At 45.4% G+C, this 140,536-nt stretch overlaps 1 protein-coding gene across 1 annotated transcript; it reads left to right on the forward strand.

Moving 5' to 3' along the window:
• Positions 1-49,524: 49,524 nt before the first annotated feature.
• Positions 49,525-112,603, forward strand: LOC128301667 (uncharacterized). Its single transcript, XM_053038255.1, has 6 exons — positions 49,525-52,132; positions 109,672-109,770; positions 109,834-110,032; positions 110,121-110,299; positions 110,381-110,546; positions 110,790-112,603. Exons 1-6 carry the CDS (start codon positions 50,918-50,920, stop codon positions 111,689-111,691), a joined length of 2,760 nt encoding a protein of 919 aa, XP_052894215.1. The 5' UTR covers positions 49,525-50,917; the 3' UTR covers positions 111,692-112,603.
• Positions 112,604-140,536: the final 27,933 nt, after the last annotated feature.

Genomic DNA, 140,536 nt, shown 5'->3' on the forward strand with positions numbered 1-140,536 from the left:
CGAAATTGAGCTATCCTCTAGAAATGATTGACCGTCCGTTTCGCAGTGTTGCCAGCACGGTACCGGGTCAGGATATGCACTAGCTGGAATGGAACACTCGTGGGAGTCGGGGCTCAAGTTTGGGACCAATTTCACTCTCAATATTCGACCCATTTGTAGTTCTGTTTGTTATGCAATCAGAAACGAGTTTACAACAACGTACGTGTGCGTTTGGGGCGGGCAATTGAGCTGGAGATGGTGCTTGCGAAGCATTGCTGTGGAACTTTGTGGTTGCCGGATGGGCGAAGGTGAACCATTACAGGATGTTGCTGTGTACCGACTGACCTGTGTTTTGTGCGAAGCGAGATTACAGCACGTTCGGCCAAAAGGTCCTCCGGCGACTGTGGCAGCGTGTGTGATGCATTGCATGTTGTAGATGATGAATCGTTCGATAAGAACTTTGTTTGATGCATACATGTACGCTTCGCCTAATTGAATCTAATTAGGAAAACATTGTTCGCCTAGCCAGAATTTATAACCTGATAATTTAGAGATATTGTAGTGTTGGACTCTACTGCTTCACTAGGGTTCGTCGTCAAGTATGGTACGAGAAAGTGTAAAACATTTACTTGATATAATAACAACAAATTAGATGAATGTATCGCAGAAAGTGTTTTCAGCATAAGCATAAAATTTATGTTTTTACACTTTTGCTTCAAATTCATGTTCAAGCTTTTTATTTATTTCAGTGTAGCAAAACTAGAGGCATTAACAAAATTGTATAGGCTTTATATTTTATGATCAAAGCTTAAAGTCACTTATATTGTTATTCTCTTGCTCTAGTTCTTTTCTATTTTCGGTCATTAAGTCATTTGTAATAAAAAAATTATTTAAACATAAATGAATGTGATCCGATAAGAAGATTGATTCAACGCGTTAATATTATATGATGTATATTAATACCAACATTATATAAAATATTATACTTTGTGAACGGAGAAACAAACGGTCTTCTTTTGTAAACTCCCTGTGGCAGAAACCCACGCACGATGCATAATCACGTCCATTTTTTATGCTTATGCCTTCGGGCAATGTGGGTACTGCACATCCTTCCTTTACATCAATAGCCCGTTGCTTCTAATTGTTCCGATGGTCGACGATACGTTCCGATGGTTTCCGGGAAGGACTGTTTCATTCCTTTGTGGCTGAGCTTTCCCATGGCACTGTGTGTGTGTGTTAGATGTTTGTCTAGTCTATTTTCACCACGAGTGCAATCCTGCCCGGAAGTGATAAAACATCATGGCAAGTAAAAAAAAAGAGAACAAAACCAATTGATGGCAAAATGTACGATGTGCTTTCCATGTTCGGTGAATCCAGAGTAGGAGTGCAGGGAATAGCAGTTTTCTCATTATCGGTAAAAGTTTTAATAAATGTATCCATCATGGTCGACGGTGGCAAGAGCGTCAGGAAAAATGGTGCCACCAGAATATCAATGGCGTTTATCGATCCACTACTGAACGCGGGCTACGAATCACATGAAATTTTCGTGGAATGGTTGTGAGTGATTTTACCCAGAAAATGTGGTTGGGATTTTTTTTTCTGGTGGCGTTACTCGTTAACAAAATTTTCGAAAGTTTTAGATAAGGAAAATGCTTTTGATTAACTTTTGATACTTTAAATGCGATGTTAGTATTTTTGTTGCTAATATTTGTGTAATGTCTTGAACGTTTTTACAAGAAAAAATACAAAAAAAAATATTTTGCTTTCGTCTTGGATTGTTTTTATGATCATCTGTACCTTCTAAATACAATAAGGATTAAATTTGACACAACAAATATATGACTTTCATCAATCGGTAAATATTGCTAGCAATTTTTTAGAGCATAAAAAACTTTCTAAGCGACAATATGATTTCTTTCTAACTCAAAACATTATCAAGCAGCAGCTGTGCTGATGCTGAAGGATATGTACTAGCACACATCTGCTAGAGTAGATATCATTTTTTTCCGCAAGGCAAACAAAAATGGCTTTTGCCTAAAGCGTTTCCCCCGATTACATCATCATCATCGTCATAGGAATGAAGAAAGAGTCCGTAAGGGAAACCTATCGCTTTTCCCTTCTGCTCTTGATTCGCAAATACCAACCGAACGTTGCATTTGAACGGAAGCCCTGAAACACGGCTGTACATTAGCTTACATCCCGGTTGCACTCGTTGGCAGGAAAAAAGGAGTAGTGCATTTTTCCTGGAGAAAGAGTTTGTATCTTCCGGCGTAGTAACTGAGAAATGCTGTCTTTGGCCCTTTTTTCAACCCTCGGGGGCTGTTTTGGCTTCATTTTATTTCTCTATCCTTCATTTCTTTCACATTGCAGCTTCTCTTGTAGCTACAGGCGTTTAGCAGCAGTGGATACTTTACGTTCTTTCATTTTACCATTCAAAAGTATTTCGGTTCAGGGCGAAAAGGAGTCTGGACCAATGTTTTTGTGAGTATTTTTCTCTCTATCTCTCTCGTGTTTTACATCGTCCAAGAAAATACTTTTGGAACTGTACGTATTTCTCAATATTTGCCCATCCAGAAGAATGCCTTGCCGGAAAGTGTGAGAGAAAGAGCTAGCACGCAAAGGAAACTTTGTGCGAATGTTTATATTTATTTTCTATCATTGACTTCCACCTTCCGCCATTTTGATTGCATTACGATCTTTCGCTCCGTAAATCCTATTTGCCACAGCATCGGGCAACCCTTGTAAGCCGCGGTGAATGATCAATATATGCAAAATGGAAGCCAAAGCTCAAGGCAACGGAAATATCGAAGCTACTATCGATGTGCGGGATGTTGAGCGGTGGATCCCCCTACCGAAAAACATCTTCACCCGAGGGACCATGAGAAAAGGTTTGCGAATGGAAGGATCGCAGGGCCTTTCCATTTCAATTCTACGCTCGATGTGCAGTTGAAGATTGAATAAAATAGCTTGACTGTATGCAGACGGTATTTTATTTGGATGTTTTGCATGAAAATAAGCTTAACGGTAATATGATTTTGATTATTTGTAGCTATAAAATAAGGTTATATTGCTCAGTACGCATTAAAGATTAATGTTATCTTACACTTTTACGATTTCACCAACTTATTTGATAGCAATACGGTCTGGCCTTTCGTCTCAAACAAAACGTACAACTTCGAACTCTTATACTGATGTGTATTAAATCATATCTAGTAAGAATCTAGTAAGATAAATAATGTCTCATAATTTAGATACTTAACGGTTGTATATTAAAGTTAATACATGATTTGCTATAGGATTCCATGCTATAGGCTATCAAACATCATAATACTACTTCTAAGAAATGGTCGTAAACGATGTTCAAGTTCAAATTCAAAATTTTAAAAGTGTTTTACTGACAATGATTTTAATTTGAAATTGTTTATTCAATAATACATGTAGATCTCACTCGGTGAAACAGTGACTGACATTTTACTGTAGTCTAACGAAGAACATTCTACTAACTGACCTTTTGGTACAACTGATTGCTACAAAACCTTCTCAAACTATCGTAATTATTCTTCACAGTAATGGACCAACTCCAAAATTCAGCAACAATAGCTCTACAGTCATAAACACTTGCAAATAGTTAAAAGTAACAGCAAGTTGCTTAAACTTTGCACGGTGAAGTTATTGCTAGAACTTTATTAGAATTTTTTCAACTCGTTTGTCACATGCGTTGTTTTTTTGTAGCTACAAATGCACTGAAGGCTTTTTACGTTACACTAGCATAATTTGGACGGTAAAAGTTAAGCTCCACTCCACCTGTACGCGCTGGTGGCGGTGACTAACGTGTGCGCACGTAAGTTCGCTCACCAGTTTACGCCACTCTAGACTGCGGTGACGATTTCTGACGCCATCCAAAAGTGTTTACAAACCATACGAAGCTACGGGGAGTGCTTTCGCAAAACACCGTACGGTCGTTATACCATTCTACCTGCACACAGGGTGACAAGCGAGGTAGCCGAACGGAAAAAATACAATGGCGAGAGTTTTAAAGCGGCGACATGGCTTTTTGTAGCGGTGCAAACGAGCCTTTTTGTTCTCTGACATCACATCAATTTGTGTGCTTTTTCCTTGTTCTGTTAGAGTTGTGATGAACATTGTTGGCTAGTTTCTTGTTTTGCTCTGCCCAAAGTGATGGGGCTAGAGTTAGAAACAGAAAGGATGCCATTGTGCGCTGTCTCGCATTGTTGCTCAAACACCGCTTTGTTGCATAAATAACTACTCCGGCAGCTTTGTCACCGGCATGGTGTTTATTTGCTTCAATTTCCTTTGCCCCACAGTAACAGAATATGTCAGCCGTTTTTGTACCGTTAATGAGCACCTTTAAAAAATTGTCACAATAAACAATAAACAAAAGTTTTGTAAGATAATAAACTGTATTCTTAATGCATTTTTATAATCTCCCAGAACGATTATAAGCATCGTTTAATCAAGAGCTTTCCAACGACCCGAAACCTTTGTATTTGCCTTCTCAAAATTCGTAAATGAACAATCATTTTATTACTACCCTAAACGTTGAAATATTAAATGGTTTAACACATCACATCTTCAAAGGAGTTTGAAATCAGCTTTAGGCGCCCTATCGTTAAATTATGCAGCCAATATTCAACGTCTTGGTAACAACGCTGGATGAGTCAAGTCCCTTTAGGCTTGCTGGCATGCGGATTATGAGAAGGATGGAAATGTGTTGCTCTTTTCCATTTTCCAATGTCAAATATGAGTAGAACATTTTCAGAGCATGTGTTTAATGTCAAAAAAACTCAAAAATTACACAAAAAGCTGATAGTCTTGGTACGTTTCCCAAGCTCCCATTAGTTATTTAAGCATAATTGTGTTAAATCTTTAACAATTAACAACTAGTAAATTTAATTCTACATTTTACCTTCCTCTGAGTGGTACAGTGTCTACTGATTAAGAACAATTTAACAAATATTTTGCCGTTTTCATTTCAATGTGGTGCCAATTTAATTAACTTCCATTTAACGTTGAAAACTGTTGATACCATGTTCCACTTTACGCTCGTGGTGGAGGTTGGAGTTACAGCAGGAGTTAATTTAATTTTTAACTCACCCCATAGCGGCTGGTGGCGAGGTGGCAAGAGTCACGATACGATATCATTCCCGCCGGACGGGCGGCACAGTAACAGATTCTGGTAATTGTTATGTTAATGATGATTTAAAGATCCACTCCATCGCCCGGAAGGGATGTACGGGCTAGTGCCACAGGAGTCCGTAAGGCCAAACGCGTCTTCACAGCTCAGCGCGGAACATCAAACGAAACGAACGGAACATCCATATGAATATTCTACCACTCCGGACCGTACAATTGCTGACTCCATGTGCGTGTCTGTGCAATGTGCTGCTCAACTGAAGCGCAGCGAATGATTTACAGCCCACGTGATGGTCGGAACACCGTTGCCAGCGTTTCGGTCCCGGAAAGGCAAGTCAATTTATGCAAATAAGAGCGTCAGGAAACGCCACCTGCAGAAGTGAAATTACTGTCTAATTCCAGTAAATCTAATTCCCTCCGGACGCACCCCGAAGGTACAAACCATTAATGGTGGGCACGCGCGCCCGTCAGATAATGTAAACGTTTATTTTGTCGTTAGGGTCTGGGCGAATTTCTATAGGTCGAATGTATCGTCACGCTGGACGAGTATGGTCCGGGTTTCCGGGAGAAGACGATGGTAGATGAGGAATTGTTTTTGTGTACCGAACGATGAGGTTTCATAATTGTGTTTTGAGCACGTCGTACCATCACGAAAATCATAAACTAACGTCAGATGACACCGACAAAAAACGGTCTGAAGAAGTCATTAGACAGCACAGCGCGTGGGGTAAATAACAAAACGAAGAAAAAGGAACTAAATGTTTTAATTTGGTCTTAAAAATATGAATTAATTCTGTTCTTTTATTTGTTTCAACCCCACTCAGAGTATTTGTATGCTGTGTGAGTAGTCTCCCTTGCCTTTTATTGACAAAGGTATGTTCCTTGTTGAGATAAGTTTCTTAATTATGCTCTGTCCTTTCGGTAAGGTTTCCAAATGTCTTTTTGTTTTGTTGATTCTATGATTAGATATTGGTCTTTAATTTTTGACATTCTTTGGTTTTAATCATACTTAGCGCAGCAGCTTTTTTAAACCCTGATAGTACTCTTCCTCGAGTGTTTTCTTCTTCGGAAAATTGCGCAATGCTAAATGTTCCGGGAAAAGTGAAATTCGATACTACATTTCCGTCGTTTTCACACCTTCAAACGGTCACGTGCCATGGAACAATGCGAAGCGTATCGATCGGTAAAACGAGCGAACATTTTCGTTTTCGAATGCTCAGATCATCCTGCTGCTCCCTTTTCAAAATGATCAAAATCGAATTCCGATAGTGGTCTGGCTAGAACATGAGCTTGCCGCTAAGCATCTGGCAAACGGAACGGGAAAGGCAGAAGAGCAATGGTGCAATTTAGACGAAAGCTAATAAAACGAAATACCATTCGATGGAAAAATTTGAACGATACGACTGTGAACGGTGCGTGTGTGAATCATCATTGTTCATTCAAATCAGGTCATCAAATAATCAATGCCCCGGCATTCTATTTCTTCTCCTCCACGTACTTCACTTACATAATCAACTGATAGTTTTTTTTGCAATTCAGAAAAAAAAACTTTCAAGGCGTTGACGCATAAATGTGTTCGTGATTTCGCGTAAAACTAATCCTTTTCTTGATTGAATATTGAATTCTTCAAAGAAGGCCTGCTTGAAAGGTGAATCTGGGATTGAATGTTTTGCGTTCCTAGTCCCGCCGACGTACACGTCGGAGGTGAAGAAAACAATATAAAATCAAGGCAAAAATACGAACAACTACCGTGCTGCTATCTGCTCAGCGAAAAAGGTGCTTTGCAATATTGTAATACAGTAGGTGCTTTGTGACGAAGACAGACAAGGTTAGTGCGAACAAGCACTAAAGCAATCTAAAAAAAAGCAATCTAACACCATTCAATATGTTTTCTTCCCTCAAGATATTTCTTTGGGGTGAGTAGAGCGAGCCTCTTCCTCTGCGTTGCCTGTCGCACGACGGTCGGATCAACAGCAGCTTCGCCTTTACATTCCTCCGCCACCGATAGGATGTCGGTGTCAATGGAGGCGCCCAGTACTCTGTGTGTGTGTGTTGTAAAATATTCATGGAAAACTCTTTATCAACGCCATTCGCCATATTGTGAAAAGCGGAAGGATGTACCACTCCTTCACTTCCTCGCCAGACGATAACTCCCAAAACAACGCTCAGTGGGGCAGGTATGCAAAAAAAAAGGTGGAAAAGCGTATGCAAGCACCCAGGATTCCACAGGCACATTGCGCCCAAAGCACCACCAATGGCGATATGATCGATTTGCCAAAGTGGCCTTTGCCCTCATCCTGAGTGGTTGAGTCTGTTCGTTTTTTTTTCTCCTTTATCGATGCTCACTACCTTAGGACGTTTGCACAAACACATTGATTGGAGGAGGTCGTGTAGGTGCCCGGATATGGCCTTCCTTTAGGTGATGGTTTGACGTACCGCTCTCCGGCTGGACCGCTTTTCGCGTTAGCTCTCGACAGTTTTGAAATTGAAATCTTGTTCAATCGCTTCTTTGCACACCGTGTCTTTCGCACGTTTCATTGTCTGTGTCGGTCTTGATTGTGCTTTTCGTTGATGAAGAGCATCCGGCTTTTGCTGGTGACGTAGCGAAAGATGACATCCTGATGGTAGACGGACAAAATTAACATCATTCTGTGATATTCAATGTATTTGAGCTAGAAGCTCGCGGTTTTCAATAAAGCGTCGATGATTTGTGTTGGATTAAATATTTCTTTCACTCATCATTAATTACAAACGTATTCAAAAAACAGTCAACACGAAAATAAATAAAACCACACACACTTGCAACATAAAAGTAATTTTAGATTTTTCCAGCGTCTTAGAGTTTATAGGTGAACAATTATATGCAAATACAATATGAGTCATGTTGGGAAATTGCAAAAAATATGTACTCATCGTAACATTTTGCCTTATCAAACACGACCATCAGAGAAAAATAAAAACGAACGTAATGAACTTCAATGCCGTTAGAGCACTCGTCCAATCGTTAGCAACCATCATGAAAAGCAAGAAAAAACTAAATTTCCCAAAGAATCCGAAAGTTGGGTCGCTGCTTTGAAAACTCATTTATCTCTTTCGGCCACAATTTTGCTTAGGGATGACAGTCTGTGTGCCACAAAATTGCTGCCCTCCACCATCTCTGTCAGGAACAGTTTGCTACATTCGGCAGCTCAGCCACCACTATTGCTGGCACTGGGCCAGCTGCTTGGTTGCGACCCATTAGGCAAGTCATTATCGTGCCCGATAGCGTTTCTATCTTCCGTGCCGTGTTACTCACGACTGTAGTTCGTTGTCGATAACTTCCCTGTTACCTTCGGTGCAGAGTAACGATGCAGAGTTCGGTGCACGAGAGCGGTTTTGAGAAATGCACTCATTCGTTGCAAATTTCAGGTGCAAAAGCTTTCGAGCAACGAGGATCATAAAAATAACGTATGGTTTAGCAACAAAAGATAATCGAAGCAAATGAACAAACGGGAATATTCCGAAGCCTTTGAATATAAAAGGACCGGACAAGATTGTCTGCAGAATTTGCTCAAGAAACATAAAACCAACTCTACAATGTGCCACTATATTTTCCTTTCAAATGCAGAAACAGCTGGCAGATACGTTATTGTTCGATATGGAAAGGGTTTTTCGGCGAGAATTCGTTTGATGTATCACACATTGTAAAGTTTCCTTTGATCGTTCGGAGAAGAACCCACCAACATATTAATGTTTTATCGGCTTTCCAGTGCGCTTGAAATGAAACAGGAGAGTAGCCTTAAATTGTGTACAGATAATCGAGTTTGGTGATAAAGTGCTGGGGAGTAACACAACCACAAACAATCACCAACACTACGAAACAGTATGGGAGGAAACTACATCCCGGCAACAATCACGGAAACGGATGGAGGCGAAATTTACGGATCAAAGATGGGTCAAGATGATAACATCCGGTTTAGCTTCTTTCTCTCTTTGCGATATTTTCTATTTCTAAAATTTGTCCGAGTTCTTCTTCGCTCGAAAATATGCCACTGTACGGAAGCTCAACGCTCAAACATTGCTTGTTAGTGCGTCCGTTGTGTTGTTGTGGTTATTTGGGCGAAGATTTGCAGATTGCCACCCGTAACAGGGGACTGGCGAACCCAGCCCGTTGTCTTCGTGGCACTTGCATTGGTGTGCGTGTGCGTGGGTTGAGTATGGCAGCCGCACCCGCTCACGAGCAACAAGAAAAAGTTTTTGCTGCGTCTGCTCCGTTATCAGAAAATTATTACAACTATCTTGGGGTCTCGGAGTGTAGCGTTCTCCAGCATCATGGGGCAAAGTGCTGGTTTGCTGGCTCGGGCGTGGTTCAGCCGTTAGAGCAATATCACGATTTGCTGACTCGACGCTAGTGCTTTGGAAGAAAATAAATTAAAAACCAATAAAGCGAGAGCGTTTCGTTATGCAACAGATAGGGCTGGCTTGTTCTGGAGCCAGGACAATTCTCTAACAGGCGAGGCGAGTGTGCGGAAGCGTTGTTGTCTGGTTCGAGATTGTCAGCGCAGATTTTGAGCAATATTTATGGCTGTCCTTTAGCATGATTTACTTCTGAGTTCTGAGTTTACTAGTGCGTGAGTAAAGATTAGCAAGAAGCAACTGATAATATGAAGTAATTTTATTTTCTCTCATGTATCGTTTATTGAAATGGTAATTGGTTTTCTGTTTTTATACATTGAAATGTTAGAAACATGAAGTTTTAATTTAAATACGTGATTATTTTTGGTTAATTTTGAATTTGAAACAATTTTTTCAAATCTGAATTCGATCATACCAAGAAATAAAGTTCAATAATTTGTTTGGTTCTCCTTGAAACTTTTGTTTTGCTGTTATTATAGATAACCGTTTTGCAGCATTTTCTCCATTAAAGAATTTCCATGAAAACATTGCGCCAAGTTCAATTATTTTTAACTTAATATAAAATGAATATCCGATCAAAACGTGAGCTACGTTTGTCAGACAACTTCGTCTTCACATAAGTCGAGCGATATGTGTATGTATAACTTTAACAGCCTGTAACTGATTAAAAGTATCATAGACCTCAATATGTTAAAAATCCCATCAAATGGAGATCACTTACTTTATTTATAATACAATAATAATAAGCTCAGTTCATTGCTTGACTACCATTGCAACTCAATCCGCAAAAGAGATGAAACCATTTTATAGCAAGAAAAACAAATTATCGAGTTGAAACAGATACCCACTAACAGCAAAGGGATAAAATAATTGCCTCTTCGTGCAGCTCCAAACCCAGGTGACTATCACCTGTGCCAAAGTCCATTACAGTAAAGCTTAATGAGAACCCATTTGAACACAATGTTGCATCTTTTCCATGGGGAGCAATTAAACCATAAAAAAAAACTTTGCCGCCATACTAGTACACAACATGTAGTAGCACATCCCGTCGATTGGTCCCCACCATCACGCACACGTTGATTCTAGCGCGGTGTGTTGTAGCGCTGAAGATTATACGCTGCACATGGCACGCGGAATCAATGAACCGAAGGATGGCTGTAATTTTGAAAATCGATCAAAACGGGTCGTTCGTGGTGGAATGCGATTCTGTTGCAGGCAGTGCCACATTTGTGCCAGGCAAAGCATTCCGGCTGGAAATGAAGGGGGCATTTTGTATGTACCTGGAAACAGATTGCACTTACGCCATTAGAAACTAACCCGTTAATGCGTGCTTTTTTTGCGCGTATGCATTTGTTCTACGTTCCTCTTTATCATTTTGGTTTCATTTTTTCACTTTTCTACACTCATCCACACATCGGTATGTTTCAATTCATGTCCAAATCCCTCGATATTCGAGTTTGATGGTTTTTACTTCCCACTTCCGTTGGGGTATGGGTTTTCTCCCTCTTTTGCTCTCTATCTTTTTCTCTCTTCCTCTCTTTTTCTCTTTTGTTTCAACACACAAACCAACAGAAAGAAAGGAAGAATCCAATTTAAGTCGTTCGATCGACGGAGATAGCGCGAGAAATCCTCACTCTTGGGAGCTTTTTACAAACGAAATCGAAACTGTGTGCCTGTTTTTGTGGATGTGTGTGTGTGCAAGCGGCGAGATTTATGCTCCATTTAGGTCTTAAATGACGTCTAATGCTTCTCAAGGGATTTGTGTCGTATAATTTATTTTACCCCTTTTGGATCCTTCGTTTCAGCCCGACTCGCTGGTCTGCCATTTTCTGCTCCATACGTGCAACGCGCAAACGAATGTTTGAAGCTTTGCAAAAGCAGAAACATTATTTTGGAAGCTTGATCTGGTTGCAGCTTGCCGTAGGATCTGAATGTTTTTCGATTGCTTTTGCAACTCCAGCTGCCCCACGGGGCATCCGGCGTACTTTTGCTGATTTATTTTCCATTCATCACTCACGCGGATTCGTACGTGAGCGTTGGAACGGTTGAATTGGGAGTAACATCGAACGCAAACGTCGATTTGTAAAACGTGTCATTTTTACAGTGAAACAAAATTGACAAAAACAATGTAACACGAGCTTATTGGCACGAGTGTAGTAAAGAGAATTCAAAGAGTTAATGGGAAATTTGATCCTTGTTTTAATTCTTCTAAATAAAATACTATATGAAGAATTGGTTCCAATATCCCACCAAACAGAATTTTTATTTGCAATTTAACGATTTTCATGCATATAATTTTTAAGTAGAATTTGAACTTAAAACATGATTACATTACTAACAATTATACTTGATTGATAAGAATGGTTACGAATTTCAATTTGTGCACAGTTTATTAACTTTATTTGTTGTAGAAGTAGAAAACCAATATTATCCTTCTTCAACGATTTTTTTATACCAACGTTAATTAAAACTCACATCGTAAATATATGAACAGCTTTGCTGAGCAGGTCACGAGTGGTAACAATACAATGCGAACCCTTAAGCCACCTTAATTCTAGCGACAAACGAAGGCCACCCCACCAGCACAGAATAAGATCAAGCATACATTTATTAACCTTCCAGCACACGTTGCACGTGGTTCGCACCTTATCCGTGCTTGTTTGCGTGCTTCACGCGCAACGATCCTCTTGCGTAACGAACGCAACCATAAAAGGGCTAGAGCGATGGAAAAAAATGCTGTCAAAGGAGGAAAAAGTTTTCCCCACAAGCGTTTCACGCCATGTTCAGATGCACGTAGGTGTGTATGTGTTTGAACGTGCGCGCGCGCGTGTGTGTGTGTGTATCTGCCCATGGTCATGGTTCGGACGTTGGTGTCCATGGATGTGTAGCTAATAAGAAAGGAAAAAAAAACAAGGATTTCGAGGTGAGCGATACAGCGGAGCGATACAGGGAGGACTGTCGAGGTGTGTCTTCTCGTACGTGACAGCACATGGATTGCATCCAATCGCATCCAGAACACACACCCTGGGCGTGATGTAAGGAAGCATTTCCTTCATGATACATGCTGCCCCTTGCGTTCGTTTGCTGCCCGAGGTGACATTCGGGGATTTACCGAGCATGTCATGTAAAACTTTTCATGCGAAACGATACACACAGCGGCGGAAGGCGAAACATAAGCTCCGCACCGTTTGAAGGAAGCGAGCCCTGAAGGACAGCTGAGCAGCTGGGTGCACATTTGTGCAAGCAATCTTAAGAGCCCATGGTGTGCTGCAAAAGGTTCGCTCTCTGCACGATTCAACCTAAACCTGTCTCGGGTGCTTTAAAAACTGAAATTAAATTCCAACCGATGGAGGCGCCTGGTTGACGCGATGACAGGAGTGCAGTATGCATCCTGCTTCGTGGGTGTATGCGTTAGTCCTTTTGATGCAGATATACTAGAGGCTACTCGCACTAGTTTTGTTATCATTTGCTTTGGTCTTGCAAATTGCATTGTTGAATGCTTAACGTTGTTAGGCAAGAGAAAATCGAATTTACAAATCGAAAAACTGCGAATGCCACATTTTCAATACTATATATGCTGCTTCACACCAGTTTCCATTTGGTGTATGATTGTTTCACTGAAGAGTGTAAAATTTATTTGCAAAGGATCAAAAGAACTTTTACAATGAACGCAAATTTTTATATTTTAAGCACGTATTTTTAGCAATCAATTAGTGAATTCATTTTAATGCTTGTTTTAGATTTTCTTATTACATTCCCTATCACCTTGATAATTAATTCCTTGATTCTTTACCGTGTTTATTCCGAATTCTGATCAGCAACTAAAAATTATACGGCGTAAATATTCACTCCACGTTATCATTATTATCCTCAACATAATCATTTGCCCGGTCTCGTTTTCAAGTAATATTTTGTCTGGCTCTCACAAAAGCCTCTTTTACCAGTGCGTATAAATATGCCTGACAGCACCATCAACAAAACAAATGTCAACGACGCGCATGAAGAAAATTAAGCTGCAAATAAAATTTTCCCTGCAAGAATAATGATCGACCGCGAGCACGATGGCTTCCCGGGAGTGAGTGCCGGGTATTTTCCAGCCACGTTCGCCCATCGGTTTGGTTCCATCTTTTTTTTTTTTTGTAGAGTTGACCCTTCGTGGCGAAATGGTCGGGTGTTTGTTCCACAACGACCTCCACAGATCTCCAGGATGAACTCGTTTAATGGATAAATGTGAATTTGAATTTTAAATTTTCTTATCATTTTGTTTCGCACTTTCCAAATGTCGTCAGCTTTCGGGACAGCGAAACGAAGCCATATATTTAGTTGTAAAAGGTTCGCAATGTTATCGAACGGAGGCACAGTGAACCAACTGGTCGGAACTTATCGTTTGTGATACTGGCATAATTTGATTTCTATTTCATTTCCACTTTGGATGCAGTTTGCGCGTGACAGGAAAACGCGCTGTGATGTTGTTAGGTTTTGAGTTATTGAAACAACTTTGAGAATAGTGATAAATTATTCAAACCTTGTTTTTTGTAACAGTCGTTTTAAGTCACAAGGATTGTTGGACCAATAGAGAGGATTATGTATCCTTGAGGTTAACCCGAATGTTAACCCGAAGAAAAAATCGTATACAATCAAATGCCGTTTAACCGTACCTATCGGGGCACAATGTATATATCGGATAAGTGGATTAGGCGGATAATAAATACAGCCGATTGTGCTCAGACATAATTCACAAAAGTATGGACTCATATCGTTTGAATATTTATTTGCTGTAATATTGATTTAAAAACTGACCATATCGTATCATATACGAATTAAATCATTTTCTATTTACCATCATCAATTTGCAGTTATTATGACAAATGTAGTTTTAAGTGGCATTTACCAGTATCAAGAATAAAATTACAGGCAGACATAACGTATCTGGATATTCAAGATAATTTCTGCAATTTGTACTCAAAAATCAATATCCTGCAACTCCAAATACGTAGTAAATAACCAGGAAAAACGGATAAAGCTTTTCATTATAAAAATGCTTTTAATAATTACACATCTCTCCCAAATAATGAATGCCAGTAATATCTTGTCCCGTTTTTAATTGCATACGCCTGGAATGGCATTTGTAACCGATTTCAAGTCACCATGTGTACGTACATGTCGACCCACTCTGCCCGGCGATCGATTCGCGGCACCGACTTGCCGTGAAATCGATTTATTCTGTCAATAGTGGCCTGAAAATAGAGGCCAAATAAATCTTCAATATTGAAATCATCGATGCACCTCGTGCTGCCGCTTGCATCGATAAACGTTCGAAGGAAGCGATCATTTACTTCGCATGCAACCGTCGCACAACAACACGGCACAAGCTGTCTCGGTTCCCGAAGTGGTACCATCCACCGTACTCACCTAATGACCTGACCACGCGCGCAACATGGCAGGTGCATAAATGATCGGGACATACTCAACAGCAGGACATCGAATTTCGTCGCAGCGAGTAACCCACCTCGCCTTCATGCCGCACGCCGATGTGTCCTACATTGCCCAAACGTGCAACTCGAGCAAATTGCCATCATAAAACGGCGGAAATGTTTCATTAAATCATACCAGCACCGTTCACGACCTATTTTGTTCCCCGTCCGAGGGGTTCGGTGGGTTCCTTTTTCACTAGCCACGCTGCACTGCCGGGGTACAGGGAGCAATGCATGGGAGTAGACAAAAGTGGCAGCGATTTACGGCTAATATCGTTCGGCTAATGCACCGACGGCGGGGAACAATGCGAACAGAACGGGTCTTTTTTGTTTTCTTACTTGCAATTCACCCTCGCCTCGGTCTTGGACTCGAGTAGGAGCAAATTTGATAAAGCATCCACACAGCGCTACACTGCAACCGGAGCTGCAGCGAAACGCATAAACTTCCACGGTGGCACTGCCAGTGGACACACTGCCGGGCAAAATGGGACCCCTTTGCGATTTATGCATCGAAAGGACTGCTTACCATCTCTTACGGTGATGATATTTCACACGTGCATGCATGACTTCACCGATAATACGCACACGACGCCACCGAGGCGAACGCCAGTGTCTGGCCTTGTCTGGGATGATACAATTTTTCTTTTACCCGTAACACCCCGCTCAGCAGTACGACATTCCCACAAAGCCACACTAATACGGTATGCATAAATGTGCCCACACAAACGAGCGAAATAATGAAAAAAAGGTCCCTCCTAACCCGATCGCCGCCACGAGTTCCAGGAATCATAAATTGAACCCAAGAAGCATTGCATAATGTGTATGTGGGTGTGTGTGTGTGTAAGTGTGTGTGTGTGAAGGCGCTTTTCTCGGTGTCCGGTGCTTTACGCCTCGTTTAGTTTCAATCAATTTACCATTGACCGTTATCGTATGTGGTGTCACATCGTTCTGCTCACTTCGAGATATATCTTCGAGCACAAAAGGGGGTGGAAAATGCATTATGGCAGTAGCAAAAAAAACCCTCCACTTGCTGGTCAATACGCCACACAATCGTCGTATCAACATGGCATCAGAAATCACAATGAAATGTGGAAAATCAATTTTCCTGATACATTTTGTTTTTGTCACACATCGTTCAGCGTGTATTTAATTATCATCTGGGTTCATTGAGCACACTCAACAGTGCATGCATCCTGTTAAATGTCAAAAATGATAACAAAAGATCATCTTTTTTGTATTTTAATCAATTTTCGTTTATTTCTACAAAAAAGTATTTAAACAATTTGTATAAGTCTCCGTCGTTGATCGTAAAGTTGGTATAATTCCTTTTTCCTACTGATAGTGTTGTGATTCATTCTTTTAAGCAGATGAACCATGTGCACATGTTCAATTTCGATAACAAATTCAAGAAGCACGAATTAAAACCTTGATGGTGTGTACTTGTACTTTAATTTATAATTTATAATTTATAATTTATTTATAAGCAATACGTCCTGGCCGTTCTTGAAGAAATAAAAAAATAATAATTATTTTATATGCAAAGGATGAAATACACTTAGAAGATAGAAAAAAGGATCTGTTTTAAGATTGGGAGGATCATTAGAGTTTGTGTTCGAAGCTTCCTTAAACGCTTTTAAGAGTACGTAAGAAAATTTAAAAACATAACAAAGTTTTAGTTTGGGCTAGCACACATATAAAGACCTTATTCATACTGTCATGCTAAACTGTCAAAGAGTGCAACAATAGCCATTGACCGAATAGCAACGGAAAATCCTTTCTCCCTTGTGTCCATCTTCAAAGTTCGTGAAAAACCTCCTAAGAAAAGTCCTTCTAGTTAACAAATATTTTGAAAGAATTTACTTTTTAACTGGCTGATAAGAGTTAAACATAGTAAACTTGTTTAATTTCAAACAAGATGTAGTAAAAGCGCTTTGTAATATGAATAAATCTTGTAATTTCACGACGTGAAGCGTCATTTAGTATTTTTCAAATTCGATATTGAACTTTTACTCCAACCAAGAACGGAGCTTTCAGATGCAGATCAATATTGATTTCCAAAAGAACTTTCCAACTGATCAAAATAAACATCTCAACATCAACATAGACCTTGACCTACACAGAGCTGAACATTGTTAATTTGTGGAATCTCAAACTCCTGCTTGCTGTGGTGGTGAACTCGTGACTAAATCAATATCAATCCAGTGACGTCACAGTGGTGCGTTGGCGTGCTGGAAGTGAATCCATCGAAAGTAAACGTACGCTCGGAAGCCTACTGTGCTAGAAAAAGTAACACAAAACCCTGCTCGTTAATCCACCGTAAATGAGTAGCGTCGATTTGATTCCTCGTGTTGGTTTGTTGGTTATTGTTTTTTACCTTTCATTCTTCTTCTTTTCTTTAACGTTCAACATTACCTTTAGTCAAAATGTGTCCGTACAGGTTATGTTTCCACCGGTGGAAACTCACGCAACAGAGCGCAAGCTGTTCTGGGTGCTAAATTTGCTGATCCCTCGTTCATCGGAAAAATGAAACGAACGGTGAGATTACAGCCCACGGGCCAAAGCCGACCTTCATAGAGTGCGTTGGTAGGGGGTTTGGTGACCGTTGGTGCTTAGCGCTAATTATTACCATTTACAAATCCACCCACGAGCTTCAACCAGCGACAGGGTAGGTCGCCCAGTGTGAGTTGTTACTGCGAAAAAGGGATTAGGTGCCATTACTTCTTTGCCAGCTGCCGTCGCATGGGTGGTTCATTATTTTTCCTGCTCCCAAAATCGGTCTGTCTGGGTTGGTTGGCCGTTTGGTGCGTGTTCTACGTTGCTTGGCTGGGTTTCCCTGGGCACAATACGCTGGATAATCATCACCGAAGAGCCTACATAAAAATCGTAAAGCAGAATGAGAAAACTGGGGACTCACCCTCGACAGCAAGAGCGCTTTCAAACTGCTCTAAGCTTTAAGCGCTTAAATTATCCACAATGGCTTCCGTCAGGTCGGGAGTAAGGGCGCCGTTTTCCACCCCCTCCCCGCATCGGATTGCCTCAAAGTCATCCATGCGCTGTCAACGCGCTATCGCAGTGGCTGCCGGGGAGAGAAGATTTGTTTAATTGCTTGTCGGAAACATCATCCTCATCCAACTACAATTCAAAAACGCTGCCATTCCCATCCCATCGAGCGGTCGCTTTTAAACGTAGCGAAAAAGAAACGAAAGCGAACTCCACAACGCGCTCCGGGAGGCAAAGTTTGCGGATTGTTCCTTCGACGCGAATGTTCCTACTGTACGGCTTGCCTCACCGTAATCACCCCCAAAAGTCAACCATTTCCGTTTGGACTGGATTTAGTAAAACCACTTCTGTGTGCTGTCTGTCGGTGATGATTCCATTTGATTTCGGAACTGCAGCCCTGCTTTTTGCAATGGCGTAGTAACGGCCCGGCATTGAAGATTGTAAGGCAGCGCTGTGAAGGCTTGAAGTACACACAAAATCGTCTGACATTTAACGTCAACAAATTGCCGGTCCGCCCGGCGAGTGCCGAGGAAGGAAAAATAACGATGATGCTGTTGGATTTCTTTATCTTGCCTCTCCATCCACCACGGCACGACGGGGGCGAGAAAAGCATTTGAAAAGCAGGTTGAATGCCACAGCCCACCGGTGAAAGAAGAATTGTGCTTCGGCATCGAATTGTCTTCGGGTATGTTCCACACTCTCGCCCCACACAATGGTTCATGCAAAGAAGCTGTAGCGCTCGCACAGCAAAAAATGCCACCTTTTTACAAAAGATCCCTAATCCCGGGGGTGGATAGCTCCGATGGAGGTGGGGACCGCAGACTGAGGCAAAGTTCTACTTGTGAGAAAATCCGCCAAAGTCGAAAAGTTTATGGCCTTATTTAAGAAGGCGCAGGGCAGTAAAATTATATTTTATACGCAAATACTAGCGGCAACCTTGCCCTTCAGGACGGGTTTGTCCCCCAACAGTCGGGACACTGTCGGGATATCGGGAAGACCACGCCGTAAAACGACTTTGTGGTTTTATTTCATAAAAAGAGAAAGAATCTCGCTCCCATCGGCTACTGTGCGCCCCCTTTTTTTTTTGCTTTTGCCTCGTCTCATATTTTCTGATCTACACTAAGCTGCCAAGAATCGGCATCAAAACACCTTTGGCAAAGCGGGCAGTTTCGGGCGTGAAGGAAGAAGCCACCGTTTCCCCTACTAGCGAAGGCCTCCAGATCGTAAAATGGGTTACATCGGTGCGGTTTCGTTCCTTCACGACGCATTGATGCTGGCAGGCAACGACGGGACGGGAGTTTTTTTGTGTGTGTTCGGAACGAACACGCCGCAATTTACTGGCTTCGCTTGGTTCGCGGCGCGCAATAAGACAACCCCGGAAGACAAAATGGTTCACGATGATGGAACAGATTCTTTTCGCAATTTTTAATGACCTCCGTCTTGCTCGAATCCATGGTGTGCTGGGGGGAACGATGTCGACGGAGGTGGGCGAAGAGGAAAGATTAATTATCACATAATTAAATGAACAAAGATTTTGACTTTGTCCACGGCGAAAGCATCAAACGATGCGCCGTAGTAAGTGAAACGATGGACAGCGGTTGTGAAGGTTGTTTTTCGTTCTGGCTTTAAAGGGAACTTTCTTTCTCAAGAAGGTAAATCACGGAAGGAAGCGTGTTGTAGGTTTGTTTAAACTTTCCTCTCCTAGGTTTTGTTTTCAAGCGTTTAATTTATACTAATTACTACTTCCAAAAGTTATCAACTTTGCGTTGATTCTAAAAAAAATGTTCTACAAACCCACCTGCTCTTTGGCAGCGCAATGTGTCCAAGCAAGATCCATTTCATACCCAATCGCAAACGGTGCGTGAAAGTATGAATGAATGGGAACACACTTTTAACACACGCTCACACACATCAATCTTTCAGCAGTGAGTGAAACGCACCCGGATGGTCGTAAAAATTTGCCATTCCCTTTTGCCGGTCGGTAATAGATTAGATTTAGACGCTATTAAATTTATGGTGGAAGTTGTAATTGTACGCACGGCACACAGGACATTGCGGCAGTTACGGTGGAGTTAATGGCTAATGGGCTGGGAGGCATCTTAAAGAAGCCATTCACGCCCGTGTTGCGAGACCGAATGATATAAAAATTAAAATTTCTCATAAAGTAATGGATTCCGAATGGGAAATGGCGTAATGAGAGGGGAAGCTTTAAAATCCGTTTGAAATGGTTTTCATTTTTTATTTCCTTCTCTACGCCGTTCACGTTGATGCTTAATGGTTTGGAGATTTATTTCAGTCGTTTAGTTTATCAACCGTTAAAGTTAGAAATAATTCCTGTCGGAGTCATTCCGAAAGGAATCCCCAACATATGTTCAAGCCTTTTTGGAATGCATAATCATGGAGTTATGGTTTTTCTTGTTATGATGTAGTTCACTAAGCGTGTATGTCAGCCTAAGTATACATGTCGTCAGCATATCTAAATCTTAATCAATTTTCTTCATGTACTGAATTTTCAGCAACTGTGCATAGAAGAATGTCGCTGTTTGATGATCATTAACTATGTAATACTAAAAATCCCTTTTTATTGTGAGTTTACTGCTTGGTAATGCTTAGCTCTCAATCTTGTGAAATATAACTGAGCATCTCTGGCTACAATTCTCAACAGTTCAATTATTTTGCTTAAAAAAAACTATACCAGCCTGCTGAAGCTGTATTGTCATCTCTTAACAATGAAAGATGATTATGGCTAGTATAATGAAGATAATATTTGAAGGATAAAGCTTAACAAACCGAAAAGGTGATGCATATTGAATTTCCATTGGAAACCTTTAGCACAATATAACGAGATGATGAATCAGATCTAAAACCCTAACCGTAACAGAAGCTTCATGATGGAGTTCAGTTCCGCCTAGCAAGCACTCTACCCGCACCGAAAGGGAAAGGCAAAAAGTGGTCCTTCAAACTACGTTACCACCTTTTCGGTAACGAGGACCACAAGCATCCAAGCATTGTTGAGGAGGTGACCGAAAACCGACCCTACGACCCATCGTCAACTATCATTTTAATCTATTCGTTCGTTTTTCTTGCACGCTTTGCACGGTGTTGTCTACCGTGGACATGGGAGTGACTGTGTGTGTCCGCTTTATCAACGGACGTTTCGGTGTATTTGAGCTTTTCTCACAAATAATGACCACCGCTCGAACGATGAAACGTACTCCATCATCGTTGTCCAGGAACGACGGAAGCGACGGTGAGGGTACACCTGCGACCGTACTATGGTGCAGCTTCCATTATTTTCAGTTTTTGTTTGCCACCTCTAGCGGAACCTAAAAGACACTTTTGTGATGTACGGTTGACGGTGCCTGTGGTCATAAAGCAGCTAACTACTGAACTTAAAATTATTCTATGCACGCTGATGCACCATGGAAGTGGGCACTTAAACAGCAATCCAAAGTACTGTTCACAAGGGAACTTTTTTACTCGAAGTCACTACCTTAGACGCTGGAAAAAAGCTGGACAGCGCTCAGCTACATTATGCGGTGACATTAACCATATATTTTATGAATATCCTTTCATTGTAATTAAGTGGTCATTTACAAGGGCAGCAAGCGATGTGAAGTATTTTTGTGGATAATTCAAAATATGGTTTCTTAGGACAGTGTAAAACGAAACTATTCTTATTCTACGGATCATACTACTAAATTGAGTTTCATTTAATGAAATACACAATTTGAAAATTAACCCTAAATAGAGATGGCAAATTTGAACCAGACTTATCATAAGCGTAGAATAGCGAGAATCAATGCAACTACAAAACCCCCACGATAAATATTTTTTTACCAGGAAATCTTCCAAGAAAAATCAAAGCTAGTCTGTTCAATTATTGTGAACAGACAGCGTTCATGCTAATTCCAACGTAAGTCACGACAGGAAAACCTTACCAAGATATTCCAACATGGGTATGAAGAGGTTCTTTTGGAACACTCATTGATAGGCGCAGGGCCACGAGAGCTGACAAAATGCTGACAAATTTGTCAAAACGGAGCTTTTGTCACTCTTTGTGAGATTTTGTCAAACTTCATTTTGTAGATAATCCACGTCAAATAGTTGACAAAATCCTGACCAAATGCGGACAAAATTTGGCACCGCTTGCTAATTAAGGCATTATGTTAATATTATTTTTTATCGGAAAATTACATTTTATTTTACATTTAAAGTATATAAGCTTGATGTTTGTTTATTTTATGGTAACAACTGTCGAAAGCTGCTTCGATCATGTGGATATTGTTGTCAATATACTTTGTCAAAAAGTACGATTGTGTGCGCGGCAACGGTATAGTGGGGTTTTGCAGTTGACAAGCTGATTTTGTCACTTTAACAAATTTGTCAACGTTTTGTCAACTCTCGTGGCCCTGCACCTTATGTCATGCCTACCAATTCTGGCTAATTTATCTAGACCTAATTTTATCACCTCGCTGGATAGTTAGTCCTTGCTATGGGAGATTGATCCGGATGAGATTTTGGACCGGTTCTGCGGTGTGTAGACCGACGCCGCTACCAATGCACCACCGACCGCCCCTATCATTGATATGTACTAAACCGGTTTTCCTCAAAGCCCCATCCAAAACATGTTTCGTTAAGGTATTTTATGTTATTTTATACTTCAGACTCTTAACAAAAATCACTGCGACAGTTTGCCATCCTTTTAATCCTTATTTTACAACGCAAAGCATTAAAATAAATGTCGGTACCAAGGGCGTTCGCCAACTCCCATCGAGGGAACTCGTATCAAAGTCGTTATTAGCCACCGTTGGGAATGAATCTGTTGCCATCGAATCGGATGAACTTTTTGTTGATTTGAAATAGTTCGCTCCCAGATGTAATTTCTTACCCACGATTGCCTGATGGTTGGTAATCAACGCAAAACGGCAAAGCCTGTAGACAACCAAAACAATACACTGGCCCATACACAAACAGGCGCACACGAACGCTCACACATGTGAAGAGAATAACGCATCCACATGTGCGTTCGCGTGATCACGAAGCGCAAAAGCTTCATTTATTCAGTCGTAAATACTCGTCCCACGGGTGGGTGTACGGGGTTCACCCCGGCTTCAATGTACATCCCTTCGCCGTCTCTTCCTTTTCAACGCCCCCGTGTCTCGGGGGTAACATTCGGAACATTACTAAACCGCTCACTACCATCATTATCACCGGCATCATTTCCATCATCATCGACATGTTCGCCTTCGGGTCGCGGGGGTTCCGTTGTTACCGCCGGTCCAATGGGAAAGGGAAGAAAATCACACAAAAAACACTGACACGTGGCGTCACGTCTTTCTTTACGGTTTACCCCAAAATTAAACCACACACCCGTTCCCAATCAAACATATGCACATGCCCTGGGGATAAATATTATTGCTCGAAGGTGCGGAAGCACACGGGGAAGTCATTTGCGGAAGTTTGGTTAAACGGTGAACTTCGGCAAAGTGACTTCCTGCTCGGTCCTGTGCCGTCACACACCTTCAACAACAAGACTGTTGACGCAAAACAAGAAGGTACTGCTTTTTTATGATTTCATCATTTATTCAGCGCTTGGAAGGAGTTCTCACGCTCCGGTTTGTCTTCATGTCGTTTAAGTGCGCTGTTCTCATTCCGGGACGTTCCGGCATCGTGAACGCTTCCCCCCTCGAAAATGTGCACGATCAGCTCTTCAAGCACAGAAGTTGATGGTTCCAGAACTCATCGTGTCATATCCAGATTCCTTAGGTCTTGGGATAGTGAACAGGAGCTTCAGCGCTTACGGTTAGCCAAGCGTGGCTGGGCTCCTAGGGCGCACTAGGGTGGATGAATATTTGATTAAGTTTCCGTTTAATACTTTTAACAACATCAACAATAGTGGGGGAGACGAAAAAATACGCTCCTTCCTGGATTGCTCACATTTGTTCTACGTTAAACGATTCCTGATTGTTTGCTACATCAATTCCTGGGAATGGATTGAGAATGTTCAAGTTTTCTGGTTTATGGAAGGGCTGGGAATAGTGTATGTTGCTAGTAGAACGTAAATCTATGAACACTACCTTCTTGAAAATCGTGAAACGGGTATCTTTTTGGTAAGTATTTACATAAAACATAAAAATATTTACTATCAAGAACGCTATCTGGTATAGCGCTAGGGTAATCGTTTATTAGATTAGGGTGGTTAGGTTTAGGGAATAGTAATTGATGATGATAAACCACACTATCAATAGTTTGATTATTTACCCATCGTAATGGAATGAACATAAATAGAGCCTTTACCGCCATGGAAACTTTAGAGCGATCATTAGATGGACGATAATTAGTTTACATACAAACCGAGAATTCATCAAAGTTTTAATTTGATAATATGATTAATTGCCTCTTTGAATTAAATGCATTTATTAGACATGTTCACTGTGAGGTTGTCGTGATGGAGACGCATGGTAGTTCACAAGAATCACATATTTTCCTTGCAGTGTAATGTATCTGTTTTCGTAATGTGTAACGGTTTGAATATGAGCAATATTTGTATTGATTTCACATAAATCAAATAATTTATTAAATTTATTTCGGTCTACAATGTGAAATTTTTATGCATAATCGTTATAATAAATCGATATTTAAATCGTTCAATACAAAATTACAGCTCAAAACGTGTTCAGAATGTCCTTAAAGATCGTGTGTTATTTTTGCCTCATCATTCATTTTTATTACATCCACGCGTTTGGTTACGCAGAGTCTATCCTTCCGTTACGTAGCTTTAACGTACAAATACACTCTTTACGCATGGACATTTAACATTTCCTCCAGCAATGAAGTCAAAACAGAAAAAACGCAAACACTCGCTCTACCGCACCTATCTATGAAATGTATTATTCCTCGAAAATGAATAATTAAAACTGTCCCATCCTTTGCCAGACCGACAGCACCCCGCATTCCGCTCGCACTTGACTACATTCATCCCAACATGTGCCGCTTAAACAAACAAACAAAAGCGTTCTTTACCCACACACATACATACATGGTGCACGTGTATGTGCGGTGCGCCACCGAGGCGACAATTGGCGGAAAATGCAATCGTAAATCATTTCGAGCCAACATGTCGGGACGAAGGGCATGTGGGAATTCATGTCGTGTTTTTAGCGGTAAACTTGAATTGTAGTGAATTTGGAAAAGGCATGCAGTAAAATTGACGATCAAGCATTTAAATTTTTACCTACAATTATCATATTAGTTAAACAACAACAGCGCATTAAATACACATTAGAACATAAGTTGAGCAAAATCGTCTACTTACGAAAATCCACATCGGTTACATTCTTCCCCCACGTAGCCTTCAAAGTTCACTGCGCGACCTGCCACAACATAGTCGTCAATCACTGTCCGCCACGATCGTGAACGCTAATTGAAGGCCAGCGAGCAAGTTCACCGCCGGTGGCCGGAAATGAAAGCCGGAACGACCATCGGGAAACGCAGACAGCGAAGCAACTGTCCAAGCACCCGGACCGCTTCATACAATATTCATAAATCGCAGCAAATTATCACCACGAAACGTGCCTCATTAAAATTTTAAACATCACCACCCTTCGCCAAAGTCGTTGCTTAAGTTCGCGTTTTAGACAGGGAGCTTGTATGCAAAATGGTAAGAATTCACCGCTGGGAGTTGGCCGTTGGTAACGCGAAAAATTATTTTCAATGTTTTCGGAATGTTTTCGGAATGCTGAAATGCATGTTACTGATAATTGGCCAAAGCACACATTGCTAAGTACAATTAAGTTATTGCACTTGTTGTGTGTATTTCCTTGAAAATTGATCAGTTGTTCACAAATCTATAATTTTATTTTATTGTATTATTACATAAACAATTGCCATTCGAATGAATTTTCAACTAACAGTACAAAATGGATATTTGAAAGCTTTAACCATGAAGCAAAGGCTTCTTATTTAAAAGCTTTCACAACAGCTTTTGAGTGAAGGATCTCTTTCAAAGTTTCATGAGTAACCCTAAAGCACAAGTTAAGCTTTTTGCTCCGTGTGTTCATTTGGACTTCTTGAAATGAAAATGGGATGAACCTTTGTTTGGGTTTAGAACTTTTCTTGCTTCCGTGCAACGCTTTCTTCTCGCAAAAATAGAAATAATGAAGTAAAGCTAGCTTCAAACTACAATCTATTGATAGTGGCGCTATCTGTTGGGGAAAACTGCAAACTATTGCATCCTTTTCAAATGTGTGGAAAACGGAACAGTGGAATTAATTTTCTAAAAGCTTAACGACTGGTTGAATTTACAGGAAAATTCGTGAAAATGAGGCTTTAAATTATTTAAAAGTTTAACCACAACGAAACAATTTATTTACTGTAGTCGCCACAGTTAGGGTGGTTAAAATTTACTTTATTATTCCGCGATAATTTTTAATTTCTTGTAAATGTTTAACAATACATTAGTCTTATTTTGAAACATTCTCAATATTATTTAGATAACAATCATGTAAGTTAAGGCATTGAAGTTTAACTAGTTTCGTTTAGTTTTTCAGCTTTTCCAATGCCAATCGATTATCCCCATTCAAATCCATTTGAAGTTCCTAGTATGTGGCGTGTTGTTTCATCTTTGCAACCGCAATGAAGTCCCGCATTAGTTTGGTTTATTCCAAAACCCATATTTGATGGCTGATAAATGGAATCAAACTAAATGATGAATTTTTCATTCTCCACCCCGCTGTGGCGGCTTGACTTACGGCAGACTCACGCAAAGCCATCATCTCTGGCTGGCCACGTTGGCCCTCGTGCATCTATCGACCATTTGCCAATGTCAATAGCAAAACATTGAAATGAAACCATCATTAGCCTGCTGGCTGCCACCGAAACGGTCGGTGGCCGGATCGATGCGCTTCGGGAAATTCCCATTTCATTTGGGCCTGGCCATACACAATGCAGGTTTCATCCATTCCAATCCCGACCAACACATGCATCATGCAGCTCAACGGTACGTTTAAACCATTGCCCGCTCGCTCAGTTTGCTTCCGGAAGTGTGTGTGTGTGTGTGTCATGGTGGTGTTTGGTCGCCTGAATGTAGGATTATTCTCCGGGTGCCACGGTCAGGTGTCAACCCGTTCGGTTGAAAATGCAGCAAAACCCCATCGCATGTCCTTGATCGGAAAGAAAGCAAACTGCACGGCGAAGGTGTCGTTCCATTTATAATTAATTAGTGGAATTACAATTTGGCCCCCTGCCATTGGCCAATCAGTGTACGGGGCTTCCAATGTTTTGGGTAGGCTTCGCTACATGTTGGCGAATGCTGAGATGCAACCGGCAACGGTCAGCGGTATCGGTTCAATCGCATCTGTGGTCAAGATACGGTTGAAATCAGGTCAGATTAATCCGTCGGCTCTCTCGACGAAGGTAGCCTGGGTTCAAAAGTAATCAGTAGAAAAAATGCTTCCTTCTACTTCCAAATAATCTAGCACGTGTGTGTGTGTGTGTGTGTGTGTGTGTGTGTGTGTGTGTGTGTGTGTGTGTGTGTGTGTGTGTGTGTGTGTGTGTGTGTGTGTGTGTGTGAGGGGATGGTGCATGACCCAAAAAAAAATGGAAGGCCTAACTTGACACCCAATACCACAGAACACGTACCGTGTAACCGTTGCCAAAAAAGGAAGCAGGAAGTGTTTTTGGTACACAGGTGACCATATGGCAGCAATCGTTAGGCGGTTAACCATTGCTGCCAAAAAAATGGGAGCCTTCTCTTTGGTCCCCTTCAAAACCTAGTGAGCGATTGCCAACTGTGTCAGTGGTATGATGTTGTTTGAAAACCACAACCACCTTACATTGACTTAAGTGGTCATGGTCATTCCAACATTCATTAAAATTTAAACACACTTCTAGTGAACTTACCAAAGTAAACATGTATTTTGCAGTTATATGTTTTGGACATGCCAAACATGAGCCTTTGTTATGTACATACCAACAAGATTAGCAAAATTAAGTATTAGCAAGAATTGTCAGAATTGTCAATCTTGTTTATCCCTCAGGAAGAGATCATATTTCACACACGGTCATATAGTTGAAATAATACTTTTCATAAAGTAAAACATGTAGTTTGGAATTTAACTTCATGAACAAAAAAAGTTACCAGATGAATTCACCGTGAAATCGTCTTGATGGAGACGCATGGTACTTTATACAAATTGCGATTTTGTTGTTGTTACTCAACATGATTCGAACTGGTACAATAATATGATGGAAGATATTATATTTTACACATGGTCATATAGTTGAAATAATACTTTTCATAAAGTAAAACATGTAGTTTGGAATTTAACTTCATGAACAAAAAAAGTTACCAGATGAATTCACCGTGAAATAATTTTGATGGAGACGCATGGTACTTTATACAAATTGCGAATTTGTCGTTGTTATTGAACATAATTCGAACTGGTATAATAATATAATGGATTACCAAATAAATCATCAAGAAACACGAATTATTCAAAAAAATACTACTAACCACTCATACAAACCTACGTTTTCCATGTCTGAGTTGAAAATAAAAAAAATAGAATACATTTACAAAACAATCTTGTCCTCTCCGTTAATCGATTCATTTTATTGTCGGAATCGTTCAATTTAGCATGTCTCACGATTTTAACACAAACATTGATCCAATTCGTACATTCCACGTTAGTCTTCCCAAAAAGCTACAGTTCATGGCCAGCCGGCCAAACGCTCCGATAATTCCAAGAATTGAAGGAACTATATTTTTCTTTGATTTTACCCCGCCACATTGATGTAACAACAGTTGCTTGACGTATCTGTATCGACTGCAAAGGGGAAAGCGAAAATAGATCCAAAAAGAAAAGGACGAATGTAAAAAATCTCTTCATGGACAGCTTATCGATTAGAATATCCTGGCAATTAATCATATGACCAGCGACCAGCGAACCACCCATTCCGTCCATCCATGTTTCCGGGGTCTTCCCTCGAAACGCAATCCAACTGACCACTCACGCAAGGTGACACGATCGACACCTCTGGCGGTGGTGGTGTTGAAAGTGGAGCGAAAAGGAAGAGTACTGGGAAAATAAAAACCATGGAAGCACAACAAACACTTCCGCCACGAACAAGCCGGAAGGACGTCGTCGTTCAGACGATGGTGCCCACCGAGCTAATCCTTTTACCAGCTTTTTTTTTCGCCCTCTTCTGTTATGTCCCGTTTGGGAGATTGAGATAAGACCTTCAAGCACAACACAACACACACTGAGTGACCTCGACCGTGAGTGACCGGCAGGAAAACACTATCCGGAAAGCTTTCCCGAAGCACCAGCAGCACTCACCGTTCGTGTTGTAGCCGGTTTCGGTCACTCAGTCAGCTGGTCGAGTTCGCCTGTCGTGTAAAGCTTTTCGCCCGCGTGGGTGGGGAGAGCGAACTCGACCAGGCCGTTCCAGGCGTTTTCGCAACGATCGGTGTTGGATGTGTAACCGTGCGGGTACCACCATTGCTTACCAGGACGTCGTCCGGTACGGTCGGTCGGTTGCGGGTTTTTTCGATGTTGTGTGTCAGATTGGTTTTTTTGTAACTTCCCTCCTCGCTCACCCACCAAACAAATACTTTTCATCACGCTAACGCTCCTCGCCACGGAACCCCCAGCTTATCGCTAGTGTCACCGTCACCCTGCCAAGTGACAGCGTTCGTCAAGTGTCGGGCTGGACAACACTACACTCACCTTACGATCTGGATCGCTTGTACCGTTTATTTGCTGGATCTTTTTCCCCAGAAACGTCACAATAGTTGCACCCCGTGGAATTGGTCTAATTTAATGCGTGTTTAAATGTGTGTTCCTGTGTGCGCGATACTGTTTATTTAAAGTGCTTTGTGTGTTACACTCTGTGCAACTTGATCGTCGTCATAATCGACAGCAAGGAAGGATATATTTTGCAGCTCTCCTAAAACAAGCGATAGTGGATGTTAAAATGATGTACCCAACCGTGACGAAACGTGTGAACAATTCAAACACGAATTTCGACGCCTTAAACACACAGAGATAAAAAAACTTCTCAACCACTTGCAAGGACTGAGGTGCATCGCCGACAGTCGAAAAAGAAGAGCTAAATAACAAACCAAAAAAAAAAACGCCCCCTGAGTGCCGCCGACGATACAGTGCGCTTCGTGCGACAGAGAGAGCGCAAGAGAGGAAAAAAAATACAAGGATGCGTTCGAAAACGTCACGACTGTGACGAAACTTTACGAAACGGTCTCACCGAAACGGGGCCCCGATGCCGAAGGTACGCGCCTACGACTTTTAGTTTTCGGGGGGCGAAATTGGCGCTGAGATCGCTGCCAACAGCTCAGTTGACGAGTGCGGGCCGTCGATGTACACACCAGGCCGCGAATTTTCGCATAACGATACATCGGGATACTGCTTTTCCCATCCCATCACACAACAACGTAACCTTTTTCTAGCCGTCGCGTCGCGTCACTGTTTACCCTCTTCGCTTCGTCTTACTACGCATCTGTTAGTGCGTGTGACTGTGTGCGTCTGTGCGTGTGTGTGTTGATTTCATTTCATCGCATCCCGATCGTGTGTATTTGCAACGATTCATAGCGTTGCGCAAGGACTTCTGTGAACACAAGTTCAACCACGAGTTTCATTGGATATGGTTTTGATGTTGTATCCGGGTTTTGCTTAATCTTCTCAGTCGACGTGCTGCCACACCTTCCCCAAACCAAGCTCGACAGCTCACCAAGCAAAGCAAATCTTCACCGACGGTATGATCGCCATGCGTCTGGTTACGCAAGAGCCTTGCAATACCAGCTAGAAATTGTTCAAAGCAGAATTCTACCCCAAACGTGTGGGATAATTATGTCAACCAGGTTGCAATCAGAGGTAACCAGCGTGCCAGCGATGCTACAGCAAGATGCAAGAAAATTTCTTCACACTGTTAGATGTGTTTTGTTTCAACCTTCTTATCGTCCTGTGATCTTTTTGTGAAAACTATACGTGCAACCCCGTGCTCCAATCGATGACAAACCTACGTAGAAGCCTTAATGATTCGACCAGACATCTTGCATACACCACCAATGTTTCGTCGCCCGATAGACGAACTCCTTGGAACTGCTTTGTAGTACACCCTGTTCGCTCGGCAGCAGGAATGATCACACTCTTTAGTGCTTTATCCAAGTGCTTTATTGCCCACGGTGGGAATTTCCATTGAGAAGCAAACATCAAACGCTCGAAATCGAAACAGAAGCTCGTAAAAAAACAACACCAGTTTCAAGTGTGATAATCAAAAACTCAAGGCAATAAAGATTCCTCGTCCGAAAGGATGCGATTCGTAAACTATCCCCCGTCGGTCTAGCGGAGATCGAACGAGGCAAAACCCATTGCATCTGAGTGAAAAGTGAAAGAGTTAATAAAAAATGACAGATAAATCTAAGGTGCCGTGCTGTTTGCATTGATTAAATTGTGCATCAAAAGTGCTTTGTCTGTGTGTGCGATTGTTTGGAGTGATGCGTCACCACATTTTACGCAGCACACTTACAAAAAAGTGATGTGAGCGTATTGTGTGTGCTGTGAAGTGAGATTGTGTGAGCCGCAAGGTGAATGAAAAATAAACCCCGTAGCACAGCAGCTAAAATGTCGTCGAGTAATGTAGCTACGCAAAGCAAACCGGTTGACGCCCGTCGGTAAATACGTCGCCACGATTATAGCTGGTAGTTTTTCATGTTTAAAGCTCCGCAACAAACTACGCAGAAGGTATTTTGTCACGATCGCTTTCTTCATCCTCGTTACGCCAGCAGCGTCTTGTTGCTGGCTGACATTTGGATGATGGAAAGCTTGCAAGAAAGAAACAAACACATCTACTTAATTTCGACGTTTTTTTCGACGTGAATAGTACTGAAGAGAGAAAGCATCAAGGAAAAACTGCCTACACTGAAAACGACATCTGACAGCCTCAATGTCGATAAAAATGTCCCGCTTTAACAACTCAATCCGAATTCTTCCTCTATTCTGCCAATCTGAAAAGCGACACATTTTTTTTCCTTTTACCTCTTGGTACCTTTTGGGACGAAAGTCTCGGATGCTTTCCATGGCATCGAACCGCACTTTACTGCAAACTGATGTATCAGCAGTACTGTGCGCTAACTGTATCCGGGACCTCAGAAGCAAACAAAAAAATAGAAAAGCAAAAGAGTAGCTTTCCCGGGAAACGGGAAAATCCCAAAAAATTCGTCCATCCATCGATTGACCTTGCAATCGACGAACGACCAAAAATCCCGAACGCAAAATGGTCATGATCCTGGGGAAGAGCAAATAAACATTCGCCGAACGGATGGACAATAATCGTGGGAAACATGGAATGACAGCAAACAGCGAGGGAGTGCACATACAAAAAAGAGAATGAAAAGCAGGGAACAAAACTGGAAACCTTTCAAAATTTGCCCACTTCTGTCCCAGGGAAATGGTACCGAAAATGTTTGATTTATACTCCAATATGCTTCGGCAATTCTTAGTGGATTTAGCTGTTTTTTGTCAATACATTTTCCATTTTGACATATTTTACTCTACTGGGAAAAAACAGGAGCTATCTTAAAACTTTTTTAAAAGAATTTCTCAAGAATGGGGTTCTCTAATAGCCATCACCTGTGAAATAATAATTCTGACAGTGTTCTACAGTTTGTAGCTACAAAATTATTTAAGTAAAACATAAAAATTGTTTAATGCACAAAAAAATTTCTTCAAGCATTTGTGCGTATTATAGTCTTAATTTTCCCCCTCAAAGGACAAAACATAAAAATTGTGATGCTGAACAAAAAAATCACATGCCAAAACAAACTTCAAAACAGAATGTTCACTCTCATCATTAATCAAAAATTAGCACTGCAAAGCCACGATAATATGCTACAGCACGGAGCGATATTTTGGGGGAAAACTATTCAAGAGCCCTTCAACAGCAACAGTGGCTGTTCGGTTTGGAGTTTGGAATTAAGTTCTTTTTTTCCACTCGCCCACGCTCCACTCGTTTCGCTGGATAAGGGAACTGTGTTGTGTTTTTGTTTTTCTCTCTGCTCTTTTCTTTTATTTCTACGCTTTTGTCAAATTTGTCTGTTTGATGTTGTGGTGATGTTTTTCCTCTTTGCGATGATTTTGAAGACTTTGGCTGTTATAGCAGACCGAAAACAAAGAAAAAAAAACAACGCAACTCTGCCAACAGAATCAAGTCTACGAATCGTTCGCCTTTTTTTTCGTTTTGCTTCACTCTCAATCGCTCTATCGGTTTGCATTGCCTTTCTGTCTGATTGGAACCATACGTCTTTCGTTTCGTAATTTCTCATCCGTCTTCATCGCAAAACCGCAACAAATACACTGCCTCGTGCCCATGAATAATTTACCCCCAACGAATGAGGCAAAAAATAAAAAGCTCCCGTTTCTGTTCTTCCGGGCTTCCATCACACAGCGGACACAGCGTTGACCATCGCCGACTGAGCAGGGGATAAAAAAGTGAATTAAAGTAAAAAATACAATGTCATCCACTTCGTGAACCGACTCGTGGGCAATTCGCTTCGCTGCCATACGCCAGTAATATTCATGGATAACGGAGCGAAATGAAGTTTCGGCCGCCAATGGTAACAAAGAAAACCGGACTTCATGCTTGCCTCGGTGTTCGGGGAGGAAAAAAAATACTGAATTTCCTCATTATATGTGTTTTTTTTTGTTTGTTTGTTGCGTCGGTATCGCCCAACGTCAGTGCGGGAAAAGCGACCGCATGGGCGAAGGAAAAACGTACGGAGCAGTGGTGTATGCCAGCTGTTAATACTTTACCAGGAAATGGTTTCACCCTTACCGATCGGTGCTTTTTGATGGACGCCTGCACAGGCCCCGCCCTGTGTGTCCTTGGTATGGTGGGGTCGCGGGGCGCTGGTAGTGTTGGAAGAAGGAAATCGAGGTGGAAAAATAAACAACAAAAACTGCAGTGAAAGTGCATTTTACTTGGATGGGAAACCAATTCACCTTCCTGTTCCGTTCACTTCGTGCTGCATATTGTAACAGCTTCGCCGCGCAGTGCACCGAAGGGTGGGAAAAATCGGGAAATGACGATGCAATGAAGCCAGTTAAACTGGTTCGAAAAAGGGTACACAGCCACACTACCCGTAAATGCCATTCTATGCAGATATTTATTTTCTCGTTTTCCGTTTTTCCACCGCGTTAAAGTGTGTGTGATCGTTTCACGTACCGCTTGAGTGGTCCAAGTGGTCGATTTTCCTGTCGAGCATCCTTCCGAGTGTTGTGTAAAGCGCCCTGCTAGAGTGCATCACTAGTGTAAGTGGGGAACTATCCGGAAAAACGGAAGACTAGAGCTGGTTGTGTGTTTAGGAAATCTGTTTTTTTTTCTCTCTCTCCTTTTTCTCTCTTTCTATTTTCCACCTCGGACCCACGTACGTGTAAAGTGAAATTTTCTTCCCAAAACCATTCATTTTTTATTGCACCTCGTACCACACACCCGGTCGATTGTGTACCGGTCGATCGAACCGGGCGGAAATTTCACGACGATCGGGAAAAGTTTAATGGCACAAAGTTCGCTGTTACTGCTGCTGCCACTGCACGTGTGTTGATAAAAACGTGCCGTTCGTTGTTACCGTTCGTACCGTATCGTACACGGCTGCAGAAGTAATGGTTGTAAATTCATTCCCCCGAAAAACCCCAGCCTCAAAACGGAGCACAACATGCAAAACGGAGAAATCGAATAAGCGTATTGGTGGTGAAAATGCTGTTCCGCAAACTTTTAGGATCTTTTATCGTTCGTGCCTCTCGCGGAGTATCATATTTAGGAGCTGTAAAAACTTGTTTACTTATGGTTTAATTTTGGCCTAACGTAATCGTGCAACTGTCTTGGTCGCTTTTTATTCACAGTTCATTGGCTAAAATTACTTTTTAATGTTGCTTTTTTATTGCAAAACTATTGTTGTTGTCAGAAATAGAGGAGTAAAGCTAATTTTCAAATCAAAGTTAGATGTGTTTTATGGGTTTTGTATCATATATAAAATTCAAATATTCTCACTGTTACTCATACAAATTAAACAGGACACCATGAAACAAAATCGATTGTAATATTACGCTTTTTAGATAGCAGAAAAGTTTGCGCCGAAATGAAGACAATTGGTTTGGAGTAACTGTAAGTAAGAGAGAATATACGATAATAGAGGAATCTTTTTGAATGAAAAAGGGATAAAATAGAGCAGAGATGATTAAACTAGTATTAAGCACTGTGCAATTTTTGAGACCAAAAAGTGCGAACATTTTAAAGTTTATTGAAGCTGAATTTTATGTAGTGACTCTACAAATTGTTTGCCTTGTAATTTGTAGTAATGAGATTTATACAGTAAATATTTTTTGTATCACTTTTACTCTATAGTCTTTAGTATAGACAGTACGGTCTTTAGTAACTTAAAAAATGTTCAGTTAAAAATGTTTTTATGAGCTCTAAATTTTTAAGTTAAGAAGTTAACTTCCGCCATTTTTTTTTATTTCGTTAGAACGGCCTGGCCGTATCGACTTATTTTACCACGTAGCCGGATAGTCAGTCCTTGCTACGGGGGATTGGTCCGGATGGGATTTTGGTTCGGTACGTTCGTGTGAAGACCGGCTCCGCTACCATCATGCCACCGGGCCGCCCCCTTTCCGCCATTTTGAAATATAAAAATATTTTCCAATTCCAGTTCTACAATTACTTGTACGACCAGCTAACTCATGTTTGTCATTTCTGGATGACTAAATTTTATGCTAAATGCCCTTTGAGACAGAGCAGCTGTTCGAATGGGATTTCGTAGTGCGATAAGTCATCTACACTATCGTTGAACTACCGATCTACCCTGTTTGTAACTTAATGACTGTTTCTCTATTCTTTACATGCCCATACATGTGTCAAACAAAGCTGAACTAACTGCCCAACAATTATTTGGTTATGAATAAAAGAATTCAACAAGTACTACCAGTACAATCCCTGCTAGCACTTAATCTAACAAACTCAACCCCACAAACCAACCAAATCAAAGCCAAAACCCAAACGTTTACGCTTTAAACATTAATGCAATCACTTAAGTCTCTACTTTACTGCCTCGCTGCCATACGTGGTGTGAGTGTTGGTTTAAGCCAAACCGTTTCATTGCTTTCCCTAAAAAACCCAGCCCAGTCCCAAAACCCAGCTCGGTGGCGTAAAACGTACGAGTTTTAATGCGATTTTTCGCAATTAAAGCCGTTACCAACGTGCTCGCCCTTTCTCCGTTTGCGGCGCACGGTGGGCGATATGCCCTTTTAACATGCTCGTAAAGCGTACTTTTATAGTAACGTGCCAAATTGCCCCAGCAACGTCTAAAGCAACGAAACAGCAACATACACACAAGTACTATTTACTCCGTGGCGGTGGCAGGCAACAGCACAAAGTCAACGGCATCTTGCTGGTGGGAAAATGGCTCAACGCTCGCCATAAATTCCCGTTCAGCCCAGGCAGCGATTGAGTCTCAGCGGTCCGTGCTAAGGGGGGTTGGCAAAACTACCAACGGATTGCCCCGTGTTGAGACGTGCATCCATTTTTCAACACCGCCTCACCGTTTTCGGGGCTCTGTTAAAACTTTCAACAAGACGAAAGACACTGTGCCGCTGCTTGCCGACACCTTTTATTTCCGATTGGCATTGTCGAGATTCAAAAATAGCAAAACCTTAGCTGCCGTGGTACCTGGTGAAGATCAATTCCCAAACGGATTTTTTCGCACCTTTTTTACCTCCTTCGGTAACCTTCGGCGGGCCGAAAGGACAATGAGAATGGAAAAGTGTTCACATTTCAAACGGTCGGTTTAGTCATCCCTTTCGCTTGGATTTAATCCTTTTACGGCTCATTCCCTATTTAGCAGTGCGCCGAGCAGTTTTAGCTGACACGAAATGGTACGATGGTCGTCGGCACCAAACTGATCTTTGTGCGAATTCTCGCTTTTGCTTGTGTGCGACCCAAGACAAAGGGTGTTAGGAGCGATGCAAAATTTAGCACGGTTCTGAAAATTTCACTTTTTAATGAATTTCGTCACTTTTTTGTGGAAGGTCATTCTTGTGAACGAGAGTACGGTTTCCTTCAGGAAAGCAAAAACGGGGCAAATAACGAATAACAAAAATACTGTTAAGCATAACCACACTCGAAGCCGCTCGTGGCCCGACGCGACGGATCCAAACCCAGCGTGATCCAATGAAATAGACTGGATTAGTCCGGCTGCTGACCGGCTTTGATATTTACCCTTGGTAAGACTCCGCCGTACGGCACACGAGTGAGCAACGACAGCATTCCAACCACCCGACACTCCACCGAGACGTAAAACAAGGAAAGAAATTCCCGATAAGAAGAGGCAGTGCCGGATGGGATAAGCGAAAGAATAGCCCAACGGAATCAAGTGGACGACACAGTAAATGGATCGTACAAATCAATAAGTAATGAATGGCGGACGACAAACAGCAAGATCAAACACGACCGTAATCGTAAGGATGGTTGACCGGATTTTTCGGGCATATAAATTAGGGGTTAAAGGAAAAAGGGTCAAGATTCGAACAGCAGCAAATTTGGATAAAACATTGATTCCTTTATCGTTTCGTCCATGCCGAGCGCTGCAAGTTGGCAGAAATATTAGTCGAATTTTGTGATAAATTAGTTAAGGATTTTAAATTATACATAACAAGCTAGAAATTATTTAACAACATATCTCCTGCTTTCAATCCTTCTGAAAACTGCACATCTCATTTTCAAATTTACTTATCACTCGTCAATGATTCTGGATCCGAAAAAGGTCAAAATCGACACATATTTTATGATGCCGCATCAAACCACACGATTGCCCCGAATTAGGATCGAAACTATTCTTAGCCATATGCCAACCCAACTGGACAGTCGACCTGCGACCAAAGCCATACATAACGCGTACCATGCGGTGGGCCCGAAATCTCAACAACATCCTTGACTGGTTCGTTTTATCGCACCCTCACGGCCCATACGACCCGGTGGTGTCCACTTGCTTAACCTTGCTGTCGGCTAAAGTTCTCGGATGATAATATTTAGCTTCTGTTCCCCCTTGTGCCCGACCGAACCCCGAAGCGTCCCGCAAACCAGGATGATAGTGGATGATTTTCTTTCGCTGAGTTTTATGACTTGGTACGAGCTCATTATGTGGCATCTTGTGAGTGGTTTCGTTCTGCGTGCTTGGCGGTGTGTGGTTCTAGTTTTTTCTTTTTCGCAAGGTCTTACGGGAATAGTGAAAACTTCATAAAAGTACATGCATATATACACCTGGGCTATTTGCAGTACGAAATGGGGATTGGGTTTTTTTTACGATGCAGAGAAATATTGTCGTAAAACTTTTGCCTTTCTGGCAATGTCTCTACAGACAGCAACTACAGTTGAGCTAAAGAGAACTCGATTGCTTCTTTCTTGTTTTGATTGCTTGAAGTGTTTCGGAATCCTTGCAGCATTGATTAGTTTGTATTTTTTTTATAAAGATCCCTAGTTAATTATTCTTTGATCATATTCCATACCTTTTATACAGTGCAAAGAATAAACATAAGATCACTAGAATTTTTGAAGGTAAAAATGTTTAAAAATTAGGACCATGCTCTTCAAACTTTTCACAATCAATCAAGGTTAAAATAATGATCAATTGTAGAAAACGGAAATGTTCGTCAATGATTCTACCCCAAGTACCTACTGATGAATTTTGCTATTTTAATTTTAAATTATTTCCACTATGCGAAATTTGACGCAATCCAACCTGTTCAGTTGCATTGCAAAGTTTCGTAAGTGCTGGAAGCAAAACCGCCTTACTCCCACTGATAAGTTGAATCACACTGAATCGCACTGATCCGTTCTTGCCCCTGGGTGATAAATTCCACCCAATGGGCCCGGTGCCAGCTGGAAGAAAATCGAGACAAAATATTTATGACGACGATGCTGCATCGATCGTTAAATCTTTTCTCGGACACTCCGCAAAATTACCTTTTCCCAACCCAACCGGAGCACCGGAGCCACCCGGATGGGGGGTTTCTATGCTCGGATGCAAAACACGTGCGAACATGGGATGAGAAATTAAATTTCTTCCTCCTACTGTATCACCTTCTGCTTGTCTCCAAGGCAGCACAAAACTTTCACAATATCGATCACATCGAGTATGCTTTATTGAGATTCATTCGGTTTGGCCACTCGATGCGATGTTGTGCAAATTTTATGACCGGACGTAATTTAATTCTTCAATCCTGCCGCACGAAACCGATGGGCATCGATGGGGGCTAATCTTTATGAAAGTTTTAACAGTTTCACTTCATCTGGCCAAACTTCGTCATTTGCCTGACGCAATGGTGGGGTAAAAGCGCCGTAAGGAGCAGGCATCGGGCAATATCAATCCACGCGCCCTGAAACATCTCAACCATGGTTCACATTAGGCGTTGAAGGTAGGGAAGAAAAACACTAAAACAATAGAAACCACGGCAAAAGGGTACTGTTGCGAGTGTGGGAGGAAGGAGCTGGGAGAAGACGGAGCATTCGAGCAAACGAGCACATACCCATCCCTTCGCACAACGCCAGCTTTGGACCAAATCGACATAAATAATCGAAGGAATGAACAAAATGAATGCAATAAAGCAAATGTCCTCCGTCGGTTGTCGTTCGCCCGTTCGTTCGTTTGGCTAGGCAAAGCTTCGGGGGAAAGTTTTCGATTGCGATGAAATATCCTACCGTGCGCGAGGACCGCAGTTTGGAGGACGTGAGGAGTTGACAAACGACATCAAAGATGTCGCAGTTCGACCCTAGTGCGCGGTCTGGAACAAACTCGTTTTTTTCTCCTGTGTTTATTCTTCCTTCATTCCTTTTCTCCTCTTCCTCTCTCTCTCTCTCACACTCTCTTTCTACTTTGCACCGAAAGCAAACCAAAACAATCCAGGGCGGTAGTGGTCTGGTCGTAGCACAATTCATTACAGAAATCAATTCATCGCTATGGGAGAGCAAAATTGTGACAATGTTATGATGGGGGAACGAAAGCTCCCAATGTCATGTCGGCAAATGTCACTACCTTGCCCGCTACACCGTACAGTAAAGGACATCCTTTCGGCATGAAATGAAATCACTGCTCTCCGTTTTCGCTTTTGACATTTCCGCTGGTACCTTCTCCCGGTACCTGTTTATCTGCGTGCCGGAGCGGTTAACCCCCGGCGAGCAGACTCGGTGAATTGTCAAACCACGAAAAATAAATCCACAGTGCCGCTGGTGCTGATTTCATTGTACCTCCCCTCCGGGGAACCCAACCGTCCATGGGAGTAAAACAAATTTTCGTCGTTTTATTAAACATTTATTTTGCTCCGTTTCATCATGCCCAACACACAACACCCCGTGTTCACGGTATCAACTTTGCCTTCGCCCCCGGTATTTGCACGATGGCCACAATGAGCCGTCAATGGTAACCGCTGGAATATCGATTGTCGATGGCGGTTGGCTTAGTGGTGAAGGTGATTTATTGGAGGTGGCGCGTGAAATTAAAGCACATGTACCGAAGGTCGCAAGTAGTGGCAGCGATGATACTAAATAGACAAAAAAGAATGACATCATTTCGGGAGGGAACAGAACAACACCGAAAAAAAAATCTTGCATCTAACATACCACTTTTCTGTCGATTGCATTCAACCATTTTCATGAAAACGCTGGCTTGCAAATTGATTAAACTTTTACACCCGTGAGAAAACATTTTAATTTTGCACGAATTGAACAATTAGCACCATTCAATATGGGCTACCAGGCGTCTCCATTTACGTCACCCACCAGGCGTCTCCATTTACACCAGCCACCAGGCGTCTCCATTTTGCATCAGCCACCAGGCGTCTCCATCAGGGAGCGAAAGAAACAGCAGCATGAAGCGCACATCCGATTCGGTACCGAAATCGATTGCCGCGACAATGCCCTACCCCAACACATTCAGCCACGGTACGAATTGTGGAAGGTCAACTGACAATTTCATCAAACGGCCTCACCCCCAACTGCACCGCAAGACCGCGTTTGGGAATTGGAACATTTCCATTTCGGTCGAACGGGCGTGTGGTACACGGTTGCAATGTTGCAATGCTTTCTACCGATTCTTTCCCCCAAAACGTTTCCCGCCCTAAAACCATTCCATTGATGCTTTTCAATAGAATCGCAAAGCTGAAAACGGAAAAGTTCACTCTTCAGCTACCCCGTAGCAGACCAGGGCGATCGATAGGTTTTTTTGGCTTCTATGATTCAAAGTTTTCACAAAAAAAAGGTTCCTAGCATCGCTCACGAGCCCACGCGACAAACTGGCTGACGCTTGAAACCATCCCCTACGTCACCGCGTTCGGATGATGCTTGATACGGCAACAGAATTTGGGGAAACGCACTTACCAAGCTACCCCTTGCCTAAAGAATTTGTTTCACCCACGCGATCATGCTCATACAGATCAGGACCTAAATATCGATCGTCAAGGACCGGAATAGCTTTCAGCCCAGATTCACTATCCCCGGCCAGGCACTCAGCAGATCTAGCGCTGATGCCCTCCACGTAAAACATCTTTACCAAAATCGCTTTTCTCGTTTGTGCAGCTGGTTCGTTAGCAAATGCCGACTTATCTATTGGCCTTCGGAGCACCCTCGTAGCTTAACTCTTCCAAAGAAGATGTATGTGTGTGTGTTTGAATGTGCCATTGATATGGCCAAAGTTTGCTGTCGGACTTTTTATAACATTTCCTTTTTGATTGTTGTTACGGACCTTTCAACGCGTTACGAACGCCACTTGAGGTGCCGCCGCCGGTTGCGATCAACGTGCAAAGGTACCCATGTGTAGCGGTGTGTGTACGTGTTGCCTATACCTGCAAATAAATACATATATGGGTGTGTACGTTTCTGCGAGACTTTACCATCTTTTCACTGTGCTCCTCCAGAACAATGGCCGACAGTGGGATGAGTTGCCAAAACGGGACACCCGCTGGAAGCAACTTTTATTTTGGATCCATTCCCAGGCCCAGGACGACAAGGAAGTTCAACACGCCCTGCAAGTTCGGGCCACGAACGTTCCTGTAGAACGTTTGTCTGCTGGTTCCACCATGCTTCCTCATCGGCCAATCCTCCGCCACCGCAACCATTGCACCGGTTTACACATTTGTTACCGGCACTCCTTGCTGAATGCGCCGAATGAGCTGTTGCAAAGATTCTCTTTTTTCCTCCGCAAGATGCACTCTTTTTTTGCTGTTTTCTTTCACCTCGCTGAAAGATAAATCAGAATGCACATGATTTAAAGGTGACAGGAGGAAGCTCCAGATCCGGGAGAGCTCACCCACGGCCCACGGTCTCGGCACAGCAGATCACTGGCTCCAGTTCTGCGCTCCAAAACGGGGAAAAACGCAACATGGAAACCGTAAGCGGTGGGCGAGATAAGATGAAAACGAAAAGTTGGGCTCCGTTCCAGCGAGATCGAAAACTCGCGAGGGAAGGAACGAAACCTTGGCCGGCTGGGTGACCGGGTGAAAGATAACGACAGCCGTACATACGTAAATGGTGATCAGATTCTTTCCCCGTTTCCCGATGCCCATTCGATGCTTTACCGAGGCCGTGGCAATCCACCGACGCTACGCAACTACCCGACTGCATCTTGGATATGTTTTCTTCACTCACACGTACACACACACACACATAAAAAACCACATCCCAAAAGGAAGCAACAAAGGCAAATAAAAAGGCAAAAAAACCATCCCGTTAGCTAACGGCGCAACCCCGAATGGCGCCAATGTGAAACTAAAGTAGTTATTTTGCCTCACCGTCTCGGTGCAGTTCGCTTTGCTGCTGGAAGTTTCTTGTTTTTTTTTTTATTTTCTTTCTTTCTTTCTATTCATCTTCAAGTGCAAAACAGAAAGGTCTTTTAGCTTGTGTGCCTTTCCTAGATCGGGCACAGTGTCTACGGGTCTAGTTACCGATTTTTAACTGGCTGCAGTTGATTGTGAAATCGATCCTCTCCTTCGTTCGCAGTTGGTAAACAACTCACGAACTGCTTTGCTTGAAAATTAAATGAATTCAATTTCAAAATTCATTTCCGAAACGAATTATCAGAAGCTTTTTTTTATGCGTTCTCACACCAAATGGAGTCGATTCGTGCGAATGCTAAAAATAATTCCATTAGCACTGAATTCGTTTTTATTTTGAGTGAAAATTTGGTTGAATTTAATTAGAAAAAAAATCACTCCGCAAATTATTAGGACATTTATGCGAACGTTAAACTTGTGTCATGATAAAAACCCAAAGCACAGAAATATTAATTCGAAGCAAGTAATCAAACAGACATTTTTACTATCCCACACCGTCTGGTGAAGCTGAGCTGACAAAGCAAAGCGTTCCCTGCGCTACGTTCGGTTCTCGTCTCCCAATTACTGGGCTAAATTATTTCGAAACTTACACCCAACAAAGTGTCGCCTAAAGAGGCAATACATATTATGCAGCAAAAAAAAAAGGAAGGAAAGTGTAAGAAAAAAAACCCATCGTGATTAACAATTCCTAGTTACGCCACCCCACACCACGAACTTGTAGCATGAAAGTCTTTGAAATGCGATCATAAAATGCCGCCCACTTTCCCATGCCTCCTAGCCCGCAATGGGTGAGAAAAGTTGCGATAAAGGCACCCGCGCCAACCTCCAGCCTATCCACCGGTGCAGGGGGAAAAACCGTTCACCAAGTTTTTCGATCGTTGCTAGAGCTTTCCGAATCAGCTGCTAACTTTCAAAACTTAATTTGAGGCATCGTCGGATCGAGGTCTAACCTGCGGGTGGGTAGGGCGCTAACATGGAGGTTGGAGCGGGTTATGAGCAGCGTAATGAGTGTCGTGTCAGGGAAAAAGGATGCAGTTTACGATTTTACGACAGTTCTCCCGGATGTGTATCCCTTTAACGGGAAATGTGCTCGCTTACTTATGCTCGCTCCAAAAATCTACCTTTTATAAAAGGCGTCGGTAGTTACTTTTATGATGGTCGTCCAAAGACATGTTTTAGAATCAGAGCGATCGATAGCTATTTATAACAACATTTACTAGATAGGGCACTATATCAGAATATTTGATTAACGTTTATCGCATTATGAAGTTTACTTGTTTATTATGTTGAGCCTCACGAGACACATGTGGATAACAATTTCGCAAAGCGTGATACTTAACACAATCATCTGTTTAAAAGAATTAATCTCACTTTAACGCACTCAATCCAACGAATTCTTTATGTTTGCTGTTGAATCCTCACAACCAGAGATGATAAAACTTTGTAAAGTTCTCCCAGCGTTTGGGGCATTATATTGAGAGTGAGACAGACGTAAAACTACTACTACATTGATTATCACTGTTATCATGTGAAGAACAACTTGTAACAGTTTACAACAAACTTTCATTACCTACTTTTGTCATTGCAAAACTTCAATCAATCTGAGCAGAACCATTACAACGACAACTTTCTTCTCAGATGTTTACGTAACATTCTACCCGTCCAACGTCATAAAACCCTTCCATACATTGTTGGTTCCCAAGTCTGAAATATTTATCCAGCCAGGCAGACTGTTTACGTAACAGCTGGTCGACAAATCACAATGATAATAGACTTGGACGGGTTTACTCGATCATTTGGTTTAACGAACCTACTTGTTGGATAAAGAGACACTCCAGGTTTAACAGGTTTGAATTTTGTGTTGTGGCTACTAGGCAAATCAGATGGCTTAATAAATCATACCGGGTAAATGTTGCGGAAAAGAAGGTGTCCTTCAACTTCAACCACCACGAACTACCTGCCAAGTAGTTCAGTCCACTAATCATAGACCGGCACAGACCTTATGCGACGGGTCTCGGGAACTGCATCGACAGCTGCAATTGTAACCCACAATTCCCAGTGCAGTATTTTGATCGTTATCGTACGAACGTATTAGTTCGTGGTGTTTCGTTCCGGGCATTTCCGCCACTCCCGGCCAGTCATCGAACTACCACATCTGCCGGAAGCAATATTTATTACAATTTCGCGGCTAAAGTATTGATTTCTTTCAGCAAAAACTTCGGAGCTCGTTCCGTCCGCCCTGTTGAGTGCATTAGCAAACGGCGGGAGTTTATGTACGCTTCATTTAAAGAGTGTGAGTGTTTGTGTTGCTCCTCCATCTCAATGTTTTACGTACCGAACTGGGCACAATTCGTCATTCCACTCGTAACACAAGCCGTGGTCTAGTACAACTACACCACCATTTGCAGCACACTTCGGCTTGGAGTCGATTCGATTTTTGTGCACCACTTTTCTTTGGCCACACTCCTGCCCTTTGCACACCGCCACGGAGGGCGCTTCAATTAGAATCAACCAAAAAAAAAAAACACACAATACGCTCTAGCAAACGATCAGCGTCGGTGCAAACCTTCATGGCCGCGTGGTTTCAGCCGCGAACCAGCGTGTGAACAATATTCATTATTCATGATATGATCCGAACACTCCAAACCACCCTTTACCACAACCGTGTTGTTTCAACAACCCCTGTGTGTGTGTTTTTTTGTTGTTCGGGCATCTTCCCATTAAATGATGACGGTGGTGACGACATCCGCCATTTCGATGTGTGTGCGAGCGCGTGGAGCGCGTAGACATTTTCATTTGCGCTAAGTAGCTGAAAATATCCTCAACCACCGCCATCACCATCAGCGGTCTGTTCCGTGAGTGTTTCAGAAACCTCCACAAAACAAAACAAACCGGCCGTGGTAAGCAATGTACCAGAAGCACGGGGTTTCCCTCACCGAGAGTGCAGGGGAGCTGTCCAAATTGCGGTCATAAAGCTGCCTAGTGGCACGATTGATGGGTACGTAACGTGGCACGTGGTGCTTGCTTGGCGGGTTTCCCCCAGTTATTTACCACAAACGTACGAACGACCGCACGACTTCACATACATGCACACATTTTCGGTGAAGGAATGAAAAAACATAAGTAAACCACTAGAGAGAAGCAGAGAGAGAGAGAGAGTGAGATAAAACAACACATAGCAACTACACACTAAAGTGTTCTCACGAAAACAGATGACCCAAAGCAGGGTTGAAGGGATTTTTTCGTGATTTGATTTATTTCCACACTCCGATAAAGTTCCCGCTATTCTACCGTCCGTCCGTAGAACTGTGGTCAAAGTAGAGAAGGCCAAAGGATAAGCGAACTCATAATGATGAGGAAACCTCTGTAAGGTAGAAGAAGAGGAGGGGGAAGGGAAGGAGGGAGGCATTACACGAGTTGTAATTTGTGTCGACGAACCTTTATGCTTAGTGACGAAGGGAACGATTGATGCTCCCATAATGTGTGCTGGGAGTGGTTCACGTAGCTATGGAACATGTCTGTTTAAAACACAAAAATATTTTAGTGTATATCAAAATTTTCATTATTAGTTCAATAAAATTATTTCATATCTAAAAAAACTTTATGTGACCATTGTAAAATGGCCAATATACGGGTTGTATTTAATGATTTTTTTATGCGAAAGGTTCAAGAATTTTCTCCGATTTTTTATGTCCTTAAAAAATCATTGAGAATTTATGATTTTTTGAGGAGTCAATATTAATGTTGTATCTAATGAAATCTTTGCGACCAATCATTCCAGTCCAGTCAAACTTTTCGAATTTTCGAGGATTCTTGATGCTTTAACGAGTCATTAGTTATTAGTCTTTTTCAAGATTCTACCAGATTCATGACTGAATTAATCAAATTCTCCCAACGTCTAGTCAATACAGCTAATTAAACCGCGCCATATCATTCACCTCTTTCCGTCTACACCAACTCACGTAATTTATTACTCTCTAAATTATCTAACTAAATTAAATATCTCTTTTCCTAACCATTCATTTACTTGATGCGTAGCTTTTCCAGCTACGTCTACAGGGTTAGCTTCGTTGGCACACCACATACCAGCGATCGTCAGCTTCAACACAGCAATGGAACGCGAATGTCAATGTCCTGCCGAAGTAATCCTTTTCTAACAACCAATTCCCGTCCTATATTACCACCCGATCGATCGCACAATCACCTATACGCTACCGGTACTGGTACGACAGCACTCGGACACGATTCGCAAATTCGACCATTCGAACTCACACGCGTGCTGGCGCAGGGCAAAAACATACCATATCCAAACACGGTGCGCTCCGTCGAAACCGAGCCATTTTTTAAGGCGGAATATTCCAATCCCAAGCAAAAGTCACCGTGAAAAGGGGCATGTATAGAGTATTATGGTGTGAGATTTGTATAGCAGGTGTGTGGTATATTAAATACACTAACGCAACTAACGCGAACGATTTGAGATAGGGAATTGACGTGCAACCTATACGCTTGGTAGACATTTACTCGATCGAAGATAACAAGAATTAATTGCAAGAAAGCGCGAAAAGGATGTGAATGAGAACTACCCCCATTTCGAAATTGTAAACGGTACAGGAATCTTATATTTTGTATCTTCTTTTAACCCACTGCAAAGCGTCCGTAAAACTATTTTGTGGATAATTTTTGATACAAACGTTACAAAGTATAAGCGAAACGGGGCAGCGTTACAATTAGTTACAAAACACATTACCGTACGTCTTAAGGGTTATTTGAACCCACAAAAAAAAAAACCCGCCCCTCACAAAAGCACACACAGCAAGAAAAAAAGCAATCGCGTACGCTTCTAAAGGCATATGTTTAGGTACAATTTTTGATATTCTTTTATTGTTTTTTTGCTACACATTATATTGGTAACAACTGTCGATACAAGGGGACCGGCGAACAAAACCAAATAAGAGATATAAACAGGACAATATGAGCGGAATGGTCAAGCCACGATACGGAATCTGAACGAACAATCGTGCGGTTGTGGTAGTACCTTTTTTAGTTAGACGATATGCCGAATGTACCGGACGGCCGAGCGTTACGGATCCACCCGGGAAGCGTTACTGCGTTTGACAGCGATTGAAATCACACACGATTGCGCATACCGTCGCAGTGGTGGTGCCTAGCTAGCAGTAATATCAGTCGAGTCGCATTTTTATTGATGACCGTTTGTAAGCGCATAGAAAGCTTCCGGAACAGTGCAGCAAGTACCTTTAACCTAGGCAGAAAAAGGCAATGCAGGATGTGACTAATACAAATAATTATTCTTAGCAGCAAGAGTTTAGGGTATTAACGAAAACAACACAAACAAAAATCGAGTGACAGCAAATGTTAAAGAAGGGACAGAGAGAAGAAAAAAAACAGTTTAAAGCACAGACGGATAAACACTATGCACCTTTTCGAATGCACGTGGCCGTACCTTTGACATTTCGTTACGCACAACGTCCACTGAAGCATGATCGAGTTGATATCCATCCGGCAAGGATTGATGGTTTTAGGTTTCCTCGTCACGCTGCTTGCCGTTACGGTTGCAATAACGGCAAACGATACAAACATTCAATCATAAAGAAGACAAACATGCAGCGAATAGTCCGCAAAACAAAACAAGAAAAATCTAAACCAACGCCACACACGAACGATATAAACATATAAGATAACCGAATGATAGAATCTACCGATGTTTGTTGTTGGCCGAAAGCAAGGCAAACCATACAAAACCCATTTTTTGGACGCACTTTCAATTTATGGTTCTGAAAACAAAAACAAAAATATTTTTAAAAGCGGTGCAACAGCAAAAGAGACAGAGAGAGGGTAGAGAGAGCGATCCAGAACACATGTGAATGTGTGCGTCAAATGCGATCGAGCTCAATGAGCGGAAAATTTATTGTTGTACCAAATGTTGCATTTTTGTAAGCCACGACCGATCGCGTACGACCGTACAGAGCTGGGTGAGAGGATCATTTATCTAGCACAAAGCGCACAACCGTTGCATGTCATTATTAGTATCATGGTGGTATCGCTCGGTAACGGTTTGTCACACGTATGGTAATTGTTTTATACGAACAGCAACCGGTGTTGGTTGAACCACGTTAGGTTAGTGTTATGATGCGAACGCGTGTAGAAAGCGAAAAAGGAAAAGCATTAAATTATCTTAAAACGTCCCAACCCTTTGGTGAAAATTCCAAAGGGGTTCAGTTACTTTTTGCTGCTCTTCACTAGGATTTTTGTTAAAAGACTCTGTCAGTCGGCATGCACACCATGGATGTTCTACCCTGCACCGTACCGTAAAGCTATGCTGTGCATGTGTATAGACACTAACCCCTCGAAATTAATCACTAAGCGGTAGTTGAATGTTGTAGGGCCACAAGAGCAAAACTAAATCGATGGAAAACTATTATGTATACTTACTGTAAGCTGCATGCAACGTAGCGGGCTTAATAATACCGGCGAAAGCAGGAAACGTACAACGTAAGATCACGCGCGCGCGCGTGTGTATGTTTGAGAGTTTTTTATTATCGTTTACTCCTAGGGAAAAGCTTTGACTGTGAGTGTGTCTGTTTGGTTTTCTCCGGGCGGAAAACGGAAGAATTACAAAGTACTGTATGTGAAAATTACCAAAACATTCTTCACGTTTAGTCTACTTAAGCGCTCTAACTCTCGCGCGCTCTCTCTCTCTCCCCCTCTCTCTCTCTCTCTCATTCCAATACACCCTTATCCTTATCTTCCGGTGTCCCTCTTTATCACAGCGAAGGGCTTTGAATGGGGGATAATCTTAAGGAGAGGGAGATCGCAAACAGAAGCTTTTCGTGTAACACATCATTCACAAGCCCACTTGTAACAAAGCCCACTCGATAGTCTCTACGGTAGTATATGAACGTCAACTAAGTTATATAGCTAGACAAGCAGCTAGGGGGTGGAGGTGAGCAAGATTTTTTCTTACTCCCGTTTTTTGCGAGTTAAATACGTCACCAAACCGGAACCGGCACAAGGATAGACACGGTAACACAACAACACAACAACAACAGCACACATACGCTAGTGCAAGATACTTAACTCAAATCCCGGCACCTAGTGCACCGATAAGCATTTTTTGATAACTGTCTACAGAGGAAGAAGAACATAGAAAGGAGATACACGATCGAGCGCTCCGCACATTAACAAAAGAAACAAAAAACAACAAAAAGCAGAACGGAAGTTGCATCTGTGTGTGTTTATGTAGCATATGCTCGTTGCGGCAACAATCTTAACGATAAGCGTCATTTGCGTCAGTGTCAAGTAGTAGTACTCGTTTGTAAGTGTCTTGCTGGAGCTAATCAATCGCCAAAAAATAAGGAAAACCGATACCGTCTCACGCTCCATAACGTTGGTGGGTGGCTTTATTGCATATTACCGTGCTCTGTTCTGTATTGCCAGTAGTCGTGTCGCGAGTGCAAGCGAATCGAACGTGTTGCTGTTAGGCGTATAGGTGGCCGTACTTACTGTGCTAGTATCTAACCAAAAAAAAAAAAAGAAAACCGCCCAACAATCATCCCATCTTGATCGTCACACTATCCCACACCTGCTCCCCGATCGCGTTCCTTGACAAGCTGTCAAAAACAAAACAGCTCGAAACGAGACACGTGTCCCACCATCCGATAGTAGGCTAGCAGAAACCAATCTACAGCAGATCGTACGCTTCGTCGATCCGCTGCTCCTGTTTGGCGGGTAGTTTAGCAGCAAATCAACACCAACCGGCTAGCAGTTGCCCAAATTGCCACGAAGCTCTCGCCATCATCGTCACGCGTCGTTATTATTGCTGTTATCATTGTTGTTGTTATCGCTGTTTGTTGTTATTGTTGTGGATGCGACACTGCGCCATCGTTGTCGGCGTCGTTGTCGGTGGCGGTGTTAGCAGCAGTAGCCGTAGCAGTAGCACTACCCCCTACTAAAGCTCCCCCCCCCAGCGGTGCAGTACCGTGCTGGTAAGAACGCAAGCGCAAGATGTATGCAGCAGCAGGTGGCGCCTCGCTGGCGTCACGCCAGGCCCGCAAAAAGCAGGCCCAGCAGAACACGAAAAACAAGGCCACCAATCAGCAGATACTGCGGGAGAAGCTTGCGGCGAAGGCGGCCACGACACCGACGAAGAGTAAACACTTCCACCAGCTGCCGGCGTCCTATCTGCGGGCACCGCACCAGCACCACCGGAAGCTCAGTGCGGGCTACACCAGCATACCCGGCTCGGACCAGCAACATCCGCACCACAAGTTCGGTGACCAGCCGTGCACGTCCTACACCGGCGTACCGGGTGGCCATGGTCATGGGCCGCATCTCGGTGGCCCCGCTGTTCACGCGCACCACCATCATCACCATCATCATGGGGCACCTGGTGGGGTGGCACACCCGTGCCATCTACACGGTGCCGGACCGTCCGGACACCCACCCGCATCGGGGGCGTCCTTTCCACCGATGCCCAAACCCACTGGCTTCCGCGAGTACGACAAGCTGGTGCGGCGCCAGCAGCTTACAAAGTCCGCGACCGCGACACTACCGCTGGTTTCCCAGGCCCAGCAGGATCTTACACCACCGCAAACGCCTACGTTTGGGGACTCGGTGGGCACGGAACCTCACGCCGGTCACCAACACCACCACCACCACCACCACCATCACCATCAGCAGCTGCTGCTTCTGCAGCAACAGCAGCATCCCGCGCACGCTCACTCGCAACAGCATCTCGACAAGATCGGTCTTACGGGTCAGGAAGAGGGTGAGGCCGCACTCACGCAACCACTAACGCTGCAGATACCGAACGATCCGATCATCATTACCCCGGCCACACCGCAGGCAACACCGCCCGGGCGGCTGGGGCTGAAACCGCTCGTGCTGACGGACGACGAGGAAGCGCACCCGCTGACCAGTCCAACGCCCGGTGCACTCGAGCGGAAGTGCAGCGTATACCGGGGCCGGAAGCTAGACCCGTTCGAGGAGCAGTTCTACAATGCGACGACAATAACCAACGCACAGCATCCGCACCATCAGTACCATCCGGACGATGTGTTCTTCCCGCCGGGGACCGGCAGTGTGCCGAATGGGGGTGGTGGTCACTCCACGACCACCACCACACCGGGGCACCAGCAGCTGGCCAAGTGGGACTCCGAGTACTACTGCTGTGAGTGTGACCACCGACAGTACGGTGTGTGTACCTGTGATCAGTTCGAGGTAAGCAAAGCGCATTACGTGCAAAACATGAGCGTTCCCCAAACATCTTCGTAGCAAGTCAGCAGATACTAAGAGGTGAAGTGCTGTAAGTAACTAAAAGAGCTCCATATAAACATCCAGATATACTTTATTGGTTAAAAATTGCGTGAGTTGATGTACGAAAGATCAGCTTCTATTGGATCTTTTTGAACTATTACCACTGTTATAGCTTCCATAAATCGCCCCCGAAATGTCTCACTCAATTCACAGCTTATCGCCATCTTTATCATCGCAATATTGAATATTATGTCTCTTGGGCGACTATTGATCCTCGACACTCGGATACATTGAAGATTCGCGGCGTCTTCACTTTAAACCACCCCCTCCATCTTCGGCCGTAGTAAAAATATCTCATCATCAAATCGGGATATGTTTCTTGGGAAGATATTATACTTACAATCTTTACTGCCATTTCGCTGCCGACCGTTGCGGCACGGCAAGATGCTATCTAAATTCTGCAAAACGATTCCTATCAGCTTGCTGCAACAACAACAAATAAAACGGTGCTCTGAGCATATTCGCACCGAACTCACCGCACCGAAAGTGGAACGCTATCAAAATGATAAATCACAATCGGCTTCCTTTATGCTGGCGTTTATTATACGAACGTATATCGAGAACGGTCGTTTACGGAGTTCTTGTGCACAACACACTATCCCAGTGGAGGTATGCACACGACGTCTATACTGGCACTGGGGGAGAGGGGTGAGGTTAAGATACATTGGAAACAATCTTGCTCGATTCTGGAAGGATCCTCCGGGAAACAGCTTGAAGCGTAACCTGTCTCCCGCCGAACCCATTGTCAGTGCACCCTCCTTCAGGGTGTGGAGGCCGTTTTTATTCGTTAGCGTAAATCAAGCTGCATCCTGTACCGTCCATCGATATATATCTCTCCCAACCGTTGGTGCTACCATTTCTCGTCCGAAATCGATTCGTATCGAGAAATCCCACAACACCCCATCCGCCATTTAAAAACCTCCCCCCCCCCCCCCACTCTCCGTACCAAAAACGATGCATCGTGTCGTGGACCGGATCAAGTGGGGTTTTCCGAGTGGTGGTGATCATAATAACAATAATAATAAAAAAAATCGTTTTTCCACTCCGACACCGACTCCGACTCGAACCACTTGCCGAACCGAATGGCAGCGAATGAGAGCACGTAATTGAATGTATTTATGCTCGCATGAAAGCATATTATGTGGTATGTAATAAAGTATCAATACTCGATGGGGTAACGACAAACCGGGACGGGGTATTACGGTGCTAATAGATGACGAGAAATTTCGCACAATGAGAAAAATGAGAAATCGTGAGCTGTCAAAATTGTAGTTTCTCACAAATTTCGCGGGTTTTTAGCCTTCTCACCGTCTAATTGCTGAGAAGTAGTTTAGCATACACAGCCGAGCTGTCAAAACAACTATCTGCATCGAGTTGCATTTGTTTACGTTTGGAAGTGGAAGTGAACAGAACTGCTGAACACTTTGTGAACAAATAAATGCATTAAGACTTACCCATTTCTCTTTATCAAACTTTTCAAAACACTTTTTTGAATACAGTTTTGAGCACTTTACCGCATGCACCGCGTGTTGACGAATGATTGTTTACATAACCGCGTTTCTCAAAAGCGAGAAACTCCTTGTTTGTCAAATTTCGACAAACGCTCATTTCTCAGATTTGCGAAATTTCCCGTACTAAAAAGCTGGATTGTACTAAAATAACATTTCTCATTTTTCTCATTGTGCGAAATTTCTCGTCATCTATTAGCACCGTTACGGGTGGTTACAGCACGATAGGGCAAGCACAAACGGCACTCAATTGAGCGCCCGGGTTGGCGCTTCGTTGATTGAGAGCTTTTGTGTGTGGGAAATGATTTTTCCTTCACTCCCTTTATTTCTCGGTGCTTTCGAAAACCACCACACGGTTTACTGGCGTATAACAATGCCCGTTTTTCGATTCCACAAGGATGGGTGGCTTCGAGGTGCATCTGAAATACGGTTGGTGGGTTCGATTTGCTTGCCCAGTTTGTGAATTGTTGAGGGCGCAGTTTTGTGCTCGTTTAGTTTACGACGCCACATCACGTTCCCGGTTTGTCTGTATGGAGGGGGGGAATTATTTAAGAGCCTTTCGATACAAACCGATATCAAATTCAAGTTGATGCTTTGACCGATTCAAGCCAGTGTTTGAAGGTGCCCTTTTGCAGCGACGGATCAAACGGTACGCGGAGTAGGCGGTCGCCTAGGGCATCGTCGTGTTGGGGGCCCCAAAAACTTTGTGCCCATGTAACCGCCCATTCCGTCCCGGGCCTCCAAGGGGATTGATCCTCCACTGGCCCTTTGAATATTCACTGCAGTGTTTCGTGTTGCAAAATTACATGCAGATTTGGACTGGAAATTTTTCGATCGCAATAATGATTTTATGGTGCAGGGAAATTTATTACTTTGTCTCAACAAATTCTACGTTGAATTTGTGGAATAAGTACAGCCCTAAATTGTCTTCAAACACACAAAAATACAACAAATCGTTCTGCGGTATATTTTCCATGGGACACCCCGTATTTCCTGATGGCATCATCTTAGTTCAACAAGAGTACAAAACGTTTCCAAACAGCTGGTTCTACCACAGCGATAGCTTCCACTTGCATAGTCTCCAAATAACATCATCAACGTAAGTTTGACCATTACCTCAACAAGCACATTGTCATTGTGCATAACCTGCAGGCTAGCACTCCCGTTGATGGCCGAACGGAACGTATAGCAAAGGTACTTATCGGATCGGTTTGCAAAGGTACAACGGAACCGACGGTTGGCTTTGTACCTCACCCTGACCTATCGGCTTCTTCCGGTCTATTACATTATCCCGACCGGGGCTGCTCTGTCTCGTCCGTGTGCATTTCATTGCCGTCCACAAGCAGAACCCCTTTTACAATAGCCTCCATCCTTGTGCTGCGATGCTGGAAATGCTGGCATTCTGACAGAGCGCTTCGTTCTATTGTTCAACCGAAGCGAAAGTTCAAGCTCTTGTGTAACATTTCGAATGTTCTGTCCTCGGTTTTGAACGCTCTTCCCTTGTTACACTGGGAGTTGAATGGCTTTGTGGTTGCGGTTTGCCATCCGCTTGCCCGAACCTCCCCATTCAAAGCCTCCACACCACGAACCAAATCTAATGAAATGGAAAACATTAATGCTCCTTCCAGAGACTGCTTTCCACGCGTTCCGTTCCATTTCATACGGTTACACCCATCCGTGGCGACTGTTTCGTTTAAAGCGCACCGAAAGCGGTACAAAAATCATTGGTAACTTTTTCAATTACGAAACAACGGCGTGCAGTCTGCATCGATCCGCGTCATTATCGCACGCAAGGCGGAAAGCACCTCACGGCCATTGCGGCTTTTTTCACACCGACCGGGGTTTTTTTCCGAGATTTCGATGCAGTTGACACTTCCTTCCTTAGGTGATTGACGAATTCGCGGCCGTTTAGAGAGGGCAGGTCACGAGCACAGAACTTCCGGTGCCAGCGAGATACGAACGTGATTCGGGACGGATCAAATCGAGCGAATGCAAATCTTTCAGACATGCTAACGAGTTGACGCTGAAATGTATCCAGGGGCACACAATATTCCTGTCTGGCGGTGGCTTTTTTGCTCTGCTGACTGATAAACTTTTCAATTTATGTTTACTGAATCAAAGTCTTTCTGAGCGTGGCGTATTTGATGCGTCAAAATATAGAAAGTAAAAAATGGCTGTGCCAAAATATGATTATTTAACGCTTGATGATAACATGATTTACATAAAACATTCCCTGCGTTACGCGCTACGTTGAGTTTGTCATCTGGAATTCAGTTTTCCCGGAACTCTTTTTCACGCAACTCGCAAAGTGAAACAAATGTACACTTAACAATATTCAAAACAGATAGACGCATATTGAAAACAACGCCCAAATGTATCATTAAATGTGCCTTTAGCCAACACCAACAATGGAACTTATTATTAAATTTCTGCTTCACACTTAAAGCTCCTGTCAACTTCAAAGCGAGCGCTTTCAAAAGTGACGATTGCGACAGTCACCCCCCGGTCGGGAATGCCTAGATAGTGATTAATGTTGCTTTAATTACACACACGCGATGGTCAACATTAATCTTCGGTTTGCGTTTCAAAAGCACCGGCCAGCACCGATGATCGACCGTGTCCACGGTCAGCGGTAAACGGTGGTCAGACTTTAGCGTGACCGTGCCAAACCCCGAAGATTGCTCCCTCTCGGCGGGATGTGTGCGGGATGAGCTGCAGGGAAATATTGCACATTCCTACTACAGCTCGTTTCGTGCCGTATTCTTTCCGCTAATGAAGAACAGTGTAAGGACGAATGAAGGTTTTCGCAAAGGTATAAAGGAATGGTGACCGCAAGCTAATAGTGAAGTGACGCCCTGCAGTGACATTAATATTGTTTTAATTAATTTTTGCTGATTCAAACATATTGCGTATTTAACGGGACATTAGTCAAAAGTGTGAATTTGTCTTTTTTTGTGTGTAATCCTTTGATTATTACAGGTTCTGCATAAAAGCTGCTTATATAAAAGCATGCTTATATAATTCATTTACAGCAATTGGAAAATTTGTTTATTATTTTATTCACCATCCCAAAACTAAGAGGTAATTTTGATGAAAATCGTCGAGTAAATAACCAAAATTATAATTGAAAGACGAGTTTGGTTATAAAGTCTTACTACAAAATGATACAGAAATGAATAACCCAGCGGTCTACAGGCCTTGAACGTTAAACAAATGTCTACTCGCTCATTGAACTACGAGCTTGGCTCAGCTGTCAAACTAACGTAATGTGTGTAGCAATCAAGCTAAATTTTAAACAGTTTGATACTTTCAATGTGTATCAATTAATCTTTACATAAAAATAGTCATGACATTCGAACAGTTCGAACATGAACAAACTGGCTTGTTTTTCATTCAGCAAAATTGTTCAACGAACAAATTTTCAATACGATTTGACGTTTCTTGTTCGATGTTCAGTACCTGTCGAAAACCGAGTAATACAGATCACCTTTACATTACAACGTACTTTAGTTTAATCTGACGAGAAATGATACAATTTAAGCGACCATTTTGTAAAACGAAACACAATTCTAACCTTTTAAAACATTGTTCCTTATTGTAAGGTTTGTAGATGTGAATTTCTCCCCCGAATGGTGCCTGTGAATAGTGTGCCACATCGTCATACTCGCCCTGCATCGAGATGGAACTTTATGCTCGCTCGAGACAGCAACAAAATCAACAGAACAGCTCTGACTGCAGTACATCCACCCAGACTCGAACAGCGCCCGTTGTTCGGCTATCTTTTATTTTCTCTCCACTTTCGACCAGTTTCCTGTTTCGTTATTTATTTCTCTTTTTTTCCCCCACTTGCTCGGTAAGCTCGAACCTTGCTCTAGTTTCGCACAGCGTGTGCCGCACGATCAGTGCCGACCGACGGCCTTCTCCCAGACTGCGAAACCAAAGTCCATCAAAATCTCCATTCAATGCGCAGACAAACAACAAATAGTGAAGCATCCTCCAAACGGGGGGAGGGGAAAAAAAAGAAAGTCATATAAAATATGGAAACGTTTCACTCAACGCTTCACTTCAGCATCGAAGCTGTCCACGGCAGTGCGCCATCATGCTGATCACACTGGCAACAGCACGAATTCATCCAACTGCAGCATTGGCAGCGTACTACAGTTGTCAAAGAAATGAAATACAGCGCACCCGACCCCTTCATCGTTCCTCGGTCGGTGCTGGAAATCGCGCCCCCCCTGGAACCGTTTTACGGTTTCGGTTTTATGAAGCTCGCAAATGATTGAATTGACGGACGGACTCGAATGGCGACCGGCGACAACAACAGGAACTACACGGTTCGACACCAGCTGCCCAACGTGTCCTTGCATCGTGTGTGTGTGTGTGTGTGGCCTTCGCCGCGTGCAAGCGAGAAGCTAACCCGCCACACATCTTTCCCTCGCATGTGACATAATGGCAAACAATTGCTCGTAAGCTTGTAGCAAACACACGCGACACACGCATCCCGCTACGGCATTTACTCACACCAACAACACTCCACCGCAAATGGCCCTTGAATGGTGTGTGAAACAGTACAATTAATATACACGAACTGTGGCCACTTTCGTACACTTTTTCCCAGCATTTTTCACCAACACGCGACAAAATGAAACGTGGTGACAACAACAACAACAACAACGGCAAGAAGAAAAAAACCCACACCCGAAGGAGATCGCGCTTTTTGTGTTCTTCTCCCTCTATTGTTCCGGCCGCACCGTGACAGCACGACACGCCATAACGCAACGCGTATGCATGTCGGTAGTTGTTTTATGATTATTGCACACTTTCACCATGTCACACACCGACGGATATGGGAGTCCCGGTTTCCCTTTTGGTCTTCTTGCTATCGCCCTTTTGCATCGGCTCACTGCGCGGAATGTAAAGAGCAGCATTGGAAAGCCACAAGCACATCCATCACAAAGCACAAAAGCGGACGCGTCACACCATGCCTTTGACCTGCTTGGGGTGTTGAAGAATGAATGAAGAAATTTCAGAAAAAAATCATCCCCCCCCCCCACACACACACACACACCCAATTTGTGTCGTGCCTTCAGTATGAGTGATGGCGAAACAGTCCAGCTACTCCCACGGCTGCTTCCGGGTGCAAAGCTGCATAACTAAAGCATCCCATGCAGCAGTCTCGGGGTTTTTGCGTTCCTTTCGACTGGCGACAACCGATCCTCCCGGGCTTTGCGTCTGTTTCTGCGGCCCCATTTGCAGATCCGAACGACAAATCTTGTGCACTTTGGCAGTGTGTGCCGCTCGGGTCCCCTTAGGACGAGGCGTTGCCCCTGATACGGCGAGGTGCAAATCACGTGATAGCTACATTTCACTTGCAAATTTGCAACTTGCCGTGTGGTTTCGTTCCGTCCCTGGAACGTTCCCAAAATTGATTTCGATGGATTGAAGTCGGGAAAGTGTTCCTTTTTTTATCCCGCGCGTTGTGTGCATGCAGCAAAAAGCGAAACGTGCTGCAACTTCGGAGCAATATCGTTGATGTTTTTCTTTTTTTATCCCCCCGCATAACCTGGTTTATCGAATGGGGAAACTCCCCAGTTTTTTTTGTTGTATGGTTGAACTCTAGTTGGGATTTTGCTGGAGCTTGCTTTGGTTTTATCGCATTCAAAGTATCAAAAAGTGTCAATTGAATTGAGTACTGATGGGGAATATTGATGTTGCGCTGTTATTCATGCTTATCATGATAGCTTAAAACATTTAAACGTCTTTCGCTTCCGTTTGGCTGTTGATGAACTGTTTGTTTGAACAAAAAAAACTATTTCCTCTTTAGGCGATGGAGATAATCAATGCAAAGAATTTAATACCTTACTCGGCTATCTTTTAGAATCAGTAGTTTTTTTAAGGAAATTATTTAAAATTCTTTTTCAATAATAATACAACTTTATGCTACTTTTTTGACATTTACGCAGGATTATAAATAAAAAATAAAATATATATAACAGGATTATTTCGTGGTTTTTTAATATAAAATTCACTTTAACTATTGGATTGGGTATATTTTTGCGAGATTTAAAATGAAACTTTGAATCAGATTTTCATAAACTTCTTGATTCCGATTCGCAAAACTTTATGTTCAGAAAAACTATCAAAACTTTCAAAATACAGAATTTACATACTTGTTCCACAGAGAAATACAATTTAAAAGTAATAAATTGGTCCACGTATATTGACTTTATGTTAACACTACATCATTTCTGTGTTATAATCATGTTTCTTTATGCTGTTTTTCATGGATTATTGAAGCAAGGGCGAAGATTTAATACAACGATTAGTGATATATTACTGCGGGTTCCATTCACACACATGTTTGCTTCAACCTCGTGGTGTGGCGAGAAAAATTTATTAACGCACAAATACTAACAACACAATTTAAAATATTCAAGCTTGCCCTATCCGCTGCAGAAAGATGCTGCTCGGTCGGATGAATATTTAAACTCATTTTCGCAGACACTGTTTTGTCAATATTCCGATTCGGTTAGGCATTTTCACACGGCTCCAATCTGTTACACTCGCCCGCTAATAAAACAATGCGCTCCAATCTCTTGCACGCTCACCACCAAGCAAACCATGCGCCCGGGAACGGGGCCCAGCGAACCGTAACACTCCCATAATCCGGACGTACCCGAAAGCACACCTGCGCCAAAATACCGCCACCCTTTACGGTCGAAGAAAGCCACAGCCTTCTTTATTGGCAAAAGTGGTTCCAAAAATGCGGGCGTACAACACTTTCCTCGTCGCGGCGCACGCGGCTCAAAACTTGCCGCCCGCCTCCCCCCCCCCCCCCCACCCGCAAAACAGCCTCATCATCCTGCGCACGCGGTGGGTGAAAATCGATAAATCACTGCAAAACATTTCCTCCTTTCTACTCGAGCCGGCAACCGATACCACTACAAGCCTTCCCTCCCATATCTTCTTACAGCTCGCCCGAAGTGCTGCTGCTTCCCCGGCTCATATCAAATGCGGCCAGGAGAAATAAATGGGCAAAGAAATGAGAAATGTTCCGATTCAGTTAGGAGCGCAGTTAAAAAAAAAATGAAGCGAGAAACGCGAAATGGGAAAAATGTTCCCTCAAACGCTGCCTGTGTAACCATTACACTTGCACACATACACTCACAGAAAAACACACAGGGATCTGTCAGGAGTGGGCCGCGGACCCGAGACCTGGCAGCACCGCATTGAATACCACCGTCGCACCAGGCGTCGTCGGGAAAGTGTAGCGAAGCTTCAAAACAAGCGCTCAAATTGCACACCAGAGTCCTTCTGCCTCGCACAGTCTTTCTCCTTCCGACCCTTTTCCGACAGATACACATGCATACACATAACGCCCCCGGAGGCAGAGAAAACTTTGGCCACTTGCCCGAAAGACCACGGCACTCAGGGCACAGGTACAAAGAAGGAAGAAGCAAATGGGAAAGCAAAAGGCTGCATGCATCATGCATACACCCGCAAAGTCCTCCCGCATAGCCCTAACCGTGAAGGCCATTCCCGGGACCCAGCACGACGTAATATCTCTCCCGGTGCCGGATGTAGAAACTTCACTCAAATATCAGCACGATATGTGACTGTGATGCGAAATGCAATGGCAGACGCGTCTCAGGACGCGCGTACGGTTTTGAAATGTGCATTTCGAGTGCGGGTTTCGAGGTTGACGGGTGGGTGCGGTGCGGTGGGAACAGATCGGCAAGGCCATTGGGATAAGGGCCGGATGTGGAGACGAGTTTGCCCGGTATCTGGTGCTGCATTCGCAGTAGGTTAAGGTGATCTTGCTCGAGCCGTATTAAAGCGTCGACGCAGTCGCATCCTGACTGCACTTTGCGTTGATAAGTGTATGGAAAACTTTGCAAAGAAATTCATGGACACTTTATTTACTTTCTGCAGTTAATTAGTGTGTAAACTATGTAACAAGCGAATAATTCTCTTTTGAATGCACAAAACAGAAGTAATACGGACTATTTGTGATACTTTTCGGATATTCGATGAAGATGGGGAGTATTAAAAATTACTCTTTAATTCAATTAAGTAATCCGGAGCAATCCAAGTAGTCTGCTTCAGTCCAGAATAATCAAAGCAGTTTGGAGTAGTCTAAAGTAATCTGAGCAATCCAGAGCATCGAGATCAACTCCGTTTTTTAGTGTCGAAACGATATTCGTATATAGCGTTGAAGTCGTAGTTAATTTATGAGTAAACTCCAGCATCACAACATCACTTACATCTCAACTTTGGTGTGTCGTGATAGCTGACTGATTCATTCTTGGGCTATCTGTTGTTAACCAAAAAAAAAAAGCTTAACACAGTGTATCCAAAATTATTTTACGATTATGTTATGTCGAGCCATTAGACTTACTTTTTATTGAAAAATATTTTTCAACATTTCTTTTAAGGTAATTTATCCACCCATAGAGTAAATGTCATTTTATAACAACACAATTTCACGGCTCCCTGTCTGTGCTACCTTTTCTGCCTAATACAAAAATCATCACTTTTGATACTACGGCCACTATTATCCACTACATGATGGATGCACCTAACAGAAATCGAAAACGATTCGTTTCCATCATTTGTAACTGCAAGTACACCGTTGCACTAAAGAACAAAAACTCATACTACCGTAGTTGCTACTATGCCAACGATCAGTTCACACACTGCGAGTAAATGATGGAATTGGACCAGCTCCGAATGGGAGTATTCAGAACGACAACAACAAAAAACTCAAACTTTCACCAAAATCGCACAAACACACACACACCTCATGTGGGAAGCGAGCGCAACGAACAGGGCGTAATTGTATGTAGAAAACGGTATTACATTATGTGAATTGAAAAGCACTAATGCAAACATATTTCCCATCCACTCTTCCTATTCAACCTCGTGTTCGAGATCTTTCTCGCTGCGAACCACTCGCTTGGGGTTTTTTTTTGTTATTCCTCTTCTTCATTCATTTCACCAACCGAAACCCTTTCGAGATGGTACGGTTTGCGCCTGTCATTCAACCTGGACGTGGAAAAATGGGATGAACAAGCCGGCGGTCCATGGGAAACTGTTGCCACCTTGTCATCGTTTGGTAATCCTTGCTCGTGGCGCAATAGAGACGTGATTCAGCGACGGTACGGAACTCCGGGTACGTTACCGACCGGAGAGCGATGCGATTCTGCTAGGCTGCTCGTACAACCGTACCGCCCAAGGTATTAGGACGCTTGACATATGGCACACCAACCTTTAGAAGCGGCCCGTGCTTTTTTTTTTTTTACTTTCGTTCGTCAACTATCACTATGTAGCTGGTGCCGTTAAACCAACCTGCAGATGGATGGTCGGTTTGAGATTGATTAATGTTCTAGTGTTTTGTGTCACTAAAACCATGCGAAAGAGTTTTACCTTTTTCAAATGATTTAAATACTTTTAAATCACTTTTGGCACATGGTTGTTTTAACGGTCGTATTTTTTACAATTTGTCGGTTAGCTTACCTCAAACAAACAAACATTTGTTTTGTCTGGTGTTATAAACGTTTGTTTAGGAAAATGCTGCTGCTTTTATTTTTATCATGCGATTACCCTCAGAATTTTTATTGGATTGAACATTATTAAATATAACAAACAATATTCAACGTTATATTCTAATGATTTGACCTCCAGACGAAAGTAATGCTAAACTAACGCAAAAAGCAACATGTAAGTCCTTTCAAGCATCATTATGTTGTTAAGAAAAATCCATAAAAGAAACTACTAATACCTCGGATAAACGACAACTTTAGCCATCGTATTGAAGTTGTTGGAATATGTTAACTTTTCCCATCGTGTTCCAAGAACCGACAAGGACCAGTCGAATCCCCTTTAATTAAGTCAGCCGCTGAGATAAACCAAAGAGCCTACCCTGGGAAAATACTTACCGCCTTCAGATCTGTTGCTGTACCGATCATGGCTGAAAGTTTTGCAAGCGGCTCCACCGTCAGGCAGTGATTATATTAAATTCGAGATTTTCCTTCTCCTGCGGGTGCGGTATCATTGATATCCAACATCCGAAAATCTAATGAATCCCGTAGAGCACTTGTGCATCGCCGGCAGCAGAAAAAAAGACATTAGTGAGATTAGTTTTCGCCTTCGGAACTACCGATAGGGCTCTGCCAAATAACAACCCTCTTCTTCTTGTGCCTGACGTTCCGAGTATTCGTTAACACCGGGCATCGGCAATCGATAATGTAACAACCGTATTCATTAGGATTAATGCATCCCTACGTGGTGCATTGGAGGAATGATTTCCATTTTTGTTTTCCCTCTTTGCTAACTTAAAATCGTATTCTCTTTCGATAACTTCCAATCCGAACTGATACATTGTAGGTGTATAAATCGGATTGCATAAAAAGCAGGATCTCTGCTTGCCTGTAATACCTCATCACAAACAACTATCGTATGATTAGTGCTGATGCTATCAGCTATATTGAAGGGTAAAGCAGCATGAAAGCATGAAAGAAAAGCTGTTTGTGCTTTCGGTTTGCATCGATTATGCGAAGGAGGAAAGGAAACGTGCATAGAATCAATATTATGAAAGTTTTGGCAGATGGTTTGCGTTTGTAGTACAATATTGAATGGAAATTAGTTTTGCGTGGGAAGAGCAAAACGAACGAACTTTGACGATCATAATTCATGCACACCAGCTTGTCTTTACGAAGCGCAGAAGAGCGTAATTAGGTTTAGTTTTTATTTAATATATTCTTGTGCTGCGTAACGTTTTCTTAGGAAGAATATAGGAGGGTATTTTCAACGTTAAAATTAAGAACTTTAAATATAAACTTTGCGATATTTTTTTATTTCGTTACAACGGCCTTATTTATACCACGTAGCTCGATAGTCAGTTTTTGCTTAAACTATTTTGTTATTTCCCATAAATTTTAAAGAAGCTTAACAACTTAACTTTATAGCATTATTTTGCTTATTTCACTACAATAACCATCTGCAACTAACCATTTGCAACAACTGGAACTAACAATTTGTTTAACCAAATTTACCCAACAAAGACGGTGCAACATCCCAACTCCTGATCAAGTAAACATTACCCGTCATGGAGGCATAAATTACGGACTTGAGCGCCACAAGGCTTTCCGTTTAGCAACCTGTGAGAATGCTGTTTGTTCGGTTGTTTGCTTGGATATTTGCTCAAATCCTATACCTCTTGATGTTCCGGCCTGCTTGCCCCTCGTGGCCTAGTGCCCTCGAGCACTATCAAAACACCAGGGATCAGGGAGAGTGTTTGTTACTTTAACTTATCCAACTTGCTCGAACAAAACGAACGGATTTTCGACTTGGTACAGTTTCAATTTGCCCATCAGCTACTCCCTGCCCCGGGGGTCTCGAAAACGCTGCCTCGACGATGTCGTCCGACCAGCAGGGAGAAGATGCGTTAGGGCAATCCCGACAGAAGGGAAGGGGGCATTCCGGTTTTCCTAACTATCTTACCACCGAGCACGGCGCAAACAAATGATTCTTCCGACATTATCCCTGGCACCAGTTGGTATTTCGCAGTGTTCGTGGTTTAAATATCCTCTCCACCACGGTTAGGGCCACGGTACCAGATCCTTAAATGCGCAAACAAGCTTACCACGGGGCGGAACGCTGTAAACAAACTGTTTTTCTGTTCCCACACGGTGGAAATGGCCACGGTTCGGCATCCCGTGTGCCACGCCGGTCCCTCGTGTGGCGCACAATGCAATTTATCATTTTTTGGCTTACTGACTCGAGCCACTTACGGCCAATGGATGTTCCATCCAGAATCCAAGCCGCGTGTGTAGGAGATGATAAATTCAGTTGGGTTTTTTTTTTTTTGTTACTGTTATCTTCCTCCCTCTGGTACAGCTTTGGCACCCGGTGAATGTGAGTACTTCTTGTGACGATGGAGGCGCCTGGTGCCTGGTTCGCCTGGTGTGAAAACTCCGTTAGCACCATTCCGTGCTTTTCCTTGCACGACCACACAAAGCACACATCTTCAACCGGTTTATGGAAAAGCACCAGAATGAGGTATTTCAAACTATTTTTGAACTGGTTGTCACCATTTACCACGGTCTTCTTTACGCGGTCTCGCCTGAACAACAGTGAACACAGCTCAAATGGGGATTAGTGTGATACCGGCAAAGGACATGATACGATACATGCATATGGAGACTCACATATTTTGCATATGAAAGCTTAACATATTTACATCGTTTTTTTCGCCTGTGAAGAGCACTGTAAGAATAATAAAAACATAAATTAAATCCAGAAATCCTTTATTATGCTCTATATGTTATGCTACCGATAAGTAACTATTATATACAGTAATTTTTAATTGAAAGTCATGTCACTAATAATTTCCCGCAGACTACATTCAATTCGAAACAAGAACAAATCCCAGTTCACCTGTTCAATTCCAAAAGGGGATCTTTTAAAAAGCGTTGCCAGAATGAACTTTTGCGACAAATCCTGTAAACGCTTTGACAAACATTATTGCCCATGATAGGACCTTTTCCCAGCCCTATTCCTTTCCTGCCGTACGAGATGAAGACTTGTTCCTTTCCCTGGTCACATCTAAATCTCAATTTACAATTTACCCATTTACGTGGTACGGTCTCTTGAGGTTGCTGTTTCCAAGCGTTCCCAACAAAGCCGAGATTATAAGCTTTTACCAATAAGGGCCTGCCTGCGGTCCGGTCTCGGCCGGCTTCGTTCACACTCTTGTAAATATTTATAGAATTAAGCTCAATGTCACCTTTGCCGAGGGTTTGCAACTGGTGCCGTGGTTGTTCACGGTGGGTTGAAAATTTCCCTGCCCCAAACAAAGCTGAGTGGCCTAAACTGGAAAATGGGAAAAATAAATTTTCAAATCTATCGGGCACCCGGTCCATAGTGTTCAGTGCCCGATTTACACCATCAGGCTCGAAACACTTCATTTCCTTTCGAACGTTCGATTTTTGCTGACACAGCACACTGTTTGACCGTAACGTACTCGTATCTAGTTTCGTTCGTTCGTACCCGTTTGTTTGCCTCTTCCACCGGGGTACGTTTGCAATGCAATGCTTTTCATTTTCTTACCTCAAACTGCCAGTGCACCAGGTATACTCCATTCGACTTCTTGGTAATGGTCCAACACTAACCGTTGTCGTCAATCTGTTATCATTTCCATCATCAGCTATCGTCATCGTCATCATCATCATCATCGCCGTCGTCTTTGCTTCGAATTCCAAGAATTCCTGGAGCACCGTGCACCGAGCATGGAACCTAGTCACGTTTCAACCGAGTTTCGATGTACTGTTTCGCAAATGGTGGCAAAAATTGGGAGCCTATCTCAAGACCGGATGCAGCACCTTTGCCCTTACCGGTCGCGCTATCCGGGAGGAAAACTGCAACATGCAGCAGGGACCAACAGCAACGGACTATCGTGCTGGCAACACAACAACACACTGAGTGCTACATCAAAAATTTTCCCGGCAAGCAAAATCGTTCGTATTGCAAGCGTGAAGGAACAAAGTCTCGGTACTTTATTTCATGGGTCAGCAGATTTTGTCAGGGCGATGAAATGGTTGTTGGGTCCGATTTCATGTCACCTCGTTAGATGATGGTTTGATTTTACGAAAAAGGAAATTTGTCTGCAGGAAGGAATTGAGCTTTGCTGTGTATTAAGATTAACACAGTGGTGGTAAAACGATCAGCTTATGGTATGTTTGTGGGTTGAATAGGTGACCCTACCACCTTGATCCGATAGAGCTAACCCCAAGTAGCCAGATTTGCTTAAGCAGCCAATTTGGCAACGCTAAAGATCGATCTTTAAATAGGTTGTTTGCAGTAGATAACCAGCCTCGAAGTTCCGCGAACTTTTAAGCAACCTTTAAGCAGCCCTCGGCCAAAACGTCAAAATAGTGAATGCCTGACTACACGGTGGAGCTGTTCATATCTATGGCTTTATGTTGCTTTTTTCTTATTTATTAAGTATCGTTTTCTGAGATTCGAACCTAGGGGTTTTCAGAGACAGCAGAACAACTACTTTACTAATTCGGCCATTTAGTTTTATTACGTCACATCCTAGAAAATACATATATAAATGATACCAATCTAAATGGAAAAAGTTAACATTTTCGTGTACATTCTTTTTCATGTTTTGTCTATTTAGGTATCAATTGTTATTTCGGATTTTATTTTTTTGGAAACTATTGCAAAATAATTGTATATATATTTTTATGTATCGTTGACTTTTTATTACACAATAACACAAAACAAACGAATGCCACTTATTATCACTTTCAATCGGCGGGTGCTACGAACTTTGCCGTAGTTTGTGAGCCTTAATCACAGAAGAGTATGCGCTACGAACTATGTTGCAGGAGCAGATAACCTCGCGATCGCAAGGATATGATGACTGGAGTACATAAGGAGGACCCTCATCCTTAATTGTACGCATAAATCAGATGCGAATTGGAATCCAGCACGTTGATTTAATACACCTTTACGCGGATTAATACCATTTTATTTTCACTTACAACTTCCCGAAACGGATGGCGTCGTTTGAGGAGCCGTCATTTGACAGTAGAGCTATCATATTGTAAACAAAGTTCCAACGAGTACCGTGTGCTTCCAAAAGAACCGCATAGTTCCGTCGGGAACCTTTAACCGACTACTTTGGAACTCACTAGTTCCATCGTGCGCTGCGTGCGGTTTAAGCAACCCCAAGGTTCACACATGGTTTGCTTTTTCACTAAGCAGCCCTCTAGCAGCGTTATGGTTCGATTTCAAACGTTTCAGGCTATTTGGGACTATTTGTTTCAGAACAAGACACCATTTCAACTAACGCTACCTTTTTTATAATTCTTTGATTGTTTGCTCTATGTTGTCTCCTCCGTCTCAATTCAGTTAACAGATTTTCAGCGTAATAAGCTAAAATACACACAAAAACTACTTCAACAACTAACGATGTTACCAATGGAGGCGCCTGGTGCGGTATAAAACCCCGAATGGAGGCGCCCGGTGTTTGTCATTAAAATAAGCTACATCGCCGGGCGAAGCTTCCCTTGCAAAGCCCAACGCGTCTAGCACGCCGAAAGGACTGACTGCGATTTCTCGCAACCCTATTTGTAACACTCGCAAACAACCAAATACCGTTTGCTTTGCCCCCCAGCAGAGCAGAGGATATTAAAAAGTTTAATTGGATTTTCTAAACAGTAATCAGATTACATTGGAACCGATTAAGCTGGCAACTTCTTTGTTTCATTAGTTGCTGCTATTCCAAGCCATGGCTTGCCATCGATCTGGTTACGTTAGCGCAAAGGAATGCCGTGGTGAAAACTATTTACAACTATCCTTGACTTTGACCCATTTTGGCGGTAAGTTTTCGAGGTTTCTCTGTTTTCCTGCTTCCTGCAGTCTGAATGAACCATTACGATTGTGTCGTAAAATGGGCCATTGTAAATTATTTCTAACCTTCAATGTATCCCAACAGCGTTTAATCGCTTGAATTTTTTTTCATACGTATATACATTGTTTAAATAATTTTCGAATGCAAATAGTAGCGCAAAAACGTTCAGCAGAAAAATGAAAGGTTTAAGCTGGTATTAGTCGTACCGATTGAAACAATCATGCGTGAAATTAATAAATGAAAGCGGACTAAAAAACCAAATTAGTTCTTCATCCAAAATGCTTTAATTAAGAAATTCAAGTGCTTTTTTTGATGAATTTTTATAATGGGACCATTTTAATGTCTGTTATTTTGAATATGTTCAAATCGGTTGAGGCTTGTTTCCTTCAAAGGCTTTCTCTCTTCAGAACTGTCAATCTTTAAAATTGTCATTAAAATTGAAGCTATCAAGTCTTATAAACCACATCAATCATATTCTCACCACAGATAAACTGTCTACAGCCATAACCAATTGGAAGTGCTCACATTTAGCTCAAAGTGACTGTCAAAGGTAGTAAAAATGATCAAAGCAAAGCAAGTGCTAAAGTTTACCTTTCTTTACGAATTTCCGCACCACACGATTAATATGCGGAAAAAGGTGCACCATTAAAACAGCAATAACGAAATGCAAAAGCACCCCATTACCATGACGACAAGATGGCTAAAATGTGATTCTCTCCATTGACCCGTCGGCCGGAATCAAGCGAAAACAAAAAAATATGTTGATGCTGTGCCGGTAGCTTTCGGGCTGCCCTCGAAGCGTGCTTCTACACACAGACCCACATATTCATACCCTGAACGTACAGGGGGGCACGTTCAGCCTGCACACTGCCGAAACGAGCGGGCGGATAGCACGTCGGTGAGCTTCTCTCTGTACATAGGTGTCCTGCGAGTGTTTCTGTTGAGTGTATTTCTTTCGTGTGTCGATATGCAATGCGTCGAGTGATGAAAGCTGCATGTGTGGTGATACAGTGGTAGGATCACCGATATAAAGCAGAGGATCGCAGTACCAAAACCGCGCCACCGATTCATCACTAATTGCGCGCGGTCCCTATCCGGGGTGCGTTCGTGTTTCCACTCGTTTTTCGCTTCTTCTTCTTCGTCTTTCATCGCTTCGTTTCACGGTTTTATCTATCTCTCCTCTACCTACGAGCCGGTTGTCAATTAAAGCAAAGCGCCAGTGATAATGATAACCCTAGCGACATTAAACGCCATTCAAACAAGAAGCCGCGAAGAAGAAGCCGTCGGTGACGAAGAAGAGGCAGAAGAGGCGGAAGAAGGTGACGACGATAGCGACAGTGCAACAGTGTCAGTGCGTGCTGGGTGCAAGCGGACTAATAGAACACGAGGAGCCAACCGGGCTCCTCCGGTGGTGAGCAACGCCTTAGTGACACGTACGTGTGAGCACCGCGCAAGCTAAAAGTTAACGGAAAAGCATTTTCCGCCCCCTACCGGGTGTTGCTTGTGTGTCCGTGTCCGTGTTCGTGTGTGAGTTTGTTTTCCGTTCCGAGTCTCTGTGTATGTGTTTTGTGATACGCGGTCGTAGTCGTGTGTTCGCGCGCGCGTTTCAGTTCGTTTCGTGTACATAAAAGTATATGCGAATGCGATGTACGGTAAGCGCCGGCTAGTGAGCGACGAGTGCCTGAAAAGAAATATCTAATCAAAATCCAACGTCTACGGTATCGGAGCGGAGATCGCGTAAGTCGATCTGCTCGCGCGGCAGCAGGAGCAGCAGCAACAGTACCAGCACCAACACACACCCAACAAGTACATCTCTGCAACGAGACAAGGAATAATCTCTTCGATGGTTTTGCGAAACGATACGGAACGCCCCATACATCCTTTGTGCCGTATCGCGGATTTACGCGTTCGTCTACAATTCGGGTCGCGCTACTTATTTCGGTTCGGGTTCGCTAATACGCGGTTTACGCGGTTCGGAAACTGTCTTTTATCCTAATCACCGCCGCCAAGCATCAGTACGGAATTTGTACGAATGAATTGAACGAAAACGACATGGAAAATGCACGTTACGGAACGGACCTGTTACTGAAAACATTGAACCGAACTCGACAAGGAATTAATGAAACAATCGCCATCAATGGAATCTAGAAAAAGGAAAATCCACCACTGAGAACCACTAGTAATCAAACTGTTAATAAGAGGAGAGCTCACACACTCACACACAAACCAAAAGATAAGAAGAGAAGAAAAAAAAGGAAACAAAACATCACCAACACACCCACACATATACACACCCACGCACACCGAACGAGGAAACTAGAGGAAGGAGAATCTATTTTTTATACAAGCAAAGCAAAAAGGTTCGAGGTGTCAGTTACTAATAGTAGGAAACGTGAAAGTTACAAAACAAAACCGAACAAACAAAAGCAAGCGCATAATTAAAGTAATACAAGAGCAGAGAAGAGTTAAAAAAAAACAATAACACACCAACACTCCGACACACCACACACAAACACACATCTACATCGGCATCGTATGCGCAAAAGATTCGGGACAACTTCTACCGAGCAGATTGCGTGGAGGATCTTGCAAAACTTCAAAACCCCACAAAAACGAGCAGAAGCAGTGGAAAGGAAAGGAGAAGGAAGAAAGCAAGCAGGAAGACAACCAGAGTAGTTCAAACTCACTTTTTTTAAGGAAACGAAACAAGAATATAAAAAATCAAAATGCAGGCGGCTTTGATGCTAAGATCAAAGCAACGTGTATCACGTTTGAAGAAAGGAAAGGGTGAGATACCAAGCAATGTTGCAACCAAAGAAATTCCACCGTATCCACCATTCCCACCAGTATCTTGGGTATGATTTTCATTTAATTTTATTAATAAAAAAACTACTCTAACCATTACATTATCAAAACGTATAAAAAAATACTACCAAAACCAATAAATGTATCAACAAGCTATTCTTCTTCTGTCGCTCTTTATCCCTCTCGCTCTATTTCCCCTTTATAAACTATCACCGTCTCTTACTCACTATCACATCTCTCTATCTCTCAGTAAGCTCTACCACTATTTCACTATTTGCACTAATATACAATCACACACACACACTCACCCACCCACTCAATTGCTCGCTCTCTGTCTCTCTTTCTCTGACCCTCTATCTCTCTCTCTCTCTGTCGCTCGCTCGTATTCGTATTCGCTTTAGATAAACAAAACTCACTGGCCTTCTCACTCACTCCTTCCTGAACCTTCACGCAACATTTTCACTTCTATTTTCACTCATTGTTTTGCCTCCTTATATTTGATGGTCTACTATTTCGTCGCTATACTATGTACTATGCTTTAACTTCCGCGTGCTCTGCGAAATTTTTAACTGTACTGTGCATCAGATGTTTTCAGTGTCCTTTCTTTGGTCTTGATGTGTTGTAAATGTATTGATTGGATAACGATTGGTGCTCTTTTTAAGTTGTTGTGATAGTATCAATGTTTTATTTTTAACATTTTAAAATTACCTAAAATCTCAATGTTACTGTTCACTTTATTTGTCAACAAAATAATTCCGATTATAATTTGTATAAAATGAAAACAACCCAGTTAAAACGTTGCGTAACAGCTCAGCCACTGAAAGCATGCCAATCGCACCGAAAGCGTAATCAACCTAAATGAACGACTTGATTGGCCACGTCAACAACGATCACGTGATCAGAGCGCCGAAGGGCTATCACCACACATTTGCCCGGTAGTGACACTTCGTCAGCACTTTTCCCGCGTATTTTCCACCCTGGTCAACGTGGTCCCCATTTTGGTTTTGTTTTTGCTCACGCACACTCTCTTCATACATGTACCTCCGTACACGCAAAACGAACGATGGCTAACACACGGTGAGAGAAGCAAAAAAAAAGTACACACCCCAAACCCTTGAATGAAGTTGGGGGAAAAAACTGCCCAAAAGCCAAACAACGTTCGCACTCAAAGTAATAGCGGTTGAAAAAGCTAGTGCATTAAGCAGGCCGGGTGAATTTATATTTACCTTTCCGATGCGTACCTTTACGCAAAGCGGACCGGTAGCGCAACGGAACACGCAAACGTCCCAGATGCTCACGAATCACACGTACACTCTCACCCCCTCCCCAAAATCAATATATGTGTACCGACAGCAACAAAACAAAAACGATAAAACACGGAACAAAAAATCGAAAGCTCCGAGTCGGTGTAAAGGGGTCGTTAGAAAGCCCTCGAAAAATCATTATCCATTGACCAGCAAACGACCCGGTCGGTCGATGATTTTCGTGCGGTGGTTTGCTTTGCTTCTGTTTCTTTTTTAATCGTTGCGTAAGGATACTTCGGTCATAATTTTTTGCCTGCCATCCTTTTCGCTTCCTCTTCCCGCACTTCCATCCCTTTGTGGAAGAACCGATAAGCCATCAGCATTAATCGACGCTGACTGCGAAAAAGCGTGAAAACACCAAACGACCTTTCGGAATACGGGGGAAACCCTACGAATAAAGCACGAATATATTCCAACATGCTCGATGGTGTGTTTAGTTAGAAGTCATGGGGAGTTTTTTTGTTGTGGAGTTTTGCTGTCGGTACCATCAGACTTAATGAAAAATATTGATTTTACTTCGGGCTCGATAGTGTTACTTCGTGAGATTTGGCCTAATGAAGCATTTGGATTAATTTGTGTAAATAAATCTGCGACTAGGAACTGCTAGCATCACGCATTCAGGGTGATTTCTAAAGTTAGTCAACGTTTCGTCACTGTCATGTTGGAAAATAATTTTAAACATTGTTTAATTAATTTTTAAATGCAAACCTAGCGTCAACCGCTATGCTACACTATTTCAACGCACCATTCTTATCCTTATCAAATCTCTCGCTCCTTCCGCCATCCATCACCACAGAGCTTTTCATCTTCAAAGGATAGCGAAATAATGCCAACCCCTTTTTCACTCGCACAATCCAACCGAACACGCATAAAGCTATTCACGTGCCCGTACCGCCATCAATACAACACAAACACCGGACCGAAGCGAAAAACCTTAGTATTAATTTTCTTCTTCTCACGTCTCTTCTCCTTTTTTTCCTTTTGATTTTTTGTGCTTCTCGATTTCAGCCAAACTATATCATAGAAAATGTAATTCTAATCAAACAACTCACTTATCCGCTTCCGCCCATCCAACGCCCTTTTCCCACCCTGTCCACTCGTATCTTATCCTTCAAGTAGTTTTGGTTTTTGAGTAACTTTTCTGTATCTGCCTGTCTGATTCGGTCTGTCTGTAACACCGGCAATGAAATCGCTTCCGAAATCGCTAGATCAATCGACAAACACGACCCTGATATCATGGCCCTCTTTATCTCTTTGCTAGTGAAGTAGCGTTGATTTTTAGCGTAGGAAATGCCCTCTTTTAGAGAGGCGGTATCGTTAACTTAAATGCACCAGTATCGAAAGCGTATCAGCAACATTCAGTAACATTTGAACATTTGAATAGAACCTCTCAGAAGTATGTGTAATAATCCAGAAAACAAAGGACAATGAACGAGATTTTACAGATCGCATATTAAACTGACGATCGATCACGCTTGAAGTAGTTTAAGAACAGCCTAAACACACCGTACGCTTTCCCGTAATGGGGTTCGCATCCCATTCTGTACATGGTTTTTAATAGTAATAAACGTTTATTGACAATTAATTATATTTTTAACAACTTTTCCTTTACTGTTGCCAATAATTGCTTTTATTAAAACAAAGTTATTATTTACTTCTTTGTTTCTTACTCTTTATGATAATGTTAAAACGAAATAGCATTAAACAAACTGTCCTCGATTGCCTTTAGTATGCACACTTTACAAACCGATGCAACTATAGCATACACTAATGATATGTTTCACTCTGACTGCACCATCACACACCATTAGCAGACTAATGCTTATTCTTATTGCTATCGCACCTTGGAAAACTACAAAAAGACACACACATACACCGATGCACATACAATAAAACAAAAATCTGTACAATGTGCTTTCCCAAGCGTTGAAAAAGCTTCCTGTGCTCTTAATTTACTTCCCGTTTTCTCGTGCGCTTGACGTCCTGTAAGGTTGCCCAGGAAGAGGTTCGCCGTTCGGTCCACTCATTAGTAGTACGCAGGCAGTTCTCTGAGCAAGCAAAGATGCCTCCGGCAGTTAATGCGACAGGGTTTTTTTTATAACACGGTAAAGGAAAAAGCTCTCATGATCGCGATATAAAATCATAATGAAGCGGCTTTAGATAGGTGACAAAACGGAAGTGAAACTTAGTCCCACGAGCACCATCCTGTCACGCCGTAATCAGTGGCTGAAATGGAACTAAGCCTACTCGGGAAAGGAAGGATATTTCTCTGAAGCGAAAAGCTCACCTTGTGGCATAATGACCAACAATTGTTTTTAATTTACCATTTTCGTCTTGAAACCCCATTCTGGAGTGTTTTATGGAATACGTCCTCTTAAGGGCGGAAGAAAATAGATTGACATCTTTCTAGGTATATCATGTTTCTATGTTAAGTCACACAGTCTGGAACCAGCTCCGATGAGTTGTGCACTAACATAATTTTACATGCTCTTTTAAATGTACCCAAGAAATTTGGACGTTAGTGGTACTTGTTCTATTTATAATGTACAAACGAAAAAGAGTTAATTAAAAAACTTAATTACCTGTTTAATTTTATTTTAAGTGCTACGGCGGAATTTTCCTTTGGAACAAAGAACTTATAATGATTTTTGTTGTAATTGACAAACTCCAACATAAACATATTGTCTCATCAATATTGTATTTTAACTCAATATTTACCATTTATCACTCTTATATTTTATGTCTGGTGTCTTGCTCTAACTTTGATTTGGTTTCTTAGTTGCACTTTGGAGGAAAAAAACTAAACTCCATTTTCCTCGTCTGATGGGTCACTCTAAATGTGTATGTTTGTTGTCTGTTGTGTTAACCATCCTGTATATGTTCATGTCTACTTCCTTCTTGCTCGCTATTGTCACTTTGCTCTCTCTCTCTCGCTCTCTTTTTCTCTCTCTCTATCTATCTCTTTTTCTCTCCTTCTGACTAATCTATAAAGCTTTACTTGATCATTCAGTGTCTGAGCTCACTGTCGCATCTTTACATCTCACGGTCCAGCATGTAACTACCACGCTGTTGGACAGTTTGTACAAACATCGTTTGCATCGTTTTTCGTCTCTTGGCACTCGGCACACAAGCCTTTCTAAACTCTTCGATCTTTCTATCGCAGCTCTCGCCTTATACCCATGCAAAGCACCTTCTTTTGCCGTGCAAATTGTCCACTCAACACAGTAATGGTGGATCGGGTGTATACTTTCCATTAAAAACTAACATCACAATTGACTAAATGAAATAATATTAAATCAACTCTAAACTCTAGAACCATACCTAAACTGTACTCCTTGTGGATGAAATCTACGGACGTGCATTCTCTTGCCCCCCACACGCACAGAAGAACCGTAATGTATTTACAGTTTTTGAGAACACGAGAGCGTAAGTAATGTTTTTTGCAGCTACCCTTACACGCCCCGGAAACCGGGAACCCATACTTTCACGACCGAGTTTAAGCATTAGCTTGACGATTATGTGAACATTATCTTTGCTTAAATGTGGTTAAATACGGAAAGGTTGCACACCCTTCTGGGAACATTGAGAAGACGGTGAGCAAACGTCGAGCATGACTTGGGTGGATAATGTGCGAAAGAAAAATAAAAACACACACATTTTCTGCACGGGGTAAGTTTAAGTTACGGGTTAATGTTGTTTCTGTGTACAATTATTCGGAATAGGATATAATTGGTTTGCAAGAAAAGAGCTCGCAAATGAGGGTTAAGCAATTGGGGGATATTTTATTCCATAATCTGTAATGAGTTTTGTAAGAAGCTTCTTGCGAAATAATAAATTGTAAAAAAATGTAAACAATCATCGAACATAATCATTGTATATTATTTAAATCCATTGTTAGTCGACGAATCACAATATCAATCTTTGATCTACTTTGCCCCCAAAACCCACATATCAGCAAGTTCGCATGACAATTGTACTGAAAACGATACATAAATGCAGCAACACATAAAATCAATGCACACAGCATACAGTAAAACTACAAACCAAAATGAAATCAGAAACAACACTTTCACCACACAACGCCACCCGTTGTATGAAATATTCACGTGCACCAATGTTTCCGATAGCTATGCAAATGCGGTCGACTCGTTCCCAATAATCCCAACAAGACAGCGCGTGTGTAAATGGCTGAAATAAAAACAAAACATTTCACCTTGTTAATGCAATCGAACGTACCCGAAACGTGTGGCGGGAAATGAACAAAGGGAATGAATGGGAGGAAAAAAGGCAAACCAAATACCTCCATAACGAAACCTTGTGATTTTCCTGGGTATAACGCGAGGCAAAAATGTTTCCGAACAGACAAAAACAACAGACAACCACTTCCGCCGTTGATTACCGCTGTTCGAAATGAAAATTTTCGTGCATATGGTCAGGCACGCTCGTGTTCTCCTTCCATTGCCACCATGCCTCCCATCCCGGGTGGCTTGGTGGGAACGAAAGTCAAACAAACAATTTCTGCTTCTTGTTTCACGTTTCGCATCCAGTGTGACTCCCGACAACAGCAGTTCACCGTACACGGGCCACGCCACATATGCTGGTGAAGCTTATTGCCAACATGTTACTCCACCTTGAGCCGAAGCTCGATGTGTTCGTACTATGGCGCACATTTTCGCGCCATGTAAAATAAAGCTCACGCTTTAAAGCAAAGATCCACGCCTGTTTGGATTGATCCGGTCAAAATTTTCCCCATCTAGCTGCAGTTTGGGTAAACAACACTTTAAAGACGGTGAAAGTCACCTGCTCAATGCATGTGATCTCGTCGTGAACTTTCTTTTGATTTTGTTACGCGGATAATGCAATAAAAATGTGGCCTATTCTTTTGTACCGATGGAATGCTATTTTTTTCGCCACCATTTATTGCTCTAACTGCAAGTTAAACTCCAAACTATTCGAGCAGAAGTGACAAACCGGTAAAGGCAGCTCTTGGTTGGCTACGCAAAACAGGGAAACTTTCCACAAACTGTCTCGTCCTGTGACAGCAATCATTTTTCCCCCTTTCTGTGAATACTTTTGAATGGAGGTGACAGGCAAAAAAGAGCTTCATCGTCTTTTTTGCCTTTCTTTCTAGAACCTCGCTCGATCGCCACACAGTTTAATACCTCACTCAAGCTGTTTCCCACCGTAGTAGACAGTGGGTTTGTTTGTTTTTATTTTCTTCTTTAGCACAAATGTGTCCTGTGGCCCATGTGTCTTTTTATTTGAGCTTTTATATCCCTCCCCGTGTCTTCCGCAAGAACTTAGTTCTTTAGCACGAGAAAGTTGATTTGTGGACGCAAAAGAAATTAAACTTAAATGCTGCTCAAGGTGAATAGTTTTTCAAGTATTCGTTTGACCTGCTGCAGTTGGAGAAGAGAATGTGAAAAAGACAAAAAACGCCAACGGTTACCATATGCTACATTTGGATTTGAGGTTTGCCTATAAACACGAGAAAATGTGGCTTTGCGGCTTCGAAGATAAACTCATAATTAGTACCTTTATTTATAATGAGCTGAGTTAATTTAAACCAAATTGGATTTTGGGTAGAAACAAAGAAAGCTTACCCGCAATACTGTTGCGAGAAACTCACTCGAAAACCCTTCCATCCCAATGGGTTTTGGTATGATTTGCAATCTGTTTTGCCATAATTGCCGGTGCTTTCCCTACCACATATGTTGCTCCCTTGGGGTCGATGTCAATGTGACATGCAGAGTCAATTATCGACACTAATGTGTATCACAAACACACCCATTCACATGTTCCCATGGGTACCATTTTTCCATGAAGTTTAACCTTGATTCTGTACGTTCTCCTAGCAAGCATTGTACAGATAAGCATGTATAACAACGTGCTTCAATCACAATAAATGAATTGATAACTAAGCGAAGGTTGAAATTAAGTGAAAATTTAAGTAGCTTTTTCTCCTTTATGTGGCCTATTAAATTTTGTTAACAAATTAAGCCGAAGCTGAAAGCATTTTTCTTTTAAAATATGCTTTTTCTATTTTTTTTCTGAAGCATGTAAAACACTAGGCGCCTCCATTCTTCAACACGTTTAAAGACTAGGCGTCTCCATTGTGCTGTGTGATACTTACCAAAGTACTAGGCGTCTCCATTTTTGCCATAAACTTTGCCTGGTTTTTCTTTGAATATTCGTATGACGCACATATTTAATTACTTTTTTACCAAAACCACCTCATCGTACTTTTTCTAACGGAACTTCACTACAATGTGTAACTATTAATGCGGTAATTAAGATAAATATTTGCATTTCTTCCTATTTACACCCCTCGTCTAAAAACCCTCCCTATTTTGTGCGATAAAAACCCTCCTCCGCTTCGCCCAATATACCTCAATATCGATTCCGGTGCACCAAACATTACTATTCAAAATCATGTGAAACTCATTTGCATTCATTAGTTGCGAAATAAACAATTCTCGTCAGCGACTGCTATCAACCAACAGGCGGTCGGCCAACCAAACTATATAAAATAGTTTCGCGAATATAGTGCCAAGAACGCACGAGTTCCACCATACGGCTTGAAATAGCAGCCATCAGGCCAACCGTAACATAAAAAACAGCAACAAAATCGAAATACAAACAACACGACAACTCCTACGAAAAGCATTCGCCTTCGACGATAACAAGTTCATTATTCGAGCATCGTCTTCACCACGGGGATGTGTCCTTTCGCGTGCGTCCCACTAGATGTAGCATCCATCCAGAACTGGCCAAAACCTGTGGTGGTACGAAACGCGGCCAAAAACAGGCCCCTGATCCTTCCGCCCAATCGGAAACTGCCATTAGAAAACGACCCACTTTGCAAACATTTGCCGCTGCCCGGCAATCCATACCACCGTCCGAGCAGAAGAAAACTAATTCTTTTCCTGTAGCTTTTGCCACGTTGCTTTCTTCTTCCGCTGCAACGGGGATTTGCTTCCATTGTCTGACGAAACCCTGCCCTGTGGGTTGGATCTGGCCGGAAACGCAGGAAGGCAACGTGAACAATGGAAATGGAACTTTTTTGGCTCTCCGTATGCGCACAACAGCCCAGCGAGCGGCCAGATTCGTTGGAGCAGGAAATGTAAATTTTGTGACGTGTTTTTGAAATCGTTAGCAAGCGGGAAACCGCATTTGCAAATGGTGCAATTTATGGTGCTCGGGTGGTTTGCTGGAATTAAGTATATTTTGTGTGCCGTGTGACAAACTCACTAATTCATGTCACTGTTTAGAAGGAAGATTATTTGCTCACTCTGGTTCTGGGATCTTTTGTCCAACTCGATACTGATTAATGCATGTTCCATTGTTTGATTTGCAGCCGATTTATCGCACATAGCGTTACTTCATCGATGGTGCAGTCACAGTCTGCTTCGGTAGTTCATACTCGGCAGTGATCTCTTCCTTTATATCGCCCACGGTGTTTTTTCGCATGATATAATTAACCGATGTAATGTTAGCAATTCTTCAACATCTACAACATCTCGCCCCAACAACCACCATGTGCAACAACTATTTGTGCCCGAACGGGTTTTTTCTTACTAGCAAAATGATGGCTTTTTGATAACTAAATTTTAAACAACATATCGAAATGACATATTAAGACATTACTTAAACTAGAAAAATGAATCAATCGATAAAGCATGTTTAAATTTCACATTAGGAGAAGCAGTTGTGGTCATAGAAATTTGAAAAATCTTTAATAAGAACCAGCTCTAATCACATCAAAAAGTATGTTTAGCTTAAAACACATGCAATAAGAATGAATATTTGACGCTATCCGTAAAAAGACATACATCGAAACACACTAATTAAAAACACATAGACACATTTTCACACTTTCAGCAGTACTCAATCCAGTTTCTGTGTTGTGCTCTCGTCGTCTCGTACTTAACGCGATGTATGCAAACATAAAACATAAAAATATGCAACCATAAAAAACAAACAAACAAATGGCTTATTGTAAGTTGTAAAAGTGTGTTAATTTGTAAAGCGAGCATCACCAAGCTGTATGTAATGTATACATAGAACATTATAAAGCATAAAGCATTCTTAACGAAATGTTAGACAGATATGAAACCACCGTGTGCGATTTCTGATGTCAGCGTAGTTAGTTCTGCCAGCACTCAAGTATATTGCTTGGAACGTGTTTTGTTTGAGGACAGGGTTGAAGTATGAACTAATGATGGTTTTTAATTTTTTGATTTGTTCATGGTTTTGTTTAATATCTCTTCCTGTGTTTATTTAATCACATCACAACGTTTCAACGAATACGTATTAATAATTTTCCCCATACCCAGCGCGTAATACTTCTGAGATGGTTTCCCGCCTTGTGCTAACAATTAGGCGCAATTTTTAAATAGAAATTTAACTTCAACCGTATGCTGGTAGTAGCTTCAAATGATCTATGTACTGAATGTTCTTGATTCACATTGGATAGATAGAAATATTGCTGCTTTAGAATTAACGTTGGATTGTAAGCAATGATAGCTAACTGGGCCTGGTATGTACGAGCAAAAAGCGTTGGCTTTAGAAAGCATAACGTAAAATTAATAAATCAACTAACCGAGCTAAACCGCAGATTATGGTAGGCCCTTACGGCGTCAAACAGTACGGTAGAGTTACCCACCCCCGCCCCCTAAAATACTACAGTTACCCTCGAACCGCTCTACTCCAAAATCGATCCACCCTTTAATCCCCTACCACATACAGTAAAGATACAACTACATACAGTAAATATACCCCTACACAAGCACATACTCCCCCCCCCCACACATACATACACACCTGTTCAGCGATAACAGCTCAAAACAAAAAAGAAATACTACAACAACCAGTACAACACACACTTATGCATGAGCGAGTAATACCGAAACTTCGGCGGAACTCGGTTGGCAAAACGTCCCCTCCCCGACCAAGAGAGCCAAGAGGGAAAAGGAGCGGACCACAAGAAAACCGTAATCACATCACTAAAAGCCCTCCAAAATGCCATCGGCGCGGTAGTAGTTCGTCGTCGCCATAGTTGCCGCTGGTCATCATCGTCGCTCTCCTTCTTCACCGGCGCCAAGCGTCGCGACCATCACCATTTAGCCAGTGCCCGGACAAGTGCGCGCGTGAAGATCATCGCACGCCATCCCCTAGCAATCCCAACACCTCCGAGGTAACCTCTGAGATCCAAATGGGTGGCGGCGTTTTTTTTAAGCGACGCTTTGCAACACGATGGTCTACGGTGTAGAAATTGGTTTGCAAGCGTTTCGTCCTATGCTGGTCTGGGTCTGGCGGCCCAAAACAAAATGATTGATTTTAGAACGCAAAGCCACAGCATAGACGAAATGCTAGCGACGAATGGAAAGCGACTTTTAAAGGAAAGGAAAGAGGGGGAAATACACCCCCCCCCACACATTGCACCGTGCACTAGCGTAGTGATTGTACATTGCAGCTGAGACTGGATCGATTTCGTGCCAGAGGTCAGAGGTCACACGCCCAGCGACTAACTACGTGCGCGGGTGGCACGGGTGCACGTCTCATCGATATGGAAGGGAACAATCATTAAATTTAATGATTATTTGCCCACGCACTGTGCCGCTGTATTGTCGCTGCCGGCATCGTCAAGTGCCTGTGACCATGCGTCTTGGTCTAATGATGTAAGCCCGGTGGGATAATGGAACCGGGTTCACAGGGGCGACACGTTCTCATGCAATATACAAACACTACGGCAGTTGGTGGGTACGTACGTAGTTTGCTTTCTTTGATCTGGTCCGATTTCTACCGGAGACCGTCCGCAATCCGTTGAAAGAATCCCTTCCGAGGATTCGTCAAAACGCAGTACTCTACTAACCCTTCAATGTGCAGAACTCATAAATGGAAATTTAAAAAAAACAACAAATCAGTTTTATAAGAATTGAGTAATTAGTCCGATTAATTAGCCAAAATAAAAAAAAAATTCATAAAAAGAAGCAATATAAAATTTTAAATCTAAGCAGGCGGGACTTCTCCTATGGCTAAAAAAGTATCTAAAATTAAATTTTCTTTAAGAGCATTTGAAGATTTTTTTTCTATTGATCAATTGTCATGCAATTGTAGTTGTCAAATCATTTTTATACTTGCTCTTATTTAATATAAAAATTGAGTGCTTTAAATTTTAATGATAAAACATATTGCAAAAAAACTAAATTATTCATGATAATATTTTATTCTATCGATTAAATGCGTTCTGCACATTTAAAGGTTTATACCCCCATTACTAGCCACCCACCCATTTCCCCACGTTTGAGCCACGCATGAAAATTGGGCCCACTGATGTAGAACAGTGGCAAGGAACGATCATCTCGCCGTATCCCCGTAAACATCCAGTACCGTTTGGACACCTATCGTTAGACACCTCTGGACACCACATCTCAACACATCCTGCTGAACTTGCCTAGAAGTCCTCACTTCATACGAGGAACTGCGATCGTGTCATCTAGTCGTATCACGATGTATGTAGCCTCCAAACCCCATTCTCTATCCCGTCGAGTCGGGGCCAGCAGGCGGGGATCGCGTATTGTTTGCCGGTCCGATGTCGGTTCCTTCCACCATCACTGCTACACCACCAACACCATCGTATGTGCGTGTGTGTGTCATCGTGAAAGCCGAACTGATCACATTCCATGACAAAAAAAATAATCCCCAAACTCTGCCGAATGCGGGGAGACATTCACGCCCACATCCATCTGGGAAGGAGGGAATGACGTCCAACATCATCTAGCGGTGGATAGGGCCGCCTGTGCCGAACTCCCCACCTTCTCTCCTCGACTCACCAAAACCACCACCGGTTCTTTTTCCTTGTAGCGTGCATCTTAGTATGATCAAGTTCCTCGTACAGAACCTTTCAACTCAGCCAATCAATTCGAAGGGCAAAGGTTCTGCTGTCGTCGCGAATGCAAATATCGAACGCTCTCCGACACGTTGTTGTTGATCTTACTCAATTGAAGTGTGCATTTCTGGTGTTTTAGCGTTAGTGAGAAGCGCAGGCCCGATGCAAAAAAAAAAACCCGAACAAACCCGCGTTGTGTCGCATGCGGCCGAACGCATCAGTTGCGCGAAATGAATCACCACACATCGTTAGGATTTTGCAAAGCAAAGCTAGCATTAATGAGCATACAAAACGTGAGGCAGAATGCGATGAACACAGGAACGCAAAAGGTTTGCCTTTCCGTGCGATAGGAAAACCACAACACTCTGAACTAGAAACATAAGAACGATAAAGAAGATTGTACATAAGTTGTTTCCACTGTATGACATTAACCCCAGTATCCAGTATGATAACACCGCGTCACTAAGTTTAAACACAGCATCACGAACCAAGTTTTACAATCGTTGAGTTTGAACATTAAAAAAAGTAGAATAGATTCACCAAAGAACTGCAACGAAAACGAAAAAAAAAACAATAACGTTAACATAAGTTAAGCCTAAACTAAGACAACTCAAGGACGATCTAATTCACGTGCGAAGCGAAACAGAATCAAACCCGCTCAATCAGCGCAGACAGCGTGTCTTCTGTGTAATCTATTTTCATTCCATCAGCGTATCTCTCAAGCACACAACATACAGGCAGCGGGATGAGGTGGAAACTGAACGTTTACTCATTCGCTGTCTCACTCTCTTACCCTCTCTCTCTCTCTCTCTCGTTTTAATCTCAAACTTTGTATCAAGTAACTGCAACAAATGGGTAAATATGATAGTTTTGTTTTTGTTTTGATCGTTACGGTGTGAGTGTTTTTCAATGTCATTTTTTTCACCTTTTACAGTTTACCTTTTTACAGTTACTTAAGCCCGGTATTTTTTTCCGAAATGTCCCATTTTCTTTCTCATCCTTTCGATGTTGTTACAAACAAACTTTTCTTTACGTTTGCTTTAAGAGTTATGCAATGCCACTTACCCTGTTAAAGAAATCGCTCAAACTCTTCCCTTTTTTTTCAAATGATTTTTACTCGAAATATGCCCAAAATTATCCTTTTTCATTGAATTATGTACAAAATAGAGCAGTTGTAGTAAATTCACATAATTCATCTATAGTTTAGTTTCCACGTTGGAGACGAGTTGGTTGCGATCGTTAAATTGATATTTTGTCCTCTCATTTGCTTCACTGTTCAATGATCACGTTTCGCCACTTATAACCAAGTTTTATTACCAAGTCTTCCCAATTGTATGCCATGTTCCTTACGTAGTTAGAGTTTTATCCCACGTTTGTTACCTCTTTCTTGCGCTGATTGACTGTTTTGATTCCAGTTCTGGTTTGGTTTTTTTACCTCATACTTTTTGGATATATTCGATAAACAATTCTTTGTTTTTACTCAAAACTTTTCAAACATAATATGCTTGTCGTGCATAGAATAGTCAACCCCCATCGGAATGGAATGCATCGAAACGATAGCCCATGCGCTGTTAGCAAACATTGATAGCGAATATACCTTAAAACCAAACACGTTAATATTATCAGCTGTAAATGAACGTTACTAACCAATCGCAGCAGAAGAACAATCGCATCTTAATATTTCTTCCCAAATACGTAGCTTAGCGTTTGTATGCATTACCGTTAAACCCGTATGTTCTCATTTGTTCGATTTATCATTCAAACCGTTGTATAATGATTTTAAAGTTCTTGCTATTTTATAACGATTGTTATTGGTACGTAATTAGTATATAGTGAACAAACATGCTAACTGTAACATACAATGGTACGGTGAGTAGGAACTGCAGGGTCGCTGGATTATGCAAATTCAAAACAGAGGTCAACAGTATGATAGCCATCACTGACAACACCAGCTGCAACACTATCTACACGTAACTATTACTACAGCAATACACTTATATACACCCCAACTGGGCGCGTCAACATCAGAGCATATGTTGTTTTGAGCATGTAAATTATATTACGTTTCGTACTTCTATTTAAACTATCTATTCTTATACAAAACAAATCTACTTAGTTGTCGAGACAACCTTTGAGGGGAACCTTTTCCAGTTTAAATTAAGGAAGTAAATATTTTTTTAAATTAATTAATCTCAATACCTGTGATATGTTGTGGTAATCTCAATTCTCCGCGCACAACTATATCTTGACGACACTATTTTCACCATCCTGGTTTGAACATCCAATCAACAGCACATGCGGTTCCTGAAATGTGATTATCCTCATAATTCAACCGAGAATTCCAAGCACTGCGAGACTTCCACCAGGATGGTCCCAAAACCAATCCATTTGCGTGATCCTAATTCGCATAATATACATAATCGCTGAGCGCACCGGCTTCCCGCTCCGAGTGTTCGTAATCCACCGCAGGCTTGTAATTAATCATCATTATAGCCCACGGTCGGCAAGCCGGAGTGCAGCAGAGCACAAGGTTTTGGCCACAGCACCGGTATCGGACCGGTCTGTCGTATGTTTCACGTTGACGCACAGCTACAGAAGGCGCTGTGTTTAGTGCCGCTGGTCAGGTAGATCCTACCTCGACAAGAAACAAACGGAGTTCATTTAATAATCTTCAAAACTCACCATTTCCGATTGCTGCTTGCACATCGTAAAGGTCCACCGAGTGGATTATCCGGTGCGGAAGGATTTTTGAAATCGTCTGAAACACCCTTCTATCGGAACCGGTTCGATGATCCTGATAAAACACCATTCCTGGTGGTTGAGTCCCGAAGTGTACGAGCTGCGTACGACCGTTGTACCGCACTGAAAGTCACGTTTTGAAATCCCATCAGACACGGTGCGCCTTTTGCCATGTTCCACCGGTACGTTCGAGCCGAACCGTTGCGATGCTCGATAAAGTGTTGCCCGTAAATCAAATAATGATGTCTACTGCACGCGTAAACGCACGGGACTGTCGCTGCTCGCTTCTGCATGTGTCGGTTTGTGTTGATGCACAACAATCCCTATGGCACTCGCATGGAACTTTCATCGTTTTAGCTTAACAGTTTCATGCGCCCAAAGTTAAAACGCCAAACGTCACGATAAACCATTTTCAAATGCATCACCGGGACGACTTTAGGGCCCTGCAATGTCTGTGCACCCCTCTGTACGATCATCCCCGAACCGGTACCGAACGACTCGGTCCAATTTATTCCAAAAAGTACGGCAAAGTGATCCAGCCTTTCTGCCATCACCGGTCGTGACCGGTCGTCAAAACAGAAATGTGCTCGACGGCCATCAAAATTGCCCTTCCGCATATTCGGCTTAAAAGTGGCGTTTGAAAGTCATCAAAACTATTGCCCACTGACAGTGTGCCGCATCTCTGCCACGGTGACCAAAAGGTCCTCCAAAGCTCGCCGACATACATTTAGAAATTTTGGAAATGCAAAATGTGAAATCACCAAACCGCGCTCTCGGGGCAAGCTCCGGCTGGCCGTGGCCGTGGCACGGACAGGAACGAACGCACGCATACCCATCGCTCCGCTCCAAGGGTCGTACCGCAGTGACTACAGACGGACATCCATTTTGTGCCAATTATCCACGATAATTACTACTGTCAGTGGCATAACTTTGTCTATGGCGTTCAAAAGCACGCAAGTGCTTGGAATGAGAAATATGGGAAGGAATGAGAAATAATAATCATTTTTCCAACCGTTGGAATAGTTTTCCATTTCCACCCGAGTGGGATGGGAGGAGGTTTAAGCAGGAAAACGGTCATGCAAATTTCTTTCCATAAGAAGCGGACAATCCGAGGGATTGAATTATTTTATTTTTGAATAAAGCTGTCTAACGTGCCTTCGCTGCGGAGTTAGTGTTACGATTTGAGGTTGTCAAGAAGTTTTAAAATATTTTTAATTAAAATATTTTTCGTTATCACTATCCTATTCTACGAAAAGGTTGCATTTTATAATATTTTAGGAAATTTTAATAATCTTTTATAAAAAATATTTTCAACGTTTTCAAAAAAATGGCATTATAAATCGTTACTTTGTGTCAAAATTGATGCAACGAGAGAGATAATATTACGTATTATGAAAATTATACGCAATGTACAAATATGCTAATTACATCGAATTTTGCAACAAATTGCCTTAAATTACATGAATATTTCTTTCAACATTAACACCACACGCTTGCATACATTTTACTCAGTAATTTTATCACTCAAAATATCTCTTTTTAGCTAAATTTACTGCCTTCGAAAGTAGCATGCGATCGGTGTTATGCCATGAGCAAAGTTTTTTCCCCGTCCCCGTTCTGTATCGCACGGGCAATACACATATGCTGCCGTGCTAAAAATCAATTTTTCAAGCTCACGTAAATTTGACACGAAACGGGCCACTACCAAAAGGTCAATAGTGCAAGAGCTAGTAAAGCCATTACAGACCGGGACATGGTGTTTTTTTGTTATGAAAATTACGAATCAACATCGTCACTGTGATGCTTCCCTGCCCAGTCGCGGTGGAAGGTGAGGCGAGTTCTGATTCGTCGTCGTCGATGACCCTCCAGGTGGGTGGCGTCCCTACGTGACAACGCACCGATGCGGGAAGGTGCCTGGATTTGGGTCAGCTGGGCGATTTTAGCGTCCCATCCTTTCCCTCCCGGGTACGCGCGTCCATCCCGGGACGCGGGATGCGATTAATGTCGCCCCATATCCGGTCAAACCGCACGGCCTTTGAATATTCAAGCGATGGCAGGAACACGCGCAAGGACATTCACTTGCAGTGAGAAGGAAAAAAACACACTTTCACCCCGAGTAATGTTGGGTTCATCGCACATTTTTCTACTTGCGCGATCCGATAACAGAAAGTTCGGGCAGGAAGCTAAAGAACTTGGGAACGAAAAACTAATGTCGAATGGGAGCCACGATGTTAAAGGGTCACCATGCATAATCAGGTGACACGTTCGTGTTTGAAGGACATACACACACACACACACACACACACACACACATAAGAAAAGGAAATCTTTCAAAGAATTTTCCACGTGCCCGAGCTCTGCTATCGGTATATCAAATTAATGAACCTGCGGAACTATTTACATGTTAGCATTCCCCTAGCTGCTGGAAGATAAATCAGGGGAAAAACAAACAACATTTGTGTACTATTGCATGCCTTAAAATATTCAACAAAGACTTTATCGCGCGCCTAAAAGTATGCAAGTACAACTCACAGAAGGGGTCATAGTTGCGATTCATATAACAAATGTTCACAATTTACTTTTTGCACTCACACCAACAAAACTAATGATCTTATTAACATTAACCACACATAATTTATGAGCAACTCTTCACAACCCCTTCTAATGCAGCGCGTTAATGAGCAGCGTTGGAGTTAATGTTACTTTGACTCATTTAATGTCTGTACCTCGCCACCGTTAACGGCCACCTGTCCTGCACATAAAAGCTGCAGCTAAAAAAAAATCCCGCGTAAACCTTAAACCGACCACCCACCGAACCCACCGGACCCACGGTAAGCTAATGCGAAATTAATGAACTCCTAAACAGCAATGTGCATAATTTATGGTCCAGCGCACTAAACTGGCTGTGGTGGTTTGAGGCCATGCCAGCGCAGCAACGCTCGTCCAATGAATCGAGTGCAGCAGCAGAATGAACGCATCTTTCGGGTTAGGTGCGGGTGGCAAGATTGTTGCAGCCAGGGTGGTAAATAATTCAATTAGTATGCCGTAGCGTAAAGCTGACAGCTCGTTTGCCACGGTGGAAAACCGTTACCGGGAACTGTGGGGAGATTAAAAAAAAAACAGCTGATAATAAAGATACACTTCACCGTTAAATCCTGCTAAATCCCAATAATACTGTCATTAGAGTGAAGCCCCCGTTTGATGGACTGGCTAAACCGAGGGAGAACAAATTAATGCAATTTTCCTGTCCCAGATAGCAACGCAAACGGTGGGAAGGGGAGAATTCATTTTTCCATGCAATCAATAGCTAGCCACATTACTGGCGTGCTTGTTGCATTTTGAAGCAACGGTTTGCCAACGTACCCTTCTACACGTTTAATTACCGGAACACTTTCTCTCCCATTCTGGCACTCTCCCTTCGCCCTGTAACGCTCATCCTGCTTTCGCTTCCGAGCACACGTTATCTACACTGGAATGAACAAGATTCGACCCCACTTCCATAATCCGGGCGCCCATTCATCTCACCCACCCGTGTGCAATGCATTCAGACATTATTTATTTGCATAATTATGCTTTTAATTATATTAAAGTATAAATTACATTGTATAGCCATGTCTCACCCGTACCGCGCTGGCCGCTGCTCAACAACGATTTTACGATCCCCACACGCAACAAGCGCTCCGCTATAGAAGCTTTCTCGAAGCGAAAGCTTGTACTGCCACAGGGGTGTTTCATATCGGCTGGTGTACGGCATGCGTCTCCATTTTCTGGTGGCTGCTACGGGACCATGGGCGTGCAGGGGAGGAGAAGAAATTTAACACTTGTTGTCGCGAAACCATCGTTTGGTGCCGTGGCGACACGGGGTGAAATGATGTAATTAATAGTCCTCTGTTGATTTAATTCGCATTTTAAGCAGCTAATTAAACTGTCAGTGAACGCTTTAATTTCACTGAGAACAAGAAGATCTACCGCCTTTTCATCGTGGCATTGGATCGATGGTTGATGGGTACGTGGTGTGAGTGTGTGGTTTGTTTTTGTAAAGTCGTCACATTAATAATAGTATTCTTTGGCTTTTTGTGCTTAATCGCTAATTACAGGTGATACAATCGATTAATTGCTGCGCTTAATGATAAGAGCGAATCGAGTGAGGATTCTTACGAATATGGAGTCGGCTCTCAGTAGCAAAAGTCCAAAAAATAAGTCCAAAATTCCGTGTCTTTGAAACGATTGTTGCGATCTATGGGAATGCATTAAACTTTTAGGATTAATCAATCTTTGAGTGCTTCTTGAGAAGACTCTTAGCAGAAAAAAGATTTACGATAAGTCCAACATCCCATGTATTCGGAGAGATTCTTGAATCGTTAAGGATGCATTCAGCTTTGAGGAATAATCAATTTTTCTGGGGAATCATTTCTTTGAGGATTCATGATTTTTTAAGACTCACAGACATTTGCAGATTGGTGGAATAGTGATTCAGATTCCATCATCTGAATCATGTTCACCCAACGCTAGAATTCTCTATACAATATTGCATACATTTAGGCTCTTAGCAACGTCAGTCAGTCTGTCGAAATGGAAACTAATACGCTTTATGCCATCAATTATAATTCGACCGATTTCAGAATGTCCTACAACAACAGCATGTTAAATAGAACATGTACAATAGAACATGTTAAATAGTTGTAAATAACATTAACAAAAATACTCTTCTTCTCAACAACTTCTAGTATAGAGGTATCTTTTAAATACATCCATTGCGACATCCTCCACGGAGAGTGCCAAATGTATTGCATACATTTACCTTTAATTGGAGTTTAATTTACTTTTCCAGAAGTATGTCGAGCTCAGTGGACTACACGAGGGCAACATAAAGAATGCATCCCATTTGCAATTCATCTTTCTTCGTAATGATCCTCTAAATAAAATCTACATATCCAAATTCCACACACACAGGAACAATGCTAAATAACGTCTTTATTACATTTGAAAGTGTACCGTACAATTATTCAGTGGTTCACTCAATCCACCACGCCAGCCAGCCACGCGGCGGTGGGTATTTATGGCTTGAAAAATCACAACAATTCCCTACCATCGGGAGAGAACACAGGACCGCAGCCGGGCAACGCAATCACGCTCGTACGTACGTGAAATTTTTCCAACTTCCAGCAACTACCACAATTAACTCGTTTCGACATTCTATTGCCCATCAACCCGCACCAAACGCACAGCAGTAGGCCTGGAAATGGTGTGCCCCGTTGTGCCGTTTGTTTGTTTGTTTTTTTTTTTTTTGGCGTGTTGCATTTTCAAATCCAACCCACGGCACAACAATCACAAAAGCGCACCCGCAGAAAAAAAGGGAAATGTCCACTTACGCGTACTAATAATGCCAATTAATTTCTCCACACGTATAGTAGCGTTTTTACGACCGCCATTAGGCGCCCGGACAGTGAGTGGGTCCGGCATCCTTTTTTCTTCCAACTGTTACGCTGTACGCGGTAACGAGTTGGTAGCGCAAGAGCGGAAGGTTTTTACCATACGCCCTGCTGTTCGTTTGTTCCGATCCACTGCTGGTGGATTCACGCTGATCCTCGTCGGAAGACAATGGCACGCAGCAGTTGGTCTGCATCCGCCACCGATTCGCAAACCGCAAGTGAAGGTCACTGTGGCGTATGATACGCGGCAGGGGTTGAAACCATCCAGTCTGACGAAGTAAACAACAACTTGTGCAGCGTTGACCTCGCGCATTACTCTAAACGTTCGGCTTATACCGACAGCCGTGATCTGGCAGAAGGTGTGGCAACCATGATGGAGGCGCCACATTGCGTGACCGAACTTCGACACAGAGGCGCGCATAACACACCGAAAGTGAAGCGGAAAGTCACGAACGCTTCACACTCTGGCACTTTTCCACTCGCCCTTGTGTGGGGTTGCGAGTGTGTGTGTGTGAGTGTTGTCCTTGACCAACGCTCAGTGAGGTGAGCTTTGGTCGATGCCACCCGAACGTCATCAAAGCATTCCCGTGGTATTGTTTCCTGTCTTTACGATCATTTGCCCCACGTCATGGGTCAGAGAGTTGCATGAGAGCAGCATGCTTCATGCTTTTAACTCTTGCTGTGCTGCACAAGCCGGAAGTACACGGTTACAGGACACGTACCGTGAGCGAATATTCCTTCGTCGCCCAGATCTCAAAACTGGGCGGCTTCCCGCCTGCACCGGCAACTCCGTTATTGCTGAGGGGGGCAATTGTTATGCAAATGGCCAAAGACCAGGCCGAAGACCGGGCGTTATCTCGATGGAAGGGTCGAAACTTTTCGCCCGTGCCGTGGTGGCATTTCCACAAAGCTCGGGGAGTTTTTTTTTTTTTTTGAGGGTGCACCCATGCACCGCCGCCACGCCATGGCCCGACGACGACTGGCGAAAGGAATACCGGAAATGGGAGAAAATTATGGCCTATGTGGTGGCGGTACTGGATGGCCTTTACCGCACGAAACCATGCTGACAAATTGACGAATTGAGGTCAGTTTTACTGCAGCGCCAAAGTTTACCATCGTGGCTGGCCGGCGTTGGCTTTCGACGTGATACTAGTGAAGCCGCGTGGGAAAGAGAGCTTTCAGCCCGGCCATGTGTACTGTACACTGTGTTGCAAAATTACACCAAATAGGATGAATTTATTGGATCAGATTTTAACATGCGCGAAAACGGGCTCAGTGCGATTTCGTGGATCGTTGTGAAAATAACCCCAAATGATTGCTTGTTATGATGCAAATGAGCTTAAAGGTGAAGCTAAAAAGAACCATCATTTTATACGGATTGGGAATTGGATTATTATACCTACAAATGATTCGACTAATACTTTATTGACTTGCAACTTTTACGTATAAGCATATATGAAGGCCAAGCTCAATCTAGCCAAGTTATTTTGCATCATTAGAAGCTTTGCTTTGTACCAAATGGAATCCTTTTAATGAAGATGTATTCCAGTTTTTAAGCTCTATTTTTAAAACTACCACTACCTAAACTACTTCTATCGACCTTATCGACTCAAGCCAAAAAGATACCAATCCGACATTCATTCTGACAACCGTCCCATCTTAGAGCTTTCCTCAACCGATCCACAAAATCGATGGATAATTGGAAAACTTTTTAATCTGCTATTTATACACGCGTTGATATGGCTTAGGCCCGTTACACATTCAAACGATTGTGGTAACTCTCGGTGGAGTTATAAATTTAGCATCATGTCCACGTGCCCCAACATTGTTTCGTTTGGATGGGGTGGAGGGGGGGGAGGGGGGGGGGGGTTTGGGAGGGAACCCGATGAGCCCGAACTTTCCCGAAGCCCCCAGATGCCGGTGCCGGTGCAGCAAATCAACCTTCAAAACCGACCCATAACGAGCTCAAATCAACCAACGCCCGCCATATCGACACAAACTGATTGGGCTTGGATGGCGCACCATGCCCCAAAAACCTTGAGATGGAAAATCGTCTACCACCGAGAGCGTTGCAAATACGATTAATTATTGAAACTTTAAAACTCATTACAATCGATTTTCTATGGCCGGATTCTTCCCCAGGGTGGCAAGGGTTTTGGGGAAGAATATGAAGGGCGGGAAATGATTTGAATCCGGCACCGAACTTGTGGAAGCGAACGATACGATAAGCTGCCCAACATGTCCCCGGTTCTGACGGTCGCTCTTCATGTACGGGCCTTCCACCTCGGTGGCCCGATGACGCAACAAACATCGTTTTGGCTTTGTCCTAGATTATCCCTGCCCACTTTGACCATCATCAGCCGCCTCGGTTCGACTATTAGGATCTGAAACAATGGCCCTATTCCCGACAAAACCGGACTTTGTTCGACTTGTACTTCCTCTCATTCACCTGGCCTGCATCCTTACCGTACGCCGTTGGCTGATAATTCGTCGAAGCCTTGTGTTGTCGGCCAACGGGCTGCCATCGATAATCGAGTACGAGCACTCGTCTCGTCCTGTGCGGACCAATTTCTCGTTCGTATCAAGACGCCAAGCGGTCAGTCCGGGTTTGAGTATCGACGAGACATAAAGCTATCGCTTCATCACGAGCCTGATACCCGTGTCCGTTTCTTGGTGTCGTGTGGTCTATGAACTGTGCGGTAGTCTACCTGTGCAGTGTACTCTAACAAAGCTTCCTCCGGTACGGCAAATTCAACGTGAATGGTACTACCGCCGGCATCCCAAGCGTTCCTTAACTTCTTTCGCACGGAGCAACGAGTTAAGGTAAACCAAAGTGCGTGAACTCAGCTCGTACGAAGTGCTAGTTCCTGTGCGGTTTCTATCGTTCTATCTAGTTACGCAATCTGCCGACCAGATTGGTGACGTTATCGTCTGTGCCTGTGAAGCAGAGTTGGGATTAATGTCCACGCTTAGCCTCCTTTGGACATTTGGTGCATCCGGGTTTTGCCTGCACGAAACTGCCAGTTGCAGTGGTCCAACAATTAGTTCTTAAGTGTTTATGGTAGGAAGTGCAAAATGTGTTTATTCCACCATTAATTACAAGAGATTATTTCGGCGAGTCTATATTGGACGAATGTTTGTTTGACAGCTCACACTCGAAGAATGAATATAGAATAATTGCAATAGAATATTTCAACCATTACAAAACAAAAAATATTCGATTAAGTATGTTTTACAGAGTTACTTAAAAAGAAATCTTCAGTTTGAATAGTTTGTAAATGCGTTTTGTTGTAGCTAGTCTGATAATTTCTTATTCGTTTTTAATAATACATTAAGTGTCTTAATCGCTGCTTTAAAACTGGTGCAAGTTTGAAATCTAAGAATAGGTAATGCGGGCGCAAACGAAACAGTTACTTAGTAGTTACTTGTATGCCTATTGCATACTTTTAGGCGCACTTGAAAGCCCATATTGTGTGTGTTGGTGACGTATTGCAGACACATTTAAAAAATATCCAATATTTATTCTTAAAAATATCCAATTTTCATCCTAATTGAAATGAATTAGTTAACTAATTAGTGATGATTTACTATAAGAATTTTTTTTCATATTTTAAGCTCACAATTTGTAACGAAATTGTTTCGCATGTCGGAATGTTTCCATTGTATTTTTGAAGCCGTACTAATTCAATCATCGGTCGGTAGTTGCATTACATTCTGTTTGGGAAAGTTAGTGATCTCCGGCTGCGTATCCCACATGGCAGGCACTCGCCGGCAGTTCCAACCACGGTTGCTAGCTCAGTGACGTGCACAATGCCATTTGCCGTACCAGAACGACTTATCGAAAGAGCGCAAAAACTGAAGCACGAAACAGAAATTGAAATAAAAAACCACCACCACTATCAGCCGGATGCAGCGAAAAACAAACAAGATAAATTATTCATAAATGAAATAGACAAACTGTTCGACTTGGTCAACTGTGCACCGTTGTAGCTCTAGTGCGTTTCCACGCTATCCCGGCGTGTTGGAGGTAGTTGGCTGCAAAACAAAACGCAAAGAAAAAAACAGGGAAACTTCCCTGTACAAAACACCGATTGCTGTGGCCTTTGGCGCAATCTTCCAATGATCCTCCGTGACTTGCAGGACTAGTGGCTTTTATGCTGATATACAGCGGATTTTTTTTTCTCTCTCTCTCTCTTATCCGATCTGACTTCCCCGGCAAATACAAATGAACTAACAGGCAAACATCGAAAGAGATTTGTTTGTGTGGCCGGTGGTCGTCATCGGAACCTATCGCACACACACACCGCGCTCGGTGCCTAATTTATCGACGACGTGTCGAGTCCTACACGCCGAGTACGACAACCGGACCGGACAACGGTGAGCAGCAAGAGGGAGAAGGAAGAGGGAAAAATGTGATCCGCAAACAAAACATTGCGTCCGTCTTCGGCCTGTCATTCAGATGACTGGTCAGTTCGTGTTCCAATTTCCTTTTGGCTTTTCGAAAAGTCAAGGAAGGAGCGGCCCGGTGATCGGCACCCCGACGGAAGACTGGGCCAACGGCAATGAGGGAAACGCTAGCCGGTCGGACATTCACTGCGAGAAGGTTAAAAAAATATCGGCTCGGCGAGGAAATTCATAAGCCCAAATCGGGAGCCGCACAGAATGGCAACATTGTTTGTTTTTGGGGAGTCGGTTTCATTTTCCTTTTTATTCACTTTAGGCAGTTGTGTGCATAGAAATAAAAAATGTAGTAAGTTTCAAGGTCAGCAACAAGAAAAAGGCTTAGCGACTCGAGCGATGGGACAAAAAGGGATAGCTTGCGCTTTACACGAAACATATTCTGCCTTAAATCCATGATCGATGTTTGGGGTGAGAAGAACTTCGTACCGAACATTTTTCATTTCGCGTTGTGCATTATTTGTGATTTTTCATTGTTCCGTTTGTTTGCGCTTATAAAAACGTCACACTAATTCATCATGCACAGTTCGCTGAACAATAATATTCAATTAGTAATGAAACTGAACTAAAAGTTCATAATTTTACATAACTAAAACATCAATGATGTAAAGAATAAACTTTAAATAATAATATTAAACAAACACTATCACAAAATAGGAACATTTTATTCCTAACAGTTAAAGTCCATGGTTAAAACGATCTTGCCACTTCCACTGCACATTAACATTTTATTTAACCTTGTGCTATTTAACCATAATGTTTAAAGTATCCACCGCTTGTGCTGGTTTTCGTACAGCATTGCTATTCATGTAACACTAACTTATTACTTTAATTTGTCTTCAATACTTCACTGGTTGATTAATCACGCTACGAAGAATAGGCAACACTTCACCACGGAATAATCATCGCACTGATTACGCACTGATTGCGTCCGTATCGTGCCAATCGTAGATGGTCCGGCATATGCCACGATGATCACGTCTTTTCCCTTGTGGACAATAGTTTGGGCGCTGTTTGAAATGATAGAAAAGCTAATTACCATTCAAAATCTACCGCAAACAAATGATGAACCTTACCGGCAACAGCACTGTGATGCACTCATGTACCGCAAAAATGGTTACTAAAATCAACAGAACGAGTAAGTCGCGCTTCATCATGTAGCTCACTGTCCCCCAACGCAACGGTCGTAACGTAACGATTGTGAACGATTAAATGCGGCACGAGTTTGGCGAACGCAATCAATAAGTAGTAACGAGAGCAACTGACCATGCAGGGCGCGGTTCTTATCAAGGGAACGGGGGCACTGCAATAGAAACCGTTGTTAGTTAGTTCCAATTCTCGGTACAACAATATCTCGCCCGCTAGCACGTGAAAACATTCTTCAGAAAACGCGTTGGTGGTAACTTCCTGGGAATTAATTGAAATTGATACATCAATCAAATTTTGTACCTCTACCCTCGCTAGCCGTATAGCCCTGCCCCAGCTCACCCAGGAACCAGTACACAAACATGTTTTGCAGTTTGCATCTGAACTGCTGTCAAAGCACAGACCCAGCCCGTACACACGGTGTACAAATATGACGGAAACCGTTTCGCAGAAATTGCATGCCGTTTACATCGGCTGGGCGAAATTTAACTTTTTGCAAACGCAGCAAGCACAGCCAAAGTGCGAATGCTGTGCAGTAATATATTCTCGGCACGCTTCGATGACCGGTGCGGTAATTTAACTGACAATTCAAAATTGCGATACGTAAATCATCCAGTGGGCCCGCACATCACGGCGCGAAACTTTTCACCATTTTGACCCTGTTGTAATGCAGGACCCTGCTGCGGAAGCGTGGGAAAACTGCGTTGTAATCAATTCCGTACACTAACTTTGCTGGAGATGGGAAGGCTGCCGTGGAGCAATTGGTCGATATGGAACGCTATTATTTACTTGTTTCATTTTATCGCGTTAGCGCTGTGCACATGGGGATCGCAATTTGGGTTTGTAGTTTATAATTCATTTAGTGCCATTTATTCTTACTGCAAGAGCATTATTTACAGTCTCTTTTAACGAAACATTCACATAGTGAGCAAATCTATAAAAGTGCTACAAAAATAAAGGATTTTTGAAAGAGCCAGAGCGTTTGGATCCAAATGAGGGTGCTACAGTTAAAATGTTGAAGAAACTGTAGAGTGATAAAAATGATTTAAAATGCCATTTGAAAACCAAACCAATGCATGAACCAATATAATGTTGACCAATCCTTTAGTATAGAGAATTGAAATCAATTGTATCAGTGAGCTTCTAACTCAGCATATTTAACACTATTCCGCAATCAAGTTCTCTCGATAGTCGTGTAGAGTTACTAAAACCAAGTAGTGAAGATAAAACAAATCAACTGAGGGCATTCTGAAGGTGTTGAATGCATCGGATGTTGCTATCTCATGCTCTTTACAATGTGGTACGCTAATGTCAGCTAACTCTAAGTAATAAATCCCTGAAATGCTGTATCTCACTTGAGTTCAATATTGAAATTGCTGACAATTGCTTACTTCGAATTATTGAGAATTATTCGTGCTTGTTAATTAAAACAGTGCTTTTTGAGAAATTTTCCATAAATTGGCATTTTTTTATGAAACGAATGAATGGGCATTATTTCGAAGTGGAACGGATCAAATTCGCTTTTTGATCCATTTTTTAACATTTTTAATCACATACAATAATGTTTTAACAATGCAAATATTGAAACAAAGACAATGCCACAAGAAATGAAATTCAAAACCTTTAAATGAACAGCAAATATAAATCGTCTCCCAATAACCCTAAGAATAAATAAACACACTAACGAGCGAAGCGAAACATCTTGCAGTTAAATCCGCGTTACATTATTCACCGGTAATGTCAGGAAACATAAAAAGAACTCATGTTCGGTACTCGGCTATCCGTCCGACTACTCCAACCAGCCATTAGCATTCGCTAATTTTCCTAGCAAGAGTCTATAATTTTCGAAGATAACCTTCTTCGCCTGGTTCAACCTCGATAACCGGTCCTGATGGCAAACCAGCCGCAAGAAGCGCTCGCTCGTATTAAAACATTACCGATCAACAAACCGTAACGGAAGCGCACGGAAGCGCTTCCGCGGCGTGTGATACATTTATGTTTTCTTTCGCTGCACTGCACAAAACGCGCTTCCCTGCGCCTTTGCAGCCGCTGAACAGCAACCGCCGGAATGCAAAAAGCCACATTATTTCTCGATTACGTTTCATTGACAGCCGAGCGATGGCATCGGTTCCGTTACAAGTCGTGCCGCAATGAAAACGGTCGGCTTTTCCCAGTCCCTGGGGGGAATGTGGGGTTTGGGAAGGAGGCAGCAGTACAACATACTATGCTTCTCACCCATCCACAGTGTGGCTCCGTTTTTGCGGGAGCGTCCCACCAGACGGCAGTTTGATGTCATGTTTCCTTTAATGTTATGACCCCACAAAAACATCGAACGAACAACGGCGCGCGCGTTTGTGTACACGTACACGTAGGAAATGCGATACCGATGGGGTTTTTTTTTTTGGCGAGTGTAGAATTTTCCCACCCATGTCAGAAGCGCATTATGTTGCAAGAAAAGCTTGCGACCGTATGTTCTGCCGTGCTACGCCACGCGAAGCGAAACTCTTTCAAGGATAGGAACGGCAGCAACCAAGCGAACTGTGCGAGTTTTTACGACAACGACTCCACCATCGTTGCAAAAGGAGATAAGTTAAGAAAATGGTATCTTTATCGTTTCGTAGTGACACAAAATGTGAAAAAACAACAACACCGGTGTTGCTTCCTGTCGCGTTCATACCAGCGATAGAACCTTCCCATACTCACGTAACGCATAACGCTAACGCTACCGTTCATAACGAATTACTACGGTACACAGTGGAAACACGAACAGAACCAGTGGCCCAAAATCACTTCACAAACTTTAATGTGTCCCTCGTGAGGCAGTGCAAGTAAGTGGCGGTTCCGTTCCGTCCACTGCACCAGTCGTGTAGTTTTATGAGACTTTGACGACACCACGGTGATTTTCACTCATCTTCCCACCAGTGGATGCTCGATTGCTAACACTGGCTCGTAACAGAGCTTACGATGACTGCCACCGGGTGGGTGTGTCTTTCGTCTACAACCGAAATTCCCAAACGACATTTCCCCGATGGTAGCTGCTGATCTGATCTGTGCTTATTTTTATCGCGGTCACGGATCCCATTTTCGATCCCCACACCGGCCAACCATCGATGCGGTTACGGATGGCAGAACATCCTACTTACACCCCTACATCCACTCCCCGCGCGTACGTAATTGCGTAAATCGATTAGGATTACTGCCACTTGGCTGCCGAGCGACAAACGGTACCCACCACCGAGCCCGTGCGTTCGAAGTGATTGATTGATTTATAGCACTGTCGAACCGGCTTATCTGCCGGTGTCTTTCCGGACCCCGAAGTGTCCGGATGAAATGTGTTTCTCGGCCGGCTGGCACAGGGTGGCACTGCGAGACGTTTTATCTGCCATCTCCTGGGGAAAGTCAAATAAGTTGTGTGTGTGTGTTGGACAAGCCGGTGCTTTGGTGCACCCGCCCGGTAGGGGTTTGCGATAATTGATACAAGCCATTCAATTGGACGCAATACCGATGAGGATACAAATCGTCATCCATTTCAATCGATTCAGATTGGCTGTGACAAATAGAGAGCACTTTGGTCGGGTTTTTGCACTTGCACTGTCAAGTGATTGGTTGTTGTTTTAAAGGCCTTTTGGGGACCTTAACGATCTTACAAATTTGTTTCAGTTTTGACAAGTTTAAACAATTTTGTATGCTTTGAAAAAAATACTTTTCCATGTTTTTAGTAATAGATGCAATGAGCATGCTCTGAAAAAGCTATAAAATAAATCCTTAAATTATGACACTGACACTGACGAGAGAGAACACCAGCTCAACTTATTTAGACATTGGGTCGAGCCATCCTTATCGCATGTAAACTACTGCTATAACCCTAATAATAAAGAATAGCTGAATCTCAAAATGTTTATAGAAATTAATAATGTTAAGGACAAAAACTCCCTCAGACGAATTAATTCCGCGTGGGTGAGTTACGTTGAATATTTTACTCTTAAACTGAATCCTTGAAGAGGAGGTTTCACGCAAGAGTTACAACTATTTGCGATGAATATCAACTCACTCATAGTGAGTGAACTCTCTCACGAGCATGGGTGAGTGGAAGAGCCATACCTTGTGAGTCAAACAACTCATTCATGAATGAGTTGCTTAACGAAACCAACGCATTCATACCAGGTTAGATAAGGGATCAAGTCAAAAGACAACGAAAATGGCAACAGCTCTATGAGAAACTTATATCACAAATGAGTTATAGCAACTCTTTGTGATGATTCGTACTGATGCATGCATTAACCATATTTTACTCACTGATTCCATCTTACTCGGTATGCAAATCTCTTAGAATCATGGGTACCAATTTGAAAGCATTTTTCAATGGTGATTATTATACACTTAATTTTCCTGTAAATCTTTATGTACGATAAAATACATGAGTCAATGGAAAAAAATGGTTTTTATCCACTGAGAATTCCAATCACTTTCCCCTCATCGCTTCACAAGTCACAGATTGCACCCAGAGCAATCTGGCCTCGTTTAATGATATTTCTGATTTATTACTCACCTACCATTTACACCAACCGTTTCGATTCTACCCGCAACAGCGATTCTAGCTGGCACAGGCAAATCATCCGCAACAAATCACATTTATCGCGTCAACCATGCCCCAGTGCGACGAAACGGTCATCCAAACAGCAAATGACAATCACAGTGTGGCAAAATCCAATGAAATTTCAATACAATGCCATCTCACCCCCTATGGAAGCAAAACCCACAAATATCGACAACATCAAAAAAGCCAAACAAAAGGAATTAAAAACAAACATCATCCATTTATTTCCGCAATATCCCCGGAGGGTGCACCAGTAGATGCATGAAACTGCATCAAAACCGAGTCACAAATAGGCACAAATTAGAAAACTCTCTCTCTCTCTCTCCCCCGTCAACGGTGTGGTACCTGCATTGGGTAGGTAAGGAAGGCAAAAATGGACGAACGAGCTGCCGAAATAAGCGAATGCATCATCACATTATTTGGCCCGGGCCCGGCAATTATTTATTCTATTTCAATTGCGCGCCGGTCACGGCCTCGGGCCTTTCGGGTTTGTGCATGGCCAGATGTGGATCGGCCCTGGTGAGCCCACTGCTAAAACACAGAACGGCCTTCATTGTTAGCGGCAACCCGGAAACGGTTTGGTCGTGTGAATGTTTATCGTTTCGTTTCATTATGCCCTTGCCCTTGCCACCCATGACGCTGGCTGAAAGCTGTCAGATGGTGGTACAGAAAACGAGAGGCCCCATTTAATTCTCACCGCGAGGTTTAAACCTTCATTGGGCATTAGTACTTTTTTTTTCCGGTGGTTCTAGTTTTTGCGTTTCGAGGTCCCTCTCTCTTTCCCCCCTTTATAGCCTTTCATCGTGTGGTCGATGTGTGAGCCTTTCGGCAGATAAGCCCCATGCTGGCGTGGAACTTTGGGGAAGGATGCGGAAGTGGATGGAAAGTAGATGAGCCATTTCACCCGTCACGTTTGTTGGCGTTTGGTGTGGTTTTCCGGCTTCATAAAATGTAAACTATCTACCCCCACACACACAGATGACCCCGCTTTCCTCCAATCGCCCACTGGGTACATATCGGGGTAGAATGGTAGAAATAAACATGTTTGATACCCACCATTGAAGGGTGTTTTGTTTGGATATTGTAAAAAAAAGAGCACGATTTCTATGGCGAACACAATTCCAACCGAATAATTCCCGAACCGGAAGTGCATTGCGGTTGTAATCGTGCACCTGTGCCCCGTATCTGGAATTTTCCAGTAAGGTGAGCGATAATGCACCACCACTTCCTGTTGTTGTTGTGCAATATGATCTATCGTTTGGGTCCGGGTTCACAGTTTGGACAGGTTCAATCACGGTCCCGCCAGGTTTCTATTTTATTCGAAATAATTCTAAATCAATAAATATGTAAGTTATATGATTACAAGCTTTTAAGGTATTACGAGCTGTTCTGGGAGATTCGCTATAATCTTTTAATTTTTTTTATTAATTATTTTATTACTGATTACTTTTTATTTTAAATTATTATTTCTTATTAATTTTATTTTTTATATAAATGATTTTATTAATTATTTTTTCGTTCGTTTTGTTTCCCTACTACGTTTTCTTTACTTATTTTCATCCCTCTTCTTCGCCTACGTTTCGTCTCTTCCTTACTTTCACTTATATCCTTCTTGTTTCGCGTGTTCAATTCGTTCTGCCTGTCCCTGACGTTGCGATCGTTTCATAATGTCAGTTATAATGACAGTTGATCACTAAATTTAATAATGTAGGAAAATGTCAATTAAATTTAAAGTAATTTAAGAAAATGTTCAATTTCTAAGCATAAAGTTACTAGAAGTTTGAAGCGAGGTATAAAAACCACCAATAATCTATTCCAGGAAAGCAAACTCTCATATTCTCTCAAGAAAACCAAACCAAGATCCAAACACATTATGATTGTTACACGTAAACTCAACCAAATGTCCAATAACACCTTCCCGGGCACTCGGAACTCATTCAAAAATGGTCTAAACCCATTTTCTAACATGTCTGCTAATTAAGTCGTGTTAATTAAACAAATCCTCCGCCCGCACCCGCGTGGTAGCACTTTTCCCACCGTACTGTTTATCTTAGATTTAGATAATCGTTTCCCCTAATAATCTATTCTTATCAAAACGGCCACTTACCAACGTTGCTTTCGAGAGTATCAGCCACAAACTAATTAATATATCATTCCTTCCTCCGGTGTCCCGAGCACCCCTGAGCGCCGTGATCCGTGCACGGTCAGCAGCGTGGATTCCAAGTGGAGTAGCAGCAATAACAACCTAATTTTTCTCGTAAAGAACAAACCCTCTTCTCACATTGCCGTGAGACCGTGAAGAAGCACAAACCGAAACCACCGCTCGCATATAAGCAACTGGCCCAAGATTGGCCCGCCCCGAGGACCCGAGGAGGATGTGGAATGGATTTGGCGTTTATCGTTCGCCATCGTACCACGCTGCCGGTGTCAGTGACTTGACCGAAACTTCTGTTCGCAAGCTCCTTAACGGTTCCCGTAGTCTCCCCATCCCTTTTAGGACCGAACGCCACTCCTTTTTCGCGAACGCAAACAACCCTGTTGCAGGGCATGGCCCCGCACGACCGGTGGATCGTTCCGCCACGAACGAAACCTTTGGCAGTTTTATCTTGGAAGAGTCGTTTTTATTTGCCCACGAGCATGGGTTTGGCTCGTTCCCCGTACTGGCTACTTGTTGCCCCCCCTGGGTAGCATCCGAAAAGGGCCGACACGATTTACTGCACACCGGGAGCACGGACACTACCGGTTCTGTACGTATGTGTATGGGTGTGTGTGTATGTCCGGTTGCATTAGGCCTCGGGTAGTGTGACACGGGGAAGCACATAAAACCGTACGCCGTAGGCCGCACGCCATCTGACACGGAGACCGCACTTGTTGCGGTGGTCTTTAGCTTGCAAAAAGACACGGCTCCATTATGGTGGTGCTAGAGTGGACTCCCGGGTGGCACACGCCAAAGCTGGACGGTAGCAACAACAAACGAAAAAAAAAACACACACACACACAGAGCCCCGTTGAAGCGAACCGTCAAGCGCCAACGGCCTTTGGGAAGGCCGGAAAAACGACCGGAAACAATAACACCGACTGTGTGTTCGGTGGCTCGCAAGGAAAGTTCGCCTTCGAACGGGGTAGGGAAATTAATGTACTTTTTCATCGAAAGGATCTGTAGGCCGTAGGAAGGAACCAGATGAGTTTCCGGATCGCAGTTCGGAAAGTGGCTTTTGAGGGGCCACAAGGGGAGAGGGAGGTAAAGAAAATTTATGAAGTTTAAGTGAATAAAAGGTCAACGCAGCTCGGAAGAACAGACCACAAGTTCATGTTGAGTGGCACCATTGAGTTCAGTGGTTAGCCTTAGAAGAAAGGATATTAATTATAATTGGCAAAATCAATTGTAATTGTACAAAAACTTACGGAAATATTGGACAATTTCTTCATATTTCATTATTTTAGAATGTATATTAATGCTGAAAGATAGGTTTTGGTCGACTCAAAACTTTTGAACTGTTTTTATGTAAAACGACCATATGGGAGTAATGTTATGAACAAAATTCATGAAAACATTATACAATATTTTCTAATTTAACTTAAAATATATTACTTTTGCAACAAATGATAGTGAAACGTTTGATTAAATTCATACAATAGGGCAAACATTACCTTACCTGGGTGAAAGCAGCTAAAAAAGTAGTTTGTTTTAATGCTTTGTCGAGCAAATCGAATAGTCGAAACTTCCAGTAGGAAAACAATCTTAACTTCATCTTGACTTGCCAGGTTGTATGAAAATGTAGCGGCTAATAAGCCTTCAAACGTCAAAATGCGTACATAAAAACTAGTTTGAGATGGGATCTAATACTTTTGGATGCGATCTAGATCCCACAGTAGTTAAAGGCAATTATGCATACACAATCTGATGCACAATCCAGCGGGATTTCCACAGAAGATCCTAGAAACAGGATCTCATGGAGTCGCACTGGAGAATTTGTGAGGTTTTGTCTGATAAGAAGAGTAAGAAGAAGCTTAAGAGAAGATGATAAGATTTATTCCATCGATAGTGTGGTTCAAAGTTAGAAATTAACCTCTTGAATTCTTATTCCCATTGATTGTTTTCTCCCACAATAGTAACGGAATATCATCATTGAAGATGAAATAATGCTATCTTCATAAATACTCTCTACTTCCTTCTACTGTCGTCTGAACCTGGCGTCTGAACCAGGTCAACAACCTAGCATTATCAAACCATAATATCTACATTAAATTACTTGCCCAGTAGTTTATCGTTCTTTCACTTCGCTCCAAATCCCACATTCGCAAACGAGAGCATTCCCATTATGCCGTGCCGGGCTCTGCACAATTGTCAAAGCCAAAAGTAATCAGCTGCGCCACCGTAATCGCCCCTGCTCCTAATCATGCAATCGTGGCCCAAAAATCATTTCCATTCCTACGAACGCACCCACCGAATGGGTATGCGAGGCTGCTACGATGGTGGACAACAACAAGCAAGAGCAAAACAAAAACGGCTAAAAGGCTTCACTAAACTCGTAGTGCAACGTTCACCGGTCGACTCGGTGGATCCGCGTCCGTAAAGCACACCCCGTCCAACAACCATCGGTAGGGCTGCGAAAGCGACAAACAAATGACATTTGCCTGCCAGTGTTTGGAATCTTTCTAACGTGGCCACGCTCGCTGACCATTATTCCATTCCCGGAGTCGTCCGGTTCGGCCGATGGACGACCAAATTCGGCGACTCCGAAGACTGCCCATTCGCAAACGAGCTGACCCATTCCCGCTGGCAAGCGTAATATGCATAATTTTAGCTGACGTTTACGTTTATCGTCATTATTACAAACGATTACGGTTATTAGCGTACGCCTTCGCCGGGCCAAAGTAGCACCACCCGTCGACTGCACACGGATACGCTGTCGTATTCCCGCCAGGGCTACGCAGCCAAAACCACTACGGCACAGAGTCTGGAGCTGTAATCCAGCATCTCCATATCTTGCCCAGGCTGACCCGGGCTGACCGGTACGTGAAACGCGTGGTCGTGCTCGTGAGCCCACGATGAGCTTCCGCGTGTTTCCCGGCCAACCAGTTTCTAACCTCCGGAGAGAATATGATGTGCTGTGTACGCTCCTGTAACCAACTTCTGCTTCATATGTAGCACTATACATACCGTTCGTATAGACGTGGTTGACACTAGACATTGGACCCTCCAGTTGGACGCTTTCGGCTTTCGGCGAAGCTAAAGTGATTAGGAAGTAATTAAAATGCATGAACACATTCGTTATTTATGGATGCGAAGCAGAGCAATTTCGACAGCTCCCACCAGTGGACAACAGTGGCAGTCGTGCTGGCAGTGATGTGACAAAAAAATCAATTGCACATTGAACTTTGTTGGGCGGGTTGAAATTGAAGTTGGAGACGTAACAAAAAAACTTCATTCGTAGGACTTCCCGAGTTGTACTTCTTTTTCCTTTGTGACACTAAAGCTTCGGGAGATTTTGACTATGATATTGCTGACTTTCATTGGGCTTTATTTACCAGTAACTGAGGAGTCAGCCTTGCACATGGAAAGCATTGAAAGTGCTGAAGAATTTGGCACTGATCTCGTTATCTCTGCAACTACCAGGCGCCTCCATTAGCTGTACTGAAAGAGTCTAAAATTGAGGGATTTGTGAAGCTTACAGTATTTCGTCCCAATTATTTGCAGATTTGCATTTATTTCGATTGTATTGTGAAATTTGTTGTTTGAAACTATAACATAATCAGTTGAGCAACACGGAGATTAAAATTAGAACATTTGGTGATGAAAACAAAAAAAACGATAGAATGACACCATTTTACGAGATCTTTCCAATAAAGTCAACTCATGTTGCAACATGCCCATTATTGATGCACGGAAATTAAGAGGCGTGAAAGGAGATGTTCTGAAATATTAATATAACGCCACAAGGAGGTAAGTAATGGTGTGGGAAATCACACCACCCACAGCCAGCCAGAGACGCAGTAAGCGCGAACGATAAATCCGTCAATACGTAAAACTTTACCCATTAATTGCTCTTCTGCCCGTTCTGCACTGCGGCCTACTTGCAAACATTCCTACACGCCCACGCAGCCACTACTACCAGAGGATTTTAATACACGTAAACAATCACACTGTACCCACACCGTCCATCGAATGTGGACACCACTGAACAAACACTGAACGCCGGCACTGAACGGAGCCGACCAAACGACCGATCGACGGGCGGTGAGAGTTAGCACAAACGGCACACCGCAACCGGGTGTAGGTTTCTTCTGCATCTAGGCGTGCCCTGGAATGCTTGCGTAGTGTACTTAGCTGTCAGTTGTATAGTGTAACGGTTTCACCGCCTGCCATGCTTTGAAGCGTTAGTGTTAGTGTAGTAGTAGCTGTAGCTCACTTTCTTCTAAACAAGGTGTATAAGTACAGAGCAGATAAGAGGAGATCCAAGGTAATGTTTTGGACAGTTGAGCGCTTAATAGTACGATACTTGGAAAGTCCTCCATCTTGCTCTTCATGTATACACCATGTTTTGTACAATGAAAACGGTTAAAAATATTGTTGTTTAAGTTGAAACACTCTCCCCCCATTACTGTCTCGCCTCTGTGTGTGTGGGCCACGCCAAAGCGCACAAAACTTCTTTCTGCACACTCTATCTTCCACTATACTGCTGTATCTAGGTAAGCTACTTATCCTATACCTCCTATTAAACCTCTATAATCAAAACCCAATGTTTGCGATCGTACTCCGGACCACAATCGATCGTAAAGCAATAACAAATTGTATGTTTGTGTGTGTATTATATTTCAGCTGCAGGTGTATGAAAGTAACATAAAAACCAAGCATATTCCGAATAAATGCTAACATGTTAAACAAATGTACTTAGGCTACTGCGCAAAACTTAGTATCCTGCAATACAGACACTGCTAAGACTTGCTACGAATGATTATGTATTAAAAAAAATGAAAATGAAATGTATCTTTACTACCTCCTTCAAAACTTCCCACCTCTATACCTAACCATTACGTGTGCCCTGTTGCTCCGGTAGTAGACCGATACTAATGTGAACTATTTTTTCTCTGTGTGTACTCTCTCAACTCACTGTACGCGAATGTAAACTGTACAGTGTGCCCAAGGTCGTGCAGCATGGTTAGAAAGAGGAAGACGTTGCAGCGTACAGGAAACACCCGCCTCTTGCCATCGACGATGGGTCAAACGGAATCGGGTAAGTGGTAGCAGTTGAAGATCACCTATCATCTAGCTTAAATTGCACTTCTTCCACCGCCAGATACAAGACTCATCGTTAGGTGGCTCCTCGGACGATGAAGACCTGCTCGGCGTACTCAGAGGACCCAGTTCATTCGCCAATGCCTTCCTATACGTAGGTTTAGGTACCATAGCAATCGGTTTAGTGATAGCGTTCGTCGGTACCGGCGAGAAAGGATTCAAAACGGTTGAACTAAGACTAATCGGGCCATCGTTAATTGGTACGTACGGCGTAATTGAGTGTTTGGAGGCTTTCAGCGACTCAACAAAAAAAAACCTCCCCCTTTCCCTTTCATTGTGTCATTCCAGGACTCGGCTTATTTTGTTGTATATTACGTATCCTGTTTTGTATATGCCCATCCCATTGTATATCATCTAGTCGTAGAGCGCGAGATAAGAAAAACGCCAAGATAGACGCAGATCATAGAACTTCCCTGTTACGAGGCGACAGTAAACGAGTATCGATAGCACGCGGACCTCACATACCGGTAACACTTCCGCGCGTGTTCTGATTTGCCATAAAAACCTTTCGTAACATTTTGTTTTCGCTTTGTTTTGCCTCCCCGCAGACTAAACAGCCTCAAATTTATCCCAAATCCATCGTTAAAACCAAAACCTACGAAGGTGTGGAGGCACTGCGGCAGATCGCAACTACGTCACTCTTTCTGCAGAATGAGCAAAAGGTGTCATCGAACCGGATCGTTCCTATTATTAAAGAACCGGAAAAACTGGAAGGTAAGAATTATGGTACTATGATACTGCTACCTATTTAAGTACTTATCGCACCATCGATCTTTTCCTTTGGAAGCTATTAGCGCCAAAATGTATGCAATGTGTGTGACAAAATTATTCGAATAACACTACCTTTTGATCTAATTAACATGTTTCTTGTGCTTTTGAGTACAAAAGATGTGCACATTTCATCATCATCTTAGATTGTTTAACTAACTTCATGTTACTTATTGTCTATCATAACAGAACCACCTTTAGAGCTGAGGAAGATTGAACCACGACGGAATGAGGCTGCGATCGTAAGCATATCGGACGGTGAGGAGGATTCGCATCGAAGGCAAGCGGCCGCCCAAGCGTCCGACACGCAGGTGATAGATCTTACCGGTGAAGACCAAGAAGAGGAACAATCCTATTCGCCCAGTAGCGGCAATAGCCACCAGCGCAAGGACAGCAAGCTGCGTCGCCAGCGAACCTCCGTGCACCAGCAGAAACCGGCCAGAGAGTTGCAGAATTCGGCATACGGTGCCAGTAACACAGCGCCCAGCGAACCGCCGAATCTGCTGATGGAAACATCGCTCATGATCATCGGTCCTACGCCACTCAGCTCGCCGACCAAATCGACGACCACAACCCCACCGACCATCCCCGGTGGCGCGTCCTCGCTCACCATTCCAACGATGTCCGCGAACGGGTCGGCGGTGCACAGTACGGCTGGCAAAATGGTCGCCGCTGGCACGAGCACAACGGTGGGCAATCTGCTAACACTGCCGGCCGCGGCCAGCTCGACGTCCGCCACTGGTGGGCTAACGGTCAGCTTTGCCGGCAGCACACCGCTACCGGGGCAACTGTCGCCACTGCCCTCCACGTCGTACCTATCGTCGTCGGTGGTCGGTGGGTACCGATCGTCGGCTACCTCCTCACCGCTGCCCGGTTTCATACCGTCAGTTTCGTCCCACTATCACAGCAACAGCAGCAGCAGCAGTAGCAACTACATCTTTTCGCCACCGCCTTTCACGCAACACGAGCCGATCACGCTAGGAACCAATACGATCACTACGGCGGCCCCTGCGCAAATGCACACGCCGTCAGTGAACGCCACCAAAACCGAACCGGAACTAGTGTTAAGTCCAGCGAAGTTAGGACAGTAGATTATGATGAACATACAATCCCTTCTCTCTCCCAATCTACTAGCGTACGTAGAGACTTCTCCTATCCTGCCTCTGATAGACTTATACAAAACCCCCTAGTAAAGGAATAACCTGCGCGGTACAGCCAACAGACTGGGGGAGGCGGGCTGGTATAAAACGGTACCAAAACCAGGCTGCTCACATCCGGCACCGAGAGATGTCCAGAGATTCAAAAGCAGGATCGGGAAGTAATGGAAAGTAGAAGCACAATACAGAGATCTGGTGGCACTGGGAACACCGACAGTAACAGGGGGTTGACACATAAACGAACTGGGCTTGAATAGCAAACACCCGGAAATCGCAAAGCAATGGCTACTTTTCCTTGCATTGAGAGCAACGCACTCGGTGATGTCTATTGGTTTACCGCTTTGACAGCTTTTGAAGTATTCTTCATCACGTCATGGCTTGTTGCTATGGAAATCATAATAATTAAAATATTTAAACAAAACAGAAAAAAAAGAAAACATGTCTAGTGTCTAGCTCTACATATCGCCATCGGATTGTGTAAAGAAAAACAAACAAACAATGTATTGACAAAGTATATATATTTTTAACGTGTAAATTGAGCAACTTCTCATGGCAGCCTTCTTTCACACCACACATGCAAACACTCGTAAGACAGAGAGAGAGAGAGAGAGAGAGAGAGAGAGAGAGAGAGAGAGAGAGAGAGAGAGAGAGAGAGAGAGAGAGACAGAGAGAAAGAAGCAAACAAAAGAAGAGGATAAAGATTCTAGAGCACTGGCAGAAGGTGTCTACTACTTGTGATGCCCCTACACGTGTGGTACCACGTGGTGTATGTGTGTGTGTGTGTGTGACGCTAATTATCTGATTGTGTAGACAAGAGCCACCGCCAAACACCAATATTCATGGATAGGTTGAATCATTGAGACGATTGAGACGGCCACCGCCAAACACCAATATTCATGGATAGGTTGAATCATTGACGCTTGTCATTGAGTTGTGGGAGGTTGAGAATCAAATTGAGCAAGGATTGGCCACGAGATACTTCCAGGATACCAGATTAGCAGTACCAACCGAATTCTTCTTCTGTTGCTAGTTTAGACTCGCCTTAGTTTGCCAGCTTTATCTCGTTGTTAACCAACGATCTGATTTATTGGTGAATGTGCTCCTTCGTGCTGATAATTTCTACTACGAAATGAGTTCTTTCAAGGCCCCCTGTTTTCTACCAACTATCCCCAACTCCGTATTCCAACCGACAAACCACTTCCACGCTCGTTAAATGTCTATTAGCGTAATCAATAGAGCCAGAATATAATGAAGAAAAACTATCCCCGAAAAGAATGTCATGTCCAGCAAAAACAAAGGACACACACTCGAAAACAGGTAGAGACTCGACTACTTGACCGAAATGGTGAGGATAGAAACAGTTGGAACGTTGCATCGCTGCAAGCACGCACAGTGCTTCCGGCCTGTACATTTTGTTCAAAGCCACAGATGGATTCTATAATAGTACCCGTTACGTTCCGATGCACAATAGGGAGTTGATTATAAATTTGTTGAAGCAATTTAAAAGAATTTTATCAGAGCGAATACCCAGTACGGTATAATCTATTGCATTGTTAACTAAGTTTAGAACCTTTATTAAACCTATTCCATCCTCTCTCTCTCCCCCCCCCCCCCCCCTTCCCCCAGCGTGCAGCCCCATTTAGAGGAACTACTACTGCACCTTTCAGAGATGTTCAGAGATCAGCTGCAGTTAGCGCAGGGTCACTGAGATGCGAAAAGTCAGAACGTGCAGATGATAGATAAAAAAAACAGCAGACAAATTAAACAGCGAAGAAACTAAATCAAACTCGCACAACAGCGAACAGTGATCGTCGAAAGGAAAACATCAATATGTGGTGATCTTTGTACCCGAAAGTAAAACAGAACTGTAACGCTCCACATCTGGTGCCATCAGAACCTTTGGAATTTCTTTTCTGTCTAGATTGCAGCAGCTTCAAATTTCATTGCCCGGTATAGTTTAACAACGTTACTTGCTATTGTATTGAGTAGATTAATGCAAAACAACAGTGCAGCTACACGTACGGAAACAACGTACCCAGTACGATCACTCATGTACTTAAGCGCTCAGCTTCCAAATTGGGGCGAGAAAATCAAAATCAGAGCAAACTAAAAGTCCCCAAAAGCAGTAGCCCAGGGGGAGGACGCATTGCAATCAGATGTGTTCTTCAAAACTTCTTTTTACACCCAAACACCAGGGAAGGGAAAGATATGACCTTCACAAGAAATGGGGAAGATATGGCATTACACTTTTCGGCACTTTTAATCGGGTGTTTCGGTGATTTTTATGAGAGCAAATATTCGCGAGCAGCATTTGGTTGGGGAGATGGTGCACTGAGATGATGTCTTTATTCCAGATCACCTATCACGAGTACCGATGACAAGGTTGGCTATCGAAATTCGGAAAAAATCAGAAAGAGGGTATACGCATTGATAACGGCTCGATGTGGTACAGTGTCGAACGAAAAGCTCAGGATGCCACCGACTTGTTTCGGCCACCTTTCTGTACAGCTCATACTTTCGTTGCTAACTGTAGCGCGACTGCAGAGAAAACTGGATGGTACTCCCCTTTCAGAAGAACCCAACAGTTTCGTTAGCTCTTGAACGCTATACAAAAAGGCAGAGGAATATAAGAAAAAAACACCACAGTCTGTGAGGAGACAGAAGCAACAAAAAGCACTATCCTGCTGTACGTCATACGAGTAAGTAACGCGAGTAGGTAATACGATCGGGTGGATCGCGGTGGAAATAAAAGGTACAATGACTAACAAAAACACGTGTAATAGATCAGACCAATGTGCAACGGTAGAAAACCTAAAATGGCAGGCCAAAGTAGCACGAATACCGAATACCGTTGCCCAATGCGCACTACCATCAACCATCAACGTGAATAGCAATAGGTTTTGCGCATCCTTCATACAGCAAAGTCCAGCAAATTCAGTTCGACCGCTTCCAGCAGAGCAAGAACTGGCAGAAAGAATAAAAATGAAATCCCAGCACCGATCTCACCGGTAAGCTGAAAACCCAAATCCGACAGACTGCTGCCCATGCCTAGATAATAACAAGAAAGAAAGCACGAACACTTGAAAACAAAATGCAAGAAAACGCATCAGACAAGATGACCTCGCATGGGCAATGTGAGAGTAATTGTACTGCGCGAAAAAAACTGAACTGACGTTAGTCGATGACAAAGGACAAAACAAGAAAACAAAAAGCATAGCAAAACACACACTGCAGAAAACAAAACAGAATAAACGTGTAGGCTAAACTGGATGGGTATGTGGCAATATGAACATGAATAAATTGTGGAGCGCAATACAGAGAGAACGTGCGGGAGAGATGTTAATAAGAAACCGATATGCTTTTGCGTGTACGCAAGTTCCACCAATGACACGACTGATGACAGCTGCCTACGACAGATTGCCTTCGTTGTATCACAGGTAAGATAAGGGTTTTATGTATAAAAACTACATTTACCAGTACGATTATGCAGCTTTTCAATGGCCGTAAGTAGTTTAAACTTCTTTCGTATCAAACTTGCTATAAAACTACAAAGGTACCGATATTTCTCGTTAGGCATCAACATGCAAGATCTACGGTAGACTTCAACCCAGCGGCGGATCAAACGGTAGGCGGTCGCCTAGGGCCTCGCCGTGTTGGGGGCCCCAAACAACTTGTGCCGATTGTGCGATTTTTGGAAATTTAGCAGCAGAGTTAATTTATAGCACAAAATCTAATTAAAAAGGTAGAAAATTGGTTATCCTTGGATAGATAATTTTTTTTTATTTGATTAGCTATATCGGCCCGGTTACACGGCTACGCAAGAGAAGTATGCAGTGTATTCAAACTCCTTCTTCTTTATCGGCACGACATCTTTAGGATGTTTAAGCCTACCATTTCTAGTTTTTTTTTACTTTATTTACCCGTAGGATAGTCAGTGCTGCGTACGGAGGTTTGGTGGTCCAAATGAATGATTTTTCCGTGGTCCTATCTTGTACAGACCGACTGCGCTACCAATACACCATCAGAAATTTAATCGAACGATCGAAATTCACATTAATATGTGCAGGTCCACGAGAGTTGACAAATTTGTGCAATGTCCAAATCAACTGGTCAAGTGTGAAAACCACTATACCGTTGCCGCGCACATAATTGTTTTCAGATTTCCGATACCAGGAGAGCATGGTTTCCCAGATGTGACATCTGCAGCTTGGGACAAATTTGCCCATCACAATTGCTTTTGCATACTATCAAACACGTGAGAACGATCGCTAATAATTAATATCAATAAAACGGAAAGCATCCTTCATCTCGCTCAAATTTTCCGTCGGTTGGTACGAAATTCCATGTTCCATGTTTTCCGATTTCCGATACCAGGAAAGCATCCACGGAACAGGTAGCACCTTGTACAGCAATTTTGGTCGAAAACCGCCGAAAGGTATGCAATATTGAAACACTAACTTTCCCGTTGGTCGAGTAAAATTTTGCATCAATTTTGCTCAAAAACCGCCGAAAGTTATGCAATGTTTAAACACTAACTTTCCCGTTGGTCGTGAAAAATTTCTTCAAAAACTACCAGTTCGCGAATGTATAGTACCAGGAGAGCATCCACGGAAGAGGTAGCTCTTGGTACTGCGCCGGAAGGTATGCAATCAACTTGCAATGCAATGCGCCGTAAGGTATGCAATGTTTATACACTAACTTTGCAACCAACTTTCCGCCGTAGGGTATGCAATGTTTATACACTAACGTTGCAACCAATTTTCCGCCGTAAGGTATGCAATGTTTATACACTAACTTTTCATACAAACCAGCTGTTTTCAGATTTCCGATACCAGGAGAGCATGTCTCTCAAGAGGTGACATCTTCCTTCCCCCTCCCCCCTTCCCCACAACATGGCGACCAAGATGGCGGACAAGATGGCGGCCAAGATGGCGGCCAAGATGGCGGCCAAGATGGCGGACAAGATGGCGGACAAGATGGCGGACAAGATGGCGGACAAGATGGCGGACACAAGATGGCGGACAAGATGGCGGACAAGATGGCGGACAAGATGGCGGACACAAGATGGCGGACAAGATGGCGGCCAAGATGGCGGACACAAAATGGCGGCCAAGATGGCGGCCGAGATGGCGGACAAGATGGCGGACAAGATGGCAGACACAAGATGGCGACCAAGATGGCGGACAAGATGGCGGACAAGATGGCGGACAAGATGGCGGACAAGATGGTGGACAAGATGGCGGACAAGATGGCGGATACAAGATGGCGGACAAGATGGCGGACAAGATGGCGGACAAGATGGCGGACAAGATGGCGGACACAAGATGGCGGACAAGATGGCGGCCAAGATGGCGGACAAGATGGCGGACAAGATGGCGAACAAGATGGCGGACAAGATGGCGGACCAGATGGCGGCCAAAATGGCGGACAAGATGGCGGACAAGATGGCGGACACAAGATGGCGGACAAGATGGCGGACAAGATGGCGGCCAAGATGGCGGACACAAGATGGCGGCGAAGATGGCGGTCAAAATGGCGGACAAGATGGCGGACAAGATGGCGGACAAGATGGCGGCCAAGATGGCGGACAAGATGGCGGACAAGATGGCGGACAAGATGGCGGACAAGATGGCGGCCAAGATGGCGGCCAAGATGGCGGCCGAGATGGCGGACAAGATGGCGGCCCAGATGGCGGACAAGATGGCGGACAAGATGGCGGACAAGATGGCGGCCAAGATGGCGGACACAAGATGGCGGCGAAGATGGCGGTCAAAATGGCGGACAAGATGGCGGACAAGATGGCGGACAAGATGGCGGCCAAGATGGCGGACAAGATGGCGGACAAGATGGCGGACAAGATGGCGAACAAGATGGCGGACAAGATGGCGGACCAGATGGCGGCCAAAATGGCGGACAAGATGGCGGACAAGATGGCGGACACAAGATGGCGGACAAGATGGCGGACAAGATGGCGGCCAAGATGGCGGACACAAGATGGCGGCGAAGATGGCGGTCAAAATGGCGGACAAGATGGCGGACAAGATGGCGGACAAGATGGCGGCCAAGATGGCGGACAAGATGGCGGATACAAGATGGCGGACAAGATGGCGGACAAGATGGCGGACAAGATGGCGGCCAAGATGGCGGACACAAGATGGCGGCCAAGATGGCGGCCGAGATGGCGGACAAGATGGCGGCCAAGATGGCGGACAAGATGGCGGACAAGATGGCGAACACAAGATGGCAGCCAAGATGGCGGACAAGATGGCGGCCAAGATGGCGGACAAGATGGCGGACAAGATGGCGGACAAGATGGCGGACAAGATGGCGGACAAGATGACGGTCAAGATGGCGGACAAGATGGCGGCCAAGATGGCGGACACAAGATGGCGGCGAAGATGGCGGTCAAAATGGCGGACAAGATGGCGGACAAGATGGCGGCCAAGATGGCGGACAAGATGGCGGACAAGATGGCGGACAAGATGGCGGCCAAGATGGCGGACACAAGATGGCGGCCAAGATGGCGGCCGAGATGGCGGACAAGATGGCGGCCCAGATGGCGGACAAGATGGCGGACAAGATGGCGAACACAAGATGGCGGCCAAGATGGCGGACAAGATGGCGGCCAAGATGGCGGACAAGATGGCGGACACAAGATGGCGGACAAGATGGCGGCCAAGATGGCGGACAAGATGGCGGACAAGATGGCGAACAAGATGGCGGACAAGATGGCGGACCAGATGGCGGCCAAAATGGCGGACAAGATGGCGGACAAGATGGCGGACACAAGATGGCGGACAAGATGGCGGACAAGATGGCGGACAAGATGGCGGCCAAGATGGCGGACACAAGATGGCGGCGAAGATGGCGGTCAAAATGGCGGACAAGATGGCGGACAAGATGGCGGACAAGATGGCGGCCAAGATGGCGGACAAGATGGCGGACAAGATGGCGGACAAGATGGCGGACAAGATGGCGGACAAGATGGCGGACAAGATGGCGGCCAAGATGGCGGACACAAGATGGCGGACAAGATGGCGGACAAGATGGCGGACACAAGATGGCGGACAAGATGGCGGCCAAGATGGCGGACACAAGATGGCGGCGAAGATGGCGGTCAAAATGGCGGACAAGATGGCGGACAAGATGGCGGACAAGATGGCGGCCAAGATGGCGGACAAGATGGCGGACAAGATGGCGGACAAGATGGCGAACAAGATGGCGGACAAGATGGCGGACCAGATGGCGGCGAAGATGGCGGTCAAAATGGCGGACAAGATGGCGGACAAGATGGCGGACAAGATGGCGGCCAAGATGGCGGCCAAGATGGCGGCCAAGATGGCGGACAAGATGGCGGACAAGATGGCGAACAAGATGGCGGACAAGATGGCGGACCAGATGGCGGCCAAAATGGCGGACAAGATGGCGGACAAGATGGCGGACACAAGATGGCGGACAAGATGGCGGACAAGATGGCGGACACAAGATGGCGGCGAAGATGGCGGTCAAAATGGCGGACAAGATGGCGGACAAGATGGCGGACAAGATGGCGGCCAAGATGGCGGACAAGATGGCGGACAAGATGGCGGACAAGATGGCGGACAAGATGGCGGACAAGATGGCGGACACAAGATGGCGGACAAGATGGCGGCCAAGATGGCGGACAAGATGGCGGACAAGATGGCGAACAAGATGGCGGACAAGATGGCGGACCAGATGGCGGCCAAAATGGCGGACAAGATGGCGGACAAGATGGCGGACACAAGATGGCGGACAAGATGGCGGACAAGATGGCGGCCAAGATGGCGGACACAAGATGGCGGCGAAGATGGCGGTCAAAATGGCGGACAAGATGGCGGACAAGATGGCGGACAAGATGGCGGACAAGATGGCGGACAAGATGGCGGACAAGATGGCGGACAAGATGGCGGACAAGATGGCGGACAAGATGGCGGCCAAGATGGCGGACACAAGATGGCGGCCAAGATGGCGGCCGAGATGGCGGACAAGATGGCGGCCAAGATGGCGGACAAGATGGCGGACAAGATGGCGAACACAAGATGGCAGCCAAGATGGCGGACAAGATGGCGGCCAAGATGGCGGACAAGATGGCGGACAAGATGGCGGACAAGATGGCGGACAAGATGGCGGACAAGATGACGGTCAAGATGGCGGACAAGATGGCGGCCAAGATGGCGGACACAAGATGGCGGCGAAGATGGCGGTCAAAATGGCGGACAAGATGGCGGACAAGATGGCGGACAAGATGGCGGCCAAGATGGCGGACAAGATGGCGGACAAGATGGCGGACAAGATGGCGGCCAAGATGGCGGACACAAGATGGCGGCCAAGATGGCGGCCGAGATGGCGGACAAGATGGCGGCCCAGATGGCGGACAAGATGGCGGACAAGATGGCGAACACAAGATGGCGGCCAAGATGGCGGACAAGATGGCGGCCAAGATGGCGGACAAGATGGCGGACACAAGATGGCGGACAAGATGGCGGCCAAGATGGCGGACAAGATGGCGGACAAGATGGCGAACAAGATGGCGGACAAGATGGCGGACCAGATGGCGGCCAAAATGGCGGACAAGATGGCGGACAAGATGGCGGACACAAGATGGCGGACAAGATGGCGGACAAGATGGCGGACAAGATGGCGGCCAAGATGGCGGACACAAGATGGCGGCGAAGATGGCGGTCAAAATGGCGGACAAGATGGCGGACAAGATGGCGGACAAGATGGCGGCCAAGATGGCGGACAAGATGGCGGACAAGATGGCGGACAAGATGGCGGACAAGATGGCGGACAAGATGGCGGACAAGATGGCGGCCAAGATGGCGGACACAAGATGGCGGCCAAGATGGCGGCCGAGATGGCGGACAAGATGGCGGACAAGATGACAGACACAAGATGGCGGACAAGATGGCGGACAAGATGGCGGACAAGATGGCGGCCAAGATGGCGGACAAGATGGCGGACAAGATGGCGGACAAGATGGCGGACAAGATGGCGGACAAGATGGCGGACAAGATGGCGAACAAGATGGCGGACAAGATGGCGGACCAGATGGCGGCCAAAATGGCGGACAAGATGGCGGACAAGATGGCGGACACAAGATGGCGGCCAAGATGGCGGACACAAGATGGCGGCGAAGATGGCGGTCAAAATGGCGGACAAGATGGCGGACAAGATGGCGGACAAGATGGCGGCCAAGATGGCGGACAAGATGGCGGACAAGATGGCGGACAAGATGGCGGACAAGATGGCGGCCAAGATGGCGGACACAAGATGGCGGCCAAGATGGCGGCCGAGATGGCGGACAAGATGGCGGCCAAGATGGCGGACAAGATGGCGGACAAGATGGCGAACACAAGATGGCGGCCAAGATGGCGGACAAGATGGCGGCCAAGATGGCGGACAAGATGGCGGACAAGATGGCGGACAAGATGGCGGACAAGATGGCGGACAAGATGACGGTCAAGATGGCGGACAAGATGGCGGACACAAGATGGCGGACAAGATGGCGTACAAGATGGCGGACACAAGATGGCAGACAAGATGGCGGACAAGATGGCGGACAAGATGGCGGCCAAGATGGCGGACAAGATGGCGGACAAGATGGCGGCCAAAATGGCGGACAAGATGGCGGCGAAGATGGCGGACAAGATGGCGGACAAGATGGCGGACAAGATGGCGGCCAAGATGGCGACCAAGATGGCGGACAAGATGGCGGACAAGATGGCGGACAAGATGGCGGACAAGATGGCGGACAAGATGGCGGACAAGATGGCGGACAAGATGGCGGACAAGATGGCGGACAAGATGGCGGACAAGATGGCGGTCAAGATGGCGGACACAAGATGGCGGACAAGATGGCGGACACAGGATGGCGGACAAGATGGCGGACAAGATGGCGGACAAGATGGCGGACAAGATGGCGGACAAGATGGCGGACAAGATGGCGGACAAGATGGCGGACAAGATGGCGGACAAGATGGCGGACAAGATGGCGGACAAGATGGCGGACAAGATGGCGAACAAGATGGCGGATACAAGATGGCGGACAAGATGGCGGACAAGATGGCGGACAAGATGGCGGCCAAGATGGCGGACAAGATGGCGGATACAAGATGGCGGACAAGATGGCGGAAACAAGATGGCGGACAAGATGGCGGACAAGATGGTGGACAAGATGGCAGCCAAAATGGCGGACAAGATGGCGGACAAGATGGCGGACAAGATGGCGGACAAGATGGCGGACAAGATGGCGGACAAGATGGCATACAAGATGGCGGATACAAGATGGCGGACAAGATGGCGGAAACAAGATGGCGGACAAGATGGCGGACAAGATGGCGGATACAAGATGGCGGCCAAAATGGCGGACACAAGATGGCAGACAAGATGGCGGACAAGATGGCGGACAAGATGGCGGACAAGATGGCGGCCAAAATAACGGACAAGATGGCGGACAAGATGGCGGCCAAGATGGCGGCCAAGATGGCGGCCAAGATGGCGGACAAGATGGCGGACACAAGATGGCGGAAACAAGATGGCGGACAAGATGGCGGACAAGATGGCGCACAAGATGGCGGCCAAGATGGCGGACACAAGATGGCGGACAAGATGGTGGACAAGATGGCGGACAAGATGGCGGCCAAGATGGCGGACACAAGATGGCGGACAAGATGGCGGACAAGATGGCGGACACAAGATGGCGGACAAGATGGCGGACAAGATGGCGGCCAAGATGGCGGACACGATGGCGGACACGATGGCGGACAAGATGGCGGACAAGATGGCGGACAAGATGACGGTCAAGATGGCGGACAAGATGGCGGACACAAGATGGCGGACAAGATGGCGTACAAGATGGCGGACACAAGATGGCAAACAAGATGGCGGACAAGATGGCGGACAAGATGGCGGCCAAGATGGCGGACAAGATGGCGGACAAGATGGCGGACAAGATGGCGGACAAGATGGCGGCCAAGATGGCGGACAAGATGGCGGCCAAGATGGCGGACAAGATGGCGGACAAGATGGCGGACAAGATGGCGGACAAGATGGCGGACAAGATGGCGGACAAGATGGCGGACAAGATGGCGGACAAGATGGCGGACACAAGATGGCGGACAAGATGGCGGACACAAGATGGCGGACAAGATGGCGGACAAGATGGCGGCCAAGATGGCGGACAAGATGGCGGCCAAGATGGCGTCCAAGATGGCGGACAAGATGGCGGACAAGATGGCGGACAAGATGGCGGACAAGATGGCGGACAAGATGGCGGACAAGATGGCGGACACAAGATGGCGGACAAGATGGCGGCCAAGATGGCGTCCAAGATGGCGGACAAGATGGCGGACAAGATGGCGGACAAGATGGCGGACAAGATGGCGGACAAGATGGCGGACAAGATGGCGGACAAGATGGCGGACACAAGATGGCAGACAAGATGGCGGACAAGATGGTGGCCAAGATGGCGGACAAGATGGCGGACAAGATGGCGGCCAAGATGGCGGACAAGATGGCGGCCAAGATGGCGTCCAAGATGGCGGACAAGATGGCGGACAAGATGGCGGACAAGATGGCGGACAAGATGGCAGACAAGATGGCGGACAAGATGGCGGACAAGATGGCGGACAAGATGGCGGACACAAGATGGCAGACAAGATGGTGGCCAAGATGGCGGACAAGATGGCGGACAAGATGGCGGACAAGATGGCGAACACAAGATGGCGGCCAAGATGGCGGACAAGATGGCGGCCAAGATGGCGGCCAAGATGGCGGACAAGATGGCGGACAAGATGGCGGACACAAGATGGCGGACAAGATGGCGGACAAGATGGCGGACAAGATGGCGGACAAGATGGCGGACAAGATGGCGGACAAGATGGCGGACACAAGATGGCGGACAAGATGGCGGACATGATGGCGGCCAAGATGGCGGACAAGATGGCAGCCAAGATGGCGGACACGATGGCGGACAAGATGGCGGACAAGATGGCGGACAAGATGGCGGACAAGATGGCGGACAAGATGGCGGACAAGATGGCGGTCAAGATGGCGGACACAAGATGGCGGACAAGATGGCGGACACAGGATGGCGGATAAGATGGCGGCCAAGATGGCGGACAAGATGGCGGACAAGATGGCGGACAAGATGGCGTCCAAGATGGCGACCAAGATGGCGGCCAAGATGGCGGACAAGATGGCGGCCAAGATGGCGGACAAGATGGCGGACAAGATGGCGGACAAGATGGCGGACAAGATGGCGGACAAGATGGCGAACAAGATGGCGGATACAAGATGGCGGACAAGATGGCGGCCAAGATGGCGGACAAGATGGCGGATACAAGATGGCGGACAAGATGGCGGACAAGATGGCGGACAAGATGGCGGACAAGATGGCGAACAAGATGGCGGATACAAGATGGCGGACAAGATGGCGGACAAGATGGCGGACAAGATGGCGGCCAAGATGGCGGACAAGATGGCGGATACAAGATGGCGGACAAGATGGCGGAAACAAGATGGCAGCCAAAATGGCGGCCAAGATGGCGGACAAGATGGCGGATACAAGATGGCGGCCAAAATGGCGGACACAAGATGGCAGACAAGATGGCGGACAAGATGGCGGACAAGATGGCGGACAAGATGGCGGCCAAAATAACGGACAAGATGGCGGACAAGATGGCGGCCAAGATGGCGGCCAAGATGGCGGCCAAGATGGCGGACAAGATGGCGGACACAAGATGGCGGAAACAAGATGGCGGACAAGATGGCGGACAAGATGGCGCACAAGATGGCGGCCAAGATGGCGGACACAAGATGGCGGACAAGATGGTGGACAAGATGGCGGACAAGATGGCGGCCAAGATGGCGGACACAAGATGGCGGACAAGATGGCGGACAAGATGGCGGACACAAGATGGCGGACAAGATGGCGGACAAGATGGCGGCCAAGATGGCGGACACGATGGCGGACACGATGGCGGACAAGATGGCGGACAAGATGGCGGACAAGATGACGGTCAAGATGGCGGACAAGATGGCGGACACAAGATGGCGGACAAGATGGCGTACAAGATGGCGGACACAAGATGGCAAACAAGATGGCGGACAAGATGGCGGACAAGATGGCGGCCAAGATGGCGGACAAGATGGCGGACAAGATGGCGGACAAGATGGCGGACAAGATGGCGGCCAAGATGGCGGACAAGATGGCGGCCAAGATGGCGGACAAGATGGCGGACAAGATGGCGGACAAGATGGCGGACAAGATGGCGGACAAGATGGCGGACAAGATGGCGGACAAGATGGCGGACACAAGATGGCGGACAAGATGGCGGACAAGATGGCGGACACAAGATGGCGGACAAGATGGCGGACAAGATGGCGGCCAAGATGGCGGCCAAGATGGCGGCCAAGATGGCGGACAAGATGGCGGCCAAGATGGCGGACAAGATGGCGGCCAAGATGGCGTCCAAGATGGCGGACAAGATGGCGGACAAGATGGCGGACAAGATGGCGGACAAGATGGCGGACAAGATGGCGGACAAGATGGCGGACACAAGATGGCGGACAAGATGGCGGCCAAGATGGCGTCCAAGATGGCGGACAAGATGGCGGACAAGATGGCGGACAAGATGGCGGACAAGATGGCGGACAAGATGGCGGACAAGATGGCGGACAAGATGGCGGACACAAGATGGCAGACAAGATGGCGGACAAGATGGTGGCCAAGATGGCGGACAAGATGGCGGACAAGATGGCGGCCAAGATGGCGGACAAGATGGCGGCCAAGATGGCGTCCAAGATGGCGGAAGAGATGGCGGACAAGATGGCGGACAAGATGGCGGACAAGATGGCAGACAAGATGGCGGACAAGATGGCGGACAAGATGGCGGACAAGATGGCGGACACAAGATGGCAGACAAGATGGTGGCCAAGATGGCGGACAAGATGGCGGCCAAGATGGCGGACAAGATGGCGGCCAAGATGGCGGCCAAGATGGCGGCCAAGATGGCGTCCAAGATGGCGGACAAGATGGCGGACAAGATGGCGGACAAGATGGCGGACAAGATGGCAGACAAGATGGCGGACAAGATGGCGGACAAGATGGCGGACAAGATGGCGGACAAGATGGCGGACAAGATGGCGGACAAGATGGCGGACAAGATGGCGGACAAGATGGCGGACACAAGATGGCGGACAAGATGGCGGCCAAGATGGCGTCCAAGATGGCGGACAAGATGGCGGACAAGATGGCGGACAAGATGGCGGACAAGATGGCGGACAAGATGGCGGACAAGATGGCGGACAAGATGGCGGACAAGATGGCGGACAAGATGGCGGACAAGATGGCGGACACAAGATGGCAGACAAGATGGCGGACAAGATGGTGGCCAAGATGGCGGACAAGATGGCGGACAAGATGGCGGCCAAGATGGCGGACAAGATGGCGGCCAAGATGGCGTCCAAGATGGCGGACAAGATGGCGGACAAGATGGCGGACAAGATGGCGGACAAGATGGCAGACAAGATGGCGGACAAGATGGCGGACAAGATGGCGGACAAGATGGCGGACACAAGATGGCAGACAAGATGGTGGCCAAGATGGCGGACACAAGATGGCGGACAAGATGGCGGACAAGATGGCGGACACAAGATGGCGGACAAGATGGCGGACAAGATGGCGGCCAAGATGGCGGACACGATGGCGGACACGATGGCGGACAAGATGGCGGACAAGATGGCGGACACAAGATGGCGGACAAGATGGCGTACAAGATGGCGTACACAAGATGGCAGACAAGATGGCGGACAAGATGGCGGACAAGATGGCGGCCAAGATGGCGGACAAGATGGCGGACAAGATGGCGGACAAGATGGCGGCCAAGATGGCGGACAAGATGGCGGACAAGATGGCGGATTAGATGGCGGACAAGATGACGGTCAAGATGGCGGACAAGATGGCGGACACAAGATGGCGGACAAGATGGCGTACAAGATGGCGGACACAAGATAGCGGACAAGATGGCGGACAAGATGGCGGACAAGATGGCGGACACACGATGGCGGCCAAGATGGCGGCCAAAATGGCGGCCAAGATGGCGGCCAAGATGGCGGCCAAGATGGCGGCCAAGATGGCGGACAAGATGGCGGCCAAGATGGCGGACAAGATGGCGGCCAAGATGGCGTCCAAGATGGCGGACAAGATGGCGGACAAGATGGCGGACAAGATGGCGGACAAGATGGCGGACAAGATGGCGGACAAGATGGCGGACAAGATGGCAGACAAGATGGTGGCCAAGATGGCGGACAAGATGGCGGACAAGATGGCGGACAAGATGGCGGACAAGATGGCGGACAAGATGTCGGCCAAGATGGCGGACACAAGATGGCGGCCAAGATGGCGGCGAAGATGGCGGTCAAAATGGCGGACAAGATGGCGGACAAGATGGCGGACAAGATGGCGGACAATATGGCGGACACAAGATGGCGGACAAGATGGCGGACAAGATGGCGGACAAGATGGCGGACACAAGATGGCGGACAAGATGGCGAACAAGATGGCGGACAAGATGGCGGACAAGATGGCGGACCAGATGGCGGCCAAAATGGCGGACAAGATGGCGGACAAGATGGCGGACAAGATGGCGGACAAGATGGCGGACAAGATGGCGGACAAGATGGCGGACAAGATGGCAGACACAAGATGGCGACCAAGATGGCGGACAAGATGGCGGACAAGATGGCGGACAAGATGGCGGACAAGATGGCGGACAAGATGGCGGACAAGATGGCGGACACAAGATGGCGGACAAGATGGCGGACAAGATGGCGGACAAGATGGCGGACACAAGATGGCGGACAAGATGGCGGACAAGATGGCGGCCAAAATGGCGGACACAAGATGGCGGCCAAGATGGCGGCCGAGATGGCGGCCAAGATGGCGGAAAAGATGGCGGACAAGATGGCGGACAAGATGGCGAACACAAGATGGCGGCCAAGATGGCGGACAAGATGGCGGCCAAGATGGCGGCCAAGATGGCGGACAAGATGGCGGACAAGATGGCGGACACAAGATGGCGGACAAGATGGCGGACAAGATGGCGGACAAGATGGCGGACAAGATGGCGGACAAGATGGCGGACAAGATGGCGGACACAAGATGGCGGACAAGATGGCGGACAAGATGGCGGCCAAGATGGCGGACAAGATGGCAGCCAAGATGGCGGACACGATGGCGGACAAGATGGCGGACAAGATGGCGGACAAGATGGCGGACACAGGATGGCGGATAAGATGGCGGCCAAGATGGCGGACAAGATGGCGGACAAGATGGCGGACAAGATGGCGTCCAAGATGGCGACCAAGATGGCGGCCAAGATGGCGGACAAGATGGCGGCCAAGATGGCGGACAAGATGGCGGACAAGATGGCGGACAAGATGGCGGACAAGATGGCGGACAAGATGGCGAACAAGATGGCGGATACAAGATGGCGGACAAGATGGCGGACAAGATGGCGGACAAGATGGCGGCCACGATGGCGGACAAGATGGCGGATACAAGATGGCGGACAAGATGGCGGAAACAAGATGGCGGACAAGATGGCGGACAAGATGGCGGACAAGATGGTAGCCAAAATGGCGGACAAGATGGCGGACAAGATGGCGGACAAGATGGCGGACACGATGGCGGACAAGATGGCGGCCAAGATGGCGGACACAAGATGGCGGCCAAAATGGCGGACAAGATGGCGGACACAAGATGGCGGACAAGATGGCGGACACAGGATGGCGGACAAGATGGCGGCCAAGATGGCGGACAAGATGGCGGACAAGATGGCGGACAAGATGGCGGACACAAGATGGCGGACAAGATGGCGGACAAGATGGCGGACAAGATGGCGGACAAGATGGCGGACAAGATGGCGGACAAGATGGCGGACACAAGATGGCGGACAAGATGGCGGACAAGATGGCGGCCAAGATGGCGGACAAGATGGCAGCCAAGATGGCGGACACGATGGCGGACAAGATGGCGGACAAGATGGCGGACAAGATGGCGGACAAGATGGCGGACAAGATGGCGGACAAGATGGCGGTCAAGATGGCGGACACAAGATGGCGGACAAGATGGCGGACACAGGATGGCGGATAAGATGGCGGCCAAGATGGCGGACAAGATGGCGGACAAGATGGCGGACAAGATGGCGTCCAAGATGGCGACCAAGATGGCGGCCAAGATGGCGGACAAGATGGCGGCCAAGATGGCGGACAAGATGGCGGACAAGATGGCGGACAAGATGGCGGACAAGATGGCGGCCAAGATGGCGGACAAGATGGCAGCCAAGATGGCGGACACGATGGCGGACAAGATGGCGGACAAGATGGCGGACAAGATGGCGGACAAGATGGCGGACAAGATGGCGGCCAAGATGGCGGACAAGATGGCGGACAAGATGGCGGACAAGATGGCGGACACAAGATGGCGGACAAGATGGCGGACAAGATGGCGGACAAGATGGCGGACAAGATGGCGGACAAGATGGCGGACAAGATGGCGGACACAAGATGGCGGACAAGATGGCGGACAAGATGGCGGACAAGATGGCGGACAAGATGGCGGACACAAGATGGCGGACAAGATGGCGGACAAGATGGCGGACAAGATGGCGGACACAAGATGGCGGACAAGATGGCGGACAAGATGGCGGCCAAAATGGCGGACACAAGATGGCGGCCAAGATGGCGGCCGAGATGGCGGCCAAGATGGCGGAAAAGATGGCGGACAAGATGGCGGACAAGATGGCGAACACAAGATGGCGGCCAAGATGGCGGACAAGATGGCGGCCAAGATGGCGGCCAAGATGGCGGACAAGATGGCGGACAAGATGGCGGACACAAGATGGCGGACAAGATGGCGGACAAGATGGCGGACAAGATGGCGGACAAGATGGCGGACAAGATGGCGGACAAGATGGCGGACACAAGATGGCGGACAAGATGGCGGACATGATGGCGGCCAAGATGGCGGACAAGATGGCAGCCAAGATGGCGGACACGATGGCGGACAAGATGGCGGACAAGATGGCGGACAAGATGGCGGACAAGATGGCGGACAAGATGGCGGACAAGATGGCGGTCAAGATGGCGGACACAAGATGGCGGACAAGATGGCGGACACAGGATGGCGGATAAGATGGCGGCCAAGATGGCGGACAAGATGGCGGACAAGATGGCGGACAAGATGGCGTCCAAGATGGCGACCAAGATGGCGGCCAAGATGGCGGACAAGATGGCGGCCAAGATGGCGGACAAGATGGCGGACAAGATGGCGGACAAGATGGCGGACAAGATGGCGGACAAGATGGCGAACAAGATGGCGGATACAACATGGCGGACAAGATGGCGGCCAAGATGGCGGACAAGATGGCGGATACAAGATGGCGGACAAGATGGCGGACAAGATGGCGGACAAGATGGCGGACAAGATGGCGAACAAGATGGCGGATACAAGATGGCGGACAAGATGGCGGACAAGATGGCGGACAAGATGGCGGCCAAGATGGCGGACAAGATGGCGGATACAAGATGGCGGACAAGATGGCGGAAACAAGATGGCAGCCAAAATGGCGGCCAAGATGGCGGACAAGATGGCGGACAAGATGGCGGCCAAGATGGCGGACAAGATGGCGGATACAAGATGGCGGACAAGATGGCGGAAACAAGATGGCGGACAAGATGGCGGACAAGATGGCGGACAAGATGGCGGACAAGATGGCGGAAACAAGATGGCAGCCAAAATGGCGGCCAAGATGGCGGACAAGATGGCGGCCAAGATGGCGGACAAGATGGCGGACAAGATGGCAGACAAGATGGCGGACAAGATGGCGGACAAGATGGCGGACAAGATGGCGAACAAGATGGCGGATACAAGATGGCGGACAAGATGGCGGACAAGATGGCGGACAAGATGGCGGCCAAGATGGCGGACAAGATGGCGGATACAAGATGGCGGACAAGATGGCGGAAACAAGATGGCGGACAAGATGGCAGATACAAGATGGCGGACAAGATGGCGGACAAGATGGCGGATACAAGATGGCGGACAAGATGGCGGAAACAAGATGGCAGCCAAAATGGCGGCCAAGATGGCGGACAAGATGGCGGACAAGATGGCGGCCAAGATGGCGGACAAGATGGCGGATACAAGATGGCGGACAAGATGGCGGACAAGATGGCGGACAAGATGGCGGACAAGATGGCGAACAAGATGGCGGATACAAGATGGCGGACAAGATGGCGGACAAGATGGCGGACAAGATGGCGGCCAAGATGGCGGACAAGATGGCGGATACAAGATGGCGGACAAGATGGCGGAAACAAGATGGCAGCCAAAATGGCGGCCAAGATGGCGGACAAGATGGCGGACAAGATGGCGGCCAAGATGGCGGACAAGATGGCGGATACAAGATGGCGGACAAGATGGCGGAAACAAGATGGCGGACAAGATGGCGGACAAGATGGCGGACAAGATGGCGGATACAAGATGGCGGCCAAAATGGCGGACACAAGATGGCAGACAAGATGGCGGACAAGATGGCGGACAAGATGGCGGACAAGATGGCGGCCAAAATAACGGACAAGATGGCGGACAAGATGGCGGCCAAAATAACGGACAAGATGGCGGCCAAGATGGCGGCCAAGATGGCGGCCAAGATGGCGGAAAAGATGGCGGACACAAGATGGCGGAAACAAGATGGCGGACAAGATGGCGGACAAGATGGCGGACAAGATGGCGGACAAGATGGCGGACACAAGATGGCAGACAAGATGGCGGACAAGATGGCGGCCAAGATGGCGGACAAGATGGCGGCCAAGATGGCGGACACGATGGCGGACAAGATGGCGGACAAGATGGCGGACAAGATGGCGGACAAGATGGCGGACAAGATGGCGGTCAAGATGGCGGACACAAGATGGCGGACAAGATGGCGGACACAGGATGGCGGACAAGATGGCGGCCAAGATGGCGGACAAGATGGCGGACAAGATGGCAGACAAGATGGCGGACAAGATGGCGGACAAGATGGCGGACAAGATGGCGAACAAGATGGCGGATACAAGATGGCGGACAAGATGGCGGACAAGATGGCGGACAAGATGGCGGCCAAGATGGCGGACAAGATGGCGGATACAAGATGGCGGACAAGATGGCGGAAACAAGATGGCGGACAAGATGGCGGACAAGATGGCGGACAAGATGGCGGCCAAGATGGCGGACACAAGATGGCGGACAAGATGGCGGCCAAGATGGCGGACAAGATGGCGGACAAGATGGCAGACAAGATGGCGGACAAGATGGCGGACAAGATGGCGGACAAGATGGCGAACAAGATGGCGGATACAAGATGGCGGACAAGATGGCGGACAAGATGGCGGACAAGATGGCGGCCAAGATGGCGGACAAGATGGCGGATACAAGATGGCGGACAAGATGGCGGAAACAAGATGGCGGACAAGATGGCGGACAAGATGGCGGACAAGATGGCAGCCAAAATGGCGGACAAGATGGCGGACAAGATGGCGGACAAGATGGCGGCCAAGATGGAGGACAAGATGGCGGATACAAGATGGCGGACAAGATGGCGGAAACAAGATGGCGGACAAGATGGCGGACAAGATGGCGGACAAGATGGCGGATACAAGATGGCGGCCAAAATGGCGGACACAAGATGGCAGACAAGATGGCGGACAAGATGGCGGACAAGATGGCGGACAAGATGGCGGCCAAAATAACGGACAAGATGGCGGACAAGATGGCGGCCAAAATAACGGACAAGATGGCGGCCAAGATGGCGGCCAAGATGGCGGCCAAGATGGCGGCCAAGATGGCGGACAAGATGGCGGACAAGATGGCGGACACAAGATGACGGAAACAAGATGGCGGACAAGATGGCGGACAAGATGGCGGACAAGATGGCGGACAAGATGGCGGACACAAGATGGCAGACAAGATGGCGGACAAGATGGCGGACAAGATGGCGGACAAGATGGCGGCCAAGATGGCGGACACGATGGCGGACAAGATGGCGGACAAGATGGCGGCCAAGATGGCGGACAAGATGGCGGATACAAGATGGCGGACAAGATGGCGGACACAAGATGGCGGACAAGATGGCGGACAAGATGGCGGACAAGATGGCGGCCAAGATGGCGGACACAAGATGGCGGACAAGATGGCGGCCAAGATGGCGGACAAGATGGCGGACAAGATGGCAGACAAGATGGCGGACAAGATGGCGGACAAGATGGCGGACAATATGGCGAACAAGATGGCGGATACAAGATGGCGGACAAGATGGCGGACAAGATGGCGGACAAGATGGCGGCCAAGATGGCGGACAAGATGGCGGATACAAGATGGCGGACAAGATGGCGGAAACAAGATGGCGGACAAGATGGCGGACAAGATGGCGGACAAGATGGCAGCCAAAATGGCGGACAAGATGGCGGACAAGATGGCGGACAAGATGGCGGCCAAGATGGCGGACAAGATGGCGGATACAAGATGGCGGACAAGATGGCGGAAACAAGATGGCGGACAAGATGGCGGACAAGATGGCGGACAAGATGGCGGATACAAGATGGCGGATACAAGATGGCGGCCAAAATGGCGGACACAAGATGGCAGACAAGATGGCGGACAAGATGGCGGACAAGATGGCGGACAAGATGGCGGCCAAAATAACGGACAAGATGGCGGACAAGATGGCGGCCAAAATAACGGACAAGATGGCGGCCAAGATGGCGGCCAAGATGGCGGCCAAGATGGCGGCCAAGATGGCGGACAAGATGGCGGACACAAGATGACGGAAACAAGATGGCGGACAAGATGGCGGACAAGATGGCGGACAAGATGGCGGACAAGATGGCGGACACAAGATGGCAGACAAGATGGCGGACAAGATGGCGGCCAAGATGGCGGACAAGATGGCGGCCAAGATGGCGGACACGATGGCGGACAAGATGGCGGACAAGATGGCGGACAAGATGGCGGACAAGATGGCGGTCAAGATGGCGGACACAAGATGGCGGACAAGATGGCGGACACAGGATGGCGGACAAGATGGCGGCCAAGATGGCGGACAAGATGGCGGACAAGATGGCAGACAAGATGGCGGACAAGATGGCGGACAAGATGGCGGACAAGATGGCGAACAAGATGGCGGATACAAGATGGCGGACAAGATGGCGGACAAGATGGCGGACAAGATGGCGGCCAAGATGGCGGACAAGATGGCGGATACAAGATGGCGGACAAGATGGCGGAAACAAGATGGCGGACAAGATGGCGGACAAGATGGCGGACAAGATGGCGGCCAAGATGGCGGCCAAGATGGCGTCCAAGATGGCGGACAAGATGGCGGACAAGATGGCGGACAAGATGGCGGACAAGATGGCGGACAAGATGGCGGACAAGATGGCGGACAAGATGGCGGACAAGATGGCAGACAAGATGGTGGCCAAGATGGCGGACAAGATGGCGGACAAGATGGCGGACAAGATGGCGGACAAGATGGCGGACAAGATGGCGGCCAAGATGGCGGACACAAGATGGCGGCCAAGATGGCGGCGAAGATGGCGGTCAAAATGGCGGACAAGATGGCGGCCAAGATGGCGGACAAGATGGCGGACAATATGGCGGACACAAGATGGCGGACAAGATGGCGGACAAGATGGCGGACAAGATGGCGGACACAAGATGGCGGACAAGATGGCGAACAAGATGGCGGACAAGATGGCGTCCAAGATGGCGGACAAGATGGCGGACAAGATGGCGGACAAGATGGCGGACAAGATGGCGGACAAGATGGCGGACAAGATGGCGGACAAGATGGCAGACAAGATGGTGGCCAAGATGGCGGACAAGATGGCGGACAAGATGGCGGACAAGATGGCGGACAAGATGGCGGACAAGATGGCGGCCAAGATGGCGGACACAAGATGGCGGCCAAGATGGCGGACAAGATGGCGGATACAAGATGGCGGACAAGATGGCGGAAACAAGATGGCGGACAAGATGGCGGACAAGATGGCGGACAAGATGGCAGCCAAAATGGCGGACAAGATGGCGGACAAGATGGCGGACAAGATGGCGGCCAAGATGGCGGACAAGATGGCGGATACAACATGGCGGACAAGATGGCGGAAACAAGATGGCGGACAAGATGGCGGACAAGATGGCGGACAAGATGGCGGATACAAGATGGCGGACAAGATGGCGGACAAGATGGCGGACACAAGATGGCGGACAAGATGGCGGCCAAGATGGCGTCCAAGATGGCGGACAAGATGGCGGACAAGATGGCGGACAAGATGGCGGACAAGATGGCGGACAAGATGGCGGACAAGATGGCGGACAAGATGGCGGACACAAGATGGCAGACAAGATGGCGGACACAAGATGGCGGAAACAAGATGGCGGACAAGATGGCGGACAAGATGGCGGACAAGATGGCGGACAAGATGGCGGACACAAGATGGCAGACAAGATGGCGGACAAGATGGCGGCCAAGATGGCGGACAAGATGGCGGCCAAGATGGCGGACACGATGGCGGACAAGATGGCGGACAAGATGGCGGACAAGATGGCGGACAAGATGGCGGACAAGATGGCGGTCAAGATGGCGGACACAAGATGGCGGATACAAGATGGCGGACAAGATGGCGGACAAGATGGCGGACAAGATGGCGGACAAGATGGCGAACAAGATGGCGGATACAAGATGGCGGACAAGATGGCGGACAAGATGGCGGACAAGATGGCGGCCAAGATGGCGGACAAGATGGCGGATACAAGATGGCGGACAAGATGGCGGAAACAAGATGGCGGCCAAGATGGCGGACAAGATGGCGGATACAAGATGGCGGACAAGATGGCGGAAACAAGATGGCGGACAAGATGGCGGACAAGATGGCGGACAAGATGGCGGCCAAGATGGCGGACACAAGATGGCGAACAAGATGGCGGATACAAGATGGCGGTCAAAATGGCGGACAAGATGGCGGACAAGATGGCGGACAATATGGCGGACACAAGATGGCGGACAAGATGGCGGACAAGATGGCGGCCAAGATGGCGGACAAGATGGCGGATACAAGATGGCGGACAAGATGGCGGAAACAAGATGGCGGACAAGATGGCGGACAAGATGGCGGACAAGATGGTAGCCAAAATGGCGGACAAGATGGCGGACAAGATGGCGGACAAGATGGCGGACAAGATGGCGGACACGATGGCGGACAAGATGGCGGCCAAGATGGCGGACACAAGATGGCGGCCAAAATGGCGGACAAGATGGCGGCCAAGATGGCGGACAAGATGGCGGCCAAGATGGCGGACAAGATGGTGGACAAGATGGCGGACAAGATGGCGGACAAGATGGCGGACACAAGATGGCAGACAAGATGGCGGACAAGATGGCGGCCAAGATGGCGGACAAGATGGCGGCCAAGATGGCGGACACGATGGCGGACAAGATGGCGGACAAGATGGCGGACAAGATGGCGGACAAGATGGCGGACAAGATGGCGGTCAAGATGGCGGACACAAGATGGCGGACAAGATGGCGGACACAGGATGGCGGACAAGATGGCGGCCAAGATGGCGGACAAGATGGCGGACAAGATGGCAGACAAGATGGCGGACAAGATGGCGGACAAGATGGCGGACAAGATGGCGAACAAGATGGCGGATACAAGATGGCGGACAAGATGGCGGACAAGATGGCGGACAAGATGGCGGCCAAGATGGCGGACAAGATGGCGGATACAAGATGGCGGACAAGATGGCGGAAACAAGATGGCGGACAAGATGGCGGACAAGATGGCGGACAAGATGGCAGCCAAAATGGCGGACAAGATGGCGGACAAGATGGCGGACAAGATGGCGGCCAAGATGGCGGACAAGATGGCGGATACAAGATGGCGGACAAGATGGCGGAAACAAGATGGCGGACAAGATGGCGGTCAAGATGGCGGACACAAGATGGCGGATACAAGATGGCGGCCAAAATGGCGGACACAAGATGGCAGACAAGATGGCGGACAAGATGGCGGACAAGATGGCGGACAAGATGGCGGCCAAAATAACGGACAAGATGGCGGCCAAGATGGCGGCCAAGATGGCGGACAAGATGGCGGACACAAGATGGCGGAAACAAGATGGCGGACAAGATGGCGGACAAGATGGCGGACAAGATGGCGGCCAAGATGGCGGACACAAGATGGCGGACAAGATGGTGGACAAGATGGCGGACAAGATGGCGGCCAAGATGGCGGACACAAGATGGCGGACAAGATGGCGGACAAGATGGCGGACACAAGATGGCGGACAAGATGGCGGACAAGATGGCGGCCAAGATGGCGGACACGATGGCGGACACGATGGCGGACAAGATGGCGGACAAGATGGCGGACACAAGATGGCGGACAAGATGGCGTACAAGATGGCGGACACAAGATGGCAGACAAGATGGCGGACAAGATGGCGGACAAGATGGCGGACAAGATGGCGGACAAGATGGCGGACACAAAATGGCGGACAAGATGGCGGACAAGATGGCGGCCAAGATGGCGGACAAGATGGCGGCCAAGATGGCGGACACGATGGCGGACAAGATGGCGGCCAAGATGGCGGACAAGATGGCGGACAAGATGTTGGACAAGATGGCGGCCAAGATAGCGGACAAGATGCCGGACAAGATGGCGGACAAGATGGCGGACAAGATGGCGGACAAGATGGCGGACAAGATGGCGTCCAAGATGGCGACCAAGATGGCGGCCAAGATGGCGGACAAGATGGCGGCCAAGATGGCGGACAAGATGGCGGACAAGATGGCGGACAAGATGGCGGACAAGATGGCGGACAAGATGGCGGACAAGATGGCGGACAAGATGGCGAACAAGATGGCGGATACAAGATGGCGGACAAGATGGCGGACAAGATGGCGGACAAGATGGCGGCCAAGATGGCGGACAAGATGGCGGATACAAGATGGCGGACAAGATGGCGGAAACAAGATGGCGGACAAGATGGCGGACAAGATGGCGGACAAGATGGCGGCCAAAATGGCGGACAAGATGGCGGCCAAGATGGCGGACAAGATGGCGGACACGATGGCGGACAAGATGGCGGCCAAGATGGAGGACACAAGATGGCGGCCAAAATGGCGGACAAGATGGCGGCCAAGATGGCGGACAAGATGGCGGCCAAGATGGCGGACAAGATGGCGGATACAAGATGGCGGACAAGATGGCGGACACAAGATGGCAGACAAGATGGCGGACAAGATGGCGGCCAAGATGGCGGACAAGATGGCGGCCAAGATGGCGGCCAAGATGGCGGCCAAGATGGCGGCCAAGATGGCGGCCAAGATGGCGGACAAGATGGCGGACACAAGATGGCGGAAACAAGATGGCGGACAAGATGGCGGACAAGATGGCGGACAAGATGGCGGCCAAGATGGCGGACACAAGATGGCGGACAAGATGGTGGACAAGATGGCGGACAAGATGGCGGCCAAGATGGCGGACACAAGATGGCGGACAAGATGGCGGACCAGATGGCGGCCAAAATGGCGGACAAGATGGCGGACAAGATGGCGGACAAGATGGCGGACAAGATGACGGACAAGATGGCGGACAAGATGGCGAACAAGATGGCGGACAAGATGGTGGACAAGATGGCGGAAACAAGATGGCGGACAAGATGGCGGACAAGATGGCGGACAAGATGGCGGCCAAGATGGCGGACACAAGATGGCGGACAAGATGGTGGACAAGATGGCGGACAAGATGGCGGCCAAGATGGCGGACACAAGATGGCGGACAAGATGGCGGACAAGATGGCGGACACAAGATGGCGGACAAGATGGCGGACAAGATGGCGGCCAAGATGGCGGACACGATGGCGGACAAGATGGCGGACAAGATGGCGGACAAGATGGCGGACCAGATGGCGGCCAAAATGGCGGACAAGATGGCGGACAAGATGGCGGACAAGATGGCGGACAAGATGACGGACAAGATGGCGGACAAGATGGCGAACAAGATGGCGGACAAGATGGCGGACAAGATGGCGGACAAGATGGCGGACAAGATGGCGGACAAGATGGCGGACAAGATGGCGGACACAAGATGGCGGACAAGATGGCGGACAAGATGGCGGACAAGATGGCGGACAAGATGGCGGCCAAGATGGCGGACACAAGATGGCGGACAAGATGGTGGACAAGATGGCGGACAAGATGGCGGCCAAGATGGCGGACACAAGATGGCGGACAAGATGGCGGACAAGATGGCGGACACAAGATGGCGGACAAGATGGCGGACAAGATGGCGGCCAAGATGGCGGACACGATGGCGGCCAAGATGGCGGACAAGATGGCGGACAAGATGGCGGACCAGATGGCGGCCAAAATGGCGGACAAGATGGCGGACAAGATGGCGGACAAGATGGCGGACAAGATGACGGACAAGATGGTGGCCAAGATGGCGGACAAGATGGCGGACAAGATGGCGGACAAGATGGCGGACAAGATGGCGGACAAGATGGCGGACAAGATGGCGGACAAGATGGCGGACAAGATGGCGGACAAGATGGCGGACACAAGATGGCGGACAAGATGGCGGACACAAGATGGCGGACAAGATGGCGGACAAGATGGCGGACAAGATGGCGGACAAGATGGCGGACAAGATGGCGGACAAGATGGCGGACACAAGATGGCGGACAAGATGGCAGATAAGATGGCGGACAAGATGGCGGACAAGATGGCGGACAAGATGGCGGACAAGATGGCGGACAAGATGGCGGACAAGATGGCGGACAAGATGGCGGACAAGATGGCGGACAAGATGGCGGACACAAGATGGCGGACAAGATGGCGGATAAGATGGCGGACAAGATGGCGGACAAGATGACGGACAAGATGGCGGACACAAGATGGCGGACACAAGATGGCGGACAAGATGGCGGACAAGATGGCGGACAAGATGGCGGACACAAGATGGCGGACAAGATGGCGGACAAGATGGCGGACACAAGATGGCGGACAAGATGGCGGACAAGATGGCGGACAAGATGGCGGACAAGATGGCGGACAAGATGGCGGATAAGATGGCGGACAAGATGGCGGACACAAGATGGCGGACAAGATGGCGGACAAGATGGCGGACAAGATGGCGGATAAGATGACGGACAAGATGGCGGACACAAGATGGCGGACAAGATGGCGGACAAGATGGCGGACAAGATGGCGGACCAGATGGCGGCCAAGATGGCGGACAAGATGGCGGACAAGATGGCGGACAAGATGGCGGACACAAGATGGCGGACAAGATGGCGGACAAGATGGCGGACAAGATGGCGGTTAAGATGGCGGTCAAGATGGCGGACAAGATGGCGGACCAGATGGCGGACACAAGATGGCGGACAAGATGGCGGACAAGATGGCGGACAAGATGGCGGACAAGATGGTGGACACAAGATGGCGGACAAGATGGCGGACAAGATGGCGGATAAGATGGCGGACAAGATGGCGGACAAGATGGCGGACAAGATGGCGAACAAGATGGCGGACAAGATGGCGGACAAGATGGCGGTCAAGATGGCGGACAAGATGGCGGACAAGATGGCGGACAAGATGGCGGACAAGATGGCGGACAAGATGGCGGACAAGATGGCGGACAAGC

Source organism: Anopheles moucheti, chromosome 3 (genome assembly GCF_943734755.1).
Source record: "Anopheles moucheti chromosome 3, idAnoMoucSN_F20_07, whole genome shotgun sequence".
NCBI lineage: Eukaryota > Metazoa > Arthropoda > Insecta > Diptera > Culicidae > Anopheles > Anopheles moucheti.

Excerpts from the sequence above, each read along its gene's own strand:
- LOC128301667 (XM_053038255.1), top strand. The coding sequence starts at position 50,918 with ATGTATGCAGCAGCAGGTGGCGCCTCGCTGGCGTCACGCCAGGCCCGC. Across the intron at positions 52,133-109,671 it reads GTACCTGTGATCAGTTCGAG|TGTGCCCAAGGTCGTGCAGC; the intron begins GTAAGCAAAGCG and ends TAAACTGTACAG. Across the intron at positions 110,547-110,789 it reads AGAACCGGAAAAACTGGAAG|AACCACCTTTAGAGCTGAGG; the intron begins GTAAGAATTATG and ends CTATCATAACAG.